The sequence below is a fragment of the Phaethon aethereus genome, assembly GCF_964289735.1.
Source record: "Phaethon aethereus genome assembly, chromosome: 5".
NCBI lineage: Eukaryota > Metazoa > Chordata > Aves > Phaethontiformes > Phaethontidae > Phaethon > Phaethon aethereus.
Window position 1 is genome coordinate 56,625,462 of NC_138579.1, and position 144,179 is coordinate 56,769,640.

The 144,179-nt window shown below is 39.3% G+C and overlaps 3 protein-coding genes across 3 annotated transcripts; 2 read left to right on the forward strand and 1 right to left on the reverse strand.

Annotated features, from left to right (window-relative positions):
• Window positions 1-5,234: 5,234 nt before the first annotated feature.
• On the forward strand, window positions 5,235-87,300 carry ABCC8 (ATP binding cassette subfamily C member 8; the record flags this gene model as incomplete). The annotated part of the gene is made up of 39 exons (XM_082000790.1): window positions 5,235-5,989; window positions 7,243-7,384; window positions 10,074-10,195; window positions 15,826-15,992; window positions 18,217-18,459; window positions 19,319-19,507; window positions 25,238-25,402; window positions 27,404-27,559; window positions 34,059-34,193; window positions 35,670-35,832; window positions 41,197-41,237; window positions 41,543-41,688; window positions 46,122-46,227; window positions 46,443-46,553; window positions 48,507-48,582; window positions 48,673-48,778; window positions 53,564-53,599; window positions 55,168-55,203; window positions 58,236-58,334; window positions 59,198-59,282; window positions 60,554-60,634; window positions 63,201-63,338; window positions 65,766-65,891; window positions 66,590-66,689; window positions 67,289-67,536; window positions 68,524-68,684; window positions 69,808-69,877; window positions 70,523-70,680; window positions 71,888-71,980; window positions 75,650-75,752; window positions 77,165-77,278; window positions 77,913-78,033; window positions 78,194-78,324; window positions 79,045-79,123; window positions 80,030-80,138; window positions 81,723-81,826; window positions 82,609-82,742; window positions 84,126-84,188; window positions 87,163-87,300. Exons 1-39 carry the CDS (start codon window positions 5,800-5,802, stop codon window positions 87,298-87,300), a joined length of 4,785 nt encoding a protein of 1,594 aa, XP_081856916.1. The 5' UTR covers window positions 5,235-5,799.
• A 5,860-nt stretch (window positions 87,301-93,160) lies between these two features.
• Window positions 93,161-94,480, forward strand: KCNJ11 (potassium inwardly rectifying channel subfamily J member 11; the record flags this gene model as incomplete). Its single annotated transcript, XM_082000344.1, has 1 exon — window positions 93,161-94,480. The coding sequence occupies exon 1, from the start codon at window positions 93,278-93,280 to the stop codon at window positions 94,478-94,480; it is 1,203 nt and encodes a 400-aa protein (XP_081856470.1). The 5' UTR covers window positions 93,161-93,277.
• Window positions 94,481-115,956: 21,476 nt separating this feature from the next.
• NUCB2 (nucleobindin 2) lies at window positions 115,957-131,566 on the reverse strand (the record flags this gene model as incomplete). Its single annotated transcript, XM_082000459.1, has 12 exons — window positions 115,957-116,069; window positions 117,519-117,600; window positions 117,931-118,101; window positions 118,658-118,747; window positions 119,788-119,880; window positions 121,399-121,457; window positions 122,987-123,077; window positions 123,709-123,894; window positions 125,746-125,849; window positions 129,184-129,310; window positions 130,628-130,735; window positions 131,423-131,566. The coding sequence occupies 12 exons, from the start codon at window positions 131,564-131,566 to the stop codon at window positions 115,957-115,959; spliced, it is 1,368 nt and encodes a 455-aa protein (XP_081856585.1).
• Window positions 131,567-144,179: the final 12,613 nt, after the last annotated feature.

Here is a 144,179-nt window from a genome sequence, read left to right on the forward strand (position 1 = left end):
TGACAGTTAATTAGCTATATGATAAATCACAACAGGGAATAAAGAGTCTTGGCTATACAGGATCAATCTTTTTGTGCATACTCATGCTTTTTTTTAAAGAAATCCACAGTGTGATTTTTGTTTTGGTGGTTGTTTTATTTTAAGAGTTAGAATAAATACCACATTGCAATCTATTCAACATAAATAGAAGAAAAAATTGTAGTACAAAATCTCATTAAACTGCAACAATTTTCGCTTTTGTTATTTTTTTGTATCATTTTCTCAAATAGTGACACAAGAAAAACACATTAATCCAAGTCTAAATTGATAGCTTTAAATTCTCTCTAATTTAATTGTTGTGTTGATTTTACCCACTGGATAAATCAAGGATAACCTGGAACAATTCCTAGGTGGTAAATAAACAAATCAACTAACTACAACTCTGTAGTGTGCCTGAACAGAAAACTGTTTTCTGTTCTGGAAAGGAAAGATGGTAGCTTCATTTTGTTTCTAATAATCTTTAACAAACAATTCAAATCTTAGTTTTCAGTCTAGTTTCTGGTTTTGGAAGAGTTCCTAGAAAGGCCAGTGACTTTTAGCCCTGTTATCTTTTAGAAATTAATGCTAGTTATGTGTTTATTTGTTAGTGCATGTGATTCTCATAGTATAAACAGGCAAAATCTTTTATATACAAGAGTCCATATACAAGGCAAGCACCATAAAGGCACTTAACTGAATTGGGAACTAAAATAACATTTGCTGAAGGATACCACACTGGAGCCAGCACACGAGTTGTTTATCGGGATGCGTTAGTCCACAGCACTCAACTTACTCTCCTGAGGAAAACACAACATTTGTACTACAAGTACTACACAGGCAATACTCAAAATACTAACCATTTAAATGCTGGAAAAATAGAATGAGGTACAATCTGATCAGTGAGATCATGTGGAGACTGTAAGAGTATATCTATGTATAAGGACAGTCAAGAAATTTGGTTTAGGCCTGATTTTTTCCAAAATTACTGCTGCTTTAGTTGCCTCAGCATTTCTCAGCTCAACTTAAAATAATTTCAAGTGTTGAGCACCAACCAAGCTAACTGAAGCTGGGGTAATAAATTACCTTCCAAAATACTTACAGCATGAATCAGAGCTGTAGGTGGAGTAAATAAGTGGGCAGGTAAGAAGAAAAGCAAACCTTTTACTGAAAAGCTGGCTCCTCTTTTGAAATGAGAAGTGGGTGCCCAGAGGAGAGAGAACGGATGGGTACGACAGTAACCCGTCTGCCTAGTGAGAGCAAGATGCAGAGTACTGTCACTCGAGGAAAGCACAATATTCTCCAAGCCTGGAGAATATTGTCCTTACTGTTGTGAAGAATCCTGGTGATTCAGGAGAGCGGTGGAGCATCAAGTGTATCCTTAGGTCAGGCTAGTAAGGGAAGGAGCCTGCAGCCCTTCAGTTGATTCACCGTGGGTTTTGCCAGGTATCGCCAAATGCATGTGTGTGTTTAATACTTCAAAGCGGAGTGAGTGAAGAGAAGAGCAAGCTTTTTTCCCCAGGTTTCAAATGCCATGTGGTATGTCCAAGTCAGCACTGCTCTGACTGTATTGAACTAGGAAGCTAATATTCAGCTGAAGAGCTAGTTCAAAGCAAGTATAACTGCCCGCCTTGTATGTTCAGCTCTGTGTTGAAAAATGTGCTTCATAAAATGATTTAATGATAGAGGTCACATGTGGCTGAAGCCACAAGATGCCTGAAGAGTATTCAGTACTGTTTGTCCTACAATAACATAGGGTGGCTTCTTCAGTCATAGGTGAAGAACAGCATTCCATGAAGATCAAGTGGAGAAAAAAAGCACTGCTAACCATTCTTGCCATGTAAAAGATGAGAAATAAACAGAATGTTTGAATCAGTAGTATGTATGCCACTATTTTTGGTGATGTAACAAGTGGATGCAGAAGAGTTTCCATTCATTAGTTTCAATGGAACTCTGTGGCACACACTTAAAAATAAGCTGTTCCAGTCTAAAACACTTATCTGAGTATTTGCCTAAAGATCATTGTCTAACAAAGAGCTTGTGTTTTCTTTCCACTCTTAAGTTAAATCTGCTTACTCAAGTTTTCTTCATTTTTAATGAGGGTCAGCAATTAAAAAGTCATGAGGCTTATTTAGAGAAAAACAGCCGTTTCTGTGAACCTCTGCACTGTTACGCTTATTGCACTTTTTTAAATAGTAGTACCTTAGACAATTTGTACAAAGAAATTTCATTTGCTTTGTCAAATGATATCTTCTATGAAATAATAGAATGGAGTTCTTTGTTCCACAAGAATAAAATAACAGTTTTCTCTGGAGGTGATTTTCTCCAAATTTTTTCCTCTCAACCTTTCCCAATGTGCTTTTGAAAGGGATTGGTAGTTTCCTCCCATCCACATAAATTGCTTTTCCTCTCTACCTCTAAGAGCAGGATTTTATAGGAAGCTAAAGTCATAGATCAGTCCATCTTGTTTAGCAAATTCTAAATCACAGTAAGGATTGGTTTTGTTAGGTTTTTATTTGATTAAGATTTCCTCTTGATACTTGGTCCATAAATAACTTTAAAATACACAGGAAAGTGAAATGTTCCTGCTTGGTGCCTAAATTTATATGCCTAACTAATTTTGAATAGGGTCTGTGGCTGTTCAGAACTTTCAAATATTTTTTTTTTCTTTTGTATCTATGTTTCTAGATGCAAACAAAAGCAAAACCCTGCAGAGTGATCCATAATAGCAAAACATGATTTTTAGGGATAGACTACTTCCCCTACATAGCACTGTTGAGAAAGAAAGGTCAGTGCAAAACAGCTGAATAAGAGGAGCAAGAAACAAATGAAAAAGGTAGGAAAGAAAAATGAAAACTTCCACTTAAATGAATATTCTTATCTGTTAAAAACAACTCTGAGGTTTTAAATTCTGAAGTGTCAAAACTTCACTGCAAATTCCAAAACCTGTCTGCATCCTGTAGACAAATTCCGAGGCAATCATAAAAAGTGGTTGGTTGTTTTTTTTTTCCTTGAATTAAACATATTGCCTGTGCCTGTCTGGAATTCAATTTAAAATAATCAAGATGCTTCCAAAACATTTCCAGTCACCTATTGAATGTGCTGGTGACTGCCAGGTTCTAACTTGATTTCTTATTTCTAAGAGATGTGCTGAAACAATGAAGTAGAAAACTGACTTCTGGTGATATGGAAATAGTCAGAAAAGAGTGAGGGGAAAAAAATTATCTAAGAGGACTGTGGGGAAAAATTAGGTTGCACTTGCAACATGCAGATAAACATAGCTGTCTGTTGATTTCCTATTGTTCCTTTGCCTTTTTTGTATTTTGAGAAGTAATTCTGTTCTCACAAAGCTTTACAGAATGCAGCTTTAAGGAGAGAAAACTAGTCCTCTGTGACCTGCTCCAAAGCCCACTGGGCACAGGACTAGTGAAGATACTCTGGCTAAGTAGTTTCAGTCATTTGACACCACAGGCAATCACATCTAAGCTTTTCAGAAAAGGCTCAGCCTCTGTCTTACAACTAATTTGTGAAGTCAGAGAACAGCTCTTTCACCATTTGTGAGTGAAAAGAAATTGTCATTTGATGCTTTAGTGAGCAAAACCAATATTAGTCTGAATTCAGCACTCTCATGATTTCATTGTTACAGCAGGGACAAAATTGTGGCATTGTTACTGGAAGTGCGAGCTCCTTAAAGGGCTTGTGTGTGTGCACGTGTTTGTTGCTAAGAATGCTCAGCTTACCTATTTCACTTTACCAAATGTTTTGATTTGTCAGTGGATTTTTTTTCAATATTTCATTAAGTAATTAATTGTAATCCAGGTCTCTTCCCCGTTTAATCCACCACCTTTCTGTTCAGGTTGCCACTGCATTTCTGACTCCCCTTTAGCTCTGTGGGTGCACATCTGTTGTAGGACCTGAACTGAGACCATGAATTTTAAATCACTGTGTTAATTATGTAATCCTGGCTGCATTTGAAAGCTATTGAAAAGATACATTTCAAATTCCAAACTATGGAGTCTCCTGATGTTTTGTTTTTTGAGAAATACGTGTTTAAAAATACTGTGATTGACACCTTGTAGGAAAGGAAGATGGTCTCAAGGTTCAGAGACTGTACAAAGGCTGGGGATGTGAGCTCAATTCCTAGATTCCTTTGGAGACTTCAACAAACTTCAATTTCTGTGTTTAGGTCTCTGGCCACAGTGAAGGTGATGATGATTCCTCCCCCAAATCTTACCCCATTATTTCAGGCTCTAGAGTGTAAACTGCCAAGAGTTCTTTGCTGGTAGTTCATCTGTAACGCAGAGTGCTTGTGTTACCTGGGGCCTCAGGACACACTGAAATATAAATTATTTTAAGATTATCTGGACATAAACTGCACATAAATAACTGTTAGGATAACAGAGATGAGCTTAACCAGAAGCTCAGATGAATGCTGGGTTCTGTCCAAAACTTAGAATAATTATAGTCTTTCCAGAGTGGGTGTAACTTTAACATTTGAAAATACATATACATGGGATTTGGCTTGAGGTTTGTCTTTGAATTTTTATTCTTAACCACTGTAGCCCCAAAACACCTTATGTAGGAAATAATGTTGCACACAGAGCATTGCCTTTTCTTTCCTCCTGTCTGACAGCAAGAGCAATAAAAGCAGCATGACAAAAGTACTTTTCAGGTTTATTAGTGGAGCTGTCTGTCCTAGGAATCAAATGCTCTCTGTTATGTTGAGCATCCATAGCTTAATCATTAAAGGAAAAACAAGGAAATTTTTCATTTATGGGGTCATTTCCCTAAGAGGCATTTAGCCAATTTGCAGTTTGAAGTTAAGCCTGGATATGTGGGCATTTCTGTTTGTAGGGTGTGGCAATTAAATTATATGCTCATCTAAGCAGTGGATGAGTGTCGCTGGGAATGAAAGGATCTCCAAGGTAAAGGATTTGGTTACGAATCTTAATACAGAGTATTTCATGGCTACATACCAGCGATACTTGAATCTCAGGCTTTGACTCAACCTGTGCTTGGAAGTGTAAGCCAGGTGCAGACTTCTGATGCACACTATGTTTTACTTTCTTGTATTATCCCCCAGCATGGAGGTACTTGATCAGAGTTTTTGCTTGGATTTGGTTCAGCTGAGCCTAACTTCTACGCAAGAAAAAAAGTTTGAGAAGTTTGATTTATAGATTATTTTGGTATATGTAAAATTGCATAGGGAGTGATGTGGAACCCCCTCAAATTAATGGTCTGATTCCCATGGACAGTGTATAACTGTTACACAATTTAATCTAATTATATCTTCATTTTCGTGGAGGAAAAAGTGCAAAGCTGATAAGGTTAAAAAAATATATATTTCTTGTAGTCTACAGTTCCTGTCATCGCTAATTTAGTGCCTTTTTTTTTTTAATATTCTGTATTACTAACGATGCGTAAAACGCTGCATGGCCGAGCCCCGGGAAGCCTGGAACACCGCTTTATGGTGCTCGAAGGTCACCGAGGGCTGTCACGGTCCTTTCGCACCGGTCTCTACTCGTGTCGCCTTGCTGCAGTCGCGAGCTCCGGCCCCGCTCGGCGCTCCTAGGCTAAGGCCGGGGGTTTTCAGCTCATCCGCCCGCCCTCCCCCCGCCCCGGTCCGCTCCTCCGGTCGGGTCGGGCCGGGTCGCCCTGGCCGCCGTTGGGGCGGGGCGGGCCGTTAGGGCGGGGCCGGCCGCTGGGGCAGCGCCGGGGCCGCTCGGTGGCCGCCGCAGGTGCGGGCAGAGCCGCCGCCGCGCAGCCCGCGCCGGCCCCGCCTGGATGTGCGCGGAGGCGGCGCCCGGCTGCGCGCAGGGTCCCGCCATGGCCCTGGCTTTCTGCGGCGACGAGGGCAACTCCACCGCCTACAACGTGGACCACGGCGTGCTCAACAACGGCTGCTTCGTGGACGCGCTCAACGTGGTGCCGCACGTCTTCCTGCTCTTCATCACCTTCCCCATCCTCTTCATCGGTAAGTGCCTGCGGGGCTCCCTTGCCCTCTGTCCTCCCTCCCCCCCCGTACTTTTCTTTGTCGTGCCGTGTCCCCGGCCCCCGCCGTTGCCCGGCCTTGCCCTGCCCTCCGCGCCCCGCCGCGCTCGGTGCGATGGGCGCTGGGACGCGGCGGGAGCTCCGGGGTGCTCCGGCGACCGCCTCCCCCGAGGCTGCCCGCCCGCTCTTGGGGCGTCTCTACGCTCCGGGCGGCGGTGCCCATTTCTCTCCGGCGGGGGCTCTCCGAGGTGGGGCATCCTGCGGGGCTCCCTGCAGGTGAACCCCGCCTTGCGCAGGGGCCGGAGGGATGCTGAAGGAGGCTGCAGGATTTGCCTGCAGGTTTTGACTAGCAGCGCGGGAAGCAAAAATAAACCTGCTATTAAAAAACCGGCAAACCTGGCGAGAAAGCCTTACGCTGTCAAGTAATATTCCCTGCAATTACTGAACCGTTAGAGCAGCCGGACAGCCCTCCTCATTATTGGTAATGGCTAGGAGGGCTGCCCGGCTGCTGTAACTCTTGCCATGTCTGCAGCGGAGGTTATTTGATAACATGAAGCTGGGGGTTACCAGTAGGTGGCCCGGTGGTTTAATACATGCGGCTCTTCCTACTTTGAGTACCATTCTGCTCAGCCTGGTCTGTCCTCTAGGTATCCGTGGCACGAGCTGTGTGATTTAGCACTTGCTTCTGTTGGTCATAAAAGGTCCGGTGCTGAAATAACAGCACAACTGTTAAAACGGGGTCAGCTGAAGAACTGCTTAGGGTAACGTCTGTTTATTTGGTGTTCCGCAGTATTGCTAATTTTTATTTGGATCAAGAGAATGAGTTACTTTTCTAAAAAAAAGTAAGATAAGGCATGAATTCTTTAATTAAATGCATTGAAGTGAAGAAAAAAATAGCGTGTATGTTTTGTGCACATTTGTCAAAATGGTCATTTGTTCTTCATTTAAACTGTTAATATATTTGAAAAATGTTTAATGTGTGTAATTACTTGATATTTAGTTGCTAAAAGTATAGGAATTTAAGGTTGTGTCCTGTATTGTTGATTTTATTCCATATGAAGTGAAGCAATGAGGGCACAGTTCTGAAAATATTCAAATTACATGCATGTTTAACAACATAGTTGCATCAACTTTAGCGTGCTAGTTTGCTACACATATGCTTTTCTGTATGTAGGAGCTTTGTATGTCACTCTTGCTATTAAGGAAGTTCTTTGTTAATTTTCTTTTCCTGTTTAGGATGGGGAAGTCAGAGTTCCAAAGTACATATACATCATAGCACATGGCTTCATTTTCCTGGCCACAATTTACGCTGGATACTGACTTTTATCCTCTTGTTTGTGCTGGTGTGTGAAATTGCAGAGGGCATAGTGTCTGATGGGTAAGTGCATGTCTACCTTCTCCTAATAGCACTGAGCATTTTAAAGGTTTCAGGGTAGGTATTTTCCTCCTGCCTAAATTCTCCTCTAGACCGTATTCCTTGTAGTTATAAACATGTAAGCTGTATTCTTGGTGATTAACCTACCGACCTTGTATCAGAAATTCCACAGACCTTGCCAAGTTATGTACACATGCACAACTGACCTTAATCATTTTTAGTTCAGCTTAATGATACTTTCTTTCCAAAGAGTAATCATAGATAAATTCCAACAATTCAAGCAAATGGTGACACTTTTGTGACATGCTTTATGTCCAAGGATTCAGCCCCGCAATACTTACCCAGGCAGAACTCCCATGTGCACAGTACTGTTCCCCCACAAGCAGATTTTTGTTCGTCGTAATAAAGGAAGTGGATCTACTGGGCCTTACCTCACACCCCATATTCTTCTGATGTTTGTGCACTACATCTGATCTGTTACCTTGAGCAGAGCAGCTCACATTATATGAGCATGATTTGTCATCTGTTATTCAACTTAGGATGTCTTTAAACAGTAGTCTGTGGGGAAAAAATATTCGAAGTGAAACAAGTGATAGAGAAGAGTGATTTATCATGAGAAATGCTAATGTTGTATAACGATGGCTATGATCATCATTCTCTGAAGAAAGGTCTGATTTTCCTAACTATTATGAATTTGCAACCCAAGGATTATAAAGTTGAAGGTCCTCATTAAACAGAAAAAAAAAATCTGTTTAGCAATCTATATAACAACTATTCCCCAACCAGTGTGAAAGGCACTGCAGTATTCTGCTGTAGAAGCTGACATCATCATTATTATTATAACTTCTCTTAAACATATATAAATAGGATGTTTCTCAATGCCAGTTTTTTTGAAAAGGAATTTTTCTCATGCTTATTCAGAGTTATGAGAGTGTGGGATGCTCAGAGCAAAATCTGCTTTGGGTTTTCTGTTTTATTTTGCTCTCTAGCAATCCCTCTCATTATGTTTATTTGCTATTTAACTTGACTTAGAACACTGCTGTTAAGTAATGTGTCACCTGATGAGAATCAAAGCTCCTAGCTGTACTGGGGGAGTGCCAACCCACAGTCGTGCCTCCCAGGCACTCAGCAGGCTAGTGAGTGCTCCAGTGAATAAAAGCAGATTTTGAGACTCACCAGCTTTCTAAGACCAAAATGGATCATGTTGGTAAGTCCTTTTGACAGCACTTAAGTGCTAAAGGCTTTGGCACTTCAGCAATAGATGCAGCCTATTGGAGCTGTATAGGGGAATGCCAGCAACTTTTGTCTGTGAAATAAATAAATTGTAAAAAAACTCCCACTCCTGTAGCATTACCTACTGAAGCTTAGGCCATCTGAAGAAATCTGTTCCTGTTGCTTGTTTTTTCCTTGCTGAGAATTCAGCCCTGATGTACAAAAAAAACCCCTGGCATTACTAGGAATTTAGAGGCTGGAGAATCTTTTCTCATTTTGCTGTGTGTATATATATATATACACATATATATATACAACTCATTGTCAACAAGAGGAGTTAACTGCTTATGCCACAGGTTGTCAATATGGCTTCAGCCACCTCTGCAGAGTTCACCACAATGTCTGTGTGAGGGAGGGCTTTCCTTTCCTGGTACAGGTGCAGGAAGTGGTCCTCCTAAGCTCCTGTGGATCTGTTAGACGTTTGGGATGTTGAGCGCTCAGGCATGTGACGGCCAGTGATGATCTCCAGCTCTCTGACAGTGTAGCCCTTTTGTCTACAAACTACACAAAGATAGCTTTTGCTGCAGCAAGAACAAATCCAGAGATGCTAATTTATTTTCCATGAGGTTCAGAGGCCAAGGTGTGAATTTCCCTCAGCGTTTGTTTCCAGAAGGATTCCTCTTAGTGTTTCTTCTCCTGGTGCTGGTTGGGAGACAGAGGAAATTGTACCTCTTGACAACACAAGACACTCCATTACTTTTGCGAAAGAAAGAAAAGGGGAGGAGGAGAAGATGGCAAGTAGGAGGAAAGAGGGGGGGAAACATGATTCTACCCACCTGTACACAAACCCAACAACATTGCTCAACAATTCCCATACTCCCAAAGGGCTGCAGTTGGCAGGACCTCCTCTGCTGCTACCTGAAGCAAAGTGTCAGGAGAGTCTTGCTTTATAGGACAGAACTTACCAGTATATGATTCTGTTGTAGGTTTTTGTTCGTTGGCTTGCAGTCACTGCAAACAGAACTCACTAAGTAATATCCGTGCTGTTCCTTCTCCCAAACTGGAAAATGAAAATAAAACACTTCCACAAAATGTTTCTGTAGAAAATCTTAAACTGTACTGTCAGTTGGTCTTATCTACGTATTTTGATGGACAGCACCCGAACTAGTTTAGCTTTAATTAACTTTTCTCATTTTGGAGCTGAGCTGCTTATCCTAATTTAAACGATGTTCCAATTGCTTTCAGTAGGAAATAGGAGTACACACATTTCATTTTCAGCACAAGGGAGGAATTTGAAATCCAACTATGTGATTTAGGAGTATAAATCCAATCAAAAGTCAGAGACCTTTCCATCCGTAACTCATTCTAGAAAATCCTACATCAGGGCAGGGTGCAGAATACAATTCATAAATTAGAAGGGAAATATTTAAAGAGCTAAGAGGGTTTAATTTTAATAAATGTTCACTTTTATCTTTTTAAGGGTTTCAGAATCGCGCCATTTACACCTCTACATGCCGGCTGGGATGGCATTCTTGGCGGCCATCACATCAGTTGTCTATTACCATAATATTGAAACATCCAATTTCCCGAAGTTGTTAATTGGTACGTCTCACAACTTACAAGACTTGGAATTGTGATTGTGGTGCTGTGTGTCTGTTCATTTTGTGTCAGGTCATTGTAGTCTCGGTGCTAGCTTGTATGGATAAAGCTACACCTATATTCTGGTCTGCTGGTTGCCATTGTCAGACTCCGTTCTGAGTTTTCCTGAAACAGTTCGTTGTTTTCAATGCTTTCAACTTCAAATACTATTCTGTATGTTGTTCTTGGGGATCCAGGGGGCCAAAGGCTTCTCTAGGAAGAACTGGATTTGTGGGAAAAGTAGCATGTCAAACTCTTTAACTCTAAAAGCTATCCAAATCCCCCTGCTTGTCAGCATGTTGCATTGAAGCATGATAGAAGATTGAAGCCGTCTTTGTGTATGTGGTCTATGGAAATATGTAGGGAGTCAAGGGCAGTGGATGACATCACTGACTTTCAATGTGACCCTGGATATATTACTTCGCCTGCTTGTTTCTTGCTTCCTGTTCCTAAAACTCCCTTTGTAAACTGCTTTAAGACCTTTTGAATGGAAAATGCTATGTATAAGAAATACCTAGTATACTACATATTTTCTGCAAGATTGTAAATAAACTGTAGGGAGCTATAGAAAATCCATTGCGGCTGACAGTCGTGCAGTTGGTGATAACATTCTCTACTGTCTAAGTAGATTGCAGACTGTGGATGTCTACACATTTAGCTAACACATCCTGTTAGCAGATATTTCTTTGGTGGTCCTGGCTCATCAAATTTTGTGTGAGCTAGTTTTCTGTATTAATGGATCCTGCTAAGGTTTGTCTTGTGTCATTGTAGCTCTGTGTATCAAAGTTCTGTTCTAGTTTTTGTCAGGTGGTTAAAAAGTCCTTAACAACTGGATTTGAGAAAGTTTTTAAATATTAAAGATTATTTTGAGCTGCATGTTGTGCTAAGCAAGCATCCTCTTCTGCAGAAGGAACCTGTAACTCCTGTAACTAAAAAAAAAAAAAAAAAAGTCAGTCCTCTTCAAAAACTTCAGATTTCTATCCAGGCAACCTTTATGTTTTCTCATTTGGGACTGTTTTTCTTCTTGTACCCTTACTTTTAAGTAGGATATTTTTTGTCTTTTATGACTAGATGGGGTCATTTAGTTACTTTTTTACTAAGTCAACACAGTCTTTTTAATGCCTTCTCACAGGACTAGATGCTATGTCACGGGAAAGCATTGCTAGTCTATTGCAGTCACCTATGGAAAGCAAGCAGTGATTTTCTTCGCTTTTTTTTTTTGTTGTTATTTCAGATGTATAATGCAGTGTTTAATAATTTAGTGTTGCTACCACATTTATGCTGTTAAATCATTGAGAAAGGTAGCACAAATTTACAACTGGTAGCTGATTACCTATTTTTGCATAATCTCTTCTCTCTAGAGATTTCTCTTTTATGATAATTTTGTTCAGTACTTAGAGCACTGATGCTGAATAAGCTCTGGACAGTAATTGAATAATAAACAGTTATAGCAATGAATACCAATACTTAAGTAGGTATTACTGATACTGAAGTTAATAATTGTGAATTTTAATTTTGAAAGAATTTCCAAGGAACAGACTCCTTTAGAAAATCTAACCTTAATAGCTAACTGTTAGGCAAAAAAAAGAAAATCAAAATACCACAGTCTTTCCCACTTAGTTGGTCTGATTTTTATTTTAATCCAAAGTCTTCACAAGCTGAGGGTCTTTGATCTTTGTTTTGTTTTTCTTTTCATTGTCCTGTGTTTGTGAGAGAATCTAAGACAGACATTTCTGGAAGTCCTCATCCTTTATTCTTGACTGCACAAATTTATTGTTATCTAACCATGAGGATTGTCATCTTTCAATGTTAATTGCAACTACTCTGTATTGACAACTGGGACTAAGTGATGATACGTTTATGTAAATTAGCCCAGGATAAGATAGTTAAATTACACCTATGCTCAGCTGTCAACCCCCTAGACTGCAGCGTGGTCATGAAGGAGCTTTCTTTTAAAGCCTAATACAAACCATGAGGAAAATCTTAAGTTGGTGATAAACCTCTGCTGAGTCTATGAGAAAGGAAACTGAAAGAGGGTTCTTTGTTAGTAAAATGTTGTAGAGGAGATGTAATATTACATGCACAGAGTAAAGTAAATGGCCTAATGTGGCATCTTCTGCTGCTTCTGAGCATCAGTGAAGTTCCACCTAACTGCAAGGCATCATCTGTCTCAGCTGCAGGATCCATGCCTACATTTGCAAAGAGTTCATAGCCGTATAAAGCAAAGGCTTACAGAGCCTTACCTAAATCCGGTGGGGAAAGTCTCACTGATGCAGTACAGAAGACCCTTAAAGGTCTGGTCATTAATTCTGAACAGGATAAAATTTTTCCAATCCTGTGAAACTTTGAGATGTTTTCTTTTTTTAAATCTTTTTCACGCTGTACCTTAAAGAAACAAAGTCCATTTGTAGTTCTTCAAGAGGCAGATACCATAACAGACCTGGGGATTAGCACGTTCCCTTGGGCTACGCAAGACAAGGACACACAGTTCCTGTACTGAGCCTGCCTTTTAGCTTTGTGCCCAGGCTGTTGGCTATTTTGAAGTAGTCATTCTTATTATCTCTTATAAAAAAAATTTTTCAAGGTTTGTAATATTTATTCTCTGAAGCTAATGATTGAGTCCAGGATCCCAGTTGACTGTCCCAACACTTTGATTTGGTCTGAATGTGTTTTTCTCTGTATGGTTTTGACCTGTAATTATATTTCAACAAACATAGCTTTTCTAGTGTAGCACTGTTTACCAGGGGGACTGTCATAATAATGCTAATTTTGGTGCTCTTTGCACAGTGTTGTAGAATGGATGCATAACAGTTGTACAATTTAGCAGGACACGTTTTAGAATAGTTTCCAAACTGAATTGGAAAATCTGCTGGCTTTCTCAATGTTCAAAATATGTAATTGAATAGTAGCATCTTATTGCACTATTCTTTAAGTTAGTATTTATTTGTTTTATAGATAAATAAACCTCTGAAATTAAACACTAGGAGAAAATTATGAAATAACAATAGGACTTTGAGTTTTTAATCTGAAAGGGATAGTAGCATGGGAACACATATGAATTTTTTGATTTAAGAAAATTGTCTTTTTCTTAACCAGTCATAATTATAGGACTCCCTTACCATTCTTGACAGTAATCTAGTTTTCTAATTTAAATTTCTTGTGCCTTGCCATTGTAGTTAATTCCCTTAGAATTAATTTATTTTTTTAAATGGAATTTCCTGTTATCATATGAATATGATGCTTATTGCTTAATACACAGAATTTCTCTCCAAACAGACACAGGTGAATTAATAAATCCCACCCAGTTATGTGTGTGATTTTTCAGATCTTGGGCTTAATCCATTAAAGGTGTAGAACAGTTAGAGTTCCTCATGGCTTAATTTTCAGCGGTCTGGCCCCAGGTGAGAATCTACACCCTGATGTTGTGGGTTGAAGTAGCTTACACAGGCCAAGAAAAAGTGAGGTGCTTTAGGCTGCAGGCATCTAGAATAGATCTATGGCAATCAAGTAAAGGAAAGCCTGCTTCTGTGATCTGATCACTAGGCAGTTCAGGCCAGTGGAAATTCTTAGTAATAAGTTCTAGAAACTCTCAGCCAATACGCACTCACCATTCAGATGATAAAAACACAGCTTGAAAGAAAGAGCCATAACTATATTTTCCAAGGAGCCTTATCTTGAGGGGCCTATGAACATCTTCCAGATTAGGTTATGTACACTTGTATTCAAAAGTGAGAAGCTAAGTAAGTTCAAATGCTTTTAGGAGATATGACAATGGGAGGCCAGTTATCACCTGAGAATGTTGCATTTGGCACTTTCTAATACTTCTTACATAAAAGATAAATGGATGTTCTAATAAAATAAAAATTACAAAAAAAGGTCATATAGACCCTTATTTAAATCCTAAATAGGAGAATGGCTCTGCTAGGTCTTACTTCTTCTTCCAAGAGCTCTGCATAGATACCAGTTGGTTTTTCAGGTATCCTCTGCTGGTGCAGATTTTCAGTGTGCTATGTTTGTGTAGGTCCTCTTTACTCTGAGGAGGATGCATTCTCAGCCCCTTGTAAGATGGAGACAAAACACAAAGATTAACAGATAAAGGTGGTTAGGACTAGAACAATGTGGAATGTGTTCTTGGATTAAGTGAGATTTTAGAGTCAGGCATATCGCAAGTAGGAAGGAATAGTGCCTCGAAGGTAGGAAACAATCTGCAGCAGGATGAGGAGATGAGATTTGATGCAGTATAAGTTGGGAAGATGGTAGGAAGCCTCACATAAGGCAGTTATAGTTTTATAAGAGGGATTCTGTAAGTATGTGTCTTAAATCCTCTCTGCAACTGCATCTGCTAGTAAAATACAGTGCTGAAATACCTGACCTCTCTTAGTGCTTTCTTCTTACAAACTGGCCTGTTAATTTTAGAGGAAGATAGACTGTCTTGGCGAATGTCCTAATGCCCAGTACTCTTGTATTGTTCCATTTACTGTCCTCATTTAAATGAGAGTTTTGAAATTGATTTCCACAGAAGCAGGATTGGCAGCCCCAAATCCCATATGGACTCTGTTGAATTTAGTTTTGCTTGGAAAGTGTGGGCCCACAGTACACCTTCACAGGGCTTCCTGGGGTGCCTCAAGGTAGCAGGAACGCCACAAACTCTTTGAACGTTGTGGAAGTTCCTGATGGTTACCCATATTTGTAAGTTAGACTTGCAGTTGCTAATGTCTTGGTAAGTTAGACTTGCAGTTGCTAATGTCTTGGTTGAAGACTCTCTGGTGTTGCAGCAAGACACTCAGAAAGCATATCCGTGTTTTCCTTGGCAGTTAGAGCGCGTTCCAGCTGTTGCACTGTGGCAGATACAGCAGCAATGAAAGATTCATGTAAAAAAACCATAACCCTGGAAGGTATTTCCTGAAGAATGGGGAACAGGAGCTGGTTTATGGTGTGGTAAATGGTATGGAGTGTGTTTTCAAATCATCAGAGCTTACTGCAGGTGTTATTTGCCTATAACTGACAGTAGCACTTTTAGACAAGAAGTTCAGTAGAGCTCTAAAAAGCTAAAGTTGTGTTGTACAAATGCCAGAATATCCTTCCTTGATATGCCTGCGTATCTGCTTTATAAATTTAGAGCAGCAGGAGTTTGGAGAAAATATTTTAATATCTATTCCTGCATACATGCCAGAGATCTGCAAGGGGGAATGAGATCAATTTTCCTCCAAGCCAAATTTATAGAAGCCTTGTAGCATTAACCAAATTTGAAGAGCGTCATTCACAGTCACCTTCATTTGTGGGGCAACTCTCTCCCTTGACTCATCATGGAGATACATGTTTTCAACAGATGGAAATTTCTTTCGACAGACTTCACTTCGTGAAACTTTCCAAATACTGCTAAATCTAATAGGGAAGGAATTTGGAACTAACATTGTCTTAATATTTTCATGTTTGTGGAATTAAATTAGGCTTCTGTTTTGACATGAGAAAGGCCACTCTCTGGTTTTATATATTCTTGTTGCATTCTTTCTGAATGAATATTTAATACTGCTATTGTACATTTTTGCAACTGTGGAGATGATTAACTTTTTTTTTTCCCCCTCCTCTTACAGCATTGCTGTTCTACTGGACTTTAGCTTTCATAACTAAAACCATCAAATTTGTAAAGTTCTGTGATAATGGAGTTGGATTTTCTCAGCTTCGATTTTGCCTCACAGGACTCCTGGTGGTTCTATATGGAATGCTACTAGCTGTAGAAATCAATGTCATCAGGGTGAGGGTAAGTTGGTATCATAAAAGTCTCCCTCTGTGTTTTGGTGGTGGTGGGTTTTTTTCTTCATTTTTGTTTCTGGGTACTTACTGTGAAATGCATTTCTAAAGGAGAGAGGAAAATCCACTTAGAAATGTATTTGAGAATGAAAAGTTAATGCAACTTTATGAGGCCAGATGAATCCATAATTTTAAAAAAAACTGCAGACAAACTACAGACTACATTGTAGTTAAATGAAGATTAATTTCATCCATTCAAGTTTGTTTCAAAAATGTCTGTTATGATTCACAGTTTCACTCATCAGAAACGAGTTATTTCTGATGCAAGGAAAGACTGAGTGAAAGGAATTGTCCGCTCTGTCAGAGAATATCTTAGACACACAAATGACATCTCTCATTTTCCAGGAGACGATCACAATAATTGATTTATTGGGGCAACTGGGGTTGCTATCTAGCCTCCCAGCTACACATATTTTTTTTTTTTTCCCCGTGGTGTCTGTAGTCATAATCCAAACTGGGAGGTGGCTTTGGAGACTGCTAGATAGATAAATGCCAAAGTTCTTCCCTTGACCTGTCCCTCACTTAACTGTATGCACAAATTAAACTTAGTCTCAGGAGGGAAAGAAACTTCTCCATATAAATTTTCTTATGCTTCCCTCACATTAGTATGTGAACTCTTTCCAGTAATGCGTTCAGCAAGGTGAGTTGTATCTATCACGTATTTGTTCTTTTGTGATTTACTTGGGTTTTTTGTGTGTCTGTTTAATTGATAATTTAGGACAAAAATATGTCTAAAGACAGCCTTTTCAGTAACATTTTTGAAAGAAAGAGTAATAAAAACCTCAATGCTGGACATTCAGTATTTATCTCAAATGAAAAACAGTGGATTGGCTTGTGGGAAAAGTAAAATTCAAATGTGCTATCAGAGAGGCTTGCTCATAAACCTCCTCATAATAGTACTGCATAATTAAATGAGATTTAACCTCTGTGGAATTATAGACCACAAGGAAGAATAAAAAATGGTCACTGACTATTGTCTTTTTTTTATGTTCTGTTTGTTTGGATTTAATTATTAAAGGATGTCATTGGTGCAAAAATGAATTAGCCAGCAGTATGGACTTTTTACTGCCTACTATGTCTATGGCTGAGTTTGGAGAGCCAGGCTTGTTGCTGTAGCTGCTGAAGGAAGGGATTGGGATGCATGGAGAGCTGGCCACTGCTGAGGGGGAAGAGGGGCAAGGGGATGTGTCTGTAAAAATAAGGGTTGAGGACTCTATGCAGCAAAACCAGCAGACATTGGCCTCGCCTTTTTTCTCCTGCCTTTCCCCATCTTCTTCCAGAAGAAGATTGGCTTGTTTGACTTTTAGTCCCATCCTAAGTGTACCTTCTCCTTTCCTTCCACTGTTCCCATTGTTCCTCTAGAGGGCCTTTCCCAACGCCATCATCATTTTTTCTAGGATCTGTGAATTATTTCTCCAACTATGATTGGAGAAAAGATAGGGTGAAGCATATCCAGAAATCCTACTAAGATTAATAGGATTTAGGTACAGTTGTAAGTAGAGATTGAATGAAATATGTGGTTAAGTACTTTTCAGAAAGGAAAGGCGTATTTTTAAGAGGCTTGGCTTTTTGTTCCCAAAAATGAGCTGTGTCTGAAAAAATTTTTTATTGACAACAGGAAATCGTCAGCAGTCTACCTTTGCTCTTTTGATGTTTAAGCCAATGAAAGCATTTGTTAGTGCCATATGCACTCGCTAGTTCAGTGGTTTCCCAGACCTGTTCAGGGCAGCAGAGGTATCTCTATGTTCTGAGCTAACTAAATGTGAGGCAGTATGGTATGGAAGATGAATCACACTGATAGCTTCAGGGCTGTGTCTGAGCTAGTATGTCCCGCGTTGCGCTGTCTGGAACTCAGAGCGAGAGACTGGGGCTATTTGAAATGGTTTGTTTTTTTTTTTTCTGCAAGTATGCAAATTTGTACCCCATAAACAAAGTAATAGTGAATGTTTAGGCTGATTTATTTCTAAACTGGATGTCTCTGCTTTTCCCCAGGACTGCGGAAACTGGATTGCTGTATTAGTTGAATTTGAATGCCTAAATTCCTTGAGTACTTTTGAGAAACCAAGACAGATTCATTGGTTATCTGCTATGTCCTTTACCTCTTACCTATTCTTTGTGGACTTTTATTTTCTATGCATTTAGTGTAATTCTTTCGGCATTTTTCTGAATTTCAGAGGTATGTTTTCTTCAAAACTCCTAAAGAAGTTAAACCTCCTGAGGATCTCCAGGACCTTGGTGTTCGATTCCTACAGCCGTTTGTGAATCTGTTATCCAAAGGAACATACTGGTGGATGAATACATTCATCAAGACCGCCCATAAAAAACCAATAGACTTAAAAACCATAGGCAAGCTTCCTATTGCTATGAGAGCTCTGACCAATTACATTCGCCTTAATGAGGCCTTTGAAGCACAGAAGGTATGCAAAGCATGGAGTTATGTCCATCTGCTTATTCAGTGCTTATTTTTTTCATTACTTTTTATACTGTGACATGATATAAAATTATATAAACATGTATGATGCAAATGAAGTATTCATTAGCATAGCTTTCCGTATACAAAGAGATCACATACTCAGTTGTGCCTCGTACAAATAACAAAATTGCTCTACCTAAACATGTATGTCAAACACATTACTGTTTAAATGCATGTAAAATCCATCTATTTTGATGTGAAAAGTAAATATGGATTCTATTCACTGAACCCCATTATCATTCTTCCTAATAAGACCCTGGAATCATTCAGTTACAGAGTCAAGATTAATGAGGCCTCACAGGACTATTTTTTCCATGTTATTTCAGTTACAGTTTGTCTGTCGGAGAATTCAGGGCTGAAACTACCTTAGCTCAAATTCTGCTTAACTCCCTGGTGGGAGCTGAGTGTATTCAGGATTTTAAGAGAAGTCTTTTGCATTCTGTCTAAAAAGAGTATAGATTTCTAGTCTCTGTGTTCACAGGAACACATAACCCATCAGTTCCCTCCGTCTTTTTTTCCTTTCTCCTTCAGGAAGCCACAAAACACGTGTTTATTTGATCCCTGTTATGGGTAGGAAAGAAAGAATGGTTCTTTTTTTGACGTGGAGGAGAGTACAAATTAGTGCTTTGTTCTGACTCTCTGAAAACAAATGAAATAATAATTGCAGTTCCTGTGCTTTTCTATCTCAAAGATTGCAACTGGTTGTCAATGAATTAAAGGAGGGATAAAAATACCAATAATTTATCAGACCTGAGGTTAACAAATAGCATAATCCTTAACTTTTTTTTTTAAATTCTGAACAGAACAAAAGGTCATCATCTCCACAAGGTTCCAGATCAATTTGGTGTGCTCTCTGCTGTGCTTTTGGAAGACCCTTACTTCTCAGTAGCACGTTCCGTATTCTGGCTGACTTGCTTGGATTTGCTGGTCCACTTTGCATCTCTGGGATTGTTCACAACGTTGGAAAAGGAAATAACACCATTCGCCCACAGGTACAGTCAAAATGTCATCAAAATAGAGGAGTCAAAAAAATAATGCTATGACTGTGTATTATTTGGCCTCAGTAAAGGAAGTGACTCTGCAATGTATTTGTGAATGCTAGAAATGACAGTACGTATGTGCTGCCTACATTTATACCTTGATGGGGAGCAAAATATGTTACCCATGCGTCTAGTCATACTTGCATTCGAAAATAACCTCATTCAAAATAATGGTGAAGCATATCCAGAATCCCACTAGTATCATAAAGATTTTAGGTACAGTTTTGAGTAGAGATTGAATCAAGTGTGTGACTGAGTGCTTTTCAGAACAGAGAAAGTGTATTTTTAATAGGCTTGGCTTTTCATTTCCAGAAATGAGTGACGTCTAAAGAAGATTAAAACAGGCTTTTGTCATCACAATAAAATGCCAGATAATTTAACTGTGACAAAGAATTTCCACTAGTGTCTTCTGGTTTTGAAAGATCAACTGAAACATGTTTTTAAAGAATGCTACTTAAATGAATGTTCCCCAAGGAGAAACAGGCATACTTCTTGATTAACTAAATTAAAAAAAAAATAAAAAGGAAGATTCAGGAAGTAAGGTGAGGTCACTCAGGCTGGATTTCTGTTAGAAAGCTCACTTTATTTTTACAGCTTACTTATTGTTTGATAAAAGACTTTATTTCCAAAGTCTGTTGACACTAATGGAAATAATACCCATTCACTCAAGTGCACTTTGGATTAGGTCCACTGTACATATTGAAATACGTCAGATGCATTGCAGAAAATTTAACAAAGGCCTCAGGCTAAAATTGTTTATCCATTTTACAATCCTTATCCTAATATTTGGAAACTTAATATAGCAAGCAGTTTCAATGGAAACCAGTTAAAGCAGGAAATTAAAAAATTAAGACTATAGGGCAGTGTTGCAGCAAAGTGCTGTGGAGGCTTTTTAGCTGCTTCTTGATAATTTATTTGGAACACTGTTTCAGCTGAAATTACACTGAATCATTATTTATGGACTATCCTATTTAATTTTCCTATTAAAGTGTCAGCTATTGCTCCTCTGTGAAAAACGCTCAGGTCTGGTCCATATAGGCCCTGGACGGACTCTCATCCAGCCTTGACATTCCTGCTCTGTCTAGCTAAGCGGTAGCCTTATGGTTGTCATTTACACCATTTGGGGATCACCTAACAGCAATATGCACTGATGGTCATAGTCCATGACTGACACTTAAGGGTATATTTTACCTTTCCTAAAAGGCCTCCAACAGGCTTTTCCTTCTGTTTTGACCTGGTTTATACACATTGGGTTTTTTGTCACCTTTACATTTGAAAATTTTTCTGGATTAGATGAACTATCCTTCTAAAATGTATGAAGGCCATCTGTAAACAGACTGGTATGTTCAGGAAAACTCCCACGTGTGCACACACCTAGCCTACTGGGTCTGCTTTGGAAAAAAGTATACCAGCTCTACTGCTAGGAGTGTTATGTTCTTTCTTGTAATGAGTCAAAAAAGGGCAGTCTTGCCTTATTAATTCTTTGCTCCCATAGGTATGGGAAACAAGCCTTCTAAAACAGTGTCTTATGAAGGCAAAGATAAGTTGGGGGGAGACTGAGCTCGCAGCCCAGGCGGCCAACCATATCCTGGGCTGCATCAAAAGAAGCGTGGCCAGCAGGTTGAGGGAGAGGATTCTGCCCTTCTACTCTGCTCTGGTGAGACCTCACCTGCTGTACTGTGTCCAGCTCTGGAGCCCTCAGCACAGCAAAGACATGGACCTGTTCGAGCAGGTCCAGAGGAGGCCACAGACATGGTCAGAGGTCTGGAACACCTCTCCTGTGAAGACAGGCTGAGAGAGTTGGGGTTGTTCAGCCTGGAGAAAAGAAGGCTCCAGGGAGACCTTATTGCAGCCTTCCAGTACCTAATGGGGGCTTATAAGAAAGATGGGGACAGACTTTTTAGCAGGGCCTGAAACTAATAGGACAAGGGGCAATGGTTTTAAACTGAAAGAGGGTAGATTCAGACTAGGTATAAGGAAGGAATGTTTCACACTGAGGGTGGTGAAACACTGGCACAGGTTGCCCAGAGAGGTGGTAGATGCCCCATCCCTGGAAACATTCCAGGTCAGGTTAGATGGGGCTCTGAGCAACCTGATCTAGTTGAAGATGTCCCTGCTCATTGCAGGGTGGTTGGACTAGATGACCTTAAAAGGTTCCTTCCAACTATTCTGTGAAGCATTGTGTCTGATGTGCTGTTGAGTTTGAGGGCACTGGAAAGAATTGCCATACAGTGGGACAGAACTGGACAAGCAAAGTAAGTTATGAGTACAGGGGAGAGCATCTTTTACTCATCCCTTAGAGTGACATTTCTTCATTTTAAATAGTTTAGATTGAGGAGATGTTGTAATGAGCCAACTGTATCTTTCAAACAGAAATTCTGTTTCTGAAACTGAAGGCAAAGAGGTAAATCCCAAGATACAATATTTGCTCTATTCTTCAGGCCCTTTGTGAGCTATAAACTGCTGTGGAGCTGGAACTCTGAGATCACGTGGGTGTCATGGGCAGTATTAACTGCTTTAATTAGTGCTGCAGTTAGTCAGAACATGACAGTGTCTTAAATTCTGTCACGCTTTTCATGTTTATTTATAACTCCAGTATCAATATTTATGGCCACCCCGGAACATTCTTATGACATGAATTTCTCTGAGTGTTAATCATCTCACACTGAAGAAGAGACTGAGAGAATGATAACCTTTATATTCTTCTGGTAGCGTCTTCCACATTGCAATGTTAGGATTAGCAGTTCCAGTATTAGGAATATCTGCTGACATAACACATTCAAATAATACATTAAACCTACAGACTCATTATTTAAAAAGCTCTATAAGTCCTAGATCCCAGTGTAGCAAAAGACCCAGTACTGACATTTAAGACTGTGAGTCTAGGCTCTGCAAGTATCTCAATAGTGGCCTCCTGCTCAGCCTTTTACTGGTGAGAGCCTACTGGCACTTTTAAAAAGTGTTATCCTGCCTGCACTGTACAGGAAACGATAAGTGTCTCTTCAACTTGTACTGTTAAGCAGCAGGTGCAGTTCTTCCACTTTACATGTACCTAATGCTTTATGTTTATAAGCATAAGTATTAGAGAGTCTGAAAGACAAATTGGATGCATCTAACTGGCCATGGACTTGGCCAGTTTGTGAATTTCTCTTTTCTGCTGTCAAGGCCTTACAGGTAGCATGGGAGAAGACTTGGTTGTACTTGTAATTTTCCAGACCTGTGGTGCATTTTCTAAAGCCTCCAGGCTAAATGTAGAGCCTTGACTCTTCCTTCTTATTCTTCAGAGTTACAGCAAGAATAAATTTACAACCACAGTTACATCTTGGTTACAGCATGGTAGCCTATTTGAATTACTATGGAATAAGTAATAATTTGGGGATTAAAATCACTTGAATACTTTCTCATAGGGCTTCTCTGAGGGCTAATTCCTTATTTAGTTTAGTGGCCCTACAGAGTGCAGAAGTGTTTATGTACATCGAATCTGGTCAAAGTACCTAGCTGAATTGGAAAGTATTATCATCTGACAATTTACCTTTGAGAGCAAGAAATAAATTATTGAGTGAAATAGTTTTTTTTATTCCATGTTTTCAGTGAATGAAACTCAATGCTGTTAAGTGTCATTGATGGAAATTTTCCATGTTTGTGTAAGTTCTTGCAGGGTATACTTAGATAAAGGTAGTATATGGCCATCAAGATGCCTCCTTATGGAAATAAGGTACATTTTCATTAAAAAAAGATTTATAGGAATGGAATCATAATTACTTTCTTGGTCTGAACCTCAGTAGCATGTAACAAATGCCACATGAGTGGAAAAAGGGAGTAAACCTAAGAAATCTACACAAGTCCATCTGTGTTGTGTAGTAGACAAAAATCCTTTGACAGCTGCTTAGTTTGGCCAATGTTTGAAGAAGAGTCAACCACAGTTCATTTGGAGGTGATCAGATATTTATGGCAAATGACTCTTTGGTGTTGATGAATGACCTCCCAGGCACCTCAACAGATTGTTCAACTGTTGCATGAACAGATCAGACTAGTTTCCTCTCATGAGAAGGAATATCGCTATATGAGGTGGGAGGCACTGTTTCAGGAAACTTGTACTGGATGTGTTCTTGTAAGCATGAGCTCTTCTCATGGGGTAAAACAAAGGATTCTTTCAAAAACCGTCTTTACTCATTATCTTGTTTACTTGTTTGCAAAGGTAAGCATACATTTCTCTGCTTTTAAGCCTATAAATTACCCTACCGATGTCAAAGGGGTAGATAGTGTGCCTACTACAGCAATGGCAGTGGCAATCATGAGTGTCAGAAGATGGAGTAAAAAGAGATGGAAAAAAATACCCTTAGACTTTGGTTCCTCAAGAAGATGAAGTGACCTATTGGGTCACCACTGCTGAAAGGACTCGCTCTTCCTACTTTCACATTCCTTGTCACCCCTGCTCCTGATCCCTCCTTTGCTCTAGCTCTGGCACCAACTGGACACTTTTTGTGGTCTGATTCAGCCCATTAAGCTAAGAGAAAAGTAGCAGATTTTTTTTCCTGGACTGATTTTCTTCTGTCAGTGATTTGAACTGGCTCAGGCAGATATCCAGTTAGCTCCCAAACTAGCGCACAGTAAGCAACAGAAGCATGCGGGTTGGAGCAACCCAGGTGCAACGAGGGGTAGGAAGAATTCCATTCCTCTTTCAACTGGTTCAGCCTCATCTTGCAAAAGCAGAGCTTTAAAAACTAAGTTTAACCTCTATGTTAACTTGTAATGTGGAATTTCTATAAACAGTTAACTGCAAGGTGCAGATCAGATCTTATAAAATGTACAGACAGCGGGAGTTCATGTAATATAGTTTATTAAGTCTTATAGCAGTCTTGAAAATGCCAAGAGCAAAGAAGTAGGCAAGAAGAAATGTGCTGAGCAAGGAACACAGCAGGAGTGTAAATGACAAGAAGCCCTCTGAGAGGAAATAGAAGAATAGAGACCTCTTCCTAATTTTGCCTTTAATGGCAGCATAAGACAGCAATCGAAGTTGTGAAGGAGCCAAGGGGAGAAAGAGGAAGGCAGAGACATTTTAGTTTCAGAAGGCTTCCCAAGGTGAGCCAGTCTCTCAACTAGTTGTGGCACCAAAGGGGTCTGCTTGTTAAATATAACCAAGAATAAATGCACTGCTTTCCTGGTAAGCTATAGACATGCTTCAAAATGCACTTTGGTTATCTCATGAACTTGCTAGGAGGTAATGACCATAAATAAAAATGCTGAACAAGATGCTGCAAACTAAAATAATGTCCATAGTTCCAGGAGTTGGATGGATGTGTTTTCAGCAAGTTGTGAAGGTAAGTTTAGTGTTCAGTAACCTGAGGTGCTACAATGAGATTAATTTCCCTGAAAGGACATTAACTAGTCCTTTCTGACAATGGGCAGTGCACATCTTTTAGCAAATGACCATATGGAGTTACTCAAAGTGTCCTAGCATTTTGGAAGGATATCAGAAATCCTATAAATGTCATTCTACATTTAAATAAAGCTTACTGAGTTGGCATATTATATGACTGTTTCCTTGAATAGATAAACTGTGAGGTTTTAGATGGGAGCACTTTCAAAGTAATAAGCTGTGGTTATCTCTGCTTATTAATTATGCAAAACTGGTAATTAAATTACTACTGCACCTGATTTCTAACTTTCTTTTTTTTATAGACTAAAATTCTTGGTGTTTTCTTTATTTCATCTCAAGAGTTCCTGTCCAATGCTTATGTTTTGGCTGTACTCTTGTTTTTTGCCCTTCTATTGCAAAGGACATTTCTTCAAGCATCGTACTATGTTGCTATTGAAACGGGAATCAACTTAAGAGGCGCAATACAGGTAGCCAATGTATTATTAATTAGCCTATTTTTATATAATCATACATGTATTTGTAAATACAAATTATAATTATAGTCATTAAATTCTGAAATGCTTCTCTCCTGAAATGTATTGTATGTAACCGTTGCCATTAAAGACTGTGTTAACTTAGACCTGCATTTTCTTTCCTTTGCATCTTATTTGATAATTTTATATAAACATTTATTTGTAATATCTAATGCTGTATTTCCTCTTACCTTTAAGCATAAATTTGCTCATGGTAAAACTGAATGTAACTTTTGAAAGAATTTAGGTTTGAACTAAACCTCTCCCATCTCAAAGGCACATTTTTGCAACATCCCATGCAAATAATATAGCTTTAAAATGTCTTGTAAATATACTTTGGACAAAAGTTAGGTTGTATTCCCAATGCATGGAGTGGTGTCTTATTCCATGGGTCATGCCACAAAATCTACCAGGCATTGCGGAGTCTGTAATTACTGAACATAAGTAAGACTGGTAAAATGGAGTCCACAATCATTGTATAACTGTAAACAGCAGATCAAAGTTTTATGTAATGTACAAGGATGTGTGTCTGGAAATGAGAGAATTAGGTGTAAGATTACAATGTGATATTGCCAAGTGCACTGTCTGAAACCGACCCTCTGACAGTTTGAAAGCCAGTCTTATAAGTTACACTGTTTATCCACTGAACTACATAGATCCTGTGAAAGTCTGTGTGATGGATGGGTGCTTTCAATAGCAGCGTAATTGTTTAATCCTCTTTTGATCTTGCACTTGGAAGCACTTGTCAGCTGCTAGACTTCTAGATCCGATCCATTGGTTTTCCCTTATTAGAGTGAAGCAGAAAATTCCTAAAGAAATAAAAATTTGGCCCAAAATATACATAAAAGAATTGCATGTCTTGTATCAAGGAGAAGAGCTGCAACTAACTGAAAAATACATGGACCACAGCAAGTGTAAAAGGGGAATTGTTGGAAAACAGTGCTACATTAATTTTGTTAAAGAAAAACTTTGTGTTCTCTGCACTGGTTATTACACAGAGACCCAGATAACGCCAGCCGTTGGACCATTCAGACTGGAAAATTTCTACCATCACTCTAAGCAGCAGGATTAGTGTAATGGCAGTCTCCGTGCCAGTATTTTTATATGTTTTTTTGCTATGATTTTTCAATTTTCCTTAAACATTTTATCTCTCTTCCTCTCCTGTGTATATCTGCACCTGTTCAACGTGCCTTATATGACTTCATGCTTCGTAATGGGCAGTTGGCACTTGATCTGAAGGCACTTACTGAGTCAGGGTGCCTCATGTCAGCTAAGTCTCATGAGTACAAAGCATCACTGTGTGGCCTTTTACCAAACTGGCTGGTAAAAGTACACTTTTATTATTGTGTGTTAAGTTATTTTTATACATGGTGCCTGATTCTGCACTGAGGCAGCTATTTAATTCAGTACAAAATTGGACCTGTTACATCAGTTGTCTGTGATTTAGACTTTGTAATAGGACTGAGCTCTCTAGCTGAAATGCAGCAACATTCTCAGCCAGGAACATGGTTCTGAGGTTGGATGGGACCTGAATCAATGGCCAGGAAAAAATAAAAAGGATTATAATATATTGACTACTATATACAGAATGTAATAATATTTTATTAGCGCTAGTTATAGCAAGAACACTCATTGGAGAAGCTGGAGGTAGAACTCATAGTTGCTAATGTGGTTCTTGGGCATTTTGGGCAATAAAGGTTTCATTCTCTTACTGATCCACAGGGATGCAAAAAGGGAGTATTTAGACAACCACTATGTACCTCATTGGACTGTGCTTCTTGTGGGTGAACAGTATGACAGTAGCTTAAAATTTTTCATCATAACATGAAAGGCCAAACTTTAAGCTCTTCATTCAAGTTACTGGGAATGTTGATTTCCCTCAGCTTGCTGGACTACACCTGTCTTTTAGATGGAGCTAGAAATCTATATGCTAATACCTTTTGATCTCTCTTCCAGACAAAAATATACAATAAAATTATGCAGCTTTCAACTTCTAACATGTCTATGGGGGAGATGACTGCAGGCCAGATCTGTAACCTGGTTGCCATAGACACAAATCAGCTGATGTGGTTCTTTTTCCTCTGCCCTAACCTTTGGGCTATGCCAGTACAGGTAAGGAGGTTGCACGTACTGTTGTTATTAATGTTTGTCAGTCTGTAGTGATTGATTGCTCATAAATTTTATGAAAGTAGAGATATTAAAGAAGTTAAAGAATAACTTGAAATAACATTTCAATCTCTTAATACCTAGAAATGTTGTACGTAATATATTTCACATCTGTGACAGGACTCTGGGTATTCAGGATTGTATTAGGATCTTGACTGGTGCCAAATACGCTTTGCATTTGTAACAAGAATTTATAGGGTGCAGCAGGTTATGTTATTCTAGTGCACTCACTTATTACATCAGGGGAATTAACTGGTATGTATTGCAATCATTTATCTTCTGAATCCCAGCAGAAGCAAGTTTATTGAAAAATATGATTTCTTAGAGATGATCCTTTGGACATCCCTTAAAACTACTGCTGCCTCATGGATAACAAATTCTAGCATATGAAATTCCACAAATTCATTTGTTATATGAAATTATTTTGCTACTTTATCCTCTCTGGGTATCCTTTCAGTCTTTGGTCTCTTGTCTCTAAATACCACTCTCATCCCTCCTTTCCCACATGCATGACACAGACCAGATCACTCTTTTGAGTCACACTCAATCACCTAGTGACTCCTGGTTCCATGTCCTGTAGCCTTGTGTAATGCCCAGTGAAATACAACTGTGTCTTAGCAAGTCTTTAAGATGAGGAAAGCAGAGTCCCATCTCAGAGGGTACTTTCACAATTGATTTAAATTTATCTTAAGCCTATTCCCTTACTGAGACAGGAGTTTGTATGCTATGTCCAACATGGAAAGATGGTATTTTTACCTCCTTCATTGTTCCAGCCCTGTGGATTATGCACTGTGTCACGTGAGCTTGCAGAGCTACTGAAAAACTAATCTGATCAAGACTAATCTTTTTTCATTGAGGTAGTATTCCTCTGAGTCCATGAAGTGGTGAATCTCACTGGATGGCCATGTGATTAAGTTTACACTAGTAAGAGGGTAGAGCAGACACAGAGTAGGAGGAAGTCAGAGCAATCTCAGTACAACCTTGGATCATTTTTCAAAGTTCACACTTTGTGAAATGGTGGAAAAGTGCAAATTTGTGCAGAGTGCAAAATTTTGGAAGAGACAGTACTTAAACAAAACTGTAGAAAACTCCCATACTTCCATTTATGAATTCTTGAGAAAATTGACAGTAAAGCACAACAGTTTCATCTGATATTAATACAGTACCCTGCAATTCTTTCTGCTTTCTTCCAGCCACTCGGTATACTTACGTTGAGAGTGCTTCAATGCTATAAGCAAATACGAACAAAAGAGGCAGCACAGTTTTTTGATTCACTCAGTATTTTCTAAAAGTATCATTTAGTTTCAAAAATGTTATGAAAACTCCATTGTGTTCATGTCACAAAGACGGTCTGGTTCTAGCACTGCGCAGAGGCTGATTTGGCTGGTGTGGAAGTCAGAAAGCTGCAAGTAATCTATACAGCAGCTATGCATTTTGGGTTGCCCACTCTTGCCCAAAAATGAAATAATTTTCATGAGCCTGTATATGGACTGCAGCTGGCGGATCATATTTCCAGTCAGTTTCTAAAATGGCTTTGGGAGTGTTGCTTAGGAGTTCCTGTGTCCATTAACAACTGGTACTAGTGATTTTCTTATTGAAGATGTTGAGCATATAAGAATATTACATTGAAAAGTTGGCAATGGGGTAGAAAAGCCAGACATTCAGGTGATTCTATAACTTACATAATTTATTATTTATAATTTATTATATGTTATGTTATTTATATATATAAATCATATTCATGTCCTTCAAAGAGTAAGGCACTAGGCTGCTGGCCATCAGGAAATCTGGATTCTTTTCTGACAATTAAGGTACATACTAGAATTGAGTGGACTTTATAGTTGTTCCTGTCAAAAACAAGAGGTTTTTGGTCGAGCTGCTACAGATCAGATGAGCAAGTCCTCCTTTGTGATGGTCTTAAAATCATATGATTGTGTGGTAAACCAGATTAACTTCCTAACCTGGAAGAAAACCCTCTGGTTTAACGATTTTCCCTGGGTTTGTTTTTTTTCCTCACTGAGGAAAATACTGGGGAGGGGCAGTGCAAGTCCTTCTTCATTGTCAGTGATAGTGAGTTCTTGAATGCATCTTGTGTCCTCTTGTGTAGTCTCAATCTTTGGGGATTATTTTTTCTCTGGAAAACCAGTTAGTGTCCTCTTGAAATACTCTGGGAATCATCACACTTTTGCTGTATGTGTTTGAAACCTGATATGTTACCATATGTCGTCTTGTATATCTGTGGTAGTGAGGGGCAGATTGCTTCTGAGACTGCAGTAGGACATGGAGGAAGAAGAAATCTGTTTGAATCTCGGGTTAAACTCTTGCTAACTCCAATGAGAGTTGTGTAAAGCCTCAAATCAGGGTAGTGAGCATATCAAGGTGTAAACAACCAGAGCTTACTAACTGATGACTTTTTTAACCCTAGGCCTGAAAGCACAATTTGCATTTACTCTACATGTGTGAGCTTTATATAACTATACCTGTTAAAATACTAGAGATTTAATGTGATTGTAGTCATATTTATGCAGGTCATAGTGTGGCTGCATTCATACAGTGTAACTGCATTTGTCTCTCTCTTGTGCAGGAGTAAGTACATTGGGGTATAGACTAGTTTTCCTGATCTACTCTGGAGAGGTTTATATGCCAGTTAAAAACATTTTACTTTCTAGAATTAAAAAAGGGTGATGGATGTAGCAATTAGCAGCAGGAACTTTTCAGAAAGAAACTTGACTTATTTTTTAGCATTGGATGGTTTCCCTGAAATTAGGGGAGTGGGAAATGGGAACCAGATTATTTTAAAGTGGGGAAAAAAACAATGATCAAGGAACACATCCTAATATTGATTTCTAATTGCAAAAGAGAAGACAACTATAGTGAAAAGAAACTGACATGAAGTATCATATTAAATATGGTTACAGATTGGCATGATTTGGATATCAGGGTATTTTTTGTCCATTTACTAGAAGTACCCTGCAGTAAGTCAATGATTGTATACTGCTAAAATGCTGAAAGAACTGAGACATTAAGAAGAGTCCACCCCTTTGATGACAACTTTTAGGGCCCAAATATGCCCTAGGCTTAGTCTCCATCATAAGTCTATTAGTAAAACAGACTATGTAAGAGGTACCAATTTCATGTACACTTTTTGCAAGACAACTTTGGCAGTTCAGTGTAGAAAGTGCTTTAGTGCAACTGAGAATTAAGCCAATTTCATTGCATATTCTGCAACAACATTTTGCTCTAATTTGCCAGAAGTCACAAACTCATGAAGATTTTCTGACAGTCTTCTGAAAATATGAGTATATTTACATTAAAATTCACTCTGCGATGCTCCTTAGCAGGTGAGGACAATCGGTGTCAAAGCATGCTCCTGTTTTGTGGAAGGTGCATGTATTGCAAGGCACAAATCAATGAGTTACATTGGTCACAAAGGTTTCTTCAAAACATGTTTCCGCAACATTCATTCAATACCTTGTTTTATGAGGCAGTGAAAGCAATTACTGGATGCTCGAGAGACAGCTAATAAAAAGTTGAACAAGCTTCATTATTATTTAAAACAGGTTTTTAATTGTTCTGTAGCTCTTAATGTAACAATCAGCATTTCAGCATCTGCTGTGGATTTTGTAATAGCCATTCATAATAAGTTAGGTTTTCTGTACAGTCCAGATAATTTGAGCCCCATCTTTGCTCTGACTGGAGTCAATAAGAGCTTTATTATTACCTTAGGTTACTGTCCGAAGGCCGTTGAAATCCATGAAAAGAGGCCTGGGGATGCCCATCAATTGAAAGATGCCCTCAGGAGGTTTGGCTCAAACCCTGGGAGCAAAATGAGGCCTTATAAAGGCTTTCCCTCCCCCTTCCATTTTAGAAACATCCTTGTTTGATTTCATTGTGATTATTAAAAAATCCTGTATTCTCATATCCCTGGTTCATTGGCAGGGATAGCTTACAGTTGTAATGAAAGGACGTTTGTCTCTCTCAAAACTGGCCACAAAGCAGTTTCTGGCTGAAAGTATTTGCTATCTTCAATAAATAATCAAGACAAAATAACCAGAGCTATTGGTGAGCTTCTTGCTCGTGATATATATCTCTGGCATGTAAGAGCTTTGGGATTTTGATGAAAGGGAAGGAAAGTGTTCATTACCTTCTCAGAAATATTGATGAGAGCCTTCCCATCTGCCAGATACTGTCCTCCAGCAGTTCAGATATTCTCTACGTACTGTTTACTCTTGACTGTGTAGTGTGTGGTATGATAAATATAGAATTACTTGAAACAATGCTTACAGGTTTCAACACTCTTCAGATGCACGTATACTTAAATTAAGAATATATTTCTTTGTCCCATACACAATGAATATATTTTAAAAGTTTTCCCTTATTATCACAATATAAAGAAGATGAAAATGCGATAATTTTTAATCTATTGAAAACATAGAATTTTTCTTGCAAAGACTGACCCTTTCCATAGCCAGGATGGTGGGACGGAAGCAGCTGTGAGCTAGCAGCTCCCTCAGGATCCAGTAGCTGGAATAGCTTTCCCCTTGTCTATGTGAGAAGCTGAGGCTCTTGTTTCTAGAAAACCAGCCCGTCCCATAATGTCTTCGACAATCAACCAGCAGTGACTGGGGAAAGCAGGGAGTCAGTGTTCTGCACTGAGTTGGTATTTTGAACATCTCTTAACTGTGCACTGTGCAATGCTTTCCTGTATTTTGACTGCCTACATTGTCTGCCCCTGAAGAAGCAGTTGGGAATGAATATCTTGATCTGTAAAGACCAAGTCCATTTCAAGTTTTGGAGGGGACCTCTGCCAGGGCTATCTGACAGAGGCCTTGCATGTTTTCTTTGGCTTCATATACTCATGAATTTCCTGACTTCAGGTGGAAGCTCACTTACTCATCACTGAAAGATTTTTTAATTTAAAATTTAACCTTTGCTCTTACTAGATTTGTGGTGTATATACAATAGGACTTTACTTCAATGTTACTGCATGTTTCCTAAGTAAACACTGTGACTCATTTTAAAAGTCACATTTTAGTTTGTCTGCAGAGAGGCATCAAAGAATTGTTAAGAAAAAAAAAAAATTTTTTTTTTTCTCTGTGTGCCTTAAATTCATGACAATGTCAAGATGGAAGTGTGGAAACAAAGGACTCTGTTTTTCTTTGTGGAAACACCCAAATTCCCATAAATATGTGTGGGAATGGATGGGCATATGACTACTGAGCTTCAAAATGCTGGAAGACAGTGTTTCTGTGAGGGTTATGAGAATATGCAAATATAGCAAGAGTAGTAGATAATGCTTTAAGGAAATTTACAGTTATTTTCTTAAAATAAGGGAAATGATATATGACATGAACTTTCTATCACTATGTCTTCTGATGAATTTATCTGCTCATACTGATAAATATATATAGAATGTCAATTCTCCAGATTGTTCAGGAGTCAGTCATTAGAATATTGGTAATTAACATCGGTAGCTTGCATATCTTCTTTGAGTTTGAGCTGCTTACAGTATTCCTTTACATCCAGACTGTGGCTTTCTCTCTAGACTCTTATTTATCCAAAGACAAACCTTTGTTTTCTAAGCTGTTTCTCTAACCTTTTTTTTTTTTTAACAGTTGTTGCCTTTCTAGTACTGTGGATCCTTAAAACAGTTCCTTGCAAGTTTGTTAGAGTTTATTTGAAGTGGAAGTTATTAGTGATATGAGTGATATGATTATGATGTTCCTTTTTTTTATGTACTGGTCAATAATAATGTCATGTTAACATTTGCAAAATAGTGGTAATTAATATTATTTTGTATTAGTTTCTATAGTAAGCAAAGAAGCATTCCTTCTTCGTGGAAGTCCCAGTGTTCTAGACTAGTGAGTTCTGATTAAACTGAGAGATGTAATTTCTCCCCCAGTGTAAAAAATGCTTAAATGTCAGAGAAGAAACAAAAGAAATTATAAGACAAAGAAAATGCATGCTATGGCATCTGGCCAGTAGGGAAAAATATTTAATAGTGACTCTAAAGGGAATATCTCAATGTATTACTTGGACGTATTTTAAAATAACTTTTTATTTAAAGATTGTTTTTTTATAAATGTATTTATTTTTAAATAAAGTTATTCTGAACAGATGTGAGAGTTACATTGTAGAAGATACACAAATCTGTACAGCCTTCTTTTACTGTTCATAACAGGGAGCCCGTGAAAGAGAAATACACAGAATCCACAAGCTGGGGAGGAACACTGGGTGGGTGTATTTGGTGCTCTGACAGAATGCCCTGAGTGATCACGCCCCACTGTGCCAGCGATGCAGAACGTATGACGTTTGGGGCTAGGGTTAGCTGCAGTGGCTGTTGGTTTTGAACATGCTGTCCAGTTACCCTGTGATTGGTCTCTCTGGTGCATACCCAAAGTGAAGCCATCCCAAGCCTTCCCCTTACTTTCTTTTCTCCCAACAGATAATTGTAGGAGTTCTTCTGCTCTACTACCTTCTTGGAATCAGTGCCTTAATTGGAGCAGCAGTAATCATAGTCCTTGCACCTGTTCAGTACTTTGTAGCGACAAAACTCTCACAGGCCCAGAGAAGCACGTTGGTAAGTGTCTTCAGACTTGGACATGATATAAATGTCACCTCTGGTAATTATGCGTTGGTTTACAATTTTATTGTACAATTACAAAGCTAACCGTGGACATTAACCAAGAACTGATGCTCAAACATTTTGTAATGTTCAAGAATGTGAAAACATGATAAGCATAAGCAGTAAAGATGCCGTTTTGGAGGTTTCTATTTTTCAATAAGTATCTTTCCCTAAGAGCAAAAAAACCTGAAGATCGTTCTAGCTTGCAAATGTGAATGGTCAGTAATCATTGACTGAAATGACTTCGTGCAGTCAGATGGTGCACAAATAAATGAATTGTGCAGTCCAAACTGTCCAAGAGGAAAGGAAGTAGGAATGCTTCATCCAAACTCTGACCCCAGATACATCATAGATGTGAAATCTGTCAGACTGATTTAGTTAAATAACCTCCAGGCAATCCTAACTCCCTCATCAACTGGGGAACTTAGAGGTCTGCTAAGTCATGAGCTATTCCTTGATCCCTCACTTGGCTTGTCTATAATTTGAATCGTCTGCATCACTGACAAAAAGTTACCTTGGTTTGTTGGAATTACCATGCCCAGCTGCTCTGAACCTTATCCCCACTTTCAGTGACTGTTGCACTGCCAGGGAAGTCATATGAACGTGTAATGTAGCCAGACAGCTTGCTGGAATATCTTACACCGCAAATCATGGGTGGTAATGAGTGTTATTCGTGCACCCTCCTGTGTGAAAAATAATGCCTTTACGTCAACAGAATACACCCTTCCAGAAATGCAGACAGCATTCATCCCCGTAGCATCCAAGCATACAGTCAGCATCACCTAAGATTTCCTGCAGATGAGAGCAGCACGTTTTGTGCTAGAAATGTCTCCACTATGCAATGTAGTGCAGTACAAAGATCCTTGAGCTAGCCTGAAAACTGGAAGCAGCATAACTTCCAGTTATGCGTAAAGCATGGGAGTGTAGCTTTACCAGTGTATTCTTGTGCCTGGGCCAGCTGGCCCTGCTCAGAGTCGAGGTTCCCTGCAGGATCACAGCTTCTTGCTAATGTGGCCTTGCTGCTTTGAAACCCATCACCGTTGTGTCCATATCATGTTGATTGGGCAGAGCCATGTGCCCAGTCGTGGTTTGTCTGCCTGTTCTGATCTGCTCTCTACGTTGTCCAGCCAGTGTGCTGGGCAATAGAAGTCATGAGAGGCTGCCTCGCAAGTGATCAGAAAGCTGGCAGAGGAGTAAAATTTTCAGTACGAGCTATACGATTTAGGAGTGCAAACCAACAGCCTTTTCACTTGAGCTCTAGGGAAGCTCACCTTTGTGCAACACAACAAGAAGGCATCTGAATGGACAGAACTAGTAAAGGATACCTGACTGATTACAAGGGGCTACATGCAATTTTTGTGTGATCCTTAAATTTAGGAGACAGCTGCTTTAATTATAGTCTTTAAGTGAATGTGTATGTAACTGTTGCAGGAATATTCCAATGAGAGACTGAAGAAGACAAACGAGATGCTTCGAGGCATTAAACTCCTTAAACTCTATGCTTGGGAACACATCTTTCACAGCAGTGTAGAGGAAACCAGACAAAAAGAAATGACTAGCCTCAAGTCTTTTGCCCTTTATACCTCCATATCCAGTAAGTCTCTTCCTTCCTTCTAATCCACTGTTCAGCTGAATTGCTACTGCATTATTAGCTACTAATGAGTTTACTATTCCTCTGTTGAGATTGTTTGAGTTGCTTTAGGCTCTGATCTGTACTCCTCGCTTTCCGTTTAGACAAACTTTCCATTTAATTCAGTAGAATTTTGCCTGTATGGGAAACATGACTAAAAGAGAAAGTCAAGATAAATGCTTCATAGCATTAATTTTTCTGGAGAAAAGCTTTTAAGGGACAAGTGTTTCACAGGCTACCTTCAACCAGCAATATTCTTCTCTATAACATAGCATTCGGGAAGAAGTCTTTATTGATGTTTCTTGGTTTTTTTCCTCCTGCATTTTGCACAATACAGTGTATCATAATATGTGACAGGAATTGCCTTTGCATTGAAGCTCCAAGAGATGGTACTTAAGCTTTCTTGCTCAAAATTTGGATTTCTTATAAAAATGAGTGGTTCTTAAGACCACTTCTATGTCCTGGAAAGGAAAAGTATGAGAATCCTGGCAATTTCACCATTCTATGTCCAGATTCTTTGTCTCATGTTATCTTTCAAGCTGCCTTAAGGCATTTATTATCCTTTTAGAAAGACTAGGATCGCTTGAACTCTGTATTTGAGGGGATTATATGCAGCATCTATGTAACTGGTACTGTAATACTTGAGAAATAATAAGTCAAGTCATACTGAAGAATGCTGTTCATATAATCTGTAAGATATTAATGAAATGGAAACTTAATGAGAAGTGTTGAAATGCCACAAGGTATCTGTACAAACACTTTCTAGACTAGTAAGGAAGGCTACACTTTAGGAAAATAACTTGCAGTCTGGTTAGTATTACTTGATTTCACTCGCCCAAGAGATGTGCAGCTAACTTTCTTCCCTGCCAAATGATCACATAGTTAATGCACTCTGAGAGAAAGATCCTGATCCCACTGAATTTAACTGACATTAAGTTGAGGTTTTCATTGACTTCTGAGACCAGAATTTCCCTCTGGGGATCCTGAGTTCTCTGGCTTGGAGTGTAGAATAGAATCATAGAATGGTTTGGGTTGGAAGGGACCTTTACAGGTCATCTAGTCCAAACCCCCTGCAGTGAACAGGGACATCTTCAACTGCAGCAGGCTGCTCAGAGCTCCGTCCAACCTGACCTTCAATGTTTCCATTTTGACATAAACCAGAATTTAGCTGGACTATATTGTGTGACCAGAAACTCCATCCTACACCCAGATCAACACAGATGTGCTCCCTTTCTCTGCAGTGCTTCATGTGGCATTAAAATCTATTTATAGTCAGGGCCACAGGTTCAGCTGTAGGACTGAAGGAGCTGCGGAGGCTTATTTGATTTTAAAGCCTCACAGTATCATTTGTAACAGTTAGGAAAAGGTGTATTCATCCCAAGAGTACTGACTATTCTGTAAAGAAATAGTGACATAAATAAGAACCTGTATTATTAAAAACAATTCAAAATATTTACTGATGCTTCTTGAACCATTCAATGTTTGCATTTGCATTCTCGTTTTCTATTATGTGTGATATTTATGTGTATGTAAGATACAATAGATAATTTCGTATCTGGGGTAAACCAGTGCAGCTTTTTTATGTTGACAGTGCATATCATTTTGGCTTATAAGAGGTTCCTATAGTTTCAGCCTGGGAGTTCCTTACACCCTCTGTCTTCAGCAGAAATTACACTGATCTTTACAAACTTACACTTTAGCAGACTAAAAAGGGGACATAAATATAGGAGAGCTTGCCTTTTTTCTTACTGTAAATATAATAAGAATGACAGGCGTAAGTAGCACAAAATGTGTTTGCTAATATTATAGTGAACATATAATTTCATTTTTTTAAGAAAGAAAAAAAAGAATGAAAAAGTCAGGAGGTGACCAAGACCTTACGTGTTATTGATCAAGAGGAAGGCAGACACTTCCTAGAACACTAAGAAAGCAGAAATTAGATTTTTAGATATACTTTTTTTAACGTACAGTTTTGAATAGACTCTGGAATTCTTCTCTAAATACACTTAGTTATTTACATGAATGAAAGAATGTGGTTGGAGCTACTTCTATTCATGGGGAATAGATTTGCATTAGATTACAGAACATACACCTACAAGTTTCAAGGCAGCGTTGGCTAGACCACAAGAAAATTGCATTTCAGACCGCATGGGAATTGGATCTCATCTGCCTCGCCCCTGTGCCTGGATCCAGTTTGTATGTATATGGGATTGTTCAGGTGTACTAAAAAAGCTATTATAGAATTTAGCTCTTCCTATAATTTTAATGAAACGTACCCACCAGAATCAAAGCTGGGTTGCAAAGTTCTTTTGAGGGTCAGCAGTGAATTCTTTAACTGTAGCAAAGAAGATTCCTATGTAACTTTTTTCATACTGATTAGTAAGATTATTCTATGTTCAGTTTTACAGGATTTATTATACGCTATATATTCAGGAAAGACAGAGAAAGAAAGGAGCCATTTTCATAAGTCTATGATTTTTTTGCCTAATCTGTCAGAAGCAAAGTAACTCCAGGCTTTCTCACAGGAAAATAACAGTTCCTATCCTAAAATATTCAGAAAGGACTGAAAATGTTTTTCCCAGTTTTCACTCTGCCTTTTTCCAGTAACAAAGTACTTTTGACTGAATCTAATTAAACCAAAAGTCTTAGCTGCAAAATAAATTTATTTTAGAAACCATTTTATCATTCTGGACACTTGCATAATTGAAAAGATACAAATAAAAAAACACAACACCCAAATTCCAGTGGCTCAATAAACCCGTATTTGTTTGATTGAAAGAAGTTTGAAGTGAAGTCCTTGGATGTACTTGTGATCTCACATAATAGCAAAATTCAGATCGACTTCTTGGAAGCCACCAAGTGACCCTAGCTGTCTTAACTGCAGCAGGCTTTGCCAGCCCTACAGTGTATTTAATCCAACCAGCTTCATACTTGACAAGTATGATCTCATACTGTAGACAGCAGAAAAGCAGGATCCACCTCTGAGAAGTTTATCAGCTTTGTTACATTCTCTCATCAGATTCATTCATAAAAGCAAACTCATGTCCTGCAGCAGTCTCAAAGAAAGTTGCAAATGCAAGGATTTAATAGAATTAAGAAGTCTGTAGTTGCAGGCAGCAAGTTTCCCTTCTTCAAAATTTCTGTGCTGTAACTACCTGAAGTTTACACGAAGTGTGAAAACTGGGCAGAAAGTAGAATAGTTAGGAGAAATGAAAGTCTGAACTGAAGCTGCTTTGTATTCCAATACAGAAAAGAATGTTTTCCTCAGAAAAATACATTTTTTTTTTCCCCCCCTAGGGTGAGGAGTAAACTATGAATTTCTAGGCTTTAATACATAGTAGTCTTTCAAAGGCTTTTACTTTAGAATTATATACACAAACATACCTATATTTTAAAATACTCCCCTGTGTCAAGGAATTAGATCTACATGAAATAACACAGCTGTTTTATTTAAGCTTGAGTACAGAGTTTATGAGTATGTTATAGGATTCATTAAAGATCTTCTAAATGTAGGAAGGAGGAACATCTGACTATGTTAAGTTCTTCAAGGAGTTTATGCCCAGAAAAAAAGATGGCCAGGCAGTCACCCAGAAGTATTTGTGGGTCAAATGATGGCACTCCACTTCAGATGAAGTACCTGGGGAGCGCTTTTACTGTCTGAACATTGGCTATACCTGGTAGGAAAAAAGCACAGGCATAGTTTAAACAAAAAAGTAGTCGCTAGCCTCTTTCTTTTCTGTTACATGTGAACCTATCTTTTAATTCTACTTTAGCTATAGATTCTATATTCTTTCTCTGTATCGTTTACTTTCCGAAATAAAGCTGAGCGAAGGTCAAAATGAAAAGGTGATGATTATATAATGTACTCGGGTTGTGACAGAGGAGACAGACGTGCAGGGTAAGATTGTAGCTATAGTTCTGACTCCAGCTCCCAGATGGATAACTGGTTATTATTGCATTCTTAACCCATATTCCTGCCTGATCTAAAAGAGATCCCTATACAGAAATGGTATTTGCTTGCTTCTCCCCATCCATCTGTTTAATAAGCTCTGAATGTCGTAATGTACGAGTTGCTATAGTGAGGGAATCCAGGGCACCGAGACAGACACTGTTTGAGGTCGGGGAGGAAACTGGTTCATTGTTTGCATTTTAATAACTCAAGGCTCAGCTGAAATCAAGGCTTCACCACATTTAGGTACCGTTAGAACCTGTATCGAGCTCCTGAGGACATTCACAAAGTAGCCAAGCCTGACAAAGCAGGAGTAATTATGAGTAAATCCTCCATATGAATAAGTTAAGTCAACAATACAGTGCAGGGTTGTCAATCTTTTCTTACCCTTTGAACTGCATTCTGAAACCTGAGGGTGCCACAAAGTCCTGTATCTCTGAAGTGGTGCCCCAGAAGTAGATCACAAGTTGACGTACACACCAGTGGCTCTCCCAGGAGGTCCAACTCCTGGGCTGCGGGGTGGGGCAGAGCTAGGTGTGCTGGCAGCCTGCGGGGCAGTCCCCTCACTATCACCTATGCAGCCTCTGCTGGGTCTCCTTTCCTCTCACTGTCAGGTATTCAAGTCGCCTGCCAGATGTCAGAATCATAGAATCTTGGGTTGGAAGGGACCTTTAAAGGTCATTTAGCCGAACCCCCCTGCAGTGAGCAGGGACATCTTCAACTAGAGCAGGTTGCTCAGAGCCCCGTCCAACCTGACCTTCAGTGTTTCCAGGGATGCGGCATCTACCACCTCTCTGGGCAACCTGTGCCAGTGTTTCACCACCCTCAGTGTGAAACATTTCCTCCTTCTGTCTGGTCTGAACCTGCCCTCTTCTCATTTAAAACCATTGCCCCTTGTCCTGTCGCTACAGGCCCTGCTAAAGCGTGTCCCCATCTTTCTTTTAAGCCCCCTTTAAGTACCAGAATGCTGCAGTAAGGTCTCCCTGGAGCCTTCTCTCGTCCGGACTGAACAACCCCAACTCTCTCAGCCTGTCCTCACAGGAGAGGTGCTCCAGCTCGAGGCCTTGTACCAGCTTGGCCTTTCTGCCTGTCATGAGATGGAGACCTGCAGTGCCCCTCACCTGAACTGTGTTTCAGCTGGTTGCAGCTCAAAACCAGTAAATTCGGCATATTTTTCTAGGGTGCACTGTCTGTTCTTACAACATGAAGAGAAGTAAACTGTAGGCATTTTAAAGCAATGTACTGATGTGTGTAGATGCGCATTTTTCCTATCTTAAGCATAGAAAATACCATTGTAAACCAGTGCTAGTAGTATTTTAACATTTAGTATGTCTGAATGGAAATTGTTTCTAAATGTTCCTACATGTTTTCCTTCACAGTCTTTATGAATGCAGCAATACCAATTGCAGCTGTACTTATAGTAAGTATGGACTTCTCTAAGTAGTGTTAATTACAACTGCATTTTCAAGTATAAGTGACGTGGAAATGAGGAAGAAGGAGGACAGGATGCAAACCTGCTACGCATTTGCAATTCCTCTGGGAGAGAATGGAAAATGCCCACTTGTCGACTGTGACCAGAAGCAGTCTGGAGTATGCAGCACTTCCCCAAACTGTTAAGAGAGTATAAATTAAGATTCTGTAAATGAAATGCTTATGAAATATGAAGTCTTTGTGTGTTTCCTTCCTGATGACAAAACACTAATGATGATGTCTGTCTCTTTGTAGACATTTGTGGTCCATGCTCATCTGACAAGAAAGGCTGACTTCTCCCCATCGGTGGCATTTGCCTCCATCTCCCTGTTTCATATTCTTGTGTCTCCATTGTTCCTGCTCTCCAGTGTGGTTAGATCCACTGTCAAAGCTTTAGTAAGGTGAGAACTCTAAAATTAATATCTTTGCTATCACCTCTCTGACTTTTGAGAATATGTCTCTTGTTCTTTTTACAATAGCATGGTGATTATCTGTTGTTGTAAACTGCTTCCCAACTTTTTACCTTCCATGGTTCCCTTGGTTGCAGCATGTGGGCCGAGTTCTCTGCTGATACAATTGTCACAACCAATATTTTGTGGTCCACAGCTAGTACTTCATTGCATAGAATGGGTTGAGCTATATTGGTACTGCATGCAACATATATGTGGTAACAAGAAAGGAAATGGAAATTTACTGAAGATTTAGTTTTGTAAATGACCCAAATGTTCCCCTCCATCAAGCATGTAGAAGGGAAAAAGGTAATCACAGAAGCACATGGGTTTCAGCGTGTGTCTCCTGGTCTGTGCTCAGCCTCTACCCCTCTGCCTGAGAGGTTGCCTGTTGGTGGAGAGTTAGACTTAAACAAATAAACACACAAACAAAAACCCATAAAAATCACTGTTAAGTGACTAAATGTCTACTCCAGATTTGATGAATTTTTACTTTCTTATGTACACGTTAGTCTGAGTGTTCAAAAACTGAAATAACAACCAGTAGAACTGCTGTGTCGCTGGGACTTATACTTTGAATATCAACAGACTTGTGTAAAAATGTCCTAATGCCTTTCATATGCTGTGTAACTCTACCTGACTGATAAGAGGGGAAGAGAGAGTTTGGGCTTCTTACTTTATTCAGACCTCTTTGTGACCTCCAATATAGCTGTCTTAAGAGCTTGTCTAAGCTATGGGACAGATACTGGACACCAGCCCTTGCTTAATTGCCTTTGTGTCGCTTTGGAGATGGAGACTACGGCAGGAGGCTGAGATGACCCTTGCTGCTTTGAAATTCCCTGACAGTGCAAAGCCACAGCTGCGTCCTCTCTCCTAACAAGTGTGAAACCTGAGAGCATCAGCAGCTGGCATGAGATGTTTCGCTGCCACTGTGGTAGCACCTAGTCATGGCAAATTGTCATGCTAAGATTGCAGCCAGTAAACTATCTGGGGACTCGCACTGGTAGTGGGCATTTATTGTGGCTTGTCTAAAGTTTTCTTTGTGAATTCATTGCGTGCCTGTTAATGCTGCAGGAACAATTCTGAAACAATTGGCATCAACTAAGTATTAATTGTTGCTAGCCAGGAGTTGTTCATGAGTTATTCTGTAGTTAACTTCTTGTTAGCAAGCCTGTTGCCCTGCCATTTGTAGCACAGACAGGAATCCCCGGGTTCAAACTCTGTACCAAAGTTGACATGATCCTTGTCTTCCTGGCTATCTGCACCGCAGAAACCCAGGCAGTGTGCCAGAGCGCATTGCTCCAGTGCTGCTGGTGCTGCGCTAGATGTGTCTTCCCCGTACTCCACCCTTCAGTGCAGTATTTTGGAAGCACATGCCAGATAGTTTCAACCCATGCAAACACATGCTTGCTTAACTAGTTTGGAAAATGTAAAAAAGCAAGACAGTTAGTGGAAAGCTCTGTTTGCACTAATTGAGCACAACTAGTATTTACTTGCTATAACTGTGTCCTGCTGTTACACCTTCCTGCTACAGAGTAGCTGATCAGTAAAATCAGGTAAAAGCAACCTAATCTGATGAAGTTGTACTTCAGCTTTCTTTAGGCTGAGATATTCTAATTAGTTTTAGCAAGTGTACAAGACAGTTTCTCCTTTAGTGACAGAAAGGAACTAAGTGAAGCAGAAGACGATCCAGCAAGTGAAACCAGCATGTAGAGGTGTTACTGGCTTTGCATCTCGGGCACTTCACAGCCCCTGCTCTGTTAATATTGGCTACGGTCTCTGATGCCAGATGCCATTAGGGACAACAATCTCCACAAATAAACTTATCAGTATCTCTAATCATTAGACATGTGCCCAACTGCAAAGAATCCTCAAGGATTGTCATTGACCCTAAAAGAACAACTGTGGTTCATTCCAATGTTAAAACAGATTTTAAGCTTCTATTCCACATAGGGCCTCTGCAAACTTTCCAAGTTGAGGGGCCAGGGTGTTTGCTTCTGAGAGGGGAAACTTGAAAGCCTTTAGGAAGGTCAGAAATTCTGTTATCTCTTTGAAAAGTTTTTTTAATATGTAGAGTGTTTTTGCCATTGAAAATTGAGATTGAGCAGACAAATGATGTATTTCTTAAATGTGAGGTCTTCAAGGACAAAGGGTACAATTTTCCATCAGCAAAGGTCAAGTGGCATAATGCATCTTACTGGGTTTAATATGAAACCGCTTTTTCAGCCAGCTGTGCAAATAACCATAATCAATACGCCTATTCTGTGGCTTAAAAATAAGCTCTGCCGTGGAGATGTTGGAATACTAGTGAAATTGCAATGTCAGTGAGAGCTCTGCAGAGAATGTACTCTTTTTAATCTTTAAGAGTGTAGAACAGTGTGGCATCCTGAAATATGAGTTGCTGCCTCTAGCATAAGAGTTTCTCACAGCTGTACTGTGTTTCCTTGGTAATTGCCACAGGAGCAACAATTCCAGAGTTAAGCAGAGCATTGGGCAGAGGGATTGCAGAGAAAAGTCTTGGCACTTAGAGTATAGCCACCTTGATACACAGCCAGAGAGCAGAGAGCAAAAATCAAACTATTAAATGGCTTAATCAAGACATGATCTTGTTTGGGTATGGATGGTCCAAGAATATGTTTGCTTGTCTTCTCTTTCTCCTGCTCTAGATACCCAGGATTTTTCTATCTGCTCGTTATACCTTCAGAGCAATTACTCAAATGTCAGTGTAATTCTCTTATAGAGAATGTAGGTGCAGCTGCATACCAACTCCATGTAGGCAACACCTAAACCATCATTTGGTCCATTTAAAGGCATTTTAAATGTTCTTTTAAATATCTGGTTCACTGAACAAAAAAGGTAAGATCATTCCTAGCCCTGTTTTCCAGAGGTTTGTGCAAAGGGATATAAACATCTCTAGTGATGGGGCTTCTGATTTCTTCCTTTGATATAATAGACCTTCCCATTAAGAAATTTTGGTCCAGCATTGAGCCTGAATTAGTTATTACTCCTCTTGTCCCATCCCAGATATTCTCACCCTTTTTAGTTGCTTAGACGGTAGTACCTGCTCTAGCTAAATTCATCCTGCTGATTATCTCTTAGTTCTCAGCTGCCATTAACAAGTGGGCAGGTTCACAGAAAAACTGTAGAACCAGTTCTTTCCTAGGGGTTCCCCAGGTGGCTTCGATCTCTATTTGTAGGATAAGTGCTAACTGTACAGGGAGTCTGCCTTAGGCAGTGCTGTAATGCCTTGCTGTAATGCTCTGGTTTTGGCACCAGTAGGGTATCTCATGAGGTCCTTAGAGGAAACTAAGTTTCCTTCTGAAGAAGAAATCCCTGGAAATGGAATGCAAAATAAATTCTTGGGTTTTTTTCTTTTTATTTTTTAAGATTTGCATGCTAACAGATAGCCAGATATCACCATGCTACAGGGGCGTTGTTTGCCTGTTTCTCCCCAGTTAGCCTAAGGCTAAATATTGAAATTAATTTTTTCAGTTGTTGTCCATAAATTTATTTATTAAAGGCCTTCTGGCACTATCATTTTGGAGACTGATAGTTAACTTATTTCCAGTTAATTGAACCCTTTTGATGTTGAGTTCATGATTCAGTCCACTTCCTTTACAAATTTAATTTGCTGTCCCTGTGAGTAGATTAGCCATACATTTTATAAAGTCAGGTACAGAGATTAAATTGATGTCGTGATCTGTTAAATGTCATAATAAAGGCACATTATCTCTTAGCTAATTAAATCTTAAGCAGCTTGGGAAGATTTTGTGCATTCTTCTTTGTTACTGGTTGTCAGGATTCCTTTTATATCTCATTTGTTGAACGCTGTTCTGTTAAGGTATATTCCTTTATCATGTTGCCTTTTTTCATGTTACCTTATTTCAAAATACAAATTACTTTGTATTTTGTCATAGCTGGTTGAATTTAGCTCATGGTGTAGGGATTTCATCAGACTCCTAGCTTCGTAAGACTCTTCAGTAGAAATGACTGTGCAACACTTCAGTAACATAAATGACACTAACTCTACTTTAGCATGTGGCTTCAAAACGAGCTGCTGTTGTAGCTGGTCTGTGTCTTGCCAAACGCCTGGAAAAATCTTTTGTGTAATCTCTCTGGTGGTATCAGAAAAAAAAAGACTTGAGAAGCACCTGCACAAACCGTTAAAACGTCATAGCTGTTAATAAAAAACAGGGCAGGTTTTGTCAACTTCCTTGCAGAGTAACTTCTCATTGCACATTTTCATATGCCTGTAAACCAAATGAAAACAAACTGTGCAGCAGACAGTGGTTTAAATACTAAAAGGGATGCTTTATAATAAACATTGCGGTGAACAAAAGTTTTGCATTCCAGGTTGAGGTGTAATTCCGTTTTTTGCCTTTCAGTGTGCAGAAACTGAGTGAATTCCTGTCAAGTGAAGAAATTGGAGAAGAGCATGATAAGTCTTCAGAGCAAAGAAGTGCAGATAATCACAGCAAATACCAGGCAGTGGTGCGTAATGATGTTTAATGGCAGATGAAGTAGCTGGAGTAACTTGTACCCAGAATAATTTTTTTACTTTTCCATTTACTACTGATTATTTCCTGCAGTTGCAAAAACTCTTCTTAATATCCTGAACTGTACAGGTCATAACATGGTTGCTTGTGTACATTTTGCTGGTACTGCCACCAATTACTCCGTATTTCTGTCTTTCTGGTTTTGCACAGCCACTCAAGGTTGTTAACCGCAAGAGGCCAGCCAGGGAGGACTGGAACAATTACAGCTCTCACATGAGAAGACCCATTAACATCACAGAAGCAGATGATTTTTGTGTAAAGGTGATATGAAGGTCACTCTAATAACACTGTTACTATAGCTCACTAATAGTCACTTTTGTATTCTGATGGCAGTTTCAAATTCAAGAACCAGCAGTTGATGTGAGCTGTCAGACACTTGTGCTCATATCAAAGGTTAACTTCCACCTTTCTTTTCTATGGCTTCCATTTTCAGAATTGACTACTGACCTCTATATTGTGATTAGCTGTGTATATCCCTCTAGATTTCATGCAGCAATTTTCCATTTGAAGTGTTTAAGTCATAAGCCTGCTCTCGTGATAAATTTCCAACGTAGAACATAGAACAGCCCAGGTTGGAAGGGACCTCGAGAGATCGTCTGGTCCAGCGTTTTATGTATGCCAGACTCTGTCTTCCATTTCCAATGCCTGTATGGAAAAATGGTGTGAAGAAAACGGAAAATAATTTTTTTTTAACATTCCTAAAATAATCTTGTTATGGGTCTTCCCTTCCTCTTTTGGAATTCCTAGTAGCCTTTCAAGATGAAGTTAAAAACTAACCCCCAACTAACCTAACTTCTTTGAAGAAAAAATTAAAATTACCCATGCCACTTTGAAGACTGATGCTCTTGATTTGCTATAGAAATAGCCAGAAGTAATAAAAATCCTGATGGTTGTTATAGTGATGATGCTGTTTATTTAGGAAGTCTGCTATTACATTTGCATTTTCAGCATAAGAGAATGAATAATTCCATTTCATGGGACTAAGTAGGACAACTGGTAGTGTTTTCAGGTTTTTTAGAGGCTGTCATTTGACATGCTGTGCAGAATCCTTCTTCAATAGACTTCCAGGAAAATAAGAGGAATATTTGAGAGAAGGTTGGGGCAAGCGTGTTGGATCAGAAGACAGCCTGGAGTGACAACAAAGGAGAGGCCAGAGCAGTAACCTCTGTAAGGACAGTATTTATAAGGTCTTGAACAGAAAGCCAAGACCAGCCACAATCTTTGGCTCCATCTGCTGACATAGTTGTCACGGGCAGCACCTGGGTCAGGGAGCTTCTGCAGTTTCAGAGTACTGTCTGTCTGCAGCTCATTGCCCATGAAGGGGTGTTTTCTGAGATAGGATCCTCTGGCTGCCGTCTGTAATCTAGAGGGAGGAACACCACACTTTCTTTTGCTCATTTTTTCAGGTTGTTTCCCCAAGATAAGAGTATCACTTTTTTTTCCACAGTAGGATAAAAATGTCCCATTTCACTCTTCTCAGATCGAAACATGGTGTACCTTGTGTTGCTGAAAGGCTTTGAAGGCTTCAGTGGCTCTGAAAAAGCAACAGTAGAGGGTCCTATATAAATACAGGCCTTTTAAAATTGTCTCCTGTTTCCCATTTTTCACAGTATCCACTAAAATCTCCTTCACTTAAAGTCCTGAACAAGCTTTGTTTCTTGCTTTTAGTCTTTTTCAGTGAAAAGATTCCTGTATCTCGCAAAGCCTAGGTTATCTGAGAATCATATCAGAAATACAAAGGAAAGTACTGTAATAGGCAGCAATATATAATTTCTCAGGAAAGTTCTGCAAATCTGCTTGGAATTTGGACTGCATACTTGCTGTATATGCTGCAGTGTGTCTATAGGGACACTCGGTAGTGTGCTCTGCAGAGAGCAAATCATGACCCTGTATATAATTTAATGATGTTGGAATCACTTCACTTATTTCATGTGCCCACCTTACAAATAAAAGAACAAAAGAAACTCTAAACAACAACTCCTTCTTCCCCAGGAATTTTCCATACTTTTCTAAGTGTGCTTGTTTGAGTTCAGAGATTCTTGCACATCAGAATACAGGCCTTTACAGTCACTTGATCTATTTCCCGCAGTGAGCAAAGGCGAACACTGTTCCTATGCTCAGTGTAACCAAAACAGAAGAAGTGTCTCTGATGTTGAAAAAAGAAGTCAGCTCTAAAGCTGGTTTTCTGTTTCTTGTTTCTCCATCTTGGCATAGATCACAAATGGGTTTTTCACTTGGACACCTGAAGGCCCTCCAGCATTGTCCAACATTGATATCCGAATCCCTCAAGGTAAAAAATTACATCAGAGATACAGAATAAGATGTTTTTTCATGAGCATTTGATAAATCAGAAGCTTATATATGCTCTCCTCTCTCACAGGTCAGCTAACAATGATTGTAGGACAGGTTGGCTGTGGTAAGTCATCTCTCTTGCTAGCCATACTTGGTGAGATGCAGAAGATGTCTGGGAACATATTCTGGAGCAGGTAGTGCTATTTAAAAAATCAAGCTTGCGTTGAGTAGTAATGCAGAAAAAAAGCCACAATCTATCCCAGGAACCTTTTTGTGGAGTCAGGGATTTTGTAGGTGTACATTCAAGATAAAAAACTTACCCAGACAGTGGGGGAGCACATCAGAAAGAACCCACAGCCAGGGTCAAACAAGCTATCTATTCCATTCATAGGAATAGATAACCATACTTGGGCATTTTGCACTCCAGCAACATAACCTGAGTGAAATCGTTACTAATTTGGAATCAGAATTCATTAGCTGAAGCGTTGTGCTACTACAGAAGGCATTTGCACTTTCAGACGTAGGCTCATGTCTTTGAGTGGAACTATAAAGAGGTACTGGCTTACTAGAGTGGTCCCTGGCTGTGCTTGTAGATGTGTGCTCCATCCCAGCACTGGTCTAGTGCCTAAGAAGTTGAAGATATTTTTGTAAGTGGCAGTGACCTCAGGGTACTCCCCCAGTGCATCCTGCCTGATTTGACAAGAGGGAGATAGTCATGTCCTTCCCTCCTTTCCCAAGGGGACCCAGCAGCTGCGCTCTGACAGCCAGATATAGGCAATACTTGTGCCTAACTTTTGTACTGGCTATGAAGGGAGGAATAAAAATGCTACCAAACTCCAACAGCTGTACTGTTAGGGCTTGGTGTCTTGGCCCTCAAACTAAGTGACAGATGGTATAATATCAATATAATGTATAATGATATACCAATATATTGTATAATGATACAATATATAAATATGTACACAACTCCTGTATGTGGTTTCTGGTAAGTTACTGCTATCTCTAGTACAATGTCTGATCAATGTGTGTTAACATTTTTAGTTTGTTTGTTTTACAGTACTTCCTAGCCATACAGACTACACTTTGCTTTTTGGGATACAATTATTTGTAGGTAAAGCTTGACAAATTGCAGAAGAACTTAGAGAAACAATTAATTTTATTTCCAACTGATTTGGGATGAAGGAACAACAGTGCAACTGTAAGTCAAATCCATGCACTCTGATGGACAGAGGGTCATTGTTACCCAGTGGGTTCTGCACTGATTTTGTGAAACAAGTCTCACAAATTCCTTGAGTGTTTGTAGAGAGATATTATTTATATCCAGCCTTCATACATAATCCGGTCACACTACTCATAATTGCACATACTTTAATAGTAATAGTAGAAGGGAAGGAGGTTCCCTATTTTATAGGTGGGGAAAATGAAACAGAGGAAGGGTGACCCTTTTGGCTGGTGAGGGGGATGAGAACAGAAGCCAAAATTCCACACTGTGGTGATCTATCCATTAAAACACACTTCTCTAAGCAGAAGTTCAATGTCTGGTGAGGAGCCATACAGAATCCCTGCAGCCTTATTAGGTGAGCTAATTTCATTTCAGCAAGGCTGTAATTTTTTACAGATGACATAACATGATTAAGAAGTGTAATTTGAATGTCTGATGCTAAACTAAAACAGATGACATGATGGTTCTGATCAGACTGTGTTTTTAAATAGCACTTGTTTAGAAGTATGTGCTTCACAACAGTGTAAAGGTCAGAACTGGTTTTCATGTCCTCTACATGTGCCAAAGTATCACAAGGTAAAATTCAGTTGTTATCACATTTGCTTTGCTATCTGTCAGATGTGTATAAAGGGGCTTGTGGCTGAAACAATCTTAGCACTATAAGTGCTGGCTGCACAGGGACAGATTAGGTTTTGTCTCATCTTTCAGAGCTGCTGCCATGTGCACTGGACTATTCAGAATGACACATGCAGTCAGTGTGGGCTGCACACCTGTGTTGTAAAGCTATTGGATGAAAGCTCCCTTAATTTGTTAAGAAAATACTAATGCCTGACCAGGTACATGCAACATTATCCCAGGTTTGAGGAGAGTAGTCTTACCAAGTCATCACCAGAGCTCACAGACTTAGCTCAGGCAATAAAATGTGTCACCAAAATCAGTAAGATCCTTGTTACAGCTCGCTTTTTGGGATGAGATGAATGCTTGGCTTCAGTCATTCACGTTACAGAATAGTCCTGAATTATTTAATCCCAAATTTCCTTCCCCTTCCCTTCCTCTAAGGTCACATCTATGAATGAAGACAAAGGATACATCCTGCTGACATGTCACTCAGTGCTCAGGAAATCTGGATTCTATTCCTGGCCCTTCCCTTGGTCTGAATGGATAACCTTGCACAAGTCATTTCCCTTCTCTGTGCCACCATGCTCTATTGATAAAACAGGATTAACTGCATATCATCTTTATTTGCTTCCCTGTAAATAATTTGTTTCAAAACCTTAAAAAGAAATATAATTTATTCCTGGCTAGGAATTGGCTAAATAGAAGTGAGCACTGGCTCATTTGTGATTTGATTTTGTTGTTTCTATTACGCTGTGTGCATGGAAGATCCAGCTCAGATTACTGCCCCTTGTCCAAAGCAGACTGAGAGCATCTCAGCATAAATATTTTATAATATGGTTAGAGATTAATAAAAATAGAGAAATCATTGTTTACTATTTACATTCTGAACAGATGGTAAATAGTATTGATGTGACTGGTTATTGAGTAAATAATTACAGTATATGCCATGCTAATTTCTTCTGGGCAGCATGTCACTTTAAATAGTTCCAGTTGAAGTCCAGGGAGCAGTTTCTAGTATAAATCTTTTTGGAGTAAATAATATCAGAAAATTGCTCTAATTGAGAAATAGTTTGCTCAAACAGGATGATGTCATTTGTTTCTAAACAGGTCGTATATACTCCCATGTGAATCTGGAGTCCTTATAAGGTGAAGGAAGTACTAGATTTGTTAAGGTTATTAACAGATTTTCTTCTACTTGATGTGGAGTTGACTGTTTTAATCAAATTACAATACTTTTTAAAGTTATTTTGATGCCTAAAAAGTACATTGATTTTTATAGGTATGTGCTTACTGGAGTTTTCAGAAACATCCAGGTACTTTATTTTATTTAAATCGGAAATGGAGATCTGAAGGCTTGAAAATCTCAGTAGCGTCTTTAGACATCCATACACCTTGAAATATTAGATCTAGACCTCATTATCAAACATACGTTACTTTGACGTTTCAACACTGGTAGGAGATAAATGCATCCTTAATTGCCAGCAGTATGCAGGAAAGGGGGGAAAGGTCACTTTAAAACAAAGTCAAAGGGGGAAAAAATGGGTTGAAAAGGCTGAGCTAAAACTCCAAATGGAGAATTAATGTTTTGCAGCTACAGAACAAGGGCAATTCCCTGGGAATTGATCTACCAATACTTGCGTGTGAAAATTGTGGCACCTGTGCTGTATAGCAAAAGAACGTGGTTAACGGAGGAAGTCGGGACGTTGCTGTGCACTGCTGCACTTCGTGTTACCCTCTGCAAATCTTTCGTGCCCCATGAGCATGGCGCTTCGCCCTGGTTTCTGAGCAGAAACTGGAGCAAAGCTGCAGACCTGCAGTAGGCACAGGTAAATTGTGCTAGACACGAGGGGCCCTGGCTGATCTCTGCTTCTTGAGCTACATTGATGCATTATGAGCTGCACAGTTTTCTGCCTGTCTTGCAGGCTGGTGTAGGAAAAGAGCACAGTGGAGAGGGAGTTGCTGTCATGTACAAATACTACATGTTGTAAGTTATCAGGGTGTTCCCCAGCAGAATGGATGCCTGGCCTTCTTCGGGGTGGTCTGTGAAGCAGGAGCCAATGTTTTCTGTTCAGGGTCTTGGTGTTGTGCATGGAAGGGCTGGAAAAGATCTTCCTTATTTCAGCCTCTTGATAGCTTCTGTAAAGAATATGTTGCTACTTCATGATATGCAGCAGGTTCGTGGGTTTTGTAGAAGGTGGCACTGAGCTCACACAGTCGCTAAAGGCCAGTGGAGTGTGAGGTAACTGTGGAAAAGCCTTGTTCAGTACACTGACCTTTGAAATAAAGATACTGGTGGCTGGCTGGCGCTCTCAAATCCTACAGTAAATTGAATTTAGATACAGTCATTGCTTACTATGCATAAACTTTTTGGAAGTGTCTCAAACCAACCTTTTAAACTGCAGGTGTAGTTTTCTTTCCTGGATTAAGCAAATGGTATTAGCATGAAGTTAATGAGACTGTTGTCTTTAAAGCATGAAAAACTTTGTTCCTCCTTGATTTTGTTTATATCACTTGACACACAGATTTTTCATTCTTTTCAATGGAACTGAATCTAACATCAGTGATAAGTATGGCCAGTCATTCTGTCAGAACAACTCTGTGAACATCTTGGTACACATTTAAAAATAGTGAAATCAAAACCTGTCCCACAGATTTGGGCACATCTCCCCAAGGATAGGGCTGATACAGAACGTAGCATGTTGCAAGTCAACTGAAGGTGGGATCTGGGGTTCAAACTAACCCATTATATGCTGCAAAGGTGCAGTTACTGCCATGGAAAAATACAGTATCAAAAATTATCAGTTTGTTTTCCTGGAAAATGTCTTTTTTTTTAAATGGAACTGCATTTTTGTCACACTAGGACTTCGCAGTTCTGTTAACACCTCCAGGACAAAGTGGAGGCGATTTTACTTGTTGAGTCAAATGAGATGTTTAGAAGGGGGAAAAAAAAGTCACCAAATTTTTTTTTGACCGCTAAAATCAAGTCAGTTTGTGTAGAAGGAACAGATGCTGCTCTGCAGCTCTGTGATAAATACTGTTTGCAGTCTGTGCACTAAGTGGAATTTAATAGTTTTTCTTTCTGGGCAGATTGCCTGTGCTTCCTTAAGTAAACAGTGTTTGCTTTCTATTTGTGATGCAGCTGTACTTCTGACAGCGAGACGGGGGAAGATGTCAGGTATGGTATTGTATGCAATTTTTGGTCTTCCTACTAAATAGATTGCAATAGAAGGAACCAAAGGTTTCTAAAATCTATGCTTGAGATTTTCAAAGTCAGAATTCTGAAAATCAGTGGAACTTTCACTGCATTAATTAGCTTAGGATACAATTTTTGAAATTACCTATGTGACTTACAAAAATAAGAGCTGAATTTCTTCTATGAAAACATTTCTGTTTGACAGTTTTGAAAATAGTATCTCAACTTTCCTGTATGTCTATGAAAATCCTTCTCTTAAAGTCTGAACTAGATTATTCCCTAATGCTACACTTTAAAAAATAGTATCAAGTATTGCTTTAAATGTTTCATTTATTAAAGCAAATTCTCCCCATTACCCTTCTCTTCATTTTTTTACATTGTGTCATAAGTTTATTTTCCCACCTAGCATTCTTCAGACACACACAAACTGAGAAGTGTAGAGAGTAGCAGATTAGTCCATCTGTTGGCAAGGGATCCTTGCACAGAAATTATTTTTATGTGATTAACTATCTACCAAATCAACTGAGAGCAAAGCTTTCCGACACAGTTGTCATTTTCATGTGGCGCACAAACCTCCAGAATGGCAAATCTTGTAGAAGTGACAGTCTTGTCCCTAAGGCAGTGAGAACTTTGTTACTGAAATCAGTGGAAGAAAAATGTCATATGATGTCCCTTTTCTTGACGTATGCTAAACTGTGTGTATTCTACTGACCAGAATATTTTCTTGGTTCTTTGACACACCAACTATTCTACTACCTTTTCTTTAGATTTATTAGCCTCTTCTCTCCCATTTACCTTATTTCTCAGACTTGTTACCTGGTTGTCAGACTGAGTCCTGAAGAACTTCTGCTCCCATCTGTGTGTAGTATAAGAGGGAGTTCCATGTATCTAACAAGTAAGCTTCATGGCAGAGGATACTTGGAAATCTCACAGCTCTTTCTGTAAAAGAGAGACTGCAATTTCTGAGGGAGATTAAAGTAAAACCATTTGAACCCACAAGATACAAGAGAAATTATCAGAATGCGACATTCACGTGTTTCAAACTGTTATGGGGATGGACAGCAAACAGTGAGATAACGTGCACAACAGTATGGCAAGCATGTTAAAAAGTAGGAAAGAATATTAGACTGTGTGAAACGATTACCTACATTATCATATGTTCTGGGCATTAACCTATTGGTTAACTGCTGTAGGAACATGCCTCGTGATTTTGTTGCACTAGCATGCTGTGGAGAATTTTTGGTGTTCTCAAAACAGACAGTATTTTGAGCCAAAGTCTTGTGAGGTCTTGAGCATTTAGCTCATAGGTCTTGAATACTTTCTACAATGTTGTGTAGCACTTCTCAAAATTGAAGCTTTAACCTTACCTTTTTTAGGTCAATATCACATGGTGCAGAATTTTAGCATACTTAAGAGAGTTTTATTTCTGTTGTGCAGTCATTTTGTTGTATTTTTAATTATAGCATAGTGATAGTACTTTAAGGTGTTATTTGCATTGTCTAAAATCAATGAATTTTAAAAAACCCCAACCTTCTCTTTGTTTTATGCAGCCCAGAGAAAGAATCTCCTGTTGACACGGAATTCAGGTACAATACTTGAAAAATTAATGGGAACCTTCAGAGCTCCCTTCCAACCCCAGCCATTCTGTGACTCTGTGAACATTCTTCTGAAGTGTCTACACTTAATGAGTAGTTCCTCCTCAGAAGGCAGATTGGTTGTCTCTGTATGCAGCTACTGCAAGATTTAGAAGTAAAAACAAGCAAGTGGCCCTTGCAGTTTAATAACGGCAAAAAAGTATGCTCCTGAATACTCAGGACTGGCAATATCAGAATGTTCTACTACCTACCATCAGACTGAAAATGATGGAACGATAGTTTTTTGTTCATGCGGTAATAGTATAGGGCAGGACAGTAAACATTTCTCTCTCATCTGGAGAACGTTTGATTTTGAGTTTTTGGCTGATATTAGAAATTCATGAATTGTGCAAAATAATCGAGATAAAACTGTAGTCAGTGATCCAAAACACACAGGAAAGGCTTTGCAGTGTATTATTTCCTCTACCATTATAATGATAACTCCATTGCATTTTAAGTGCATCTATTTTCTTCTAAAAATTGCCAACATTTCAGACTTGGTAGGTTTATTAAGGCACTGAGATTCATATATGAATGTCCCTTAACTAGTCTTATTTTCAGTGATCTTGAATGCATACTGAGCCTACTGGACTTAACAAAATGAAATGTGAAGATAGAGTTAGATTAATAACTTTAAACAACCTTGACAGTGTTGTTTCTGATTCTAAATTAATGAACAGGCTTGATCCTATATTAGCCAAAGCACATAGTCTCCAGGGAGCTCAGGGAAGGTTTTCCCTATTTATTGTAAGGTTGGATTTTACTGTCTGCCTCTGTGATAATTGAGAGGCCGTGGTTAGTCTACCTTGTGTTATCAGAGGAAAAAAAATTGCACTCCTTTGGTGAAAATGCATGTTTGTTTATGCAGTCCGGGGGTAGGAGGCATATACTTCTGCCTGCAGACTAAATTCCTTGTAAGTTTTTGTCTGCTAAGCCATTTGTTTGCATTCAGTCTCTTAAGCGTGAAAGCTTAGGTAGGTTCGAGGCAGGCTTTCAGAGAAATAGTTGCACACTCCATTTCAGAATATTTTGTTCTCTGGATTTTTGGCCACATGTTTCTCACAGTTTCAGTAAAAGATTTGTTTGATTGCGCTGTAGATATGCAATAGATTTCTCTCATGATTCAAGCACTTGCAAGCTTTTTGCTTATGTCGAAATATGATCTGCCCTGATATGTTATCCTAGTGTCAATTTACGATTAAGATTAATTTAGAGAGGTTTACTAAATTCTAAGTCCATAATGAGTTTTGGCAAGCTCTTTGCTTGTTGCCAAATTCCTTGCAGTAATTCTTACTGATGGCCTAAAAGCAGAATGTAAGCCAAACACGAATGGTGTCCCCAGGCATTGTGCTGGTTCTCAGCATGGAGTGCATCTTAACTGGCTTTGCCCGTATCTTCACTGAACAAAAAACCACTTTTTACAAAAGTTGTAAAAACACTTTCCTAAAAAACCTGCTACTATTTTTCAAAAAATAAATTAGAAGTAACTTTTCAATCACGTTGAGAATTAAGAGCAGCAAAGGCTCATTTTCAAGCAATGAAAAGGAGGGGAAGGGAATACATGTTCATCTTGGAATGCTCAGAGCAATTTTTCTCATTCATTGGGATGAAAATTTCATACTAATTGAAAAAAATGCTTCCCTCTTGAGGCAGAATTGAATGCTCTGAATTAGATTTTGCGACTGCAGGCTGGGCTGCCTAGGGGATTTTTTTCTGTCTTTTTTTTCCATTTTTTTGTTTCTGTTCCATTTTCCAATAAAGAGAATTCATAAAACATAATTAAATTCTAATGAGCCATCAGATATCTGAACTTGGAAGCATGTTAGGAGGGTATTGTAGCTGTGTGTTCTTTCAGGTCATCAAAGAAAATTGGATCCTATAATGACTTCTAAGCAAGCTTGGTGAAAGCCTGAAAAAATGAGCAGGGCAAGTGACCTTAACTTCTGATAAAAAAAGATAAAGCGCCTGGTGTATTTTGGCAGCTCATGGTTTGAATTGCATTCAGGTCCAACTAGAAAGAGGCTGCTTGTAATGGCTGTCTAGCAGACAAAGACTATGTTTGGGTGAGAGGTCCTATCTTTTTATTGGATTAGTGATATAGCTGGAGGGAAAACAGATATGCTTTTAGGTGTATGATCCCTCTTTTGTCCCTTTTCTGGGGAAACGGCGATATGCCAATGAGTTTTCCAACAGTATCAGGTTGTTCTAATAAAAAATGTTGCCTTTCTCCCAGCTCGCCTTACTGAGGTTTGTAGTGCACAACAGCCAACAAAAGCACTACTACTTCACTAGTAGGCAGATACTTTTATTTTTAAATAGTAACAATAATAATCCCCACGAAATAAAATATGCATGCTGAGATCCTGTTGACCATACCTGATAAGTTGTACCTTCTGATTGGTACATTGCGGGGGCAATTCCACAGGTGGAAATTTAGCAAATATTTGTCTCTGTTCTCTTTTCTTGTCTTTATAGACATAGAAAGATTTTACCCATGGCTACCCACTTACTTTATGACTCAAGTTCTCAGAATGGGGAAAATAAATGTGTTGGGAGTAGGGGGGAATTGCCTTTTGGCATATGTGGAGTTGTTATTTTTTTTAAACACCTTAAAAATATCTTTTTAGAACGTCCCTCCTGAAATGTGTTGCCTAACTAGTGATCTGCTATACATTTTTTTATTAGTCTATCAAAATGGAGTTGGGATTCAATCTTTGGTAGTTTTCTCCTGCCCACCTCACAGCAGAAAAAGAGGGAACAAACTGAAATTCAGTTAGGTCAACAATTTCAGCATTCTGTTGGAAATTTGACATCTTATGTATTTCCTTGATGGGAGACCTATTGATTTTCCTAAAGAAAAGAAATGAAAAACAACATTTCTGAAGACTTAATACCAGTTTCTTCCTTTACAAGAAAATGGTTTCCAAAAACGCCTACTGCACTGGTAAGCTGCAAACTCTGTTGTGTTTGGGTTTTTTTCCCAGGAAAAGAGGCTCAGTAGCATATGCATCACAGAAGCCTTGGTTGCTCAATGCCACAGTGGAAGAGAATATCACATTTGAAAGCCCTTTTAACAAACAAAGGTAACAGGTTCCAGCAGTGTTGCATGCTTTACTCCCATTCCCCCTGAGTAATGGAGTTGCACAGGCCTCGGTTCACGCATGGCTCCCCACCTCCCTCGAGTAACAAACATACTGCACCTGCCTGAACATGACAAAAGACCTTGAGTTCTGCGGGGTCCCCCTTTGACCATGTTTTTCCCGAAGGACACAAGGGACAGAGTTCAGTCTCACTTGAACTTAAGTGTAGACGTATTTTCATTTCCAAGGACCGTGTTTCTTTAGCACTCGGTATTCTCTGCTTACACCTAATTGACTAGTTTAGCTGTCTTAGAAGGACATAAGGTGTTTGGGAGTCGGAATGTTGTTTATTACAATTTCACTGTTTGATACATTGTGAGGGATTAATGGGCTGCCTTTTTATACAGTATAAATGCCCACCAAAGATTCTAAAATACTTGAAAGTTAATTGCTGGTATTCCATCCCGCCCACCCTTAAAAGAAGTGATTGGCTATGTATTCACATCCTACACACATTTTTTCTGTCATCCTTGGCTATTGAAACAAGAAACAAAGGCCCCAGGAATGAAAAAAGTTAAATGCTAAAGAACAACAATATACCATGGAAGAAGCTGTGCTTGTTTTGCCTGGTTTTAACTATTAAATATTTTTAATTGGGAAGCTGACCTAGATGCTTTTTCTTAGCTGCAATGTTATTTATTTGCCTGTGATTGAAAGAGATCCCATTAGAACAATTAGTGGCTAACAAATATGTTTTCCACTGTGTGATTTTTCCAGCTGGTTGATTTTTGTTCCTCTGCGGGTAGGAAATGTGCTTCTTTAGCAGTATCTGTGTGGATTTTGCATTACCTTTTTTGTTTCCGCAGGTACAAAGCAGTAATTGATGCTTGTTCCCTCCAGCCTGATATTGACATTCTCCCTCATGGAGACCAAACCCAGATTGGAGAGAGGGTCAGTAAACAGCTACAGGCTTCTATTTTTGTTTTAAATATATAGAGGGGTTTTAATTATTTTGTTGTGTTCTTAAAATCTTACTGGTTATTAGGCAACAAAGGTAATCTTTTTGTTAAGTGTACATTTGGGTCATTAGTCTGAAAGCTTGTTGCTCTGTAAACATGGAAACACTGTCATTTATGTGAGATGCAATGATTTAAATGTGCTGCTATCAGAATGTTTGACTAATTCCGTGGCCGCTATCTCAGATATCCTGACTTCACAGTGCATTTTTTGCTTTCTTTAGGAGTAAGGTAGAAATAAGTAATTCACAGATTTTTAGAGCCCCTTCATTTTAAAATCAGCAGGCGTTTCATCAACAGCAAACTAAGCTTTATCATGTCAGGGAAGATTAGGGAGTGAAGAGAAAGGAAACAGAAGTCACAAATGGGTAAACAGTTTACTCTGGTGTATACTGGCACTGTCACAAACAAGCAACACCACCCCCACCCCCCCCAAAAAAAAACCCCAAAACAACAAAACCACAACCCACAACAAACCACCCCACACAATGGTACATTTAAGGATACATTTCCACGCCTAATCTCCACACTGGCTACCATTAGTTCCTAATCCAATTCATAGTGTAGCCAAACAAACACTTTTCGATGGGAGAAGTGGAGGGCAGGGAGAAGGTGGGATAGCATCTTTTGGCAGCAGTACTGGCTTATGAGAGCTTAAGGTGTTTGTGAAACTGCAGGTGGGTCACAGGAAGGATAAGTAACTCAGAGCAGGGTGGTAGCAGGGGACTAAGAGCCAAAAACAAGTATAATAGCAACCAGGTAATGTTCACCTCAGCATGGTCTGACCTCCCAGCTAGGAATCACCGATTACAGTATATAAAGGGGCTGATATGACAGCATATGATTATAAAAATAAAACTAAATAAAAAACAGGACAGACCTAGAATCATAAGGCTAACTTTTGAGTAGACGTCTAGTTTAGACTGCCTGCATAATATCTATGCCACCTACCCCACTATGTCACCAGAAACCATTAAACATTTCCCGTCCCTCTGGTATGTATGGAGTACAGCTCCAGACGGAGTGCTCTGGCTTTTCTAACAATTTGTGTACTGTGTTTCCAGCTCAATTGCAGGCCCACATTTTTGAAAAATGTCTCTGATTTTCTTTGTCCAGAAAATCTTCTGTGGATAATCCAATTAGAATATGAATATTCAGTGGATGTTTTTATAACTGTCTGATTGTTTTCCTCCTGCTTATCTCCAGGGTATTAATCTGTCTGGAGGGCAGCGCCAACGTATCAGTGTGGCAAGAGCACTTTACCAGCAGACAAATGTTGTGTTCCTGGTGAGTAGGTGCCATTATGTTTATGCTCCAAACAGAAGCATGGGATGCAAACGTTTAGAGTGTTTCATGGGTAACATACAAAGAACATTGCACTTCACTGAGCTAAGCCAAATGTGCGCTGTTTATTTATATCCTTTGTTAGCTAGCCTGCAGGTAAGAAGCATTTTCTAAATGCTGCGGACAGAAAGATAGGTATTAGGATGCAAGTTGAAATGCTGATGCTTCCCCTCTCAGTCTGTTGAAGTTCCCCTTGTGTTTATCTTTGATACTTAGAAATTTAATAGTCTCAGCTGTATTAATGAAATTCCTAAGCTGTCTCAGGCCTAAAATTAATGTTGTCCTGTGTCTAGTGTATTTCCTTTCTGCAACAAACTAAGCTGTCTTCCCACCCTGAACTGCTTGTTGTATATCCTGTCCCAACTCCAACAGAAGTGCTATGGAAAAAGCAGTGAGAGCAGGCTCTAGAAGCTTAGTAGGTGGGAAAACGGATGCATCCTACATGCTCACTAGTAGTGAGCTTGCTGGCTTTCCAATTTAGGACTTCCTTCTTAAGCTCAATTTTCAAGGAGCTTTGAATCCAGCTGTTTTGACAGTGAGACATGATTCACACAGGATAAGAAAAGCTGTGCACATTAGAGGTCATCCCTAAAAGTCTGGATGGTAACTTAGACCTTTCCCTGTGATTAGGCTGATCAATATGTGCTTGCTTCATGTGACCAGAATGCAGGAGAGTAGAGGGCAGTTGGGCCAGGTGCTGCAAATCAGCAGATCCACTAGTGGGCTGTAACTTTTGTCCTTGTGTGCACACAATAGCCTCCTAATAGTAGCAGGTTCTCTTATGGTTTGATAATGTAAAAGCACATACAAATAAACTTTTTTTCTGATTATTATTCTTTCAAAAATAATCAGGACTCCTATATGTTAGTATTTGCCAACTCTCAGTTCTTTTAAGACTCATTTTGTAAACAAATACTTATGAAACTTCTCTCTCACAAGTCTGCACCTCATATTCAAAGTTTTGTATTCTCTAAACTTCTTGTGATCATTGCAGATATCATAAAGTTCATGTCATAATTTATTACATATTTTATTCTTAATTACATTCATTCACTCAGCACATTTTATTTGTTGCATGTCGGACTAATCCTGTAGAGTGAACTGATTTTTTTTCAGGTGTCTTGTAATCAATGCATCATTATAATCATGTCTGGTGAATGCCACCTTAATGAACAGCCTCGCCTGACTCCACAGTGTGAGAATCACTGAACAATCCACGGTGTGAGAATCACAGAACAATCTCATGTTCTGTGAACTGGCATTTACAGTCCCCAGAAGTGCAGCGTGGAATACAAGGTGGCTGTGCACAAACTCAGAGTGATGTTTAGGTCTGTGCCAGATCAGAAGAGTGCAACAGCAAAGCTGACAATATACATCTTTGCTCAGTGAGCACAGTGCACACAGTTGCACACACATTTTTGAGAATGTATTCTGCATCACAGTCGGAAATTACTGTGTTTCAAAAGCACTTTTTACATGCTTTATGTTATGATGCTCTGATTTATTAGAATTTCAGTGGTCATATTTATCTTACTGTTGATTTCAGATATTTTTGGTTTTGTAGATACATGAAAGCAACAATACCAAAGTATCTAATGCAGTCACAATATAAATTGTTGCAAAATTGAAGGGAAGAGAAGTTCAAGAGGATTTTCTAAAGCACTCACCTCTTTGCTTATACCTCTTTGTAACTAACTGGTGGCAATGTTGTCACTCAGAAAGCAGAATTAATTCAAATTCAACTCTACTTTATCAGCAAACATCTGGAGAAAAGAAAACAAAATTTGATTTTTAAGAAAGCCTGGTTTTAGTGTAATATAACAGTATGAAATAATAATACTAAGTAAATCCTGCAGCCGGTATCGCTAGTGCAAGAAGAAATAGTAGATTTGTAATTCCATATAAATAGGATTAGGTAAATAAGTCCCCCAAAAGATGGTACAGATTAATTTATGTCTAAATTAATTGCATATAATTCATTGATTCAGTAAGATAATCTAGGTTGTAAGTCAAGCATCTGAGTCATCAAAATGATCAATATTTCTCCTTTTGCGCTTCTTTGTTAACAGAGTTTTGATTTATGGATTAAAAAAAAAATCAGAAAGCAAGTATGTACAAGGGAAATAAACATGCTCTTTGTCACTGTCCCTGGAGCAGTTACGTAATATATGCCATAGGCATACATAGCTGCATTGTCTTGAGTCTGACAGAAACAATGTACTGCCGTTAGGCAGGCTGTGAAACACATCTGTTGAGAGGAGAAGTTCGCAGAAATCATAGCATTTATATAGCTGATGTGACCATATGTCTGAGTACTCTTTGCAAAAAGACAGTTCAGGGTTTGTTATGCAATTGAAAAAAACCAATCCTCAGAACAATTTTCATCTTCTGATGGCCTCTTTTGATTGTCTGTATTGGTCTAACTGGTTTTACTGGTATCAAAATCTGTCAGTTTCCTTAAATCCTGTGAGTGGTGGCTCCAAAAGCTGACCTCTGTTACTCATGACAGGATGATCCGTTTTCTGCACTGGATATCCACCTAAGTGACCATCTCATGCAAGAAGGGATCCTGAAAATGCTACGGGAAGACAAGCGGACCATTGTGCTAGTAACTCACAAGCTGCAGTACTTACCCCATGCTGACTGGGTAAGAAAACTCTTCCCCTTTTTTCTGAGGAGGCAAGAATGTGCCACGAATGTGCCTTGCTACAAACAAGGCTTTCGCTTCATCTTTCCGCCAGGTGGTAGTTTAGTGAGAAGAGATATAATAAAGATCTTCTGAAAATTAGCTAGTGAGTTTGGGGTGCCATAATTTTGGGATTCTCATCTTCGAATACCTAAATAGGTTGGATTTTCATAGAGCTAATACTTAATAGTCTCATGAAAGCAGGCTGCATTTAAAATATATTGAGTATCCAAAACCATTAGTAATATTGGAAAATTTTGCTCATTTTTTTAATCTCAAAACAGTGAAATGTTTGAGTAACATACTTGCCTCTGCTGGGATGTTACTAGGAATTTGTCCGTGCTGTCACAGAAGATGTGTTTATGGATATTGAGGTGCATGGAAATACAAGGGAAAAACCAGTATTTCTGTGTGGTTAGTACTAGTACATAGTGTATCAAGAACACCTTTACTCTTTGAATGTTGGCAAAATTTTAAGAAATGTGTAGTATTCGATTGTTTTGTTAGGTTTCTTTGTTATATCTTGTAGTTTACAAAAAAAATGAAGGTATGCTTTCTATAACAGTTTGCAATTGCAAATGTCAAAGATGAAACGAATCAAGTAGGATAAGGAGTTTTGTTTTTGTTTTTTAGTTCATTGGTTCACATTGGCCTTGCACTTAGTTCTCCTACAGTTACTCAGCTACAACATCACAGGTCTTCTTGCCCACGGTGATTGATGATTGTAGTTACACCTCCTAGCAGGACTTCTCTCTCATTTGCAGCTTGCACAGACTATAGCAGCAGTTACTCTGTCTCAAGAAATAATCATATTTCAGCTGCCTTCTGTTCTTCATATTGGCTTGCTATAAAGTTGCAGACAGACATTCATCTTGTTCTGATCATGTTTTTGGTGGACAACATTTATCCTTTCTGGTGTTTGCTGTGACCTTGTCCCTTAGTTGTGCACCTTTAAGAATTACTACTGTTCTCAACACAGCTCTGGTTTTCCGGTTAGTGTCTCTCAGGATACAGGAATTTTCTGCTTTCTTCCCCTCCCTATGAAGTCCATCTTAGCTTCTTCTTTTTCAATTGTTATATATTTGCATTTTTTTAAAATATGCACAGTTATGGCCTTGTATCAGTATAATCTTTTTCATCTTCCCTATAAATGTCAGACCCATTTCTAGGTGTTTATGTTCTATGAGATACTCTATGAAAATTATTTTTTTTTTATTATCTTCTAATTGGGTTTCAGTAATGTTTTATGAAATATGCTGGTCCAAACAGCCTGTAGGACAGGAAGGATTTATATTGATTAAGTTTATAATTTAAAAATATTTTTAAAGAAATAGTTCAGGGTTTTTTCCTACCCATAGGTCTCATTAAGCCTTAGCAAGTCTTACCCAATGGAGTGCAGCAGGAATATTTATTTTATTTTATTAAGGAATTTTAAATAAAAATATAATTTGAAGTATGTGATGGCCCTCCTAAATCTTCATAGGAAAACCCTCAGAAGAATTCAAGGTCCAGCCCAATTACAGATTTCCTGAATAAATTGACAACAAAAAGATCCTTGGCTGCTTTATTTTTAGCTTTCCTCTGGTGTAAATTCTTAGCAGTAAGTGGAACAGATTATTTGCCCACCCTCTGCCCACAGAAATTTCTGAGTTTCCAGGGAGAGAGAAAAATAAATTCTGCATTAACTATTTTCTAATGATGTCACGTGGGTTTACAAGCCACACGCCTCATTTTCCAATTCTTCTTTGTCAGATCTAAAGTGAAGGTAGTTACACTGTGTATATAATGTAGTTGCACTGATAGAAACCTGGAAACCACACCCTTCAGACTTTGTCTTGCATATATAATTTTTTTTCAAACTGTGTCCACTATTTATGCTTTTAAAAGCTTTAGGGATTCAAATTCCCTAGCTTTTCCTTATCAGGTCCATAATATCAAACAGATGGTGGAGCCAGCATGCTCATATCTAATTGCCTGAATAAGGGCAAAACATGCTCTATGCAGTGTATTGCTAAAAGCCTTTTCCTTTTAGGATATTTTTGGTAAGGAGGTAAGAGAACTCTAAAAATCTTATCCTCTCTAATGACTTGTATTTAGGAAGAGTAACGCACTCTCCTGTGTGCTGACAGGGACCCCGTTTTTCTTTCTTAAAAGCAGCATTCCTTTCTGAAAGCATGAAGTGCAGGAAGCTTCTGGTTTTTCAGCATCTTGAGTAAAGGGGATAGAGTCAAGAGATAATTTCACTGTCTTTTTAGAAGACAGATTTGTTTGCAGAAATATTCTTTATTTAAGAAAATAGAAAATCCTGTCCGTGCACAGCAACATAGCTTTTAAATAGATAGAGATACATGGCTATTTATCTCACCACTTCTGTTTCTAACTTTTTAGATAATTGCGATGAAAGATGGTAACATCCAGAGAGAAGGAACACTCAAGGACATTCAGAAATCAGAGACTGAGCTCTTTGAACACTGGAAGACACTAATGAATCGGCAAGACCAAGAGCTGGAGAAGGTTTTTGATGGGCAGGGCAATTAACATTTACAAAAAATATGACTTTTTTTTTCTTAGGTTGAAAGCAAGGATTGACGTGCTGTGTGTGATTTCTTACTTAGTATGAATGTAGTATTACTATTACCATTATTATTTATCTATTAAGAGAAATTCCTTCATCTGGACATCTCATACTTCCTTGGTACTATTGTCTCTGATCCATTCTTGGTAGGAAGCCCTATCAAAATATTCTTGTCTAAGGAATATTAAACTGGGCCATTTTATGAAAGGCATTGGTAATAGACAAAGGCATTGTGCAATACTGACAACTGCTTCTATAAGTATGCCTGAATTTACTCATTGCATTGGGTGGAAGTTATTCAGATGTGCCTATATCAAGTGCTCTAAATCATTAACACGTTTTGCCTTTAATACTGTAACACAGGAAGAATGAGATATTGATCTTACTTCTTATTAATTCAGGGATTAATCGGTCCAAGTTAAGATTCCAAGAGGGTTGGGATTGACAACCTGAAATTAATGTCAGATATTTATGACCTTTGGTTTTACACAGAGGTAGCAAATCCATCACTTATGACTGCCTGCTGTAAGATCCTCACTTTTATTTTTCACTGATATGCTGATTAGAAACAAATTTTGTCAGCACTAGTAATTTTTTTATTAATTCTCTGAAGACACATGAACTGTCCCTTTTTTAGGAGACTATTATTGAGAGAAAAACTGTTTTGGAAAGAACAAATCTCCGGAGGACTATGTATTCCCGGGAAGCTCTGCTGAAAGATGATGAAGAGGATGAAGGTAAAATGGCACCCTTTGAGCCCAGTACCACTACATTACTGTTTCACAGTTAACTTATAATAGAATGAATTAACATAGTTCAAACTGTCAAGAGAGTAATCATTTTTCAGGTGGGTCATGATTTGTAAGAGTGCTGTTTCCATTGATTTTACCTCTGGACTACAGTGATTTCAGAAGTCATAGCTTCCTCCAATCTTTTGAGGGCTTTTTCTTATACTTGAACATGATTTGATAATGGAAGAGTAATAATATTGAATAATTTATGCTGGTGAGCTTCAAACCTGTCAGTAGCTAAGCACACTTGCTTCGGGTTTTACATAGGAAAAAATTGCAATTCATTTTTATCAAGCCAGTACTTTTAAATTGCAAAAACATGGCTGAAGACATTGATCACCAAGTGCTAAGGTTTTTTGCATCTTTTTAGCATGCATTACTGCTAACTTCAGCAGGTTAATATATGCATGCCTGAGCAGGTAGTTTCATCTCAAAGCCACTCTTTATCCCGTATGATAAGACCTGTTTCGTAGCTGCCACTTGCCAGTGCCTATGAAAGATGTGTATAAGTAAGTGTGACTGTACTTTTTTCTTGCACGTTGCAGAAGAAGTAACAGAAAGTGATGATGAAGACAACCTGTCTTCAGTGCTGCATCAGAGAGCAAAGATGCCCTGGAGAGCCTGTGGCAAGTACCTCAGCGCAGCAGGAATCCTCCTTCTGCCACTGCTGGTTCTGTCCCAGCTGCTGAAGCACACGGTAATGGTGGCCATCGACTACTGCCTGGCGCGCTGGACCTCGGATGCCATTTCTGGGAAGACAGAGGTAGAGCTGAAAAACTGCTCTCACTGTGAGGTATGCAGTGCCTTGTTCACCTTCCTCTGATGACTTAACTGGTGGTGATCTCCCACGGTCAACCTCTGCTCCAGATTTGTGTGTGATGTGCTTTCTTTCTAGTAATAGAGCCACTTCAGAGTATTTTGAGGGTTAATGTATTTTCAGGTACACAATGCAATCAAACTAACAAGTTTTGTGCGTTGTTCTCCTTCTGCTAGATTTACTGTATTTTCATCATCTACCTGATATGCCTAAACCTCGGTCTGTAATGTAATTTTGATATCATAGTTCTTTTTTCTTTTTCCTGCATTGTTGCATTCTTACTGCAAGCAGGGCTTTCAGGTTTTGTAACATATGGGAAACAGATTTTTTTTTTTTAAAACATGAGCATGCTTTTTTGGTTGATTTTTATGTGAATTCCACATTGAACGGACCACAGTGTTACCCAGCAGGGTAGTCTGCATGTATAAAGCAGTAGTGGAGGCATTCTGTTAGAAATGGCATTGTTTTCTTTATCGGGATTTAGTCCCTACAAATAATTCACATTAATGTGTGGGAGGTGCATGTATGATTTCGCTGGAGTTATGCTTTCATCTCTAAAAATGCTTTATTGATGCTGGATTTTAATATTAAATTAGTATTTCAAAATAAAAACTATTATATTCTGTTCCTATTCAAAAAATAGACCAAAGCAACAAAGCCATAACAAATACTTTGGAGATGGCTTTTTCGTTCAGATAGCATTATCAAATATATCTTTCTAGGGTTTTTTTATAGTATTCTGTGATTTTAAATTTTTGATTAATCTTTTATTTTCATGCAAACACTCCTGTCTCCAAAGGAAAACAAACTGTGATTAAAGATGGTTCAAATTCATTGGCAGTTTAATCTAGGGAGGAAGAAAGATTTACTCCTTACGTTTTTTCAATCCTGTGTTTGTTTTTTTACAATAAATTTTAAACAAAATTTACAGTGAATAATTTTGTTACTTTCTTTGTTTCTTAGGATTTCAACCATTCTCCATATTCTAAGGTTTTCAGCATTCTCTGCTGTCTTGGGATTGTATTGTGTCTTGTCACATCAATAGCAGTGGAGTGGACTGGCTTGAAAGTCACCAAAAAGCTACACTCTTCTTTACTAAATAAAATTATTTTGGCTCCAATGAGGTATTCCTCTGATTGTAGTACAAATTGTATTGTGTAGTCATTTTATGTTTCTTACTTCAAGGCAGTCTTCTAAGCAGTTTTTATTAAGAGGTGACTGTGAATCACATTTTTTTAATGTGTCATTGAAAATCACCAGGTAGCAAACTACTAAGCAATTTTCGAAAATGGTACTCAGGATGCTCGGGTTCCTAGACACTAGTCAAATGTCTCTGCTGCCCGACTGTGACTTTTGAGATTTACTTCCTAAATTATGTTTAATTTCTCCTTGCTCTTTTTAATTAGGGAGAAAACACAATTATTGTTCAATATATTGCACAGTTCGTTTATAGCATGCATCATAATCTTAATCACTGGAAATATTTACTGTCAGGCAGTGATTGTGCAAGCCTATGAAAGATTATGAACTTGGACAAGTGTAATCACATCATTAGAGGACACTGGGATGCACAGATACCAGTAAAGGCCTTTGTTGTCCTTTCTTTCTAATGCATGAAAGGAATGTTGCAACTTGATTCAAACCTGCAGCTATTACTGAACATTAGGAAAAATACCTTTTTAGTTTTAAGCTAACTGTAGTTGACCCAGAAATCATGGAGAAATAATATACATGCAAAACCTCAGATACTTTTTTTCCAAACTTTTTTTTTCAGGATAGAATTAGACTTCAGGTTCAACATGAGTTAACGGACAGTTAACAATTACACAGCAATAATGATGTTTGCATTTTGCATATGCAACGGTCTTTTAATATATTATTCCAACAGTTGTTCTTAGTTATGCATTTCTATTCTCAGAAAAATGCAAGGCTTTGTGACTTAACTTGGCATTTTTCATGAATTTAAGAGGCCTCAAATTGCAATCTGAAAGGGTTTTTAAATATGTAATCACATGATTTGCATAGCTTTGGCAGTAGAGGGAGCTGAGGACATGCTTGCTGTTCTTGGGTTACATTCAAGACTGCCATTTTATTGGAAAGCCATGGCTATGGGGAAAAATGAGAAACTTTACTGTGGCTGTCAATTTATTTGCCTGTGATAAAGTACCTAGCTTAAGGAAGACAAAAAAAATTAAAACTATTCTAGTATCAGTATTGTAATCTTTCCTATTCCTTGTCTCTTTTTAGGTTTTTTGAAACAACACCTCTGGGAAGTATATTGAACAGATTTTCAGCTGACTGCAATACCATCGACCAGGTACTGAATAAACACATTCAAACTCCCAAGTTATCCTGTCTTTCCCAGTCTGAAAGACTGGATTTTCATTTATTATAGACTCATTTAGATGAAGTTTACCAATGATCTATAATTTTGACTACTATATCAACTTGCATCACGATTTTCTAGGTTCAGAATTAATTACTCATCTTAAATGCACATTGAAAAAACATTTATTTGATTAAGGTGCCCTGTATAGAAAAGGAAAGTGAAATTAGATCAATAGTGATATCCCCTAATTAAGAGGATCTACTTTTTTTAAAAGTGGATCAACACATTCACTTGACAAATATGAGCAAATGAAATGAGAAAAAGGCAAATGCTGTTGCCCAAACTAGAAATGACTGAAATGCAAATTATCAGTATTTACCCCAGACTGCACTGCCAGTTCATGGGATTGATGCAGATGCTGAAATCGTCTGTTGCATCCCATCTGTAATCCTCTGATATAAGGATTGTGGTCCACAAGCAGCCCCACAGAAATGCCTTCAGACATGCTTAGTGCCTCAAATCCTCAACATTTTTTTCCTTGTGTAAGTGGGAGAAAGGAAAATTAAATAATGCTGGTTTAAACTTGATATGTTATGGAAGATTCTGTGTCCTTATTCTTCTTTATCTATACAGCACATTCCAGCTACCCTGGAGTGCTTGAGTCGTTCCACTTTGCTGTGTGTATCTGCTCTTGCTGTCATCTCATACGTCACACCAATGTTTCTCATTGCCCTGGTTCCCCTCGCAATCATGTGTTACTTCATCCAGAAGTACTTCCGAGTCGCGTCACGGTAAGAGCATAAACCAGGATCATTCTGGCAATAGAAACATCACCTGCAATGCATGATTGCATTGCAGAATTGCAGTGCTGGGGAACGTCATGTTTAAATTTGGTCCTGTCAAAGCCGTGGCCCTGTCTGAAAGGGAACTATAGTGAAAGTGCGTCATTTGACAAGTGCCTTTGTCTGCAGCTCTTCAAGCAGAACTTCTGGGAGTCATGAGCAGGGTCTTTGTCCATGATCAAAGTTTCTTAGAGTTCACAGGACGCAAAACCCCAACTGGACTCTGTCCTCCCCAAGGGCCGTGTGCTAGGCACGTCCAAGAAAATGTGGTGACAGAACAGGGAAACTGATGTCTGCCTATCAGGTGGAAATGGAAATCTGTAAAGCCAGGGAGAGGCTGGAGAATGCAGTATAACCATGGTGGTACTGCTGCCCTTCAAGGATCCAACATGCACAAGTGTCCTCTCTTGTTCTGGGTGCCTTTTAGTTTTAACAAGTTGAAAAATTTTAGTCATATCTGTGGTTTTTCTCCTTCTAAGGTCATACAGCTTCCCCCCAGTGGTGCTCAAGAAGCATTTGCTGCATTTATCCCTTTATGTATGCATGGATCAAGGAGGAGTCTGCAACCAATTTACTTCCTGCTGGAAGGACCTGAGACTAAATAGAATCTCACCCCACATGTGCTTCCACTGATTTGGTGATGAAATATGAAACTGAGAAGCACAACCTAATGATGAGTGCAGGCTCTCATTTACTCTACTGAGTGTATGCGTCACTGTTATCTCAGTGAGGAGTTGTGCTGGCATCTGGGGGTAGAGAGGGGAGAGAGAGGAAGTTGCATTTTACCTTCTGCTTAACTTGAGCTCTTATTTGCGGTATCCCATTAAATTATATTCAGCATAATGCCAGAATAGTGTTTAAGAGAATAAACGATTGAGTGTAAGAAATAGGAATATAAGAGAAATGAGGGAAGGCAGTGAAGGGAAAAGACCCATTCAGAACTTCAGCACTGTTTGTGTTCAAATATTGAAAGAAAAAGCCTCCTGGTGTCTTTGTTTCCTGCTCAGAGACCTGCAGCGCTGCTTTGCACTCTATCTGAACCTTACATATATAATTATTGTGATGATATTCCCTTTCACTCCCTGGGCCTGTTTCAAGAGAACAACTGCACAACAAAACTAGCTTTTTACAAAATTCTTCTCATAACCCTCTCCAGGGACCTGCAGCAGCTGGATGACAGCACTCAGCTACCATTACTCTCCCATTTTTCAGAGACTGTTGAAGGTCTTACCACCATCCGAGCCTTCAGGTATAGTTTTAAGAAACATACATTACCTTGCTTTTGAGTATCTATCTCTGATTCTGCTCTTCAACTGTGCAGTTATAAATAATTGTTATTTGGATCATCTGGAAAATCCAGAGTCCCCAAAAAGCTGGTAAGCGGGAACTCCAAAACATTGAAGAACGTTAGTGTTTTGCATGTGAAGGAGTTACTGTACAAAAACAAGCTAATGTGTGTCAGCTGCCCTGTGGTAACTGTCCACACACTTGCATGCAGCCTGAAACAAAACTTGTGGGCAAATGTGATTTAAGAAGCTAAATTAACTTATAATTACCACAGCATGTGGCGTGGCAGACTATGCACTTGGACAGTTTCCATGGAACAACTAATATGCCTTAGCTTGTTATGCCAGAGTAATTTGTGCATGCGTCGATGCCCTGGTAAGATGAACTGTGCATGCTAGTGACTTCAGAGGATGTGAGAGCACCCTAAGTTATTTTTTAGGTTGCTAGCGGAAAATGAGGTTGGTTATACTGATTTTGAAAATACACAAGCTGGAAACAGAGTTTCATCGCCTGTTTTGATTCATTTTTCCATCCACATAAGCTCACAGGAGCAGCCCAGGAATACCTGATAACATGCTTGGGTTGTTACAAAAACATGTGGCAGTCACACTGATACTGGTAGAGGTACCAATAAAACTACTGCTGAGCCTACCAGCTGCTTTCCCTGTGCTAGTGCTATTCTTGTCTTTTCCTAGTTGTCTCAAATGCGGTCAACTGTCTTCCACACCCATCTCATCTAGATGTCTGCACATTTTGTCGGTTAGTTATTACTGTTATCATTCTATCTTTGAAATGGTAGTGCTTATTCCTTCTAACCTATAATTTCCATTTTATAATAGAATTAATGTGCAAAGTTAACTTTTCTTAAACTATTCTAGATAGGATACAAATAGCTCAATGAAAGAACCAATTTAAGGGTCTATTTCTTTTTGACTGAAGATAGCTTCCTGAAGAGTGGTAGAACAGCATAGTATTTTCCATTATTAATTACTGTTATTGAGTATTTAATTCATTAAGTGCCAACAGTGCACTCTGGTTTGTAGTCATGTCTATGTTCAGTTCTAGGGAAATTCAATTTATCTTTTAATTGTTGCTTTTCTCATTTATCCATATATTCTTCTACTTCATCAAGAGGATCTTTAGAGTATTATGGATGTGTATTTTTAGGTGTTGATACAATAAATAATATTCAGTGCCATCTAGCTAATATTTTTGGTCTTTTGGAGCATTCCCTTTTGATTCTTCCTGTTACCTTGAAATGAATTCCTCTGTCAAAGAATTGTCTTTCGGTGCCTCCTTTTTCTTAAATCCTGCAGTAACTGATATGCCTCTGACCCAAACAGCCATGTGCGTTCAGTAAGTTCTGTATTCCATCTGCCTGCCAGCCTCCCGCATCAGCTGGTAACCCAGCTATTTTTAGGACTGTGTAGCTTTTCAGCTGCCTAACATACTAGCAGGAGTGGAGTTTAAACTTGCTAGCTTGAGCATCCCTAAAAATAACACTAATTCAGGAATCCAGTCATAAAGTTAGGAGGTGCCAGTTGTTCCTGGAGTGTCCTTACCCTTGGTAACTCTCCGTCCTGCACTTACTCAGAATGCATAAGGAAAGAAATGTACAAAATAACCAGGGGGGAGATCAGAAAGACAGCTACTCCTGCAGCTATAAATACACCTTCAGCAGATGCCCTGGCCTGATTCGTAGTTTGCTATCTGGCACTTCAGATAGAGTTGGTGCAAAATAATCAATAAAATATAAACGTGAAGGCTTCTGCAAAGACTGGTCTGTATTCTGAGAGGCCTCGCAATCTGGGGACACTTTCTCAAGAGAAATTCTGATATTTCTGCAGTACTCCACCAACAGTCGTAACTTTGTCTGCATCCCCATTCCTGGTGCATATGCATGACTCATACCTCATATCTTCTAAGACGTACCTGCATCACATTATACCTCATGGAGTAGACATATGGAAGTTAAATGTGACTGAATCGGTTCCAGAAGCAGTACAGCCATCTCTGTGTGTTAGGGCACTGAGGGTAATTAGTCCAAAGGAAAGGCAGGGCTCACTAGCTCTGACACTGCGTGATGCTAATGCTTGCTTTCAGGAACAACCATTCTAGACTATTCAAATGCACCAGCACGCTCGGAGCCAGCCCAGGCCATTCTCCATTGCACACACCAGACATGTCTCTTATGTCTTGGCACATGGTTAAGTTGTGAACAGCTAGATTATTTCCACAAAGTGGCACTTATTTCTTTTCCTTAAAAGCATAAATGATTTATGTAAAGTTGTAACTTTATTATACTGTACTCAGAAGAAGCATTAAAATACTCTGCAGTGAACAAATTTGAAAGCTTCTCTAAGCCATGTAATTCATACTTAAGCAAAACATTGTCATACCTTTCTCTCATGTAAGTATAAGGAAAGCTAAGTTTATAAATAAGTAGTGCTTGTTGCAGCCATAATAGCTAAAGGATATAAATAGGGTAAAATTTTATACAGGGCGAGACTAGCAAGTTTGTTAAACTTGCTAATGTAATAAAGGGGGGAAAAAAGGCAAGCTTTGGGTGCTTAAACTAGATACTCAGGTCTTCAAGCTTCTGTTACTAACCTGGAAAAGGCTTTTGTGCCAGACTTCTTTATTATTAGATGTAATTGTTGATACACTTTATTATTAACATCACATTAATTTACACCTATACAAATAAATATGCCCAGCTAAAAGGGGTGACTGGCTGACTTGCATGCTTGCCAAGACCCCAGTGTAAATAAGTGTAGCAGGGAATCATCTTCCAATATCTGCTGAATTCAAGGCAGAATTCACTGATGCAGCTATTTGGATGAGAGGATGCAGATCTGCTGTAATAAACTGTAAACAGACCTATTTGCCATTAAACTTGCTTTGTATTCTGTGGCTAATTCATTTGGGGCTGGGGGGTGAAACACAGTACTTTCCAGTCTATTACTTTTTGTTGCACCATGTGCTTGGACTTCTGTTTTCCAAAGTGCTCCATTTGTTTAGTGATAAGGACAAACATGTTTGTCTAACACTGGAGCTGCTACAACTAGAGGGACTTTGAGTTTATACCTTATAAATTGTTACATTTTCTAGGCACTACAGTAATATAAATTTTAAAACTTGAGCTTATATGATTAAGTCAGAAGAGGAACTGCATTAATACTTCTTTTCGCAAGTACATGCATGTATTATTTCTCTCTCAAATATATTTTAAGGTTTTTTTTAGTTTCAGATTTGTGTCTCTCAATTACCATGTGATAAAATATATTTATAAAATGCCCAGTGTTATCCAAAAGTCCTATATAGAGTTTCATTAATGCAATAACATCCATTTACACCTGAAGGTACTTTACGAATACAGTTTGCATATGTCTAATACAAGTCTACAGGTGATGTCACTCTGAACTACTGATAGGCTGATTTAGACCCTGTGTCAAACTGCCCATAGGCATATAGAAATTAAATTTTACTTTTAATTTTTCCAAGACCCCAAGGCCTACTTTTTTTCTCTTTTTTTCTTTTTTCCCCTTCTTTTTTCTTTTTTCTTTTTCTTTTTATCTCTCTTTTAATCTCTTTTTTCCCTTTTTTTTTTGGGGGGGGGTTCTTTTTTTAGGTATGAAGCCAAATTTCGACAAAAACTTCTTGAGTACACAGATTCCAACAACATCGCTTCCCTTTTCCTTACAGCTGCCAATCGCTGGCTGGAAGTTCGCATGGCAAGTACATTATTTTTGTGCATACGCAATGAATTTATTTGACTTAATTCCAAGCAATCTAATGAAGCATCCAACAGTCATCCAGCCTCATCTGGGTTTTGAAGCTATACCTTTACCCTTTATATCTATATCTCTCTATCTGTAATGGACATGTGCCCAACCCATCCTGGAAACTGAATGTAGCATGATTTTTTTTGCCATAGCCTGTAGCTGTTTCTCCTAGACAAGAATAGTTTTTCTAGGTCACATTGGCTCCTCTTCTGTGTGAAGAGTGATCAGAGCTGGTCAAGCTGTGCTGCCAGCCAGGATGCCTTATGGGACTGTGTTAGTGTCAGCAGGCCTTTGCCTTGTGGCTCTTCAGGAGCATTTCAACATCTTGGAAGCTCTCTTAATGAGCAGAAGGATGTAGACAGGTTTGTGCCTGGTTTTGTGTCACCTGAAGAATGCCAGAGATATTCAGGTGCCGAACCTCAGAGTGCTCAGTAAAGTGGCCTGGCATGAGAAATTACTTATTAAAAATAATTCCCTAAGCAGCAAACCAAGGAATTTTATGTTGTGGATCATGATATTTGTATCAAAGTTTGTTAGATACCGGTGTAGTACCGCTGTTGTGGTAACAGCAGCACCTTTTATATGTGCTAAGTGTATGTTAACTCATATTTCATGTCACACTCTATACCTCCATTTTGGACTCCGTTTTAGCTGGTACCTTTTGCTACTTAAATTCAGATATTGAATATGACTTAAATAATTACCCTTTTATATGTTCAGTCCTAGGCCATCTGAAGTCCCTAATTTTGATCAATGCCTCTATCACTAAACAGTACATAGACAAGTGGCAATTTCCCACCTACAGAGTTCATTTTCTAGTGTTTACGTAATTTTACTCAAAGACTTGTCTGTGGGAAGTCAAATCATTAATGATTTAAATTCAAGCAGCAAAAGCCCATCACGGGTGGACACAGTCCAACTAATAGATACATGCTGTGCAAGAACAGCTTGTTTGAACAAGTATGGATGGTAGCCACCCAGCAGCAACCGCAGTGCCTCCAAGCAGTCTGTCATCAGCCGCAGAGGATCCGCCCACAGAGGGGATCACATGAGCATTTCCCTCCTGTCCCAGGTAACATCAGCCACCTCCATTACATGCTTAAGATATCTGTGTTGACTTCTCCGAAAGAAGATTTGGAGTGTTGGCACAACACCTTCTTGTAAAACCCTGTTTCCAAACAGCACAGCCACGCTAAAGGCACTGAGAATGGGTTCCTAGGCAGGGTCTGTATGGAGTTATGTAGTGTTTTCAGCCTGTATTTCAAACTGTGCAATGGGCTTGTTATTTGGTATGCAAAGCGATGAGAACATTTTAATCATTTGTAGACTTATAGTGATGAAGCTTATTCATATTCCTTCAGGAGTACATTGGAGCATGTGTGGTACTCATAGCAGCTGTCACTTCTATTACCAGTTGCCTGTATAGTAAACTCTCTTCAGGACTTGTAGGCTTGGGACTAACCTATGCTCTTATGGTAAGAATCTCAGGACATTTTTTGTCTCTTCCCAAACATTTTTTTGTAATTCTTCAGGGCACAAAGATGAACAGGAAGATCGAAGGTGTCTGTACATCTATAGTGGGTACTGTAACGTCACTGAAACCATGTGTTAACTTCAGTTCACATTCAATGGTTGACATATTTGAGTGTATGCTTTCTTCAGTTTTTAGTTAAAGTATTTCTTGAAGTGTTAGTTCAAATATGTCAACAACACATGACCAAGTTGCATCATATTTTTTTATATTGACTTCCATTGTGAAGAATATTTTTTCACTGTATCTATTGTACTTGCTGTGGTACATCATTCTAGACTGTCAAACCTTAAGTTACCAAGATGATGTCTTTTCACCTGTCTTTACTGTTCCCCTTCCTGTTCCCTGTTGGTGTAGATAAGCTCTCCATAGTACCAAAGTATCTGTGCACTGCAGTTAGGAAGTTTAACCTTTAGTCGTTGTTGCCACCCTATTGATGTGTACCGTATGGTTCATTGACAACTTCAGCTTATTAAGGCTGAACAGGTGTTACTGCAGAGGAATATAGACTGCATGCTGGTCAAATGATGCAAACTACTAAAAGTCTGGAATTTAGTAGTATATTTGCTTTACATCAGGTGTCTAACTATCTGAATTGGATGGTTCGTAACCTGGCTGACATGGAGATCCAGCTGGGTGCAGTGAAAAGAATCAATGGCCTTCTCAAAACAGAAGCTGAAAATTACGAAGGGCTCCTTTGTAAGTGCAGTTCTGTGTAGCACGCAGAAAGAGCTTGCTGAATTTTTAATGATTTTGCAGTGCATTACCATGAAAAATGTAGTAAATCACTTAATGAGCTGATGAATTTATTATGAGGGGGTTGGTTGATTGGTTTTTTCCCCCTGTGCTCCTGGTACAGCTTCCTCACAGATTCCCCAGAACTGGCCAGACAGAGGGGAGATCCAAATCCAGAACCTCAGTGTCCGATACGACAGCAACTTAAAGCCAGTGCTAAAGCATGTCAATGCCCACATCTCTCCAGGACAAAAGGTAAGAACTGCAGTGATTCTGAGAAGCTCTTTATACTAGCACATCATAGAGATCAGAGTTGAAACAACATACTGCAGTATGTTTTGATGATGGAACTACAGAATTCTTGCTCTAAAAGAATGTAGTGCACTGGAAAGGAGTCTATGGGTTTCTTAGTTTGGTGTGTTTAGGCATACGTTAGAGTGAGAAGTTAGAACTACACACCACTTCTTAGTATCCCAGTGCCCTGCTGTCAGCACACAGTGCTAAAAGAAGTGACAGTGACCCCTTAGTGTGTTAGACCTACTTTCCATCAGCCCCATGTGGCTCTCTTGGCTTTTATTCCCATAGTTTAGTTGCTCTTCTGCTTCGTCGCATCTTTTCTCTCCGTTGTTTTTCCCCTCCTTAGTCCTGTTTGCTTATGTCCTTCCTGCTAAAAAAGGTCACCTCAGGATCCTAAGTTTTGCCTGCAATGCTGGCCAGCCCTCCTTCTGCTTCTCTGTGTCACTCTCCTATTGTTCCTGTATATAGGGCTGGCCTTGATTTATCCCTAAATGTTCAGATCCCTAAAGACAGAGGGTGAACTTAGGGACTCTCTTATGGCCAGTTCAGTTTGAACTGTCAGGAGGACATAAGGATCATGGGGATCAAAACAGTTCCTCCATCCACTCATCTTAAGTGTCAAATACAGACATTATCCATTTCCACTCAACTGATACTCATCTGCTTTCTGTGTCACAGATTGGGATCTGCGGCAGAACAGGCAGTGGAAAATCCTCCTTCTCTCTTGCATTTTTCAGAATGGTTGACACTTTTGAAGGTAAGATTACACTTTTTCATATCGGTCAAGCTTAGCTCCTGAAGGTGCTTTGACAGTCCTTTGCTTAACAGCAACAGCTTTGAAGTGCGATTTTTGAATCTGCAGGACACACTCTCTGGCCTTGTTTAAATATGGTACCATCTGTCAGCTAACAGGTGTGCCATTGATAATCTGGATCAATAAAAATTCTACTTGACAGAAGCAAAAGTCCAAGAGTGACAGAGGACAACCTTTTGTGCTGTTACATCACAATAGTAGGAGCAAAGCATAAAAGGGGGAAAGGTGTTCAAGTACAATGAAGGACCCACACAGAAGGCACAGAAAGGACCTACTGGGCCCAGAAAACTCAGCAGCTGGGGACTGCAGTTTGGCCTGCTGCCCTGGAATTTCCTGCCATATTTCCTGCTATGTGTGCCATGTCCATGTGCCTCAGGGAGTGTCTTCCTGTGCATCTCAAAAAATTTTAGCCTCAGTTTCCCAGCCACATCGCCCACGGGCCCCTTATCCAGAGCCAGACAGTTGCACTTGGACATAAAATTTCAAACTGCTCGGTAGTAATTTGGCTTCCTGAAATGCTTGTTCCCGCTGGTAACTACTCCCTGGTTGAATTAACCTCTTACCTTGTCGTTTGATAGATGTTTATAATGATCAAGCAGATAAGCAGTGTGTCTAATCATTCATAAAATATTACAGGTATACTTCGCATTCTTCCCAGCTGAGGCTTAGCTTCAAGAGAATTGTGCTTGCTGCTTAACCAAAACTTGTTTTGTTAGTGAATAAGGGAATATGCAATTCAAGGCCTGTTCCTGCTGTACTGTATTGCAAGCTGAAAGTGAGCCATGTCTTTGCCTGCAGCTGTGTGGCATGATAAACAGCCTAGCAGACTCTCCATTTTCCTTTGAATAGGAAGGATTATCATTGATGGTATAGATATCGCTAAGCTCCCCTTACAGACGTTGAGATCCAGGCTGTCAATCATTCTCCAAGATCCTATTTTATTCAGCGGAACAATCCGGTAAGCATTAAGCACCAGCAATAAAAACCATGTAATGACTTACATGTCATTATATATTATAATTATACCATATAATGACTTTTACAGAACTGCTGATAGCAAACTGTTCAATTCTGGTCTTCTCAGTTGGAGTAGGGAGGATCACTGCCTTCTGTCTGTGCTTTTTACCCACCCCTGCCAGACTGCACCTTCCCAGTGCGTGAGCCTGGTCAGCATGCTGCTGGCAGAAGGCATCCTATGCCTGGGAACTAGGGAAAGTCACTATTTATTCCTCCAGGACTGAGTAATCAGTTTAACTCACTGGTCAAATACCCATAACCACCCAACACTTCTTGAAACCTTCTTTCTCCTACATCTGTTTTCATCTGTCTGCCTTAAAAAATAAGATGGAAAAAATGCAGGCTAAAAAATTAATGTAGAAAGAGAGGAAGCAGTAGAACAATATGGAAGTACTGTGTGGAGGTCTGGAGTATTTTATCCTGGACCCTCTATCTGTGTTGCTTTTCTAGTCTTTGAGCCGTTCTTTCATCTGTGAGATCAAAACACCTTGTTGGTGGTTGCTTTTTTCCCTCCCTCTTAGAAAGGATGATACAGTAGAAACAGTGGCAAAAAGCTCCAGAGTTTCCAACAAATGTCCTTCCTTACACCTGTGGCATTTACCTTAGAAAGGAACAGTACAATCCTCAGTGCAGAGTTACATCACCTGCAGTTACAGTTTCCACATAAAAGTCATTACAGTTCACTGAAAATGATACAGGCGTCTGTGGTTTTCTGACTCCACGCTGAAACAGATCCCAAGATTATCTCCTGAACTTGCCTGAATAGAGCATGATTCATTCAGGTCAGAAGATGAGGTGACCGTATACCTTTTACTAATTAACCAATTAAAAAATTTTATTTAGGCCACCATTGGTCATTCACAGCACATACTGTAGGAGTGAAAAGTAAAAATAAAAAGTGTCACACACCATTGAATTTTTTATTTCTGATTATCATTCTATATGTTAAAATGATACGAGGTTCACATTTGTTGCTATCATTTCTGGGCTACAGCAAGCTAAAATAACATTCATGTGTTCATAAATCCAAGAGTAGTTCAGTTGTAGTGAAGACTTGCATTTCATAATTAAGTATGAAGCTTGATTGTTTTGTTTAGCATTCCTATAGCAATGAGACATTGGATTTAAAAGGAGAGATGGTAGAATTTTTGGCCTTTGTTAAAAAATTAATGTGAATTTAAAATTATTATATTCCCAGCTTTTGCCTTCATAACTTTTTCTAGTAAAACATGATATTTCTTTATTCAAAATGAAAGAAACTCTAAAACCACAAAGATACCTGCAAAACAGCAAGCTTTTCCTGCTCTGCTCAACTGAAAGAGTCCAATTTTGTTCTTAATCACATTGCAGACTTGGTCAACTTTTATACCAAAACTCAGTACATTTATACCAATGACAGATCAGACTCAGGCCCAGATCTTTAGCGTGTGATTCTGATTATTTTCAGGTTTGTTTCTAAGCACACTGAAAGAAGAAATTGCAGAAATTTATATTGACTGATATTCTTGAATTGCGTTAACTGTAGGTTTAACTTGGACCCTGAGAAGAAGTGCACTGACAGCATGCTGTGGGAAGCATTGGAAATAGCACAGCTCAAGCATGTGGTGAAAGCACTACCTGGGGGCCTAGGTAATAAGACTTCCTTCTTGAGAAGATTGCTTCCAGCGTTCACAACATTGGTGTTTCACATTTACTATTTATTAAAAAGGTAGTTGCTGAAGAAAAAGCTTTTTAGGTTTATGGAAGATGACAAAAAGTGCTTGCCTGCAGGCAAAGGTCATATATCCATCTAACTCCCTTCCCAACTGCATCTGTGGGGCAGAATCCTGTTTCTGTTCAAATCAATGGTAAACTTATTATTTTATTTCAGTATGTCTTCGTTATGAAGCATTGAGATTTATGGGTCTCGTGAATTCAAATAAGGTGTCCACAAGACAGATGTTACCTAGAATATGTTGTTCTGTATTTTCCAAAAGTCATGTCCAGGGAGGAAGATTTCAAAAGCTTAAAGGTGTGAATAATTTGGCCATGAAAAAGAAACAAACAAACAAAACAAAAAACTTAAAAACGGTAAGTTATACAGCCTTAGAGTAGATGGATGCCACTTTGGCAGGGGGATGCAATGTCCTAGACTGCACATGGTCCAGAAAAACTCGCTTTTAAACATCTTTAGCTACTTCAATGTCTAATAGATAAAAAGAATATGGTGAGTCAGAAATGCTGGTTGTTTCGAACAATAGGAATAAAGAGGCAAAATTGGGTTACCAGCTGTAGACCTAGAAAATGTTACTTTGAAAATGTTTATGCTGAAAGTGAGACATTATTTTCCTAGCATATGTTCTACTTTGATCTTATCCTCTCATACATGCACGCACACCCCATAAATACTGTTTTTGCTGTATCATTTCCAGATGCTATAGTCACAGAAGGGGGTGAAAACTTTAGCCAAGGCCAAAGACAGCTGTTCTGCCTAGCAAGGGCTTTTGTGCGAAAGACGAGCATCTTCATCATGGATGAAGCCACAGCATCTATTGACATGGCAACAGTGAGTTTGGAGTGTTTCTGATTTCTTGTTTTCCTTGACGGGGAGACAACTGCTAATATGTAAAGAAAAAGGTGGAAAGCAATTCTATCTACTCTGTAATATGCTTACACCATATTTAGTGCAGACGTGTTTACTAGTCTAGGTAGTTATGAGTCATTGCTAACTAAACTAAAGAGCTTTTAAATCATTTTACTAGGGGTTTAATAGTTACTCCAGCATTGCTTGCATTAGGAAAATGAAGCATGTTATTTTCATTTGCAGTTTGATTTCCTAAAGTAAACAAAGCTTTGGAAGGTCAGCTGAGATGGTAAGTGAAGGCTAAATTGGCAAGCAGACAAATTTCCCCAGCATGGTGGACAGGACAAGTCAGGAAGTTAGACAGCTTGAAAGTATAGTCAAGGCAATAGAGAGAGACATAGAAAAGACATACTGGATTATTGCATTAATTGCTTGAAATTGCTAGACAGAGGTTAAACCACACAATAAATTGTGCACTGACTGGATTTTAGCCAAATAGAACAGTCCATTCTTAGGAATTTTTTTTCCTCTGTTATGTTATGAGAAATGTTTCAGTCGTCTTCATGATTATTCTATGAGTAAAGAATATAACTGGAGGGGTTTATAGTAACAGCTACAATTTTTCATTTTGTAAAATGTTAGTGTGTTGGGTGTCAGTAAGGTTGTGATTTATACTGTACGCAGCCCAGTCAAAACGCATTTTGAATTTTGACACATTGAGGATATAGTTCCTCCTTTGAGATACATACCTAAAGAACAGATAATAGCAAATAAAGGTATCTGTGCTAGTGACATTTCTAGGCAGAGTTAGGTACACAACAGCATGTTTCCTAATAGCAAAGGATGAGTACTTGTTGAGTGAGAACTATGTATGTTAAGACCATCTTAAATATCATCTCCACTGTTAAATATGCCAGGTACAGCACACTCCCTTGCTTATCCCTGCCACCCCTTGGTGTTAGATGTCCCCAGTGCGCTGGGACATTCCTGGGCTTCCAGCAGGGTGAAGAACGTACTGCAGAGGCGCCAGCATGCAGGCAGCCTGGCAGCACCCTGAATTCACCTTTGATTTCCTCACTGTAAAGCTGAGGTCAGGATAGCAGGGGTTTGTGAGCCAGAGCACAGCTCTCGTGTGCGCTGAAGCCCAGAGACCATGGTGGTGGCAGGAACGAGCGAGCTGTCTAACTGGAGACCAGGCCCTGACTCAGTTCTGACATGTAGTTAATTTTTCATTTCTGCAACAAAGGATCAATAAAAGCATGGAATAATCGGTGGTTACTTAAGCCTTCTTGGTGTCTGTGTGTCTGTCACGTAACTTCTGTTGTTTGAAAGGCATGTGAAGAAAATGTTTTTTCCTTTACATAGGAGAACATACTCCAGAAGGTAGTCATGACTGCGTTTGCTGACCGTACTGTGGTTACAATAGCAGTAAGTACAGTCTCTGCTGCCGTTCTAATGCAAACAAGAATCATAAGTGCCACATTAGTCAATTCTTGTCAATGCTACTAAATGTGTTAATTTGGCCATTAATCTTTTTTTAACGCAGTGTTTAACTGTAAGCTTTCTTTTCCTTTTTAAACTACTTTCTTATTTAAATACATAACAGCAGATTCTTAAATGTGTTGTGTAAGACTGATTGCCTGTAAAGACATATAACCTAAGTATGCAATCTATTTTGTTACCCATTTTAGGCTAATTTAAAATATAATTTGACTGACTAAGAATAAGTTTCATCAAGCTACAGTAATCATTTAACTAAGGACAAGTAAAATTGTGTGATGGTGCTGCCACTGTGTAAAGCAATTATGTGTCAGAATTTAAAGAAAAAAAAGATAATCTTACTTTTAAAAATAAACATTCCATCCCTGTTGACAGTGGTTGAATTTAAGTTTGCATGTTATTGTCGTGATTATACAAAGATGTTGTATATGAAATTGTTTATGAAAGAGATTTGACCTGAATCAAAGCAGTTGGCGCAACAGATATGTCAGAAGCAATACATATCTTTCGGTCCTCTATTTTCTAAAAATATACATATTTCAGGAAGGTGAAATAAAGTCATTATGCTTCTTAACATTTAAAAATTAAACAAAATCTATGCTCAGGAATCTTACAGCGTCTTTTTATTTTAACCTAGCAAATGTGTAATAGAAAGCCTGATTTATCTTATGATATCCATTCAGTGTGTCATTATAAAAAAAGCAAAGGAATAATAAGCATGAAATTTCCTGATTTCTCTGCATAAAAATTCTGAGTTGCACTGCATTTTGCATTTATGTATCTTTTTCAGTTTGTTTGGCGATAGGCTGAGAAAGTTTTATTAGTCTCTCACTCTCTTAGTGAGTTTTAAACTGCATAGCTCAAAGAAACAGCATTTTGGAATAACTTACTTTGAATGTTTTTACTTCCAAATGTAAATGTAGTTTACAGCAGGTGGCTTTGTATTCAAACTCTAATGGAAATATAATGTGTTTTTTTGGGGGGAGGTTGGGTATTGGCTTGTGTTTGGTGGTGGATTTTTGTTTTCGGAGAAAGCCATATGTTCCTCATTTGTGCTTAGGAAGAATAGGAATAGGAAGAGTTTAGTATTGGGTCTATATTATCATCTGTGTTACTTTACCAGGATGGCAGCACTGATTGTGTTATATGGAAAGAGATCAGACAAAAAGGGCAGCAAGTACAACTGGAATGTGACACTTCAGTCCCTTCCCCCTGCCTTTGGACTGGATAAATGTCACAGAAGGACTGCAGCAGAGATGAGATTTGTAGATGCCATCAGTGATTAGTTCATGGAACGCCTGGCTTGGAAGCCACAGAAGGAAATACAAGAGTTGTTTTGGTACTGAGGGTGCCCAAGATCTGATTAGGAACCTTATGGGTGAAGAGTGGCTGTGTAACAGGGACCACAGTATTCTGAGGTTAAACATCCCTGCAGGAGTAATGCAGACCCAAAAAAATCCAATGCAGTTACATTCAGCTTTAAAAAGTGGAATCCTATAAAAATGAGGAGTCTTCTAAAACAAAACACAAAAATAAATGGGGGGGGGAAAAGCTAAAAGAAGAATTGAGGAAAATTGAATCTACAGGGATCATAGAAATTACTGAAGGATTTTATTCAAAAATCCCAGAGCAAATGCATGCTATTTTTTAGGATACGCTTGAGTAAGGATAGAAAATAGCTGCCATGGCTAAATAAATCAAAAAGACTATTAGAAACAAGAAGGCATTCTTGTGAAAGATGAACTCATGGCCAAATAAAGAAAACAGAAATTATCACAAGTTCTGACCTGTTGCATGTGAAATGCAATAAGGCAGACAAAAAAAAAAAGGTATGAAAGCAGTTTCTGGAAGGCATCAAAACTAATAATGAAACCATGAATCCCTGAAACATGCTAGGAGCAAGAAGTCTGTCATTCTGTGGGGCCATTTGATGATTGATACATGAAAGGAATGCTCAGGAAAGATAACGGTATTGCAGAAAAGCTAAATTAATTATTTTCAGTTTCACTTTGGCAAAAAACAGGGGAGGTTTCTTGCTAATAAAATAAATCAATCAAATGTTAGGGCTTACTAGGAAGAGCGTAGAGAACAAAAAAGCAATCATACCACTGTACAAGTACATAATTTGCACATACCTTGAATATTGTGTGTAGTTCCAGTCTCCTCATCCCCAGAATGACACGTTACAACTGAAAAATGTTGAGAAGCACAAGGATGATCAGAGGTGTGGAGTTGCTCCTTAAGTGGAGCAGCTGAGTAGGCTAGGCCTCTTCTGCCCGGAAGGACAATGTAAGGACATGCAAAAGAGGTCTGCAAAATCATGAGGCAAGGGGAAAGACGTATCAGGTGAAGCTCTGAGTAGAGAGCATACAAAAGGGGGTACTTGTTCACGCAGTGGGGAGCAAGCCTGGAAAAATCTTTTCCAAAGGATGTGGATGCAAAATATGAAAGCTCAAGAGAAGACATGGGCAAGGTCTTAGAAGAGAGATCTATTCAGTTTTACAAATAGACAAACCACACCAAGCTCAGGAACCCCCCTGATCTAGATGCAGTCCAGGACTGGGAGAGTACCCGCATGCAGTACCACCCTCGCAGTACCTGTTCCCACTCTTCCTGGCTACCTTCTTGTGGCAACGCTTGGTGGCAGGGATCTGGGCTAGGGACGTTGTAGTCTGAACACATGACAATTCATGCTGAAGTACCTATGTGCAATTTAGTTACTTGAATATCCACGTGGCTCTTGGTCTGTATATTTATTTGCAGGATTTGCACAGTAGATTAGGATGAAAAGTAGGATAAGTAGCCTTAATCAAACTTGAACTTGATGGGAAAATTAATTTCTGGAAGCCTGTCTTATCCTGGAATATACACTGAACTGGCATTTTGTTTATTTGTTTTTCAGCACCGCGTGCACACGATCCTCAATGCAGATTTGGTTATTGTAATGAAGAGAGGGGTTATTTTGGAATATGACAAGCCTGAGGTTCTGCTAGAACAAGAAGACAGTGTCTTTGCTTCTTTTGTACAAGCGGATAAGTAATAACAATAAATGAAGTCTTTTAAAGTACAATTGTATTATTTTCCAAAAATGTAAAATACCTGTAAATAAATATTATTTCATAATAAATTGATGTTTTCCTTTTTTAATAAAATGAACCATTTTTCTCCATCTGAAACATTAATGTATTATCTATGTACTTTCCTTTTTTGTATACAACTACTCTTCTTTTTATTTGCTACCAAAGAATCATGAAATATGGTTGAAACAAACTACATGGGTGAAATATGATAGGATACACATCAAACAAATATAGCTAGCATGGAGTTTTTCTGTAACTCTTAAACCTCTCCTGTCATTTTATTAACATGCTCTTTTTTATGCGTCATAGCCCTACTGTAGATAACAGTCATGACTGACTAAATGCAGGAGGAAAAATTATATACCAAAGGTATTTCTCAAAAGCTTGTATCTCTTTTAATCATATGACTCTGTAAAGCTTTAATATCTAAATATAAAATCTATACAACTTTTTTATATTGTGGTTTATTGATAGTGCCTGTGTCTCTTGGTTGCTCCTTTAATACCTTTTAGAACTTAATCCAATCTGATTCCTTTAGTCTCTCTTAGGCTGCCTCACCTCTACCCCCATTGAATCATATTACACTGATTCCAAATGGGATTGAGCCAGACTCGCTCCCAGACTGTGAGGAAGCTAAGAGGAGGCAGGCTGTGATAAAGTATCAGTGATTAATGCACACTGTTTCCAGACCAGGACAGATGTACCAATTCATCTGGAAATTATCCCTCCAAATCTGGTAAATAAACAGTCTTAAACCTTTCAGTGTAGCTCAGAGCCATGAAAGCTTGACTCGTCTCCTAGTTTCACATATTTCGCCCACTGCCGCACTCTTCCTAGATTCACTGTGATCCTTACCAATGAATTATACTTAAGGTAACTTGTAACCACTGAAATTATCCTAATTTGGCTGCACAACTATTTATTCCTGCCCTGTTGATTCATTGTGACAATCATTCCAGGATTTATTAATTGCTAAGGGGTTTGAATGTCAATGACCCAATGGAAGGCTACAATGAATTTTTCACTGTTCTTTCTATAGCAACTTTGGCTTTACATCCATTTTTGTCCTCTTCCCCTTTTTGAAAAATTCCTAGCACTTGGGAAAACTCCTTTCTCTTTTTTTTTTTTCTCTCTTGAGCCTGCTCAATTAATTTGGAATCTGTTTTTTAAAGGCTTTATTTTCTAGAAGACATCTCAGTGTTCTCTTGGGATAAATGATATTTTTAACACGTTACTTCTAGCAGTGCAGCAGAGAGCAAGGAAAACCGAAGAACTGTTGTTGCTGTTTAACTAGCATTACCAGTTCCACAGCGAAGTATTTGCAGCATCTGCCTGCTATTGTTTTTGCAATACCTAAGGGTATTAAATGGGCCAGGGAACATATAATCGACAGGAGAGTGTAGGATGAACAACGGTAAAAGTGGGGAGGTAGAATATAGTTATGCAGATGAAATGCGTGAGCTCTGTCATTGCCTACTACAGACAAAGAGAAAAGGAGCACGTAGGAGATATATCCTCCTCTGGGGAATCATTCTGCTAGGCAGCTTCAAAGAAAGAATAGCTGCAGAAGAACTATTGGTGTGTTTTCACCCTGGGATATGAGGCATCCATTAGAGCCAAGAGAGAAGAAAGAAATGGGAGACAGGTGACTACCCTTCCAGGATAGCAGAAGAGAGTGCAGAGTGAGTGCAGAGCAGGTTTCTACTACAGCTACTGTGAGTGCTGTCTCCTAGCTGACAGCACTGTCTCTAAGGCAGGATCTCATCCTGTAAAGGCTTAGGAAAACACCGTTCTGCAGGACATCACTAACTCATGCTGCAGAGAGAGATCCTCAGAAGCTTTGCAACCATCTGTGGAAGATCCTAAATCCTAATGGCAAGAGGAGAGATAGAGAAGTGAGTTTTCACATGCTTTTAATAAAGTTCCTGGGATTTTACACTGCAATTTGGACTAGCTCCTATTCCACAAGCTTCTGACAACCTTACCTGGAAAGGAATGAAAGGGAGTGAAGGACATAGTGTATCGCTAAGACGACTATTGTATCTCGCAGTATTAAGAACTTAAAGTACAAGTGTCATACGTTTCCATTGTAAATGGGCCTTATATTTCACGAAGCAGCATTGCAGGAGAGTAGGGTGAGTTGGTTCATATCCAACGATTATATAACTTTTTAATGGTACCATACTGCTGGATAGATATATGTGAACACAGGGGCCTCAGCTACCACCTGGACAGAATACACTTCTCATTTTCTCAGCACACTTTATCTAGTCTTGTTTATATGGATCAAAGTCCCAGGGAGCTTCTGCCCCCTAACTCCAAAGGGATAGAGTCTCAACAGTGACCAGAAGCAGTATCCAAGAAAATTATTCACTGCCATTATCTGAGTCATTAAACCTGTTGCCTCAAGATAGGTGTTCCAGAAGTCGCTATTGAATCAGTCTCACAAATGCATTTTGCATGGCAATGAAGCATAACCAAGCAAAGTGCTGTTCTAAAATGGATGCAAGACAGCTGCAGAGCAGCCATGGGAAGCTGCTGAGGGCATCTGCCTCATCCAGTCTTTCATTTCTCCCTTCGGACGGGACTCGGCTCAGTCCCAAAGGTGTTGGGATAGGCTGCCTATGGAGATGCAGCCAGGATTTGTTGCATTTTGTTTACTTTCTGTAAATGCTCCCATTATACAAAAACCTATATAGCACTTACCCCCTTGTCTTAGTGGGGCCATTTCATCCTGTTCTACTTATTTCTAAGGGAACGCTCTTTCCTTGGGAGGCCAGGAAGCACAGCATGCCTGATACATTAGCCTTCTTCCCAGCTCTGCTCATGCCTTCCCCTATGGCTTTGCATAATCAACTCCAATCTCTTTTCTTCTGTCTACCCGCTGGTACAGCAAGGTACATGCTAGGCTAACACTGTGTAGCCTTTGGAAGAAAGGTCTGCTTCTAAAGGCAGAGTAATACCACGGTGTCAACTAAATTTTAATTTCACAGTTATAGTAGTATCTTCTTTTATAGCCATTAAAATTAGGATAAATCACAGCGCGGGGGAGTTTTGAAATGTAAAATCTATTTGGTGGGTGGAAAAACCTACCCCTCATGATTCAATACTACAGAGTGGGATTGTTCGTTCCTGTGAGCCCAATTTGTTCTGCAGCTCTTAACACAAATATGTTGGCTCACTGAGAAGATCTGTCACTTTTTTCTTTTAAGTATCTGTCACTTGATCCGCAAAGACAGGGCTTCTTTTTATTCTGCTCTAGAAACTCTTCAGCAGAAACCACTTGCTTTGCTGTCGCATCTCAGCCAACAAGTGCTCAGAGGTGAAGGAAAAAAAGTAAGTGGCAAATGACAGTCCCAATAAAGAACAGAAGTAGAAACAAGGAAACACCCTTCTAGCTCCGTAGAGTTCAGGATTCCTAAAACCAGCATGGTGTGTTCATGCAACACGCCTTGCTGTAGCAGGTTACATGGGTTGCTCCTAGCACTGGACTATGAAGCAATTTACCTTTCCCTTTAAAATGCAGGGTTTTTTCATTCTACATTCATGTAGTTACCGCCCTCTGGAGGAAAACATACAGAATAAAACAACGATTAGAAAAGAGCAAGCAAAAATGGCACGAAAGCCATGACTGCTTCTTGAATACCTATGTCCATCTCTGCAAAAAAGTGTGAAATGTTACCTATGAACTGCATGGTGTTATAGAGCCTCTTTATGCTCACTTCAAAATGCTGGAAGTAACTGAGCTGCCATCAGCTGGAGAACCACACCTTTGACAAGTAAATCTTCAAATTACTTCATCCATTTGTTTTTTTAAAACATGTTTAGAAAGAAAAGTATAAAAATTACAATATTTTTAAGTTAAATTTTATGTATAAATCATGTACTTGGTAAAGTGAAAGTGTAGGTGCAGGTGACATATTCACAGCAAGCACACTAAAAAAATGTCTATCAGACAAAGTGATACAGTGAAAGGGGAAATACCTTTGGCTGAGCTCAGTGGCCTGGCAGCCAGGTGCCAGTGCACCTTGTTGTTATTTTAGTTTTATTTATCAAAGCAGCAAGAAAGATGACACAGAACAAGAGAAAGCATGGCATATTGGGAAACCGGCCCCTCCAAAGGAATGGATGTGTCCAAGGACATGCAACTATTCATACATAAAAAGCAGAAATAGTCTGAAGTAATAGTAATCATTTAATTACAATACCTAAAACGACTGCTGAGAGAGTTCACAGTGATTACTGAAAAATACTATTCTGAAATCCCTAGCTGGGCCACTGTAAGTAACTGTAGGTGGCGAAAGTTCATTCCAACCCTAACTGGCAGGGCTCCCAACCATCAGCTGGGCAATCACCTTGCCCAGGCAATCAATGCCAGTAACTGCTTACATTGTGTACCAAAGCACTTGGAGCCAAAACTGAAGGAAACACCATACAGTTAGAAAAATATAAAATATGTTTATATAAAAATATAAACATAAATCCCCTGGCACTAAACAAAAACCTCTTATCCAGAATATGCTAGGATGTTTTATCAACTCTACAATGTTGGTGTCTAAACTGAAATAGAAATAAAATACTTAAATCAGAGTAAGTAAACACATGAACGAGAATATTGCTATTTAAACAGTGCAGCAGTTGCATCAGAGTGTTTTTAAATAACACATCTTGTCACAAAGATACATCCTTAGACGTATGTATTTATACATACACAGGCATCATACTGCCACATGCCAGCTCTAGCTTCCCGCCTCCTTTTGCTGCCTCTTCTGGTGATTTTGACATCTGTCTGGAAGTTCATGTCACCGTGGGTTAACTGTTTGCAGCCAGACCCTTCTTTTGCAACTTTCATTGCTATTTGGACAGTAGACATTTTGCGGAGCAGTCACAGCTCACATAATTTCATGAGCTCTTTCTTTCAGAAAAATCCTTCCATAGTCAAGGCTAAATAACTCCAGCAAATTTTGTAAGTGGGATTGAGCCCCTTTAGTATCAGGTTTCTGTTTAACCATCATATCCTTGGACCTGGCCTCTTCAAGCAAATTTCCTACCACTGCCCGATTCATTAGATGAATGCTTTCCTCCTGCTTACATAAAGACATGCAGGTGAATTTCGGGATTTTTTTTTTTTTTTGCATTAAAGATTCTTTTTTTAAAAATCGCCAGTACCATTTTGTTGTCTATTTCACGGAATAATTCCCCCAACCTGACACCACACCATCCTGCAAAGCAGCCACTGTTAATGGAAGGAAGCCAGGGACTGGCTGCAAACCCATCCTCAAACAAATATTTACAGAAACCGCAGTCCAAGGCCCGACTTCCCTCTTCCTCAAGGGGGAAAAAGCAAAAATAAAAAAAACCCCAAAAACACAAAACCCGAGGTAAAAAGGTAAAGGAACGCACCCAGCGCTCACCGGGGAGCAATCCGGGACTCGGCTCCCCCCTTCCCTTCCCTCAGGGCGACGCGGAGGAGCGGCACCCAACGGTTTTTAACCACCTTCCGTTGCGCCCGTTGCCCAACGACCGTTACGCAGAGGCGCGCGCGGCTCCTCCACACACAAGCGCGCGGAAACGCCTCAGCCCCTCGTCCCTCCGCTTCGGGCTCGCCGAGGGGCCAGCCGGGGATTGCCATCCCTCCCTTCGGGCTCCGGGGACCGTAACATCTAGGCCGGGAGCGGTCGAGCCCGGCCCCACACGCCGGGAACCGGCGTGTGGGGCCGGGCTCGACCGCTCCCGGCCTCGGCGGCGCCGCCTAGTGACCGCCGCGGACCCCGCCGCGCTGCCGGGACCGGCTTACGGCGGGGGCTGCGGCGGCGCCGTGCACCCGGCTCGGGCCCCCGCGGCGCGGCCGTCCGTCGTTCCCCCCCACACTCCCGCCCCCGGCGGAGCGGTGGCTGCATGGAGCGGCGCTGAGCAGCGGAGCGGCGGCGGGGAGCCATGCTGTCGAGGAAGGGGATCATCCCCGAGGAGTACGTGCTGACCCGGCTGGCGGAGGATGTGCCGGATCATGCACGTTACCGCGCCCGGGAGCGGCGGGCGCGTTTTGTGGGCAAGAACGGTGCCTGCAACGTGGCCCATAAAAACATCCGGGAGCAGGGACGCTTCCTCCAGGACGTTTTCACCACCCTGGTGGACCTCAAGTGGCCCCACACGCTGCTCATCTTCACCATGTCCTTCCTCTGCAGCTGGCTGCTCTTCGGCATGGTCTGGTGGCTCATCGCCTTCGCCCACGGAGACCTGGACCACAGCACCCGGCTGCAGCGTGACCCCGGAGATGGGGCAGTGGGGGTCCCAGCTGGCTTTGTGCCCTGCGTGACCAGCATCCACTCCTTCACCTCTGCCTTCCTCTTCTCCATCGAGGTGCAGGTGACAATCGGCTTTGGGGGACGCATGGTGACAGAGGAGTGCCCAGCTGCCATCCTGGTGCTGATTGTGCAGAACATCGTGGGGCTGGTGATCAATGCCATCATGCTGGGCTGCATCTTCATGAAGACCTCGCAGGCCCACCGCCGGGCCGAGACCCTCATCTTCAGCAAGCACGCGGTCATAGCCCTGCGAGAGGGCAAGCTCTGCTTCATGCTGCGGGTGGGTGACCTCCGGAAGAGCATGATCATCAGCGCCACCATCCGCATGCAGGTGGTGAAGAAGACTGCCAGCCTGGAGGGGGAGGTGGTGCCCCTCAACCAGATTGACATCCAGATGGAGAACCCTGTGGGGGGCAACAGCATCTTCCTTGTCTCCCCACTCATCATCTACCACGTGATAGACAAGAACAGCCCCCTCTACGACATCTCCCCCCTAAACCTTCACCACCATGAGGACCTGGAGATCATCGTCATCTTGGAAGGGGTAGTGGAGACCACCGGCATCACCACTCAAGCCAGAACCTCCTACCTGGCGGATGAAATCCTCTGGGGCCAAAGGTTTGTGCCCATCGTGGCAGAGGAAGACGGGAGATACTCTGTGGACTACTCTAAATTTGGCAACACAGTGAAAGTGCCCACCCCTTCATGCACTGCTAGGCAGCTGGAGGAGGACAAGAGCATTATGGACAGCATGCCATTGTCCCCTAAAGGCACAATAAGGAAGAGGTCTGTCAAGCTAAAGCCCAAGTTTACCATAAGTGATGAGCCTTCCTGATGCCTTTAGACTGGGAAACTCTGTTAGGGCGTTGTGTCTGAAACATCTCATAAACTCAAAACACTGAGGTGGCCTCTTACTTTTTTTTAAATTCAGGTTGGTAGCACAAGGTATGTTCTGGTGTTATTTATTGTGGGATAAATCTAAAACCAATTATATTTTTTTAAAGGTGTGAGAGATTTCAAGCAGCACTGGGAGTAGGAAAATCATGGTCTGCAGCTTTAAATTTCAATTCGGACTGTCCTGTTTAATTGCACGATCATTTTGCATTGTTTAATCTGCAGGTAATGACATATTTTCTCAAAAAATAAATGTATATTTATCTTCAGAGATTGCAGTACTGAGGGTCTTGCAGTGTCCTAAAGTCAGTAGTTTTTAACTGTTTTTTTCTAACTTGAACAATCAATATATCAAAATATCAATAATTAATAAAGTAGGCTGGATTTAAATTATAACAAAAAGGTCAGGCAATGTTATGTGTGAGACAAGACCAGATCTGGAAGTGTCTATGTATTATACTCTATGTCTCAATGAAATTAACTGCCAGGTTTGCTTCATCCATATTGTATTGTATGGAGCCACTCCTACCCCATGCAATATGAAATGTATTTGAACATTTACTTCTGTTTATTTTGAAACCTTTTACACTTCCAAAATAAAACATACAGGAATACCTTTTTGGACTGTGCATTTCTGACAGTAAGCAATGCTTTGCCTTTAAAAAGAGTAGCAGACAGTATACAACTGAAATTAATTATAAATAGGAAAAATTCTGTATTATAATTGTCCAAGTGAAGAGAAGCAACATTCCCCCCACCCACAGAGCCACATGGCAATAGGATACCCAGTAAAAAAATTAATCTCTCCCTTAGGTCAGAGTGAATTCTGTTAGATAATCAGGGAATATAAATAGATTTAGACAAATTAAAGGGCAATGCTGAATGCTGAAATTGTATCTGCATGCAGTAGGCAAAACCTTTCACTCCTTTCCTTTTGTAAAAGAAGCAGAGGGGTTTGTGCTTAGGAAGAGGAGGGATGTGTAAGACAGCATGGTCAGTTCTGGGATGCTATGTCACAAAACATACTCCTCCTGAGGAAATGATTCCCTTTCCATTTACATCCTGACCTCCCTACCCAGCCGATACTTGCCTTGGATTTAGCTGAATTCAAGATCTGGCATTTACCGGTAAACACGAAGGAGCCATGTTCACCCCTCTCAGTTCCACGGTGACAATTGCCCTTAGCACACACCTGCAAATCCTCTGTCTGGGGATATCAGTAAAAGCAGCAATTTTATTTCTATGCAGGGTTATTAGGAGATAGCAGCCGTATTAACTACAGTGTGCTATTAACAGGGCAAACTGCTGCTCAGGTAAAAAAAGATAATATTGTCCAAATAAAGCCTAAATAAGCATTACAGAACTGATCCAACACCTGGTTACACAAGCTGTGCAGAGAGGCACCAAATTACTTTCAAACTTAATTATTCAAAGAGCTTCTAGTATCGAGTTCTTGTGTGTTACGCCGTTCACAACAGACACCTGAAATGGTTTGTGCTGGCAATAATATGACAAATTTTTGATGCCTTTTCAGTGTAACGATATGACAAACTCACTCAAAATTGTGACAAAACTTCCATATTGACTATGGAATATTTTCAGGCATCTATAATAAAAGGAAAAAAATATTTGGGTAAAATCAAAGGTTGTTTTAAAATTACAAAATAGCAGTTATGTATTTCTGTTTTATGAAGACCTGTATCAGCATTATCAGACTGACAGTTAAGAGAATAAATGCCTGTTCAGTTTCCAAATTCCCAATACACCAATACTATTCTGTGAACAGCTCTAAAAATGTGGTGTGTGTTTCACAATGAAAAGACAGTCAAACTAGCATTAACAGGTAGTCAGCAAAGAAAATCTGGAAAGGCATGTTTTACATTTGTAGTCATAAAAAAATCCTATTTTTTAAAATAGGGAATGATTAAATGCCTTTGATTATTAAATTTCTTCTGTAAGACTGTGTCTAATTGTCACTATTTTCCAGCTTTCCCCTTTACTGCCTCTGTTCCATTGCCCATCGGAGGAGCGCTTACAGTACAGCTATTTGCATCTCCTAGACACCTTTGTTCCTTGTTCATTGTTCTTTTCAGCTGTCACAATACTACTGCTCTACTCTTACAGGAGTCATAGATAAAATATTATAGTTAGCTTTCCAGTGACTTGAAATTGTTGACTTCTCCTTAGACTCCTTAGTGCCTTATTTCAATGTGTAAGATACACCATAAGATTCTCACATCAAACCTCTTCAGCTCTGGTAGCATTTTAAAGCTCTTGTCAGGATTTGACCTAAATGTGAAGTAATTTCAGCAGCACTGCCATGCAACTATTTTCAGGAACGGATGCGAGCCTCTTTTTCCCTCAGGGAAATCTGTGCTACAGAGAGGTAGAAAATTCTCTTTGTTCACTGTGAGATGGGAGGGGAAAGATGGGAGGAAACAGCTTGCATTGGCTGGGCTGCTTTCAGGACCTCCTTTTATGTCACTTCTTTTACAAGAATCTGCCTAATTTTCTTAAGTCTTGCAATAAACAGGCATCATGATATTATGAGGAAGGCAGGATTTGTACTGTTAAAATCACCATATTGAATGATTTCAATCACAATGTTGGTGATTTTGAATCTCAGGACCCTTGTAATTTTAAATTCTTCTGTTCTTTCACCATTTAAAATATTCAGAAGCATTTCAGGGGCAGAGCAAGGAAGAATAAGTGTATTTATTTTGTAAGGATATTACTTCTTTGTGAGGATCCTTTCATTTTGTCATTTATGAAGTATTTGGGAACACAAATATCTGAAGTTGTTCTTAGAGTTGTACTTATGCTGACCGCCCCCGCTCTCCGTAGGAAGGTTCTGAAGAAGGTGTCAGTGCTATCATTTGATGTAGAAAAGTCCTCATTCTTAGCAATGAGCAAACACTGTGTTTTCCATAGTTGAAGTCCAAAGTGAGTGGGCTTTTGAACTTTCTCTCTCAGCCTATGTCTGCTTTTTGGTAGGTGGTATCGCAGTTGGGGTCCTGCCAAGCAGCTGGGGTGAGTGTGCTGTGGCTCCCGCCACCGCTACCTCTCCACATGTCCTCTGCACAGAAACCAGTGTGAGGGAAGCTGGGGGCTACATGCTCGGGGCTTGCCCTGATTGAGGAGAGGATGTGGACACAAGAAGCGGGAAACTGTAGGTTTTGTAGCAACCCTTTGCTGAGGTTAGCGTGTGGTAGAACCAACTGTGTCCATGGGAATTGCCTTTCATGTGCTTCAGAGTCCAGAGACCATTATCAGTTTATACTCATAGTTCACACTGTTTAGTGCATTTGAGTTGGAGTTTGTCTGGATGGACAGAGGATCACAGAGCTTATTAGAAACAGAGACTGCAGAACACTTATTTTCTATGCCATCATTTTAAAATACTTGTAGTGGCTGCTGGTGAGAACATAACCATTGGGCCTATCAGTTTTATGTTGCATTTCCTAAGAAATCAGGTGACATATGTATACAAAATTAGAGTATAGCAAGGTCTGACTTTGTCTCTTTATCCCCCAAGGCACAGGACAAGTACAGTATTATAGCAGTGTACTTCAGTAGGACCATGTCCCTATAAAATACATAAAAACCAGCAATGAACTCAAGAGGCTGCATAGGAAGGCAAAAGAAGGTCAGGGACACAAAATAAATACATTTAAAACCCACAGGTGACACAATGGGAAGACAATGTCAAGAAGTAATTAACTATTTTCTTTTGAAGCCCTTCACACCAGCAAAGGAGTGACAATGCTGAGATGAGAGATCAGAGACCTAAAAAGCAGATACGAGAGGCTGGTATCAAAGTCTTTAACAGGCCAGGGCTCAGATGCTAGCTTAGATGAGCAATGGGGTCAATGTCAAAATTCAGTCTGCCCTGTAAGGCAAGACCGCAGGTTGGGCATGACCAGCATTGCTCAACCCAGTAGGTAAATATTGCTGCGTGTTGAGCAAGGTACAAGTCACAAGAGAGCCCTGTTGGAAGCAGTGTTAGGAGGACTTTGTGGCAACTGATTCTTGTGATTAGTTATTTATTAATAGTTAATAATATCAATCTAATGAATAATTAATAGTTCTTTGAAAACTGAATTTGTTTCTTCATGTTTTCCTTCCACTTCCTCTCTTCTTCTACATCAGTTACGCCTAAAGGTATTTAATGTAGGTCTGCTAGCACAAATTGTTTTGATTTGGGATGAAGCATAAGAGTGCTTTGCGAAATAAAATAGATATTAGAAACACAAATTGCCAAGCTTGCAATTTTCACAGCAATTCCGTGTACAAAGCGTGGAAATATATATTCCTAGGAACTGGATATTCATAAACTACCATAGATTATTCCCAGTTGTTCATTTTGCAGGTCCCTGTGGAAGGGAAAGTGATTTAGCTCTTCGGGTTTGGATTGAGGGAAAAGAGAGGTAAGTTCAAAATCACTGCATTTTAGGCTCCCTGGTTACACCTTTCTCCCTCCCCATGCTCAAAGTCATACTGGTATTGCCACTAAAAATGGGCAGGATCAATGTTCTTTGCAGTGCATGTTCCTGTGTGGCCCTGCATTCACCCAGGGCCAGCTGCCCCATTCCAAGGTGGCTACCTCAAACCTCAACTGCCCTTGAAGGCATTAGAAAAATTCCCACCCATTTCAGTGGATTTTTGGATCAAAGGACATAATCTGCCAGCCGTTTGAAAGCGTGTGCTGCAGCAGAAAGAGGGATTTAATCAGTGCTGCACACTTTACTCAAGCAGAGCTGCTGTTTGAGGTGAGAAGACCTTGTGTGAAGGAGGCCTTGGGTAAGCAGGAGGTGGGACACGTGTTCAACGTGGCTGGTGGCTGTCTAACTGCCTGTAACAAATGACTCAGTGTACTATTTTTGATTCGGCAACAGGAGAAAGATACGTGATACAAACCTCCACCCCCCCACCAAGGAGAACTATTAAAAGAGCAGAAGACATTCTTGAGAGGCTGCAGATACCACTGCCTCCACCCTGCTCTTAGCAGTGCTGGGTTCCTACAGAGGACGGTACGCTGCATGTTTTTCTGCCTTACGACCCTATTTTAATACATAATGTGACTTCAAAGAATCATCACAGGGGAATGACTCAGTTTAAAAGTAATTTTCAAAAATCAAAACCTGCAGCCCCTCTTCGCCATTTGCCCCTGTCAACCTTTGTGCCTGACTGACTTACTGAATTTAAATGCAGATGGCATCTCTACGACAGGTTTCCCAACCTGCTCCCTTACTGCAAAGCTGAGCACCCTTAAATTATCAATCCTGCCTGAACTGGAGGGCGCCCAGAGGCCTCATGATGGCGGCCCCGCAGAGGAACACGTCTCCTCTTTCCTTCCCTCAGGAGAGCTGGGGCCTGCCCTGGCAGGAGGCATCGAGCACCCCATCTTGTCCATCTGCCCCTGCTGCCGTGAGGGTGGCGAGGCCCTGAGCTGGGCGTAGGGCTGCCATGTGCTACGGCAGGAGGTGGGAGCCGCCCTTTGCCTTCCCTGGCTGTTCCTTGTACATTTGCTATTTTAAGTGGCAAATACCTGCTCATTGTTTTGCATTTATGTTTTCTCTGCCCGAGAGAGGGTATGCACAGTGTATAAATAGCATTGGTGGTGTTATAGTCATAATAGTGTTATTCCTGAGCGGAGATGAGGCACAGAGATTGACAGTTAGCATCAATGCCAGGAACAAGAACCCTTGACTTCAGTGAGCTTCAAATTGAGCCCACATTTTAAATCCTGGGCCTTTAAATCCAAGAGAGCATGCCAGGGAATTCATTAGCACCAGGATTTCCCTCTTAGGGTTGGGCATTATTAGGTTAATGGGGTGGGCAGCTGACCCAAATAGTCCCTGATGGTGCCTTTGCTACAACAGTGATGCTGTTCCCCATGTTTTATGTTAAGTCTCCTGGTTTAGCACCTCCTGGGAACGTCTTCCTCTGCCTTGTAAGTAAAAAAAAAAAAAAAAAAAAATTCTTGTTTTATTTCCTTTTTTCCTAGCATGAGAGAATATGGCCGTTTTGTGTATTGTATAATCCTATATGCTGAGGTACTTGAATGTTTGTGTCATGGTCTGAGATCAGCTTGTCCTCTTTGTCAAGGACCTGAAAGGAGGTCGTAGCAAGGTGGATGTCGATCTCTTCTTGCAAGTAACAAGTAATAGGATGAGAGGAAAGGGCCTCAAGTTGTGCCAGAGGAGGTTCAAATTGGATATCAGGAGAAATGTCTTCACTGAAAGCGTTATCAGGCACTGGAACAGGCTGCCCAGGGAAGTGATTGAGCCACTGTCCCTAGAGGTATTTAAAAGATGTGTAGATGTGGTGCTTAGGAACACGTTTTGGTGGTGGACTTGGCAGTGCTATGTTAACAGTTGGACTTGATGATCTTAAGGGCCTTTTCCAACCTAAATGATTTTAAATTCTTGCTGCCTTCTGGTCAGTGTATACAAGTAATGTGGACAGTATTTTCCACGCCCTGCCTTTTCTCAGATGCATTTTTCAAGTGTTGTTAGCTCTCCTTTAGCTTTAAAACTCGAGAAAAAAAGTTAGCAAGATAATACTTCTTACATGGGATGGGTGGAGAAGAAGGGTAGTGAGATGAGCGGAAAGATTGAAGTGCTCCTCTTGCAACATGTGTGGGTTTTGTTGGAGTAGAGTGCCCAGAGAGCAGCTTCCTTATGTAAAATGATGGTAAATTTTGACCCCGAGAGTAAAGAAGCTACTGTATGTAGCCATCCCCAGGGATGTTTTAGAAGATGACTAGCACTCTATGGGTGTACTGATCACTGAATACACAAAGCCACAAGGGTGGCTTGATTTGAAAGAACTAATGGCTGGCTTCACCAGCCATTGAAGAAGGCTCATGCTTACTGAGAATTTATCTAGAATTAAGGGCAGTAAACAGGCATTTTTCTAAAGGCAGTATCTGTCTTTAGAAATATCTCTATAGGAAGTACCCATCATTTTCTCACATATTTTCTTCTATCAAGTGCTGTCTGGACATCCACAGCTGAGATCTTTACAATTAGGATCTATCTGCTTTACTAAATGGCTGCATTTCATAGTGGTATTTGATCATTCAGTTTGAAAGGTTGTTCTTTGGTGTTTCCTTTTTTTAGTTGTGGCAAAGTTGTTATTCCTTTATTTGAATTTTTTTTCCTACTTATTTTGTTCATTACCATACATAACCTGAAAAGTATGTAACTTCTGTTGTATTCCTGAACAACATCTGTTTAAGGCGGGGGGGGAAGTTTCACAACGTTCCATAGTCCTGTGACCCATAGTCAGAACTCTTAAATTACAGTACTACCATTCAAGATATTTCAACAGTATCACAAGTGTTTCTACTGTTACGTGCAGACCTCTCCTCACTGAAGAGAGTCCGTTCCCTTTGTTCAGTGGAGCTCAATCACATTTTAAAATGTAGGTTTCCTCAAAAGTTTCATCTTCAGTAGAAACCTCACATATGATCCTACAGTCTTAGATCTGCTTTTCTGTTTTGCAAGTTACACAGGAGATGAAACCAGTTCCATCCTCATAGTCCTTATTTTCTACTTCTTCCCCAACCGGGAATAGTCCCTTAAACCCGGTTAACTACCCTGTTTCCCTTCCTTCCTGATACATAGTGTTGAAGTGTCACATCCACTCTTAGCCTTTGGATGTGCAGTAATGGATGTGCAGTAATCTTCAAAGTGGTAACTGCTTCTTGGCTAGATGGACCAGAATCTTTGATTTTATTTTTTCAGAGAGAAGAGGGTAAAGGTCTTGGCACCAAAGCCACTCCATAAATGTGTCATGTTGGCTGAGTGGTTTGTGTTCTTCTATTAAAACTGTAACTTTCCCATTTCACTAATGTCCCATAACGTTAAATAACTACCTGAAGAGACTAAATATAAGACTCCGTGCCTGCTTATTCCCCTTGTTTGAACTTGGCCTTGAGAAGGCCCAATGTGAAAATATCCTGTGTTCAAAAACCTTCTCTGTATCTCTGTGAACCTCTGTCTGGGCTGCCAGCAGTCCCTTACTGCCTCCTTCAGGTGACTTCCATAGCAAAAAAGGTTTTTGCTTAACAACTACTAGTATTAACTTGGGGACAACTTTTGTTGTGGTGACGGGCGATATACATCCTGCCTATTTCTTCCCTTCTACACGCACATGCCGATCCCAAACCGAGAGTCCTGCAGGAGAAACAGGGGCATGCAGCTACTCACCATACCTTCCAGTAACGCTTGCCTGGTGAGGTGACAATCATGCTCAGGAATGGTATCGGAATGGCCTTTATGGTTTTGTTCTGCTTTAAAACTAACACTTTAAGGGTTCTCTGTGGCTCTGATTTGCAGTCAGAGACAGTTTATTAGGAGCCCTCTTAGATTCTTCTACAAAGTAGGAAGAAATACAATTATTTACAGTAGTAATAATCTTATACTTACTTATCATAAGGGGAGTTAATGTACCCATAGAAAAATCCACAATCTTGTATTAAAAGGTATTGCTGAATATACACCAGTCCGCAAAGTTCTAGTAATATGTTCTCATTACTCAATATTCAGTCATTGCTGGTTTTCACGTTGACTCTCAGGGAAACTACTCCAAAGTGTGCTAAATTCAACAGATTTCTCTCTACTGACTTAAAAAAAAAATTGGATGCAGTGCAGAGAATGCCTGACTAAAATGGTGTGCTGGTACTCATGTTTCATTCATTTTTCTGAAATAGTTTAAATAGAAAAAGTACTGATCAGCATTAGTTCAGAGGTTTGATTTGACCCTTAGTGAGTTATAAGGGAAAAGTTCTGTTAGTTCATTTTTAGAGTTTACGGTGTAGCTACAGCTCATTCGGTGCATAACTGTGGGATGGAAAATTTGAGAATTTCCACATTATTTTGACATAGAGAAGTACTTCCTTAAAGGTATAATCTCCTTTAGATAAGACTCCAATACCTCTAATAACTTTGTGGGGTGTCTTTTCCCATTATCCAGCCACATTGAAAGAAGCTTGAGTATTTGCAAACTAGCATCCAAATTTAAACTAACTTCTAGGAGATAACAAACAATGATAAAACAGTCCAGTTTACCTGCAAGCTTGAGTTGGAAGGCTTGTCCTACACAGTGTTAAGTTGCTGGATGAAAAACCTCACATCTTAATATTTTAATACTGTCAGATGCCATTGGAGAGAACTGTACTTTGCTCCTATAAAAATGTAGTCCATTTTCTCCAATATTAGTTTTTATGACTTGCTTGGCTTCAGGTAACTCTGGTCTTTGTGGCTCTGATAGATACATAGAACTCTTGGTGTCATCAGGTACAACATGGGAAGTTCAAGACAGAAATTCCTACACAAACCAGAGTCAGTAAGACTCTTATCTGAGACAAAAGGAAACTTTGCTAAAGCAAGAGAAAAAGTCTTCCATTAAAAAGCTGCTGCAGTAAAATGCTCCTGGGACACTAAGCCAAGAGTGATTTATTACAGAAGGAAGAATTGCAACAGGAAAAAAGTATATGCCTGCTGTTCTTTGAGTCCTCAGTACCTGGCCTCAGTAAGATACGCACTTATGTACGTACATACGTAGTGTGTCATGCTGCATATATTAAAAGAGAGAAAGTTTGCCCTTTGTTAAAGGGTGTGGGTGGGTGGGTGTTTTTGTTTTTGGTTTTTTTTCTGGCAGCAGAAATAAGACCATAGTATGAGTCCTATCCACCTGATGGCAATTAAGCACTTGCCTTGAATAGGCTCTTTTCAGCCCATTTACCATCACTTCTACCAACTAAAATATTCTGTTACTTTACTACAAAATCAGAGGAAGATCTATAGTTTGATGTCAAATGAGTTGAGAAGTAAAACCCAGACAAGGGTTTGATGCTAAGACTTCTCAAGTATGAAATCTAAAATATACATATTGCTTTCTTGCCACTAGAATTTCACAGCAGAGTAAATAGGAAATTATATCTTGTGGTGGAGAGGGAAAGTGAAATTGTTCCTGTCAGATGGATTATCTCCTGGACAGAAAACTGGTGGTGGAATGGATGGGTTAAAGCTAACAGAACCTCAGGTTTTGGCTTTTATTTTTTTACCAGCCGCTTTCTTTTAGCAAATTTCATAGTGGGGAGTATAACATTCCTCACTTGTTTGAAATAAAACAGTTCAAGGAAAGCAAAAATACAATAAATTCAACCTTTAGTTTATACTAATTTGTTGGAACTTTTGTAGAGAGTGTCAGTGGCAAAAATGTCATGCCAAGTGAATATATTTCCTGGAGAAACGAGTGGACAAATTCAATAGCAAGCTACAGCCAGGGTCTCCTGGGGGTGAATCATGCTTGCACAGTGACTCTGAAAGCTACACCTTCCTGTCCCAAATGACTCTGTACACCTGAAAGAAGATTTCCCCCCCCCCACCCCAAGTTACATCAAATAGTGCTCTGTACTGCCCTTAAAATGAAAGGACACGTAGATGTATTATATATACCTGGAAGCCTTAGAAATACCTGTTTTGTGATGGGTTTCTCCAGGCTTTGTACATTACTTTGAAAACAACTTTTTTCTTTTTTTTTTTTTTATTTACAAACATGAAAGCTGCAGGTGTCAGACTGGAGCTAGAAGTCGTCACCCGAGTTGTCTGGTGGCTCCTGTCTGATGCTACCCTTGATTATATCCTCCCCCAGTAACCACTGGACCTTCAGGGCAGAAATCACTTACTCTGTGCATATGCAGACACAGAGAGATGTTATGGCATTTGCTAATGCTAGATAAGCAGATAAAGGCATGAAAAGGAGCTCAAATAACTTGATTATTTAGCTCTTTATAGCCTTGGTATTTATATATTTGGTTATTTACACAGGAAGCAAGAGGGATCCAGTCTCACCGAGGAATGCAATAAGTATGAGAACTAACTTTCTTTTGACAGCTTAGACACATCAAATGTCTAGTCCTCTGGATATGAAAAGGTACTTATTTATAATATTTTAGTACTAGTCCAGCTACGGGGCTTCTGTAACAAATGTCATGTATAGTTATATATTTTACTATATTTTCCCTGGCTTATTAAACTTTCCCAGTTTCCCCTTGCTAGTCCTCCTGGTGGTCCCCGAAACAGCTATGCCAGCGCAATTTAAAAGGTGGTGAATTATGGTGAATACAAGTGCTTTCCCTGCTGCAGGAAAAACAATCTATTTACTTTCTTGTAAATCATCACTGCCATCCTATTAAAAAAATATTTCCTCAGGAAAATACTTCACAACCTCCAAGAGCTATTTTTTCAATTTATTTTATTTATTTATTTATTTATTTTCTTGGTAAGAGTTTCTTGAAACTTTCTTGTGGATAGAGACCATCAAGTCTGCTCAACGGATTAGGCTCCCGGATTTCCAGTTGGGTAGGCAGGAATACAGATGCTGTGGACACTCTGAAATCCTCAGGCTAGCTCTGTTTCTCAAGCTGAATCTAGACTCCCAGCTAGGTTTAGATCTGTATCTGGAACATTTTTCTTTCTTTTGCACGCGTTGGTTTGCAAGCACAGTGCTATGTAGGTGCCTCACATTGGGACAAAACAATCAGATCTTTTTTTTTCTTTTCAATACTTTATTAGGATAGTTTGTGACAAAGCCTGTGAAACCTTATCAGGAGCAGCACTGTTGTTTCTCCTTAGACTCAGCCCTCTCAAAACCACTTCTGGCGTCTCTAAGTGTATAAAACTGGACATCCAGGACACAGCTGCGCTGATCTCACTCTGAGCGAGTCTGACTCATGGCAGAGCTAACACAGGTTTAAAGACAACACGTCCTCTGCAGGTGTTTTTCAAGTGGACTGAAGAGGAAAGCATAAACATACTGCCCAAAGAAGTCATTTTGTAAACTGTGAAAATAGGAGTTCCTTGTAGTACTGTTTGAACGTGTGACTTCAGCAGTGAACTGCACCGCGTGGTCGTGTAAATGGAATTAATTAACTAAATGGAATTTAGTTTTCTTTGCAATACAGTTTTGTCTCCACCAGCAAACCCCCCTTTTGTTCAGCATCTGTGAAGGATCCTTCTGAGAACTACTCATCATCTTTATACCTAAAGAGTTCAGTTCCTTCAGGAAAGAAGGAATGGGCTCTGCAAGTTAAAGTGAGAGACTTGACAGCGGTTGGTATGTCTGTTAAACATTGCACTGCATCCAGCGCTGCTACGGCTAAAAAGCAAATCACCAGATTTCTTTAAATTTTATCAATATGTGATACAGCACTGCAAGGTGCTGACTGGGGGTTCTTCCCTCCCCCAGATGCTGAGCACCATGAGCCCCAGAGAAACCCGTGCTGGAAGCCCGTAACATAGGCAGAAAGAAAAGGGTCGGGGAAGGATGGGTTTCACAGTTGCACCCTATGCAGCTGCAAAATTCCTCTGAAGAAAAACCAAGGAGGTGCTTGAAGGGTATTTGCTTTCCCGGTTAGAGAGATCTGGTGGCTGTGACCAACAACTGTTTAAAAGATTAAGCTGCCTTCTGTGAACGCAACATGCCTTTTGTGAACAGAACATGCCTTCTCTGGGGAAATGGTTTCCAGACATCTTAAATAAGATCTAGGGAAATGCTTTGCATCCTCATAGTTCTCGAGGGCCTGTAAGGGAAATGACCAGCTGTTGGAGAACTGAGCAGAGTGATTAAGACAGCTATTTGCAGAAAATATATAGTATTACTAAAAGCAATTCTGTGTTGGCCCACAGGAGTAACTATGCATTCATGTGAGGGTGCCTGGGTTAGAAGAAATGATGGTCACAGCTCTGGAGACAAAGAACGCTCATCCTTGTAACAGTGAGGTGGACATTTGGGAGTCCTGAAGTGGACGCTTGCTTTGAAAAATTATCTGTTTTAATACCAATTGTAGCCCTACCAATCCTAAAGCCAGACAGCTACTGTCTTCCAGAAATTAAACCATACCCTCACTGCCTGGAAAAGCAGTTTCTTACCTATGACAGTCAGTGGCATCGTCCACTCAAGAGGATGCCGCTGAAGAGTGTCACGAATGATTTCAATGGAAAGCTCTGCCCTGTCATGCTCGCGTACATTTGGAGAAACGTGAACAGTGTGTGGAGCCATGTAAGTGCCTTTCTCTCCTATGCGCCCCTGAAACAGAAAAGCTTTCAGATCCTCCTGGTACTTTAGCAGAACTGCTTTCTCTTCTCTTTCAGCATTACATCGCGTGTTGCACTGGACATGACTCCAGGAGCAAATTTATACATTTCTCTCTTATGAATCCTTCAGATCAAAAGTTCAGTATTAATGCTTTGGGATGAAAGCCCACAACCTGCTCGTTCAAAACAGTTTCTTCCTAATGCTTCATTTCTACGCTTCCTTTGAGTGCTGATATCTTGTAAGGAACCGTAAGGAACAAAGGGACACATTTGTTTCTAGATGCCCATTAAATTAAAAAGAGTAAGAAAAAGAAGTGAACACTAGTAGTTCTCTTCCTCCTGCATGAGCTACATACAGCCCGCAGTATGCATGCTGTCAGAAGGGGCTTGGATTGGTACGTGGTTGGCTTCTCCTTGCAGCGCTGGAGAGCTGTGCATCGAGGAGAAGCTATGTGAGAAGTGAGCTGCATTTACACCGTGCAAACGGCTGCCTAAAATAAGCTTGAGTTAGCTTTTTTTTTTAACTCATAAACACAAGTTGGTACTTCACTTTACAAGGGTTTAGATGCTATACTGTGATAGTGCATAAAAATATTTAGTTGCTTTATTGCTTAAAGCATGCAATTAAATTCTCTTGATTGAAGAGCTGCAATTACTTAAATAATGTTTAGCCCACCACTCTTGCCAGATGTGACTGTGGAGTCAGCTACAGCCAGCCAGCCTCCAAAGTTTCTTCCACATGAATTTGTCTGAGAAAGGGTTACTTAGATGTGTAAGTTTGTCACTGTTTCTTTTTAATAATGAAGAAACGGTATCATCAAGTGGTTGGGAGTTACCACTCTGAAGTTCTACCGATGACACGTTGTGTATTAGCCACTTTCCGAGTCAAACCGCATCTTTTCAGTTAGTCCTTTGTGGCAGTATGTGAGTACGTTGCATCTAATCCCAGTGTTATTTTTTCCCTATTTCGTAAGTACTGTCTTGCAATTTGTTGTTTGGTTGGGATGGTTTTTTAATAAATTTTAAAAAGTGCTTTGTGCATACTTGCTGCAACACTGGTGCAACCCTGGCTTTGTCCTGAGGAGCCCGAGGGACATCTGAAACATTTAGGATACGTCTGGACTGAAAGATGAGCTACGACAAAGCATGTGTAAGCTGGCAGAGATCAAATGGATGCGATGCCGACTGGTGATCCCTGGCTCTCGGTGAGGCTGGCGCCGTGCGGGCAGTCAGGCGGCCGCAGGAGCGACCTGAAAGCAGCCCGCGCAGGTCTGCGGTGCCGCGTAGCCGGCAGCCACCAACGTCCCGAATGAAAGCGTTGCTTTTGAGCAAAGGGGAACAGTAACACACGAGCACCACTTTTGGGAGCAGTGGCTAAAGATCACGATAGCGGTAAGGAGTATTCCAGTGCCGGCTGTGGTCGCTCATCCCTCTCTCCTATTAGCCCTAGAATAAAATAATTTGCAAAACCAGTTTTCAATGTAGAAATTGTACTACAATCAAAATAGAAATTTCGACACTGAAACCACTTATGTGGTTTATAGTGCTTGGTGTACAGGAAAGCAATCAGTCCAATGAAAAGACAGGCAGCTGCTAATCCAGAGACTGAGCCAACTAAAATGCAACTTGGGAGCTGTAAATAATTAATAGATAAATTAATAAAGATTATTCTGATGATACTGTAATTACCTGTAGATTGAACTGAATTTACCCATCAGTGCAGATGACTGGTTATTTTTCTTATCCGAGTATTGCAAACACAGTAGAAAGCTAAAATACAGATACTTATTTAGACTATGAATAGCATATGTGATTTATTAAGGTCTTGATAATTTTATAATGCTCGGTGAAGACAAATAGTGAACATTTACAGCACTTAATTTTCATCTTTCCTTCTGAAAAAAATAAAATGCATAGAAAGAGGGTATTTAGACTAAGAATTATAAAATTATTGTAGTTGAAAATGAGCTGTAGCTTTATGTGTAGTAAGCAGCATAACATTGAATGCAGACAAGTAAGCCAGAGATACAGGGCAACTCTGATCAAAAACTTAAGGCATGCCTTGTTGATAACACCTTATTCCTTTATCCCAGTTCTCATATTTAACTGCGTGATTTTTGCCAGTTTGCTTGGCTATTCGTTGGTGATCGTGCTTCCCTGGGAGCTTCAGAGACTGAATGAACTAGTGTCCCTAAGCTGGCTCTATAGAGGCAATTTTCACCTTTAGAATTCCTAGGGAAAAAAGCTAATATAAAACAACTTACCAACTACCTCCGAAGAAGCTGTTCCGAACAGCTTCAGGAGTGACAGTGAGTTGGCATCTGTATAATCCCGTTTCCTGCAGATGTATTTTTGGCAGATATAGTGCAGTATCGCCTTTTCTTATTTCACTGTCTAACATGTAGGATCCTACTGTAGGAGCATTGTGGTTTCCAGCTATAAATGTAAACAGTGTCTTTTCCTGGTCAGTCTCTTCAGTTTTTAAATATCAAGTGATTCTAATATTGTTGTTATCCAGTTGTGGTGTACTGTGCTCAGAGACCAAGCACGGTACAGAGGTATCTGCATTCAGGAAGAGCATAATTAGCTTAGTGCTCATTTGCACTTTCAGGGTCCCTTCTGAAAGGAAACGGCGTAATGTAAGACACGCGTTATTGTAAAAGGGGGAAAAAACCCCAAACCCTTTTGAAACATGGCAGCTGTTGTTTGGCTTTTGAGGGATTATTCAGTTTTCAACATTCTATTTTATTATGCCACCACTGCCTCTTAATTAGGTTTTAAAAGTGCTCTGTAATCCTTGTCTTAGGCTCCCTCTAGTGAAGAGATGGTATGAAACTGTATGTGCTGATCGTGTGAAAGATCGTTGTGTTATAAGAGACGTTGCATCACTTCTCCACGGTGCTAAATGCACTGGCAAAGTCTGCACAGCCTGTAGAACGGACGTGGGCTCAGGAACTTCACCCGTTGCTACTGAAGTATCTAACGTCTTTCTGTGACTGTGGGAATTCCCATACACAGAAGTTTGCACAGGACTCTACACCATGGCTGAGTAAATTACCCTCTCCTCCTAGGTGGGCTCTGAATTCAGGCAGCAGGGTAGCTTGGTATGATGCGCAGTGGAGGTGGAGGGCTGCCTGCACCTCCATCCTACTTTCACTGGTGCTAGGGAGCTCAAAAATGGAAGTCCTCTTCTCAATGTAGTATCATCACTAGCAATGATAAGCTAATGGGACAGGGTGGGAAATGGGATATTAGAGGGAAAACTCTGTGTATTGTATGCACCATCACCTTTTATAAGACAGAAATGCCTCTATGGGCAGTTTCTTAGAAGATACCAGCTGTGAGCTGTTATGTGTTAAGGAACTGCACATTGGAATAAATACAAATTGTTTGCTCGAGAGACTGAACAGCAGTTGCTGTGCAGTCATTCAGACTAACAGCTGCTTGAATTGATGGAAAAGGTGCAAAGAATGGAGAGCTCAGCTTTGTAGTGCTGCTCTATCCCTGCATTTGCCACTGAAAAACACACCGGGTTTAGAAACTTGGGTACCTCTGAAAAAAAGTACTTTCCCTCATCGATGCTGTACTTTACCACACAGCAAGTATGCAGGCTGTTAATTTAGCATAATATTGGATAGTGTAATTATAAAAGTGTTACTGTTGCATACGAGTAGTTTTTAGTGCATTAAACAACATTAGGGTAACTGTAGATGGTTTTGATATTTGCTATCTGTGGATTCGTAAATAATAGGACTCAAGAGGGATTAGTTCCCTATTTCCCATTATGGTAAAAAAAAAAAAATCATTTTTAGACAGGTAACTAAACTGCAGTGCGTGTTGCTATCTTCAGATGGGACTCTCATTTCACTACCTTGGTACAAGTACCTCTTAATTTCTGTAACAGATATTTGTGGACGTAAGGAAGAAAGTACTTCTGGGGCCAACCTTAGTGACAGCTCCTGGCATCTGTGACCTACTTTTGCAAACATGACTAAAGGACAATCCATAGCTTAGAGCTTCACTTTTTTTGCAAAATGCCACCATATATCAAATGGAAAAGTCTAATGTGGCTGGGTATGACAACATGTCCTGTGGATCTCCCAGAGAGACACGCTGCCACAGCCATTCTGACATCCTGAAACGGCTGACACTTGGATTTGAAGGCAAAATCTGTAAGCAAAGAGAAAGAGCCCATAGCAAAATCTGTTACTAAACCTGTGGGTGCTTCTCTGGGGTTTCCATTTTAAACTTGAACAAGTCAGGGAAGTGTGTGATGTTCTCAAGAGTTTGTAATGCTGTTGCAGCAGCATTTTAGTTTGTTAGTTTTGTATTTTTATGAATATATAAAATTGGGCATTCAAGTACCTAATTAGTGAATAGCCATTGCAGTGAGGCAGCTGGTGGCAAGGAAGAACACAAGATACTTACATCTTTTTATAAAATTCCTTTTCACATCTTTCCAGAAAGCAGAAAGTCAACGGCATACAGGAAGGGCCTCTAAGCAGAAATACAAAGCTGTGCATATAGACAAGATCTAAACCTGCCTCTTTCCCACCCGCTTAAAATAAAACACTAGACATCTGTCACTGCGCTGAGTTTCAGTTTAATCCAGTTAAAAACTAATCTATACAAAGTACAGAGCGGGGGGGCTCCCCCCCCATATATATTGCACTGGAGGATATGAATTTGTACAACATTGACCAAATCTTACCCCTTCATCCTCCTACCACAATCCCAGCCAAGTACAAACCCAAATTTCTGCATCTTTGTCTTGGAACTGGTGTCTGTATGAAGTTACATTCAGTTTTCTTGTAATCACCTCCTAAATGAAAAGCAGAGTACAGGTGAAAGCACTGGTGCCCATATCCCAGTCCCTTATTTACATAGATAGCTTTCTACTTCCTTTATTATAGCTTTCTACTTCCTCATTTAGCTGTAAGCTTAGTTTAGTAATTTTCTTCAACTTAAAAAAGCTCCTGAGAAATCAGTACCATGGTAGAAACATGCTTTTAGTGGCCAATACTTTTAGTCTCTTTTTATGGAAGAGAGAACCCAATTAAAAGATGACATCAGCATTGAAAACAACAGACGCATTAAAAAACAACAGATCTACTGAACGTTTCATGTGTAAGCATGACTTCAGCACATTGCATAACGTCTAAGGCAGATGTTCCTCACAGTGAGATAACTCTTATTTAAACCATATTTCAGAATTGATCCACACAAATAGTTTGGTGACACACTGAGACCTCTTTTAGCCTGGGTCTGAAGAACAATCTCCTTCCTCTACAGAGAAGGATGAGAGGGACAGTGCTGGGTGAACATTGTCTGTTGACAGACCAGACCTGACAGACAATCTTTTGAAAGAACATCCACTCGGTCCTTGCTATCTTTGTGGACATGTGATACAGGTACCCAGGCATATGAGATTTTTGAATCGGGTGGATGAGCGTGAAGTTGTCTTTTGGGCTCTTGTTTCAAAAACAATTATGCGACAAACTTAAGATGTGTTCAGTAGGAGTTTGATAACTTAAGTGTTATCGAGGACTGATGCTCTGGCTTCCACTAAACCTTGATTATTGTTAGAGATAAACCTGATCACCAATTCTAAGGTTTAAAAAACTTTGTGTTTCCACTATTAAAAAATTAACAGAAAGGCTGTAATATATTGCTAAACTGCAAGCCTATTAATTAAATTAACACAAGAACAACATTTAGGTATTGGATAGCAATTGAAGGGAAGATGTGCACCGTTTTACACTGAATGCACCTCAGTGGCTAGCTGAAATGCAGAACGAGGAACTTTTGCTAATGCTAACTCATGATGGAACGAAAAGTGAAAACTCTGGCTTCCTCAGAGTCACCACTGGCACTCGCTACACCATGGCATGCAGAAGCCAAGTCCAGCACCTAAGTTACAACAGTTCTTTACAAAACTCTGTATGTTTCAAAGAAAATGGGATAAGGGGGATAAAATGCCTATCTCCAACAGCAGGGAGAGTCAGTACTTTACAATCAAAATGTAAGAGGTTGCACTGAAACCAAAGCTTGAGCATTACATTACAAAGCCCGTCATTACATATAATGATGACATTTCTTAGGAGGCAGATGTAGCCTTAAGAAATTATTTGTATGGTAGAAATGCCTTCACAGCAAAGGTTTCAGTCCTCGATTCTCTACAGTCATCTGTGGCTGGACCATTTGCCCTCTGTAAACTTTCAAGTGGGATGGGGAGAATACAAAAAAATCTCCCCTCACCTTTTCCATGACATTTGAGTTAATTCCCCCTTTGTTTCCCTCCTTGCTCTGTTACTCGTTATCAGGCTACAACCCCAACGCCAGGGCTGTGCACTGAGAAACTGTTAGTCTGGATGTAGCTGTAACTATGTCTGGGCCGCTTAACAGACAGATGAAGTTGTTGAAAGGTATTTTAGTCTCTTGACAAAGACATAATCAAAGTGATGTTAGAATTGCATGGAAATTACAAACAGTGGAGACACCGGTTTTGGGAACTAAATGAAAATGTTAACCACTTGTGTAGAGAACAAAAAAAAACAGGTAAAAGAAGTCCAATTGTTTGAGTGGTATAAATGAAGGAAATGTGACATGACAACTAACAAGATGAAACAGATAAGGAAACCTAATCTGTTTCAGCAGTGAGTTCTATTTATTGTGTGGAGAACAGGAATGTGCTCAGTCCTGATGAAAGCAGCCTTAAACATGGAAGGAATATGCCTAGCTTCTATCAATCAAAATTTTTCAGAGTGAGAAACTTCATAAATGTCAATACAAAATATTAGTAATTGCCTCCTGTCTTTTTTGAGTTTGCCTAAAATATTCAAGTCTTATTCTGAAAGGAACACCTTTCTGTAACAGAGGCTTGCCTCTGTTTCTTTGCTCAAAACCCAAATGCTCTCCTTTAATGTCACTGTCAACAGTTAGCCACAGAACAGGAAGAAAATGCAAAGGATGCTTGCCAAGGTCTGTGTGTATCAGTTCAAAGCCAGCATTATGCAATCAGAACAAGCCATGTTTTAAAAACTCACAAAAACCCAAGCAAACAAACAAAAGAAACCCAAACAGGGCTTACACTTTAGGATACTTTCAGTCTGAAATGAATGACAAGCAAGGACAATCACACAACTTTTCAACTAATAGTAAAACCACAGGAAAATCAACTTATTCTTATAAAATCCTGGCTTACAACAGTGGGGACCTATCCTGGCTCAATACCAAAATAATATAATCAAGTAGCACCCCTGTTTTAGGACACTTCATAAACTTACACCAACTGCTGAAAGACTAAATGTTAATAGTGAGACTCTTAACAAGTCAAAGATTCATGTCTGAGAAGAGTCTTCTGAAGCATATGGTGCATTTTGAAAAATCTGGTATTATCATAGGAGGTAGGATAATCTGTACAGAAAAAGACAATGAGTCTTGTTCTGTTTTGCACAATATTTCCATCAACATAAAAAGCTTACTTAATAACATGCAAAATTTTGAGATCAGCTGGCACCTGATGAAAGAAACAGGGAAAAAAGTACTGCCCAAGAGCCAGTTGAATATTCAACTACTACAGAGAATTAATCTCAACAAGGAGGACGGTTCAGATCAATACGCCGAAGTACAGTATTCCTTTTGAAGGCTTACAGTGAAATTCTTAGGCTTCTGTAAACATGAGAAATATTCACTGTTCCACATAATTCTTTGCTGCGTTTAGATTTTAGAAAGTGCAAATTTTCCATGATTAAGGATTAGAAATCTGATTTTTATTTGGTCTCAAAGAAGAAAGGGTTTGGTAGTGCTGGAAATGGCAGGCCTTTGTCTGTGGGCTTCATTTCCCCATATTTTGCTTCTCAGCATTTCTGCACAGAGTTTCTACCTAAAACTGGACCTAACTTGACATCCAGGCCAGCTCCCTGCTTCCTCTCTGAGAAGATTCCGATTTGTGCCTAAACACAGAATGGCAGACATCTCCTCCCTTTTTGTAAGAGAAGAGTTCAGCAGCTCAGTCCCCTGGCCATAGCAACCTTTAGTATTAATAGTTTCCTTGATTCCCTCCTCCATTACAGCCTTTAAATGACCCTCTTGTTGTGTTTCTCACTGATGCATTGGAGAGAAAATTAATTTATGATTCACATCTGATTGATACTTCATCTCTAATATTCCCAATGATTTTACAACCTCGGGAAGAAAGTAGAGAGTTAGTTCATGTTTCACTCTGATTTCCTGCCCCCTTAGACCCCACCCCCACTCCCCCCCACCCCCAAATAATAAAGATGCTATAAAGTTGAGGCACAAGTGGTTAAGGGTGAACTTGATCAGTTCGAGCAGCTGGTTCTTGGACATGTCCTGGGGGTAAAGGCTGATCACCTCCCGCAGGATGTTTTGGTGCATCTCCAACTTTGTGCTCCCCAGCTGTAAAACAAGAATAAAACTATTTATAACTTCTTAATTAAATTGGCCCAAATGTGAGAATTTTCTAAAAGAATGTTTATAGTGTAGGGACAATCAAACAAAACTTTGGTTTGTAAGTGGAATCAAGAATTTTCTACGTGACTAACAATGAAATTGGGTTGAAATTACCCAATAGACTGCATTACTATAATATTCAGAGTTTCCTCTTACATTACTAGTAGTTTCTGTTTTCTGTGAAATGTTTTCACTTACACTGGTTCCTTGGAGATTGTTCTTTCTGAAATATATTATGTGTTTATGAAACCTTTAATCCCAATATGGGAAGCTTGGGAAAAAAAAATTAACAACTTTCTCCTGTATTTTACTCCTCATTGCATCAACAATACTTAAAACATTCTCCCCTTGCCTACCTTTGAATAATACTACTTTTCATAGTTTGCTGAAACTGTTTCAGAACTTGCAGCTGCATTTTTGTGGGTTTTTTTCTTTCCTTAAATTACCTTTAGTAGCTCCAGTAGCCTCCAGATTAGAAATATTGTCTACTTGGATGTCCTTAACTCAGTGAATGAGCAGTGACTAGTTCCGGCTAATATAATGAATTCTTATGACATCTGATTAAATGACTTTGCAAAAAGTTTTTACATAAAGTAATATACGTGTTAAGAACAGTATCTGTTACAATTTGCCAGTATCAAAAGACATATCATTAGTCCAACTCCCAGGGCATCTGCTATTACACATGATGTTTTTACTGAAGGTGAGGGCAAGTGAGGCTCTCAGAACTAAGGATCACAAAATGAAATTACCCACAGGCAGTTTTGAAGCAAATGAAAAACAGAATTAAACTGGTACTGAAATTTCGTTATTCCTCTTCACAGAACTGAGTGGCTTAGGAATAGAATTTCAGGGTACTCAGCGAAGTGAGCTGTAATCACTGAATACAGCATTTGAAGTTTGAAATCCCACTGTTGGCCCTGCAGGAGCAGTTAAGAGCTTCCAGTATTCAAAAGGTTGCCTGGATGTAGTCTGAAATCTTATGTGTGAGATGAATGTCAAGACATTCTTGAGCTCTACTGATAATGTTAGCACATGAACAATCCAATAAAGCCCTATTAGTTTCAACCTTTCTAGAGGGGTAGAAAAAGCTAAGTTAGGATGTATGGGAGAGCAGATCGCCTTTAAAGCACAAAAGAAACATGGACAATGTGTTATGGATAAGAAGGATAATATACACCTGACCATTTTGTTGCCACCAATAAGCAAATGCAATGATGTATTATGACGCTATTTTCTTCTGAGGATGTTGAAGCAATTGGTCATTTGTACTGTCTAAAATGAACTTGTCATGTCAGCGTTGTGCCCAACTGCTGGTAAATTGGCCACAGAGGATAACATTTACCTTGGAGATCTTATTTTAAAGTTTGTGTATCTACACAGAAAGATACATACGGGGTTGGAATTTCAGTTCTCCGGCTGGTCCTGCAGGAGGATTTCCTTGCTGTAGTTTCTTTTGTTCCATCTGTTTTACAACCTGGTGGAAAATAAAATACTGCAATTGAAAAACTTAATCTGTCAACTTTTTCTGATGTGACAGAAATGAATATACTTACAAGAAATTTTGCAGTCACTATGTAAAATCTTTGTTAATGGGTATGCTACTGAGTTGAGATGCTTGCATTGTTTGCTGTAATCCTGAGTACTAAATTATATTTTGCTGTGGTGCCGTTAGTTTAGAATTCAGCTGGGACTCATATGAGAAATCAAGGTAAAGAATGCTCCAGGGCTGGGAATTGTCATGAGCTGTTATATATATGAGGATAAAGAAAAAGAAAAAAAAAATACTCTGTTCTTGTAAGTATACCTGCTGAAGCTCTTGTTTCTGAGCCTGAAGCTGGTCGTGCTGCCTTTGTAGCTCTTCTTTCTGTTTCTGAAGATCTTCTGCCTTCTTTCTAAGTTCATCTTCCTGCTGAGAAATATGACTTTCAAATTCCTTCAGCTCATCCTCAGTGAAGAGCTGCTGTTGATCAAGTGTCTGCAAGAAAATACATACAAATGTGAATACTTACACAGGAATGCATATATATTTTATTACCTTCCCACTGAAATTATTATTAGATGTACAGTTCACTAAACAACGCTAAAATACCCAGATGTGACACGGTAAAGGGTTAGTACACTCACTGTAAGAAACAGCAAGATAGCCGTTTCTCAGCTATTTTCTCAGCAAAATTCTACTACAGGTTTAGAGGTAGGAGGAAAAAATTCCCCTTGCTTCCACAGGAGCTCTTATCTTCCCTTTAAAGTGATTGTCCAATGTCCAATTTCTGTTTGAAAAGCATCTGGAAAAAGCTCTTCTAGAATCCACAGGGTGGTGCAAGACCTTGCCTGTTGGTGTGTGGACCATAAAGATTACATCTGCATTACATTAGTCTGCTACATTTTGTACATCGCATTTAGCTAAGGCGCTTAACCACACATGTACTGAACAGGACTGAAAAAAAGCAAAGGTCAGAGACACGCCATTTGGTTTCCTGGCTAGAGTGATGGTAACAGTACAGTATGTTGCACTTGGAACACATTCTTATTACCTCCCAGCTATCTGGCTCCAAAAATTCTTTCTTCTCTGTAGCTCGTAGGAACTCTTCCAAAGTCACTAGCCGGTCCTTGTTGATGTCAACCTATTTGAAGCAAAAAATTAAACTCAACCTAAAGGACAGGTTTTGGTGGAGCTAATGTTTAATTTCATTATGCAAATATGTTAAAATATAACTATTTTTGAACTGTCCCATTTCCAAGGGAGTCCCTGCAACATCTTCTGAAAACTTCTCTCACAAGCTCATACATAGCTTAACAAAAATGGAAATAAAAAGTAAGTTCTCACACTTTACTTCAAAATCCATTGGCTTTATTGGAAACATTATTTGTGGTTACAGCCCCAACACTAATAATGGTATGCATGATTTTTTTTGAGAAAAATGTTTTGCAGCTTTCTGGTAATAATTTTGTAACTGTGAGTCAGAGTACTCTCCACTGTTGGATAGGGAGGTTTCAAAACATCAAAAAAACCCAACTGAATTGTGTCAGAATCCTTTAAGGGGAAGGGAGGAAATGCTTCCCTTTATGACTAATAGAAGACCAGGCTCGCTCCATTCCTCAAGCTTAAGGATTAATGTTAAATACAGAAAAGATACAAGTGAAAAACATGGTGGTTCAAAACATCCTCTTCCCTTTCCTCTGTCTCCTGAGCTGAAAACCTATCAGAACTAGTAAAGGTATTCACTGTCATAGGTGATACCTTGAGCTCTAAGCTCCCTTCTGAATGGACAAAGGTGAGCTACATGAAAGAAGACACTGCTCTATTCCCTCTGGTCACACCTAAATCTTACCCATTTGCCAAGTGCACAAGCACATTTAGAGTCTTCCCTGTTTGACACAAAATTCACAGGGAATTTCTGTTGATCTCTGTATCTGCAAAAGATGGGGGCTACAGCACAATTCCTTCTCTGGAATTTCTAAATAAAAACTACTCAGCAGGCATTTATGTCAGAGTATGGGGACAGGGCTTGGGAATTGTAACTTGATATGAATCCCAGCACAAACAGCATTCAGTGTGACAGGTTGTCCCCTTCTGCTGTATTTGGACAACCTTCATGTTAGGAGGAGAGGACTGTATTTCTTGAACATAGAAGGAAATCAGCAGCTCTACTGAACTCCGCACCTCATTCATTACATGTTCTCTCATTCTCAGCCTTTCTTCTTCCATTTCAACCATGTCATCCTCTTCATTTTTGGGATCATAAACTTTTTCCAGCTGAAATTCAAAATTAGCAAATGTTAGTTTGGAGAAGGGGCTGCTCATTCAAATGACAGCATATTTGGAACAGCAGCACGAGATGCTGCTAAAAACACGAGTTCACCATTTTTCCAACAGAGTGAGAGTGTGTGTGTGTTAATTCTCATCTTTTAGCATAGTATTTAAGCAACAAGTGAGCCTTTCATTGCTAAGAATGAAGTTTTCAGTCAATTCATGTGGTCTGTTGTAATTCAGTGCTGTGGACATTACAGTAAAATTGACCTCAGCATGCACAGTCTGATCCTACATTTGATTCAAAGCAGGCCGAGTTTCATGTGGTTTCTGGAACAGGAGAGAGTAGCTTTGTTACCAAAGCATGCAGCTGACCCTGTAAGCATTCAGGATATCACAAGACAAATAGAGTGTTTAATTTAATAGTCCATTTCTCTTCTTGCACAACGTCCTTCTGATGAGTTTATGCTTATTTGCTTCTACTTAGCTTTCTTAGTCATTTAGCTTCACTTGCTAATTAATGTTAAGGCCCCAAACTATTTGTTTTTAAACTACAAAACTGCAAAATGGTGGGACATATCTGTCAAAAAAGACTGCCATATATCTTCATTGTGTTAGAGAGGATTATGGCAAAGTATTGTTAGAAATCTGTATTTGCAAATTTAATTCATTCAGAAGTTCACAGTAGCTTGAATTTATAAGTTTCTATATACACTGTATAGCGTATTTCCTCCCTGACTTGTGAAATCTAGAAAAAATTATAAGACTAGATATTGACAGCCATAGTACTGGATCTCTGAATGGGAAGTTTAGGTTTTTTTTTTTTCTGCTGTAGCAAAACAGAACCTACTGGAAAAATGAAGACCAAGGCCCTCCATTTACTCACTGATTCTGCAATTCCCATCACTGTAGAATTTCAGTACATTGCTATCATTACCCCTCTGGGAGGCAAAGAAATACTAATATTTGCATTTTCATAGACAACGAACTGAAGCTTAAAGAAACTAAGAGCCTGACTACTTTATTAGATGTACATGTGCTCCAAACTAGCTGGATACAAAACACGTGAAATTTCTGTAGCTGCTTCCACAACGTGCTGTCTTTGAGCCAATGCGCACAATCATGACCCTTTTTCTCTCAACAAATCTTAAGACTTTAGATTAGCACTGAATGAAGACAGATACCCAGCTTCCGAACCTCTACCAGGTTGCATCTAGCCAGAGCAGGAGTGCAGCTCTCTGCATTGCAATTTATACAGGTATAGCTATCCTGCAGATTAATTATAAAATCTCAGACAAGCCTGTGGCAGAGAAATATATGAGCACTAGGTCTCTGGTGTCCGAGTCCTATGCTTCAAGTACTTTATTTTCCCTGCTGATATGCTTTTACACTTTAGCACAAAACTTGGCACGAATACTCTAATTTGTAGTCCAAAGCCCCCAGATATACTTAGAAAAAATACAGACATCCCTGTAACCATTTCCTGAAACAAGTTAAGTTTTTGAATGTGTTTTTTTTTTTTACCTCTTTAGTAAATAAGGCTTCTAATTCTTGCTCATCCAGGAAACCATCATTATTAACATCTACAAAAGAAGTGTTGAAAATACAAATTGAGTATGTACAGAAAGTTATACATGTAAGAGTTCTCCATGAGTTGACTAAGTATCAACGCACACATCTCACATGGATTAAAAACCTCATTTAACGAGATCCTGGTTACATAGGTTGTTTTTTCTGTTTAGGTTTTTATCAGGCACTGGCTGAACTGTTTTAGTTTGTTGGTTGGACAAGTCTGTAGCAATCTCCCTACTTCTTAGATCAGCAAACTGAAATAGGTCACAACAGGATTGCGCAGAGAGCAATTGCCAAAAAATATTGCTGAGAACAACTAAATTTGTAAGTAGATTCAGGAGCAACAAAAATCTGTAGAAAAACTCTGTTAACCAACAGTATGACTCTCCAAGAAACCTAAAGAATTATGTGAAAATCTATATAAATATACAGTGCTTGAGAACACTGTAAAATGACTTTTCATGACAAATGCAAAGAGGAGAATACTTGATAACTAATGATCCATCTTCTATCCTACATTCTACTCCGAATATTGTTATACTACCTCTGAAATTGAAAGAGAATGTCTACTTCAAATGAGTGTTGTTATGCCATATTTTTGTTTAATTGTTTGGAAGTTTTTTATATACCAAGCTCTAAGACAAACGGTAGATTTAGCTATTTCTGTTTTGGTAAGATTTGCACAAAAAAGCTACCAATTATCAAAACTATCTTTTAAGATCTCTTTCTAGAAAGAAGAAATAAGGTTTAATAACTATAATACATATTTCTATATTTTATAAACCAAGATAAAAGTTCAGACTCAAGCTAGAACACTTTTCTTCAGTTAAATTATCATCTTTGGGATTAGCCAAATTCTGTGTACCGTTCAACCCTTCACAGCCCAGTGTCAGCCACGATCTGCTTAAGGGTACTTTACTATGAGGCATTTAACAATGTCAGGATATAAGGTTACACATTTATATAATCACATTTAAAGCAAAATGCCCATTGAGATGCATCCTCATCTCTGCTACTATTTTATTGTTTCTAGCTGCACACTGCTCAGAAATACAGAGGCAGGACTGGGGGTCATTTTGGTTTTCGTTTTATTAAGGCAATCTTGCAACTTCTGGAGAGGCTTGGCACTTCTACGACCCTTCCAAAGATCAGGGGAGTCTGTCACTTATCTGCAGAGATGATGAAAAAGCAGGGTCTCCCACACACACTTCTGAGATTTTATTCCTAGTATATAGTGTGTAAGCAAAGTTATAGAGAGCCCTCTAAGCACCCATACTTCCCTGAGCAATCACTACTGGTTATTGGCTGTATGATTTTATGAGTAGTTTAACAAAACTTCGTTTTCAACTTCTTACTGCAAAGTTTTAAATGGGGTTTAACTTACAAACAACAACATAAATATTTTCTCCTCTATACTCTTCAGATTCATAAAAGCTGCTTGAGGTATAAGACTCCATCCTAGCATAAGGCAAACTTACTCTCAGCAGAAGGTAACAGAAAGTCACTTCACTTGTTCATTAAATTAAACTAAACCTCTTACCGTGTAATTTGAAAAATGTTTTGGGGTCAAATTCATTAGGATCTAGTCCATCTGCTTCTTCCCACACCTCTTTCAGTTGATCTTTGCTTCCCTATGGATTAGTTACAAAGAAAAACTATTAAAAAATGATTAAGTGTAATTTTTCTGCACTACAGTTTCTCTGAAAGGCTTTGTTTTCTAGTTAGTCATGTTGCAAATGGAATCAATGGAATTTTCTTTAATTCCCTTTCGATCAGGTCTAATACTTTCATTAGACAGAACGGCCCAGGGAAGAGGGAGTGTCAAGGACATGCATATTCTGTGGAAAAGAACACCTGTAATCATCAGTCATGGCCACACAGACTCATCTAGAAACAATAGCTGAAGGGAGTTAAATTCGCTTTTCTAGAGCAAAAAGTGCTGTAACGCAGTTCCTTGCACGTCAGGCATACCACAAAGGCATCCCTACAGTTTTGAATACCATTCTGGCTTCTTCCTCCTGAGTTTTAGCTTCTTTGTAAATAATAATTCTGCCAGCAAAGAGCATACCTGTACAGAAAAAATGGGGGTATACATAGTGGGTTTTGTAACGCTCTCAACACTGTTCCCACACTCTGCTCCCATGTCAATAAGAAGAGACAAATGCTGAGAACAAACAAGATACACCCTTCTCTTCATTAGCTTTTTCTCTCTGGAAAGGAAAGCTTCCACCCAATCATGTAAGAACAAGATCATGGCCTTACAGGATGGTGAACTTTAGGGTGATCTCCATGTTTTTTCTTCATCTCCTCAAATTTGGATTCTTCTCGCTGCCTCTTTTCTTCATCCAGAGTTTTTAAATACTCTCTCCTTTCATGTTCTTTCATCATCTCATATTTCTTAAACTCCTCATGGCGGGTCTTATCATAGTTTTCCAGGTCATTTGTGGCCTAAAAATATAGGTATATATAGACATATGAGATTATGTTACCACATATGACATCAAAAACACTGTATCGTTCAGATCTGTGGGCAAGGCTGGCCATAGTGCCATTTTCCTTTTAAACATAAGGTAGACTAGTTGGGTGTCTCCTTTCATGTGACAGTGATGCAAAAACATCCCTCCTTACTTCGTTATTTTCAAAGAAATTAATTTGCAAGTGTTCACTGCTGGACAATTTTTGCAACTACACAGTACTGTAAGAAGGCATCAAGGTGTCCATTCTCATCAATTAATAATAAACTAACTCAAGTGTGTCCCATACTAATTAAGCACAGCTTCAAATAGTGCCATTAACTCCTTGATTATTTCAGAATAAGAACATTTGTAGCTTATCCTACCGTTTAATGAAAAAAGTGCCTTCATTAATAATGGGAGTTAGTTTGCAGTAGCTTAATACAAATTAAATAAAACCCCACAATTATATGAAGAGAAAGGGTGTGAGTGGAGGATTTCTGACAAGTACTTGTATAGAGTTGAGAGGTGTATCATTTTCAGACAGCTCAAGGTAGTAAAGGATGTTTTGGTAGTTTTTGCAAAGGAACATGTTCATACCTGATACAGTCTCTCCATTATTTACATTTTAATTTTCAGATTCACTGTACTTTTTCAAAAGCAATTTCACAGAATCACAGAATCACTAGGTTGGAAAGGACCTTTAAGATCATCAAGTCCAACCATTAATCCAGCACCACCATGTCCCCTAAACCATGTCCTGAAGCACCACATCCACACGTTTTTTGTACACTTCCAGAGATGGCGACTCCACCACCTCCTTGGGCAGCCTGTTCCAATGCCTGTTCAAAGCACAGACTCCCTAAAATGCCCACTACACTCTGCCGATATCTCAGCTGAGAAATGAGAAGACAGGAAAAATAATATGAAAGGGAAATAACTGCCCCACTGAGGATATACTTCTCCTAGCCAACCAGAATCTTCCCAGGAGTGATGCTCAGAAATGGCAAGAAACTTTATAATATTTATATAAAAAATAATTTTACAGAAAGTGGAGATAAAATTTTCCAAGGGTAAAAAAAAATGCACAGAAATTACAGGAAGATTAATATATATGTTATCTTTCCATTTACTTTGAAAATATTAAAACTGTCAAATTCTTCTGTCAGACATGCAGTGCTCCCTAAAGCATATCTGACATTAAAGTCTTTTTTTCCCCTTGGGAAGCGTGTTTTTTCCAGCAGTTAAAAAAAGCCATGCCATGCTTAGCTTAACTGCACTCCCTTAATAAACATGGACTGAAAAAGTCCCCCACACCTATGATTGATACTGAATCTGCTAAAGAGACATTGAATGCCATGCCCAGCATATGCAATTTCTAACATTGATATCTTAAATTCTACTCTGCTGTGGATTTGCAGCTTGACCCAAAATTCAAATGGCTAGTTTCGGCATGATTTTTAGCGTCATGCTGCGAGATGCTTAAATAATCTAGAATTAGAAATCAGAAAAATACACTTGGGAAAAATGTACCCCTATCAAAACTGCATCTAATTTAAATGCTCACAGAAAGGCGTGTTTTATTCCTGGAGTTGTTTGTACTGGCCCATGAACGCAAGTCCTGTTAAGATGCCACCTCAAAATTTATGGGCTCTTCAGCATAATGCACATTGACAACAGTTTTCAAGTGTGCAATGGAGACAACTGACTTTTTTCTGAAAATGAAAACTGTATGTCTTCTATAAAAAAGTGGTGTATATATAAAAGGGTTTGCCTTTACCAGAGGAAAAAAAGCATAATAATTAATACCAAAAAACCCCCACAGTAGTTTATATCTAGCACTCACTGCTTTGATCAACATATCTAAATCTTTAGGTTCGAACGTGTCAGGATTCTGATGGTTCAGGTGCTCAAACTGTTTAAGGAGAGCCTGATGGTCTATGCCAGTATCTGAAAGAACAAGGTACAAATGTAAAACATTAAAATAACTTTGAAATCAAGCGAGATCAGGAAGTTAAAAACTTTCATTGGGCCTTGTAAGTACCTGAGGCTCCTTGAGAACTGGGTAATCTTTTCACTGTTGGAGGAAACTACAGCAACACTTCTAACGTTGCTTTTCCTGAAGTTTATCGGCAATTTGCACTATATTACTTCTGATGTGTCAGTGTTGCATTGCACACAATAATTTAACATGCACAAATTAAGGCTTGTGTTTCAGCAAGGAAAAGTACAATCAATTTGAGCTTCACAAACTAAGAAAAACATTTTATTCTCTTTTTTATAAATGAGAAAGTTGAAGTTATGGAGAAAGTTGAAGTTATGCGGAGTACCAAAGCTAACAACTTGCATCTTTTCCCTGAACTGGGAGAAGTCTGACTCTTCTATTGCCCTGTACTTTTTGCAAATGACTTGTGTTTGGCCAAAGATGTATGTACAATAGGGTGTAAAATTGTATCAAATCAGAGAAGCAGATATTCAAGTTTCATTTGTGCAAAATGAGAAGTGCAGGACAATGGAGAGTCAGGTCCTGTGTCTAAAAGCTGCAAACATTTCTCTCTTCCTTATGATAGGAATGATACTCAACAATATCAATACCCAATGCACTAACAACAAAACACATTTCTACAACAGGCTTTTCTAACTGTTACCATGGTTTCTGACTGCTAATGCTATCTGAAGCAGCATACACTTTGATATGTTATGTATAACAATTTTTACAAGCTTTTACTACATGGCTTACCAAAGAATATTTTAGTTCTTTTAATAAAGCGGAAAACACAATTTTCAACATGTTATTATTTGGCAAACTATCTGTCTTACACTCAATGCTGTGTCTGTATTATCACAAACCAGCAAGCACTGGCTGGGGCAGATTTCAGCCATCATTCCTCCTTGGTGAGATCACAATTTCTGTTGAAACATATGTGCCTTAGCCTGTTTTTGAAACATTTTTAGCAGCATAACAATCGGCTTGAAAAAAACACAACTAACAACAAACAAAAAACCCCACCAGCCCCCAAACCCATCTTCCTCTATTTCTTATATTTGTGGGAAAATATTCATTCTATTTGACAGTACTTACTTGACACATTACTGTAGTATCTGAGACTCAACCCCTAACATTATTCTGTCCTGTACTGGTCAGTCTAGTAGGATCTTAGTGAAAATGTTTAAAAGCACATCTGGATCAGGACTGAATATATGCAGAATATAATCTCAAGTCTGTTTTCTTTTTTTTTTCCCAAACCTGATCCATCTGAGGGAAGAAAACAGGAGGGTTTGTGTTCTTTTTTTTTCTCTTTTTTTTCTTTTTTTTAGATTGGATAGGCTAAGATATTAAGTGGAATTATAGGGAAAAGATTAATGGAACAAATAAAAGGAAATCAAACAGCTCTGCCTGCTGTTACTATAGAATGCTCTTTTGTACATGTTCCAAGATGTTGCCTAGGTGTATAGATGCAGCTGTATTTTATGGATAATCTGGCCATACTTGTTTTATGTGATGTGAAGTGCTCATTGGCAGGGCTGATTATAAACTTTACAAAATATTTTTCCACTCCCAGTATTTTCACATCTTAGTAGTCATCTGAATAGTTTGAACTGCAATAATCTGTTCTTGTTCTTTCCCAAATGTAAGATCTCACACTTACACTGTAACAGACCTGATCTGTTAGGGGTAATTATTTTTCTAAAGCATGCACTGTTAGTTACTCTTTATTTATGGAAGTAGAGAGGGCTAGAAGTAATCAGTCCATTGAAGAATTAAAAACTTTCAAAATACACAAAATCACTATATACACAATCAGCTACGTTAGCTGCCGTCAACTAGCTCACTGTGAGTGTCACCATGATGTCACTGGACCACTTGCCTGCAATAGGAGCATGAGACCAGGCTCTTGGCAGCTAAAAAGCTGCCTGAGGAAGATGAACACGGGGTCTGGCAGGTATGTGAGGCAATGCACTGACTCCTGTGGAGGGGCTACTGCTAGTCTGCACTGTCTAGCTACCAGTGGACTGTACTCTCTGGACTAGAACTTTCATTAAAAGACAGCAAAGGACAGAAAGGTGATCTGAAGCCCTCAGCCAACTCTATATTATTATTGATTAATTATACTATGGTAGCACCTAAAGACTTCATTGGAAAGGTACTACACTGTAAATATCTTTTTTCCCAGATTAGTCTGATGCTTTCCTGACCCTAGTAACATCCCCATAAACACGTATTTGCACACGCATACTTCTTCAGTCTGCTTGCCACCTCTAAATGTGGCATAGCCTAGAAGATAGGTCCTTACTCTTGAAGTATTTTAAATTGATACATTACCTATTCAAATCAGTGGGATCTTTCCACATAACTTGCAAGGGTTTTTAATAATAAAATAATCTGCATAGGCAAATTAAGCCCTTTTTATTACAACTTCTTTGTGAATAACAGCATTTCAGAAACAAGATCATGCAGTCCATCATTAGGATCTTTGTTTATGAGCAACTAATTCTCTTCAACAAGAAACCACTAAGAAATTTACAGAATTAGTTCTAAATGCAAACTTCAAAAATTCTTCAGTAATAAGAAATAGAAAGGCATAGCACCATTTCCCACACACACATACAGCAATTAGAATCATTAGAAACCTGTATACTTTATTCATTAAAAGAAATTGCCTGAGTTTGTACGATTTCACTAGCCATTAAGAAAATGCTACAGAGATTTTTTTTCACTCCAAATGCTTTTCTTTAATCAGGAGCTTAAAACTGCCCCCAAAATAAGAAAAATAATCTTCTAAATTCTTTGATGTTTATTATAAATCTGTACAAGAACTCTAATTGGTGGAATGGGGGGTTAAAAAGAGAAAAAGGAAAACTTGTGTGTTAACTGAGTGTAAAAAAAAAAAAGTTTGTTCTCTACCCTTAAAGACATGAAATGCTATGTATTCATGCTGTATTCCTAAACATAGACCTACTATGTTACTAGTTCTCAGTGAGTAAACTATAAATTGAGGCACTACAAAAATAAAAAAAAAAAGACGTTGAAAAAGGATTAGAAGTATCTGAAAAATCCACAGCCAGAATCAGGTTTAGTTATTTATAAAATACAGATAATTTTTCTCCCCAGTTTCTTATAAAGATGGGTCTTTACTGGCCCTAGGCCAGCTCGGAAAGGACACTCACTTTCAGCTTACAGTCATTATTGTTGACAACAAACAAAGCATAACTGATGGACTTTGGGCACCTCTCCAACACAATCCCATCTGTTAACTCGCCTAGTTAAATTTCGTATTCTTACCTTGAACAGAATCCATTTTAGCTTTAATTAACATTCTTAATCTTGCTACCTCTTGTCTTTTTAGTTCATCCAGCCGTGTTCTCACATGGTGGCTTACTAAATCAAGCTCTCTGCTTAGTTTTCCACTCTGTGAAAAAAACAAAAGTCTATAAAAACTAGAATAAAGTAGCCTTTAGGATTCCCATTAGACATCAGCTGCAAGACAGCAGACTAGTAGCAGTCTTTGGCAATACTGTAGCCCATACTGTAAGAATCTCAAAATTTTTCGAAGAGCAGATTCAAATTTTTTTTTAAGCCTATGGTTGTAGAACCCAAGACGAATCCTAAAAGCTTTCTGAAAAGAGAATTTCTAAGTATCTTGCTCCTCCAAAGAGCAAAAGCATGACCTTGAAGCAGAAATACCTAATAATGTTTAAGAAGTGACAAATTTCTTGATCAAATATTCTCTCATTAGTTCAAAAGAACTGTGAGATGCACACAAAGTGCTGTGTTCTTCATCCACTTGATGATGGCTCTAAGACTTGAGAGGAGGTACAAGCATAGCAACAGCCACCAATGTGTACTGCAAGAATATTTATCAGGATCTGGAAACAGATAGTAACCTTCAAGCGTTACACTAGATGTAGCACAGAAGGAAAAGGAGACAAAGGCTGCCAATGGCAACATGAGGGATAACATGAAATGCAAAAGGTAGGATCTCTTCTTTAAGTCTATCACTTTAGACTGTTTCCTACCTGTCCCTTGCTGAATTTCTAGCTCATAAAAAGGAATGCAGAACAGCCACCACCTAGAGCCAGGAACTAAAGTAGAAAAGACAAGAATGTTGTGAGGTTTTGGAGAGAGTGCTATGTGGATTGGCACAAAAGACAAGACAGCAGTGGAGAAAGCCAGGTCTATTTTATTCCTATATACACTGACTTTACCTCTAGCACAACTCCTCAATTTCCCCAGACTTTAAGATCTCACTTTCTTGTAATTCTCTTCCATGTCATCATATTCATTTGTGACACACTATCTTAGTCTCAGAAGGCAGATATACCTCTATATACAAAACAGGGTTCCAAATCACTCAGCAGGCAACAGCGAGTGAGAGCTACGATTGCAGGTGTTTTGATGTACATGAAGGTTCGCCTGCCTGTATGAAGTCTGCAACTGGCTTTTTAGTAGATAGGCAGAAGGCAGAAACTATGCATTCAAGTATATGTTGTTGGGTTTTTTTAAATGCTATGGGATATTCTTTAATGAGCAGAAGTTCAGCTGTCCCTTAACTAATGACAAAGATCTAGTAAGTGTTAAATACCTAAGTAAATAAAAATGAGAGGAAATTTAAGCTCACAAAAATTGAGAAGAGTATGAAAAAAGAAAAGAAAGAAAAAATACAACATACATGGCTTATGATTATGGATCTAATTAACCTTAATTTAACTCCTTTTTTTGTACTTACCTTTATTTCCTCTATGTCAGCAGTCTGGAGTTTCTCCCTGAAATGCTTATCTGTTTCCAAGACATCTATTACTTGCCTGAGATATTCATCATAATAAAGTCCTGTATCCTTCAAGAAAAGAATGTGAAATTGAGAAAAGAATATACTACCAAACATTTAATTTTGTTTAAATACAATGATTAAACTGAAACTCAAATATCAGCAACACGGGCATTACTCTCTTACGTATCTTCATTTTTTCTGATTTGCATCATTGCCCTCTAACAACTTATTGTTATGATTCATTTGTTTCAGCAACTGACAAGGAAGAGGAGAAAAGTGTTTAGGAATCCATGTCCTACACAAGCATTTGTCATGTTAATACAGTTGTAGGTTTGTTTTTGGTTTTTTTGTTTTTGTTTTTTTTTTTTTTAAACAGTGCAATTCATTCATTACTGTTCTATTTGAAACACTGAACAGGAATCACTGAGTGGAATTTCCTAAGTCACCACTCAATTGCTCGAAAGAAGTCCTCGTGGAACAGTAAGCAGTTCTTCTTATTGTAAATTGGGGAATTCCTTGCATGGGACACCTCACCTTCAGCAGCTCATGGGAAAAAAAATGAGAAAGAACAGATTTAAACAGAACCTCACCATAGTAGATGGTAGACTGTATGACAATACGGGCTAATATTAGTTTCATTCCTGCAAGTAACTCCAGCAAAGAACATCTAAATTTCAGGAATGGAGTTTGCTATAACCAGATTACTAACAATTAGGAAAAAATACTTAATTAGATAAATTTTGTTACACTTACTGGATTTTCTACCTTCTCTCCTTCTACGTGGCCTTCTCCTTTGACTTTTGTCTTATCTATGTCTATAGGTACAGCTTCCAAGGCCATTAGGAGACATGTCATCAGCAAAATACACTGTTGGGGCAGGACAGATAGCCACTTCATCTGAAATGAGACCAAGTCACAAAAATTAACACAAAGGATGTTATCACACTGTACTGATTAGAGTTTTTGACGTTCCTACATAGATACCTGTAATAATCCACTTCCCACATGTTCTACTGCTCTCAAGGAACACTAAAACTCAAAGAATTAAATACAGCTTTAATTTTTAAAGGTCACTATTACACACAGAGATTTCCTCAGATTCTCCTACAGTTGTGTGGCAAACCTAAGTTGTACTGTAAACAGTCACAGGTTTTTAACATGTTGAAGTATTATCAATGGCTCTGCAGAACAGGTGGGAACACCCAATGTCCATACACTTGTTTAGGACGGCAAAGTCTTGAATAACTAATACTGACGTTCCTACTCTGATCATGTCTTTCCTGAAGTTATTGGCAAACTCCTAGAGATAATCATGGACACTGAATCAGATCTTAGTGTAGTAATGCCAGTAGTTCTTATGTTTCCACAATGGAGTAGTTTGCTAGTAGTCAAGATCCCCATCAAAATATATTTGCAGGAAAAATATTTTACAATCAATGTTATATCCATATTTCAACTTGACAGAGATTCCTGAAAAAAGTGTTCACGCTACCTGAAATTGCTGCCAAGGCTGGGGCTTTATTAAGCCAGTCTCCCCTAGACTTTCTTTGGTGTCCTATATGGAGCTAACTCGCACATAGTTTGATGAGCCCTGAGCACTTTGAGAGCTCTTGACCTCTGTCTTCTCCCTCTCTATAAAGTTTAGTTGAAAATAGCTCAATTCATTCAGAAACTGCTAAGATGGAATACTTAAACAGTGTGAGTACAGGAAATCCACCTAAAAAAGTAATGATTGTAATCCAGCATCTGACAGTGAAGTCAGGCTCTTGAGACAATTCAGCCTATGACAGTCCACAGTCTCTGGATATTTGATGAAAAGCTTAAGCAAACTCCTGTTACCTTAATAATGTAAATCACCTCCTGGAAAGTGAAAGTTGCCAGTCAAATTCTGTCTAAAATGAGCTTAGATATGTCAAAGAAAAAGACATAATATTCAAGAAATGTGCAAACAAATCAAAAGTATACCTGCTACAAGGAGGATTTCTGTACAAGTGATATAACTAGTCATGCAAGTAATTCTATCAAAAGTATTTATGTCCACTATCAGCAAACCTGGTTTTTTTGGGGGGTGGGAGAGACAAACTGTAATTACTGTGTCAGTGCCAAGTTTTCCTGACTACATGCCCTGGTATTCAACAGTGAAGCATTACTTTTGCTTGGATTAAGCTGCCCCTTTACTAAGGCAGTAAATGTAGATAATGGTACCTACCTAATACTAAGCATTGTTGACACCCTTTGTCCACATACCTATTATGTAAAAGAAAGCACTCTTATTAAGAAAATAAAATGGGATATGCATACAAGATGTGCAGAGATATTCTTTCTTTTGTTGGGGATGAGGGAATAGGTGGAGATAAAAATATATCCACCCATCCATCTTTTGTTTTATATGTCAAAGACGCAAGAATGACAAGAATTCTCTGAAACTGTTTTTTCTTAATCACATCTTCAGCAAAAAGAGCCTAAATGGATTCTGCTCAATTATAGAAAATACCTGTTACATCCATTTAAAAAATGACTAACATCTGATCATTACCAGATGGGATAGCAGGAGCTATTTGTCGCCAGCATATTAAGCGTATTAGATTCAATGACAGCACTACTGTCAGATCCACAACAGCAAGTCTGATTAGCTTTGCCTAGGTCATTCCTTTAAAACAAGCAAAGACACAAACAAAAAAAACCCCAAACCCAGATTGATTTGCTGGGGCTAGTAAGTTAATTTCTACACTTCTACACAAGCTGTTGGCTTGCAGGATAGAGCTGATGAATGAAGGAGTTAGTTAGATATTCACTATCACTTTTAAAAATGCCAAAGTTCCAATATTTCAGATGTTTTTTATTACAAAATATTGTTGTATAAATGCTGCGCCTAAGTTTGTAAATTCAACAGGATTTAATCACAGTAAATTATAACTACTAACAAATACTAGATTTTCAAGTCTCCTAATTTTGATGTAGATGCCAAGACTGAATAATTTTGGGTATTAACTGGATGACTTCTATAAACCAAATCACCAAGCTAATGGACTTGCCCAGAAGTCTCCCTGACTTCTCCTCATACTGGATCTTCAAGCCAGGCTAGGTTACTAGGGCAGATTAACAATGCAGCTGGGAAGTCCTGAACTAGAGCTATCGGCTGAATTTTTATCTGTTGGTGGCACAGCTCATTTTATGTATCGGTGGCATGGATAACATTAGTAAGTCCATATGTGATGCAGGCCATCAGTTCCTGTAGCTGGCAGACAACTATCACCCTACTGTAACTTAATTTTTTCTGTCTTGCATGGACAAGATCACCTAATTTTGTCCTCTTTTTTACAAAAGTAGATTGCCATGTCTGGTGTTAGAGTTGTTCTCTGAACACTGCTGCCTGTTATTTTATCCTTACTGAGGCATTTTGATATACCTGTCAACATATGAACACAGCTAGATCGTCATGTACACTTGAATACAATAAACAGGAAGTGGAAATGGCTTAACCTATGCAGCAGGTTGGCCTGAAATAGAAAATAGTGTTTCTGTAACAGACTACATATAATGTGACCAGCCCTCCTCGTATTTATAATTCAATACACTTCCTCAGGAGCATAACAACAGCTCTGCTCCGTAAGAGCAAAGGGCCCTCTAGCCCTGGATCCTATCTGCAGTGACAGGTGCTTAGGGAAGGACATGAGAAAAGAGTGATATCCACTGTCACTTTTAGACTGTCTCAATCAGAGATTTTTGGCCTTTCTTATATTCAGGTTGTACCTTTTCTTTACTGCAATGCATGTTTATTTCAGTACTTTATTCAATTGATTTTTGAACCATAAAAAGTCTGTATCATCTACAACACCCTATGGCAAGTAGTTCCACAGATAATGCATGTTATGTGAACCACCTCTGCTTTGAACCTTTAATTCATTTACCTCATTCAATGACCCACTAAGTTCTTGTATTGGAAGAGATGTAAACAATTTATTCGTAATGACTATTTCCATAGTATAGGTCTCCAACAGTGATCATACCCCAGTCCTCGCTCTTCTAGCCTAAACAGTGCTAGCTTACCTACCGACTGCTTTTACAGCTTTTCCAGACCTTTGATCTTGCTTGTTAGTCTTCCCTCTTTTCCAGTCCTTTAATATCCCATTTGAAATAGAAGAACCTTGGGAGGCCTAGGCTATGCTCCAGATTTTATCACAGCATTGCTTCTTAACAAGAAAGATTTATAAATTCTATAGGTAGGTGTGGTGGCTTGACCTTGGCTGGGCCAGGTGTCCACCAAAGCTGCTCTATAGCTCCCCCTCCTCAGCTGGACAGGAGAGAGAAAAAGTAACAAAAGGCTTGTGGGTCAAGATAAGGACAGGGATAGATCACTCACCAATTACCATGATGGGCAAAACAGACTCAACCTGGGGAAAGATTAATTTAATTTATTGCAAATCAAATCAGAGTAGGATAATGAGAACTAAAACCAAATCTTAAAACACCTTCTCCTCACACCTCCCTTCCTCTGGGCTCAACTTCACTCCTGATTTCTCTACTTCCTCTCCCCAGCAGCACAGGAGGATGGGGAATGCGGGTTGTGGTCAGTTCATCACACGTTGTCTCTGCTGCTCCTTCCTCCTCAGGGGGAGGACTCCTCACACTCCTCCCCTGCTCCAGCCTGGGGTGCCTCCCACGGGAGACAGTCCTCCACAAACTTCTCCAACATGAGTCCTTCCCACAGGCTGTAGTTCTTCACGAACTGCTCCAGCCTGGGTCCGTCCCACGGGGTGCCATCCTTCAGGAACAGACTGCTCCAGCATGGGTCCCCCACGGGGTCACAAGCCCTGCCAGCAAACCTGTTCCAGCATGGGCTCCTCCCTCCACCGGGCCACAGGTCCTGCTAGGAGCTTGCTCCAGCACGGGCTTCCCATAGGGTCACAGCCTCCTTTGGGCATCACCCTGCTCCAGCGTGAGGTCCTCCACGGGCTGCAGGTGGGTATCTGCTCCACCACGGACCTCCATGGGCTGCAGGGGGACAGCCTGCCTCACCACAGTCTTCACCATGGGCCGCAGGGGAATCTCCACTCCGGTACCTGCAGCACCTCCTCCCTCTCCTTCTTCACTGACCTTGGTGTCTGCAGAGTTGTTTCTCTCACATATTCTCTTCCCCCCCCGCCCCCTTAACTATGTTATCCCAAAGGTGTTACCACCATCCCTGACAGGCTCGGCCTTGGCTCCTATGTCTTGGAGCCGGCTGGCATTGGCTCTGTTGGACATAGGAGCAGCCTCTCTCAGAAGCCACCCCAGCAGCCCTCCCGCTACCAAAACCTTGCCATGCAAACCCAATACAGTAGCACTGAGAATATTTGCAAGGTGGTGGTTCTCTTCCAAAGCAGATTGAGATACAGTTGTGAGGAAGTCATGGTACCTTCCTTTTCAGATGAGAGAAACAGCAAAGAAAGTAAAAGTAAGGCAAACACTTAATTCAGCATCCGTCAACTAAATGTGTTTAAAAAATGAATAGGAGAACTGAACCTCAAAATCTACTTTGAAAGATTCTGGATGAACAGCCTGGGCAATAACTTTTCTAAACACAGAACATAATAGTAAAAAAAATTTACAGGTAAAACAAAAAACCACCTTGCTGAAATTCTAGCAGAGTATGAATGGGGCAGTCTAGTAAACTGGTAAGTGAAAAGCCATTAGGGATGCGATCAATCTGAAACAAAACTAATAAAACCGAAAGACTTCTAAAGTATATAATAACTATACTCTCACTATTTTTAGAAATACTATTTTTTAAAAGGTTATGTATGCTTGAAGTATTCATTTAAAGAAACTGTAGTTTCTGATCATGCTAAAAATTTGGATCCCTGATAGATGGATAAATATCTTCCCAACTGAAATATTTTCATACATACAAAATTATAGAAATAAAAGTAATTTAATATTATCATAAGCCACTCTAGTTATGTAAGATGTGTAAAAGAATGGTTTTGCAAACCATATGTGGCTGTTGTTTGAGTATGCTCATTTCATGTAAGACCAATAAGTCATGTAGTGAGCTGAACCATGGCAGAGAAGCCAGAAACTCAAGTGCTAGCCATAGTTATGGCATTGATTCATTCTTTGCCTATGGCAAGTACTAAAGCCAACACTCTCAACGATGACACCTGGTCTTTGATCCATTTTAAAAACATAAATAATCTTTTTTAAGCTGCTGACCTACAACTTATAGTACATATATAATTGTGGAGATGGGGATTGTCAGTTTAGGCTGAAGGGGGGCACACCATTAAGTTATTAGGCTTTTTCCCTTGCTGCTCAGGAAAACAGAAACATAAAATGTCCATGCTGAACTGAAACAATGGAGGTATAAGCAAACATGTTGGTCTGCCAAACCTCATACGAGGAAGCACTAATCTCCAGCAGATTTGGGATGGGCAACTGGAGCCATATCACCTTAAACTACCTCTGCAGTACTCAGCAAAGCTTATCTATGAAAAGCACTAATCAAACTAAGTGCCATTTAGTCTGCTGACTTTCTGTGGGATTTGTGCTCATGGGCAATTTGGGTTCCCTTGGAAATACCAACCTGTGTAATTACACACTGTCATACATATTGGGAAGGACTGGATGATACCACAATATGTTCTTCACATCTATTTGATGTAATAAACTGCTCTGAAAAGAAAGCTATCTACTGCCTATTTTGTTTCAGGTTGTGCATAGGGTGTTTTTATTGTAGCCCTTTTGATAAAATCCACAAGTCCCAGGAAGAATTAAAAGCAGGGAAGACCAAAATGAATAAGCAAAAAATACCGCTATCATTGCAGCTGACTTTGTAGACTACTATGCTTAACACAGGACTTCCAGCAGTATTTTGAGGAACCCAACTGTTTATACAACCTGTGCTATAACAAGTAAATTGGAAATACATGTATTAGAATAAAAAAAATTATCTAGTGAAGACAGATTTACTGTATTTAGGTATCTATTAGTCCAAAACTATACTCATCAGAATTTCCTCAATAAAAGCAGGTGACTAAGACGTGTCAATCTTTAGAGTGTGACAGTCACAACTGAGTCACTGAGTACGTTCTACTCTGACACGTATTAGAAGACAGAAACCAGGCCCATTGCAAATTCTAACATTAATCAGCTGCAAAAAACCCCTCAGCATGATTCTCAAATTCAGCAACTAGAGAGAAGAGTGACAAGAGGCAGGATGAAAGGAAAACTGGGGTAGCAGTTTTTGTTCCATTAAACACTTTACTGTTCAGAGTTCATCCCACTCTTGGCCTGGTACCAGCTACCTTCAACACCTCCCAACTTTTGAGAAACCCATTCCTGGATGCTCATTCCTTCCCAGGCACTTTAGGGTGAATCTGTGTGTCTGACCCAGGGATGCAGTTTATTCTATAAGGACTAGGTGCCACCCAGTCAATAGACAATCAACAGTGCTGCAGTAGAGAAGCAATGTCAATTTGATCATTGTCATCAGTGGTACCAAATGCACAGCATATATCCTCGTGCCCTGCCATGAGTGTGTCACTTGAGCCTGTTATTACTACTATTCTTCCTACTGCTATATAGTTTAATAGAAATATAAATTGTCATGATCTGCCCAGCTACTAGTTACTTTCTTAAAGATGGATGGACAGAGCTAATGTTACAATTGTCATCTGGAAATTAAGTGATTTTAGTGAGACACCCACCTAGATGAAAAGGTAGCACAACTCTAATCTGCCTGTATCGGAAATCAATCTCATCTTTCCTAGAGCGATAAACAAAAGTTTCTGCTTGTAATACATAAAGAGAATTAATCATAAAAGCAGTGCTCTAGAACTGACAAATACTATAGTTTATAAACATAGCCAATATCCTAAGCTTTCAGGGAAAACAAAAAATAAAAACCTGAGTACAAAGTATTTTAAAAAAAGAACATGACATCCAAAAGAATGAGATAGTCAGCAGAAAACAGAGCCACCAATGTACTTGCATGAACAGAAAAATACAATTGGAAAAGAGAAGCAGCAGGCTGGCTGCCAGCAACCTTGATTTTCATCCCATTAAAGTTAATCACAAAGTCCTATGAACTTCAGTGGAACAAGATCGGGCATTCGAATTATAAAGAGCTATGGGCTTTAAAAGATAAGTACAAAATGCAGGTTCTAAAGTTTGTTTTAGCAACATTAACACAAGCAGCTAAACATGGCATTAGCACACATATTTCACACAACTTCCAGGTGTTTATAATATAAACCTGAAAAACTACTTTTCATAAACTTCACACCTATTGCCCAGACAGCAGCATAATGCTGGTATTGATGTCTCCATCACCTTCCTAGCAAAGCACAAATATTTTTAAAGAAGTGACACCCAATGTAAAATTTTCTAAAACTGAGATAGGCAAAAACTTGTAGTGATATCAGTGTATAGTGTGTAGTGTCTGCACATGTAGAAGCTCAGCGGATGATTATGAGGCAAGATAGCACAACACTGTAAATGTCATATTGCATGTTTGCACTTGCCAAACCCATGCGTACCATGAAGGGCAATGTAAACATAAATCCAAACGTACAGAATACACAAATAAGCCTACTTATTCATAAAATTTCCCACACACCTGCTGTATCTGATATGGAAGTAATTAAACCTGTGTGAGATACAGTGCAGACATGCAGGATGATAGCAATATTATCTATAGTCGTGACTGTACTGTGACTTCCTATTTTAATGCTGTACGTTGGAGAAGTGAACAATCTTCATATGCAGTGCTGCATTAAAAAAAAAACAACAGGAAAGAGATAAATAGATCTACTGATCTTCATCTTTCTAACAATATGCTAACATCAGTACTAAAATGAGAATATTACAAATATTATATATGAACTATATGACAGATATATATAACTGCTTCAGCAGTTTGAGCTAGCCATCTAGCATCTTGAATCTGTTTTTGCCTCTCTGAAACAGTGATATACCTGTCCATATATCACAGTTTAAATACAGACTGTTTAATTCCATGGGTTTTTCCATTCCTTTAAAAATTATTTGCAAAGATATAAATTGATTAGCTCATAAAATGTTAAAAAAATACATTAAATGTTTGAAATTAGGCAGAAACAGACTAGTCTTCTGACATATTTTCTGTTTGGAAACACCTGAAATATCAGTGTTAGTTCCTCCCCATTCTTTCAGGAGGACTTGCTGCACAGACACTGTGAGCTATCATACCTTAACCAACAATGAAAGACAATGAAGCTCTAGTTAATGCATCTTCACAATGTTAGTCCATGAGTTAAACTGGTATTAGCACAGCTAAAATGTGGCAACAATTTTGAGAAGCAAGTGCAAAAATCTGTTTCAGCTCAAGATGCTAAGCTAAACCTCTGGTTGTGGTGAAAATGTCTTTTCACTAAGTCACTAGTCCTCTACATATAGATTTCCCATTCAAGACATAAGCAGAAAACAATGTGAAAAAGGAAATGGCTACAATCTGCAGTAGTTCTCCCTTTACAAGTTATACAGAAACACCTGCATACTTTTCTTCCCAAATGAGAAGTCATCCTTTTAAAAGTTAATACATAAGCATAATTTTTACCTCTCTCCTCTTTCAGTAAATGAAACCCACACAAGCAGCAACAGTTTTCCTTTCATTACCCTTCAAGAATATTTTCTCTTTTGTTAAAGTTGTCCATTAACCCCATGATTCAGACGTTGCTTCTTTCTTTCTAGCCAATATCCAACAGGTTTCAACCTGGTCATGTTGTCCTAATGTTTTGTTAGAGTACATCCTACTCAGTTCTCTGCACCGGAGACGTTCCTTATTTTTTCAAGAAACATTTTAATACTGTACATAAATATAGTTTTATATAAAACAGTATTATTTAAGTACATAAAGGCAGTACTCATCCTGTTTACTTTGCTTAAATTCTCTTCTTTTGACTTGTATTTATGACATTTTTCTCACTGCACCTTATCTGCTTCATTCTGTTTACAGTTAAAAGTTGTCTGATAGAACAGCTTCTTCTTTCAGCTTCTCAGGAAAGACAGCATGCCTCAACTGTGTGTAGTACAATATCTGCTGACAGAACCTTTTTTAAAAAATATATACTTCAGCTGTTTTATTAAATGAGTCATCCAAATGCTAAGGAATACTATATAGTAACAAAATTATGAATGCTCAAGTGGGAAAGAAGCAAGTACTATTTACGACACAACTGTATGTCCAGAAATAAAGATGGCATAGAAGCAAAACATACAGGATGCTGCTACATGTGCTTAGCTCTGTCATAAGTAAAGTTTGAAACGAAAAATGTTTTTTCTTCTTGTTGCAATGTTAATGCTTTATTATTTAAAAACCTGTGTGCACACACACAAATACATATTTATAATACTACCTGCCTCCAAGGAACTTCCCTGTCATCCTTTCAGAAAAATAAGATTTATGAAGCCAATACTCAAGCAAAAACTTGTATTGAATTAAATGCATACTTCATAAAACTCTTATCAACTTCAAAAGCAAATTAAAAAAAATAAAAAAAAAGAAAAAGAAATTACCGGTACAAACATAGCTTCCTATACTGTAAGTTCAGTTCCCACACAGAACAAAATACAAGAGCATGCCTGGAATCTCACAAATTCATTTTGTATAAATGAGAACAGCAATTTTTTCAGTGCTGGTGTAAAAAGCAACCTTGTTTCAAATATGTTACTATATGCAACCAAAGTATTTGCTCAAACCCTAATCTCAAATCAAAAAGTATTTCAATTATTCTACTAATATGTATTTTGCTCTAGTGAACAACAAATGATGATGCTAAAGTAAACCTTGAATGCCCCAGAACTTCAAGGTACTTTTTTTCCCCCTTTCGAAAGAAAATACAAAATAGCTAATAAGACTAAATCCAGATCTAATGATATGGAGCCAGATTTAAAAATATTTAGGCACTTAATGATAGCTGCCTAATGAGATTGATTTCCATAATTTGCTAATTCCCATTGATTTCTACTTGCTTAGGAATCAAATATGCATAAAGGTCCCACTCTTGTTTTATAGGAATATAGAGCATTATAAATGTAATCATGAAAAGGGTCTATCTATTTCCTGAATTACCCATGACAAAGAAGAATATTTAGAATGGAATATGATTAAAACAGATCTAATAAAATGCAGTTTCTTTCATTCTTCCAACTGTCAAATCATGCAGAGCACGCAAGAGCAAAACCTGCTGAAATTAACATGAATTTTGCCTCTGATTTCATTTGATTTGGCTTAAGTAGCCGGCCATGTTTTTAGCTATATACAGGCATATCCCTACCCAGAAGGCTTCTGTCTACTATCTAACCAACAGGAACTTCACAGAGATCTCTTCTGCTTACTGAGCAATCAAACAGACAAGAGTACAGTATCTCACTAGATAAACACCTTTGTTGCACAGGAGTTTAAATCAAGGCAACACTGATATGGGCTTTTAACTTAACAGTAAAGGCTTTTATCTTTCTTTTGTAAAGCACATTTGTTTAGTCAGTGTATCATTTGAAGTATGAGTCAATATTTCCACACCTCTAACATCTGAGTCAATATAATAATATTTTACATTTTTATTATCTCCGAGAACTACTGCTCTCCCCTTTCATGATTACAATTTCTGTTATATACGCATCACTTGGGGCAGCTTTTGACAGAAAACCTTTAACTTGGCTTATATGAACCCAAAGTTTATGTTCAGCAGTACTACCATTACTACACAGCCAAATTACAGGAACGTCTCCTTGGTCTTATTAAAAAATAATTATCTTTGTTGTTGTTGATTAGTTTTTATTTATTTGCTTGTCTTATTTATTTGTTGTTGATCAGTTTTCTGAATATAATTTCAGATACCAAATAATGGTATCTCATGCTGTATTATAGCATCAAGTCAAAGCAAATTTACATCAGATGCCTACATTAGATGCTTCGCTTCCAATAGCTAATGGAAGTTTTAAGCAGACCCAATGGACAATATTAATTTATAATTTTGTTTTCCTCTTTTTTTTGTTTATGTTAATTATCTTGGTTAAACGTGAATGAGGTTCACATTATTCTACTACAACACAATTTGTTTAAAGATAGACTTATGTTATTACTTTTTTATGTAATTATCTTTTTTATTCTAAAATAAAATACTGCCACCATGCAAAAGATCACAGTAAAAGGGAAAATAGATAATCACAGTTAGGAGGTACTGTATGTAATAAAGTTAATAATTTGTGGCCTGTGGTGGATGTTGCACTATGATGGTACAAGATCATTGTGTAGCAAATGACAGTAAGAGATATAAGTGGATCTTAAGTGCTCACAGAAATGTGGGCTTCTCCCATAAACCTTTTGTGTGTCTTCAGCAGAGACCCATAAAGGTTACAACCAAACCCGGTTTCAAACAATTTTTGAGTGGCTTTTCATCTCCTATCCAGCCTTTAGAGTAGGAATCTTTCCTGTGCTGCTGCTGTTTAGTTGAGAGGGACAGTCACTTCAGAATTCAGGGTAGAACTGCACCAATACTGAGTCAACTATGGGACTTTTCTTCAGAGTGGGAGTAAACAAGATGACAAACAAAACCCAAAGCAAACCTCCATGTTGAACTTGATACTGTGATGTACTGGTGCTTCATCATTGTTACTGTGATGGTCTAATTTTGAAAATGTTGGACATTATTTCTCCACAGCAAATACATAGAACTCAAACAACAGAGGCTTTTTCTCCTACAGGCTGACTAAAAAGTGTTGCCAAACTTTAAGTCTTTTGAAAACCATAGCCATGTTCATTTCAGAAAAAAATTACCTCTCTACAACCATGTTTCAGCCTTTTCCTCTTTTGGAATACTTTCTGAGTACAGCGTCTAGCCTGACACTAGAGTATTTTACCTAGCTCCTCCAGCTGTACTACAGTAAGCATAATGCTGAAAAGCTATTTCCTTTCTAGTGAAGCCAGTCTAGTCTAGTCTCCTGGACAATGCTGCCGAAGTTTTTCCTGCGGTTGTGCAATTACCAGCCAATCAAGATGCTGCTGCTGCTGCTGCTAGGTATGCATTCATTTCTCCTGGTGCTTTAAACCTAACCGCTTGCGCGTCGATCAGCGGGGCTGCTGGGGTGCTACTTCCTGAAGAGCCGCCGACTCCGGCCGACGGCACCCGTGCGTAAAGGCCGGAGGGAGGGAAACCCAGGGAGCCTCCTTCCTGGCGGGCGGGGGACGCGCTCCCCCAAAACTCAGTTGCTCCCCTCTCCCGCCACCTCCAGCCCGCACACGCCAGCAAGCCCCTCGCCCCGGCGGGCTGCTCTCGCTCGCCCGCCCGCTTCCCGGAACCACTGCGCGCACAGTCTTCCCCCCGCATTACCGTTAATTTCATGTGTTCAAATCTGACAGGCGGGAAGGCGGTTAAACCCCCGCGAAGGAGAGCGACACCCTCGCCCCCCCCCCCTCCCCGCCCCGCGGCGGCCAACGGCTCTCCCTGACAGGAGCTGCCTCACCGCGAGGCCTCGGCTCCGCTCCGCG